The 144179-nt window shown below is 33.2% G+C and overlaps 1 protein-coding gene across 1 annotated transcript; it reads right to left on the bottom strand.

Moving 5' to 3' along the window:
• Positions 1–71627: 71627 nt before the first annotated feature.
• LOC139888908 (desmethyl-deoxy-podophyllotoxin synthase-like) lies at positions 71628–107322 on the bottom strand. Its single transcript, XM_071871889.1, has 7 exons — positions 107257–107322; positions 86359–86427; positions 86184–86277; positions 85560–85895; positions 85402–85427; positions 73057–73992; positions 71628–72239 (listed from the first exon to the last, which is right to left on the bottom strand). Exons 1-7 carry the CDS (start codon positions 107320–107322, stop codon positions 71628–71630), a joined length of 2139 nt encoding a protein of 712 aa, XP_071727990.1.
• Between the last annotated feature and the right edge of the window lie 36857 nt (positions 107323–144179).

The raw sequence follows: 144179 nt of genomic DNA, 5'->3' as shown, positions 1-144179 counted from the left end.
GAGGGTGATATGCAGTACTCATGTCGAGACGGGTTCCCATGGCTTCTTGCAAAGAACGCCAAAATCTAGAAGCAAAATGGGGATCGTAATCTGAGATGATCGATAAAGGTACACCATGACGAGATACAACCTCTTTGATGTATAATTGAGAAAGTCTCTCCATTGTATCTGTTTCCTTCATTGCTAGAAAGTGTGCAGATTTAGTAAGGCGGTCAACAATAACCCAAATAGTATCGTATCCGCCCACCATCTTCGGCAGCTTAGTAATGAAATCCATTGTGATCCTTTCCCACTTCCATTGCGGGATTTTCGGCCGTTGAAGTAAACCAGAAGGTCTCTGATGCTCGGCTTTAACCTTCGAGCAAGTCAAACACTTACCAACATAAGTCGCAATGTCCTTCTTAAGATTTGGCCACCAATACTGTTCTTTAAGATCGTGGTACATTTTGCCCACTCCAGGATGAATCGAATATCTCAATTTGTGGGCTTCATCAAGTATAAGGTTCCGTAGATCTCCATAACAAGGTAACCAAATTCTTCCGGCATAACATCGGAGTCCAGACTCCCTAACCTCGAATCGAAGGACAAGTATGTTCAAATATTCATGAGCTATATTCTCCTCCTTGAGAGCCTCATATTGGGCTACTCTGATCTGGTTGTTGAGGTTCGAATGGATGGTGATGTTCAAAGCCCTAACACGAAGAGGTGCCATCCTCTCCTTTCGGCTCAAAGCGTCAGTTACGACATTGGCCTTGCCAGGGTGATAACGGAGTTCACAATCGTAGTCGTTGAGCGTCTCGATCCATCGACGCTATCTCATATTCAGTTGCTTCTGATCGAAGATGTGCTGGAGACTCTTGTGATCGGTGAAAATAGTGCTCTTAGTTCCATTTAAATAGTGTCTCCATAATTTGAGTGCAAATACAACGGCTCCAAGTTCAAGATCATGCATAGTGTAGTTCCACTCGTGAGTCTTCAGTTGTCGGGAGGCGTAAGCGATAACCTTCGATTGTTGCATCAGTACACAACCAAAACCACTCTTCGATGCATCACAATAAACAACAAAGTCATCACTGCCCTCAGGAAGTGATAGGATAGGTGCGGTGGTTAACTTCTTCTTCAAAGTTTGGAATGCTGATTCGTGTGCGGGTTCCCAAATGAACTTCTTGCCCTTGTGAGTCAGCGCGGTCAAAGGACGCGCAATCAGAGAAAATCCTTTGATGAATCTTCGGTAATAACCGGCGAGACCTAGGAATTGGCGAATGTGAGTCGGAGTAGTGGGGGTCTCCCACTTGCTAATGGCTTCAATCTTGGCGGGATCAACTTTGATACCCTGGTCGCTCACAACATGACCCAGAAATTGAACTTCCTTCAACCAAAATTCGCACTTGGAGAATTTGGAGTAAAGTTGCTCTTGTCTTAAGAGTTCAAGCACTAATCGGAGGTGTTGCTCATGTTCTTCTTCGCTCTTAGAGTAGATGAGGATATCATCTATGAAGATGATAACAAACTTATCCAAGTACGGCTTGTAGACATGATTCATAAGGTCCATGAACACGGCAGGTGCATTTGTCAACCCGAATGGCATCACAAGAAACTCATAATGACCATAATGAGTTTTGAACGCAGTTTTCATCACGTCACTTTCCTTCACCCTTAGCTGGTGATATCCAGATCGCAAATCGATCTTTGAGTAAACGCTCGATCCTTGTAGTTGATCAAAAAGATCGTCAATTCGTGGAAGAGGATACCGATTCTTGATTGTCAATTTGTTGAGTTCACGGTAGTCGATACACATACGGAAGGATCTATCCTTCTTCTTCACAAACAACACAGGTGCGCCCCAAGGTGAGAAACTTGGTTGGATAAATCCACGGTCTAACAGCTCTTGTAGTTGACTCTGTAATTCTTGCATCTCGGAAGGTGCGAGTCTATAAGGTGCGCGAGCTACAGGTGCAGCTCCTGGCACTAAGTCGATCTGAAACTCTACGGCTCTCGGCGGTGGTAATCCGGGCAATTCCTCTGGGAAGACATCGGAAAATTCGTTCACAATTCGAACGTCGTTCACGCTCTTCACCTCAGTTTCTACCGCTTTCACATGTGCTAGGACAGCAAAACGTCCCTTCTTCATAATCTTTTGCGCTTTCACGCAACTAATGAGGTTCAATTTCGAGGTACATCTCTCTCTCCGTAGATAACCAGTGGCTCGCCGTCTCCTTGTGGTATATGATAATGCTAAAAATGAACATATATTTCATAGCATTATTCCTCAAGAAAGACAAGCTTTTAGTTGCAATTGTTCTATTTACAAGTGATATTCATTTAAATAATAAAAGATGAAGACAAAAGACAGATTCGACGAATTGAAGAAGCAAACGATCAAAAAGCTCAAAAGTACAAAATACAATCAAAGAGGTTCCAATTATTGATAAGAAACGTCTCGAAATTACAAGAGTACAAGATTCAAAACGCAAAGTACAAGATATTAAATTGTACGCAAGGACGTTCGAAAATCCAGAACCGGGACCAGAGTCAACTCTCAACGCTCGACGCAACGGACTAAAAATTACAAGTCAACTATGCACATAAATATAATATAATATTTAAATAATTCTTATAATTATTTATAGGTTATATAATATATTATAAACCGTCAGCAAATTAAAAGACAAAATGGTGTGAGCTGGTTTTACGAACTCCGCGACTTGCGGAGTTCGAAGAGGAAAAAGGCCGCGAGTCGCGGAGCCCCAAATTATGAAACTGCCTATAAAGCTCGCGCATTCTGATCGTAAAAATATCCATAAAATCAATCTCTCTCTATATATGTATACGTAAATATTTATATTTATGTTTTAATTTTAATTTTAAATCCTAATAATAAGGGTATGTTAGCGAATGTTGTAAGGGTGTAAGTCAAAATTCTGTCCGTGTAACGCTACGCTATTTTTAATCATTGTAAGTTATGTTCAACCTTTTTACATTAATGTCTCATAGCTAAGTTATTATTATGCTTATTTAAATCGAAGTAATCATGATGTTGGGCTAAAAATATTAAAATTGGGTAATTGGGCTTTGTACCATAATTGGGGTTTGGATAAAAGAACGACACTTGTGAAAATTAGACTATAGGCTATTAATGGGTTTTATATTAACTAAACAATATCTTGTTAATTTAATATACAAACTTATAATTTGACGTATTTATATATAACCACATACGCTTGACTGGGTACGGTGGGCGGGATATCTATAAATACCAATATTTTTTCATCTTATCGGAGACGGAACTGGATTAATAGTTAATAGACTTGTTGAAACAGGGGTGAATTACATTCAAGGGTAATTGGTGTAATTGTTAACAAAGTAGTAAAACCTTGGTTTACACGCAGTCGATAACCTGGTGTATTCATTAAACAAAGTATTAAAACCTTGTTACAATTCGAATCCCCAATTAGTTGGAATATTTGACTTCGGGAATAAGAATAATTTGACGAAGGCTTTTGCTCTTTATATTTATGACTGATGGACTATTATGGACAAATTCGTATGGACATATTAAATAATCCAGGACAAAGAACAATTAACCCATGGGAATAAACTAAAATCAACACGTCAAACATCATGATTACGGAAGTTTAAATAAGCATAATTCTTTTATTTCATATTTAATTTCCTTTATTTTATATTTAATTGCACTTCTAATTATCGTACTTTTATTTATTGTTATTGTATTTAATTGCACTTTTAATTATCGTACTTATTAATTATCGCAATTTTATTTTATCGTACTTTTATTTATCGCAATTTCATTATCGTTATTTACTTTACACTTTAAATTAAGTCTTTTATTTATTTAATATTTTATATTAGGTTTTAACTGCGACTAAAGTTTTAAAAATTGACAAACCGGTCATTAAACGGTAAAAACCCCCTTTTTATAATAATAATATTACTTATATATATATTTGTATTTTTATAAATTAAACTAATATAGCGTTAAGCTTTGTTTAAAAGATTCCCTGTGGAACGAACCGGACTTACTAAAAACAACACTACTGTACGATTAGGTACACTACCTATAAGTGTTGTATCAAGGTTTAGGTATATCCCATCTATATAAATAAAAAAAATATCTTGTGTAAAATTGTATCGTATTTAATAGTTTTTCCTAGTAAAATTTAATAGTATTTTATACCCCTTTGCTTTAACTATCAAGTATTTTTGACGCCACTGCCGGGGAACTTAAAATGTAGCTTAAAAACCGGAAGTGCAACGCTAATAAAAAAAAAAGATTTTTATTTTTAGTTTACTTTTATAAAAAATACGCTTTTGTAAAAATACGTTTTAAATATTCGAAAACATAAAAAGAAAAACAAAAATATAAATATTTTTAAGAGTTTGTTAAATATTTAAGTTTTATAAAGTTTCTTTATTTTTATTTTATAAAAATATAAGTTTTATTTAAATATTTTGTGTTTATTTAAAACATATATAAAAAAATTAAAAAAACCGAAAAAAAAACTATATATATATATAAATCTATTTTTAAGATGTATATAAAATTATAAAGTATTTCTATTTTTATTTTAGTTTTTAAAACATAAGTTTTATTAAATTTATATAAATATATTAATTAAATTAAAAACAGAAATATAAAAACAAATAAATAAATAAAAAAAACTACGAAACCTGTGAAACTAACCCACCTTTTCTGAAATTTCGAACCCCGCGACTCGCGGCGTTTTTAGCCAGGTGTACCGCAACTCATGGAGCCACCCTGACACCGACAGAAACCCTAATCTGCATTTAATACGGAGTAATTATTATTTATTATTATTAGTAACCCTAATTACTTAATTATTATTATAATTAGTTTTAAAATTTTAAATTAAATTGTATTTTAAATTTTAATTAGTTTTATTTATATATTTAAATTAATACTTTTATAAAATAATATAAAAATAATATTTTTATAAAAATTGTACTTTTTACAACTTTTAGTATATTTTTATATTTTGTCCCTTTTTATTCGTTTTAGCGTAACTTTTGTAATTTTCGCTCATTTATATTTTAGTGCCTTTTTAAGTTATTGCCATTTGTGATATAATTTTTCTTGTAAACTTTAATATTTTTAGATGCAACTTTTAATTCTTAGTTTTTAGTTCTTTTTTAAGTTTCAACGCGCTACTTTCTTATTTTTCGACGCCTTTTACCTATGTATCAATTATCACTCCAATTAGTAATCTCAATTTGCAATTTTAATTTTAAGTTAGTGATAGTAATAAGGTTGGGTTAGTCGAGTGTTTTAAAGTTTTATAGTCATTTTTTTTTCTTTCTTATTTTTCGACGCCTTTTATTTTTCAACCCTTTTCTTTTTCGACCTTTTCCGACGCGCTCTTTTTCTTTCTTATTTCTCGCCATTCTAGTTTTAGGACATAGAATTTTTCTACTTCTTATTTTCTTAAAATTACGAAAATTTATTTTAAGTGGTTAAATTGATAGACATCAAAATTTTCTGGTTCGTAGTAATAGTTGGATTTGTACGTGGGCCGGGTTATTGGAGCCAAACAGTACTTAATTATATTGAGACCAAACGAATCCTGCCCCTCTGTTGCATCTTTTGGCTATTCGAAACGTGGGCAAAATCAGAAAAGTCTATTAATTGGATAACTTATATAATTTTTCTTTCCTTTTAAAAACTAATAGGATATTCAGTGAATGCACCGAGCAAGACATTCACCACCTTTTGTACATTCACCACCTGTAACTCGATCAAGACATCTAGCTAATATTGTCGCCGTTGATTTTTCTTTAGAATCGTCATCCAGTCAACCAAGTACTCCAATTCAAATTTCCGATAATCCATTTTTTGAACCCGACCTCACAATTGAGAATTCAGAGAATATTCAGGGACGATTCATAGATCCTGAACCATTAGTTTTTCCTCCGAAACCACCAATCATTCAAACATAGATTGTTGAGGAACGAACCATTAAATCAGAATCCTCTAGTGATTCAGATTCAACAAATTCAATCATGGAAAATTTGGAACCTCTAAGTATAGAAGACCGAATGATAGCTAAACGCACTGGCCAAGGTCATGCAATTACTCATCCAGACATTAATGCGCCAGATTATGAAATCAAAGGACAAATTCTACATATGGTGACTAATCAATGCCAATTTAGTGGTGCACCGAAGGAAGATCCAAATGAACATCTTCGTACCTTTAATAGGATCTGCACACTATTTAAAATCCGAGAAATTGAGGATGAACAGATATATCTCATGTTATTTCCCTGGACTTTAAAGGGAGAAGCCAAAGATTGGTTGGAATCGTTACCTGAAGGGGCGATTGATACATGGGACGTTTTAGTTGAAAATTTTCTTAAACAATTCTTTCCGGCATCTAAAGCCGTAAGACTTCAAGGAGAAATTGTTACGTCCACACAGAAACCGAATGAAACTCTATATGAGGCGTGGACTAGATTTGGAAAGTTATTAAGAGGATGTCGGCAACATGGTTTAGACACCTGTCAAATAGTACAAATATTCTACCAAGGATGCGACATCACTACAAGGAAAGACATAGATATAGCAGCTGGTGGTTCTATTATGAAGAAAACAGAAACTGATGCTTATAAAATTATTGATAACACTGCTTCCCACTCACATGAGTGGCACCAAGAAAAAGATATCGTTAGATCATCTAAAGCAGCTAGAGCCGATTATAGCCATGACTTAGATTCCATTTCCGCAAAGATAGACGCTGTTGAGAGACGAATGGAAAAGATGACTAAGGATATACACTCAATACGAATTAGTTGTGAGCAGTGTGGAGGACCACATTTGACAAAAGATTGTCTCAGTATTGAACTAACAATGGAACAAAGAGAGAATATTTCATACATAAACCAAAGGCCTGGAAATAATTATCAGAATAATTATCAACCGCCAAGACCAATTTACGATCAAAACCAGAATTATAACCGAAATGTTCCATACAACAACCAATAAGGTCCTAGTAATCAACAAGTATCCAACAATACTTGCAACCAGTAATGACCTAATAGTCAAAACAAACCACCACAAACCGATGATAAAAAGCCGAATTTAGAAGATATGATGACGAAGCTAGTTGAAACTCAAACGCAGTTTTTCACATCTCAGAAACAAACTAATGAACAAAATGCTCATGCATTTAGAAATCAACAAGCTTCTATTCAAAATTTGGAACAAGAAGTGAGTAACCTAGCAAGGTTAATAGGTGAAAGAAAACCGGGAAGTTTACCTAGTGATACAAATGCTAACCCCCGAAATGGAACAGCTAAAGCCATTACCACAAGAAGTGGTACAACACTTAAACCACCTGAAATACCTGTAACTTCTGATGAAGCTATTCCTACTCCACAAGAACCACAACCTGAGCAAGATAAGGAAAAAGAACCGGTAGTTGAAAAGGTTAATGAAGATAACACAGTTAAGGCTAAACCTTATGTTAAACCATACCAACCACCACTTCCTTATCCGAGTAAAATGAAAAAAGAGAAACTTGAAGCCGAGCAATCCAAATTCTTGGATATGTTTAAACAGATAAATGTAAATCTTCCTTTCATTGATTTAATTTCAGGAATGCCTAGATATGCTAAATTTCTGAAAGATCTAATCACAAATAGAAAGAAAATGGAAGAACTCTCGACCGTTACTATGAATGCTAATTGTTCTGCAGTGCTGTTAAATAAGATACCAGAAAAATTATCAGATCCAGGAAGTTTCACAATTCCATGTTTTATGGGTAGTCTTAGTTCAATAGAAGCATTGGCAGACTTAGGTGCTAGTATAAATTTAATGCCGTATTCACTATACGCTAAACTAGACCGTGGAGAATTGAAACCAATAAGAATAAGCAAACAACTAGCCGATCGATCAATAAAATATCCTAGAGGGATAATGGAGAACATGCTAGTTAAAGTTGGTACTTTAGTATTTCCAGTAGATTTTGTTGTTCTGGACATGGAAGAAGATTCTCAAGTTCCTCTCATATTAGGAAGACCATCCTTAAACACGGCTAAAGCAATGATAGACGTGTTTGGTAAGAAACTGACCCTAAGTATAGAGGACGAGAGTGTTACCTTTTCAGTTGATAGAGCTATGCAACAACCGCAATCTGCAGATGATACATGTTATTATATTCAAACTATAGATTCACATGCAGAATTGTTAGAAGAATTTCCAGAATTACAAGGAACATGAGAATGTTCTTTAGGAGAAGGAACTGAACCAATTGATGAAGCTGAAACGTTAGCTACACTTATAGCTAATGGATATGAACCAACAACAGAAGAAATTCAAATGCTAAAAGAAGAAGACATATATCGATATAAATCATCGATAGAAGAACCTCCGACATTAGAGTTAAAGCCACTTCCAAACCATTTGGAATACGCTTATTTACATGGTGAATCTGAATTACCTGTAATAATATCGTCTTCCCTTACTGAAAATGAGAAATCACAACTCATTTCTGTATTAAAAGCTCATAAACCAGCCATTGCATGGAAGATTCATGATATAAAAGGAATAAGTCCTTCGTATTGCACACATAAAATCCTTATGGAAGAAGGTCATAAAACGTATGTGCAATGCCAACGAAGACTAAATCTTAATATGTAAGATGTAGTTAAGAAAGAAATTATTAAACTGCTAGATGCAGGTTTAATTTATCCAATTTCTGATAGTCCATGGGTAAGCCCAGTTCAATGCGTGCCTAAGAAGGGTGGCATGACTGTCATTACAAATGAGAAAAATGAGCTTATTCCGACTAGGACTGTAACAGGATGGCGTGTATGTATTGATTATAGAAAATTAAATGACGCCACCAGAAAAGATCACTTTCCTTTACCTTTTATTGATCAAATATTGGAAAGATTAGCCGGAAATAGTTACTATTGTTTTCTTGATGGATTTTCTGGATATTTTCAAATTCCAATAGCACCCGAAGATCAAGAGAAAACCACTTTCACGTGCCCTTATGGTACTTTTGCTTACAAACGCATGCCATTTGGACTTTGTAACACCCCTACAACCTTTCAAAGGTGCATGATGGTGATTTTTCACGACATGATAGAAGAATGCATGGAAGTTTTCATGGATGACTTTTCAGTCTTCGGTGATACATTTGAATCATGTTTAGTTAATTTGGAACGAATGCTTATTAGATGCGAACAATCAAATGTAGTACTTAATTGGGAGAAATGCCATTTCATGGTTAAAGAAAGCATCGTTCTTGGTCATAAAATCTCAAAGGAAGAAATTGAAGTGGATAGAGCTAAAGTAGATGTAATTGCTAAACTTCCACATCCCACCAATGTTAGAGGAGTTAGGAGTTTTCTTGGGCATGCCGGTTTTTACCGACGTTTCATAAAAGATTTTTCTAAAATTGCCACTCCTATGAATAAACTCCTAGAAAAGGATGCTCCATTCATCTTTTAAGATGAATGTATCAAATCTTTTAATATTCTTAAAGAGAAACTCACTAATGCGCCGATCATGATAACACCAAATTGGAATCTACCGTTTGAACTAATGTGCGATGCAAGTGATTTTGTAATGGGAGCCGTTTTAGGTCAAAGGATTGAAAAACGATTTCAACCTATATATTATGCTAGTAAGACGTTACAAGGAGCACAAACAAATTATACAACTACTGAAAAAGAACTCCTAGCTATTGTCTTTGCTTTTGACAAATTTCGTTCATATCTCGTTCTAGCAAAAACGGTGGTCTATACCGACCATTCTGCTCTTAGATACCTATTTTCGAAACAAGATGCTAAACCAAGATTAATCCGTTGGATCTTACTCTTACAAGAGTTCGATATTGAAATCCGAGATAAAAGAGGAGCAGAAAATCTCGCCGCTGATCATCTTTCTCGTCTTGAAAATCCCGAATTAGAAGTTCTAAATGAATCGGCCATACAAGACAACTTTCCTGATGAATATCTATTGAAGATAGATTATAATGAAATTCCATGGTTTGCAGACTATGCAAACTACTTAGTTTGTGGATTCCTTGAAAAAGGATTATCATACCAAAAACGAAAGAAATTCTTCAGTGATATAAAACACTATTTCTGGGAAGATCCACATTTGTTTAAAAGTTGTCCCGATGGAATAATACGCCGATGTGTATTTGGAGATGAAGCTAGTAAAATTTTAAACCGTCGTCACACAGGACCAACAGGAGGGCATTATGGGCCTCAACTAACAGCAAGAAAAGTTTATGATGCTGGATTCTATTAGCCTACAATTTACAAAGACGCACACCTTCTTTGCAAATCCTGTGATGCTTGTCAAAGGGCTGGAAAAATAAGTCAACCTGATGAAATGCCACAAAATGTCAATCAAGTATGTGAAGTATTTGACATTTAGGGTATTGACTTTATGGGTCCATTTCCAAAATCTCATAATAATCTCTATATTCTCGTTGCCATTGATTATGTATCTAAATGGGCGGAAGCACAAGCTCTCCCAACTAACGATGCACGAGTTGTAGTCAATTTTTTAAAACGTCTTTTTGCAAGGATTGGAACACCGAAAGCTTTAATAAATGATCGGGGTACTCATTTCTGTAATAATCAACTTAAGAAAGTTCTCAAAAGATATGGAGTAACTCATAAAATCTCCACCGCATATTGATAAGGCTAAAAAGGAACATATATTTCATAGCAAAATCCCCCAAGAAAGACAAGATTTTAGTTGCAATTGTTCCATTTTCAAGTAATATTCGTTTATTTTAAATAAGTGCGAAGACAAAAGGCGAAAACGACGATTTGAAGACAAAAAGGTCCAAAAAGCTAAAAATATACAAGATACAAATAAAAAGGTTCAAATTATTGATGAAGAACGTCTAAAAATGACAAGAGTACAAGTTGCGGAACGCAAAGTACACGATATAAAATAGTACGAAAGGACGTCCGAAAATCCGGAACCGGGACCCGAGCCAAGAAGAAACGCCCGACGCAATGGACCAAAAATATCTAGTCTACTATGCACATAAATATAATATAATATATAAATAATTATTAAAATTATTTATATTTTATATATATTTAATAAATATGTCGACGAACAAGAAGACAAAAGATATGTGAGCTGTCCAGTGTGGCCATGCGAGTCGCATGGCAAATAGGCATAAACCCATGCGAGTCGCATGGCAGTAAAAATCTGGCCAAATGCCTATAAAAAGGCAGTTTATGCACGAACTCAAACACATCTTTTTCTTTTCCTTCTCTGTAAACATATAAAATAAATAAATAATTATAATTTTAATTATAATTTTAATAATTATGATTTAGTTTAGTATGGTAACAAATGATTTACGGGTTTTAAGTCAAGACTCTGCCCGTGTAATACTACGATATTAATACCCACTGTAAGTTATGTCTTTCCTTTTTATATTAATGTCTCGTAGCTAAGTTATTATTATGCTTATTTAATCCGAAGTAATCATGATGTTGGGCTAATTACTAAAATTGGGTAATTGGGCTTTGTACCATAATTGGGGTTTGGACAAAAGAACGACACTTGTGAAAATTAGACTATGGGCTATTAATGGGCTTTATATTTGTTTAACTAAATGATAGTTTGTTAATGTTAATATAAAGATTTACAATTGGACGTCCCTATAAATTACCATATACACTCGATCGGACACGATGGGCGGGGTATTTATATGTACGAATAATCGTTCATTTAACCGGACACGGGAATGGATTAATAGCCACTAGAATAATTAAAACAGGGGTGAAATTACATTCAAGGGTAATTGGTGTAATTGTTAACAAAGTAGTAAAACCTTGGTTTACACGCAGTCGATAACCTGGTGTATTTATTAAACAAAGTATTAAAACCTTGTTACAATTCGAATCCCCAATTAGTTGGAATATTTAACTTCGGGTATAAGAATAATTTGACGAGGGCACTCGCACTTTATATTTATGACTGATGGACTGTTATGGACAAAAACCAGACGGACATATTAAATAATCCAGGACAAAGGACAATTAACCCATTGAACTAAACTAAAATCTAAAAGTCAAACATCATGATTACGGAAGTTTAAATAAGCATAATTGTTTTATTGTATTTTTCACCGTACCTTTATTTACTGTTATTTTATTTTCTGTCATTTATTTTCTGTCATTTACTTTATCGCAATTTATTTTACGCACTTTAATTTCCGTTATTTATATTTTCGCTTTCGTTAAAATCGACAAACCGGTCATTAAACGGTAAAACCCCCATTTTATAATAATACTACTACTTATTTATATATATATATTTTTACAAATAAACTTAATAATATAGCGTTAACTTCACCAGCTCCCTGTGAAACGAACCGGACTTACTAAAAACTACACTACTCTACGATTAGGTACACTGCCTATAGTGTTGTAGCAAGGTTTAGGTATATTCATTCTATAAATAAATAAATATCTTGTGTAAAATTGTATCGTATTTAATAGTGTTTTCTGCTAAAATTAATAACTATTTTATATACACCTCGCACATCATCAAGTTTTTGGCGCCGCTGCCGGGGAGCACTAAAACGCTATATTTTTAATTTATATTTGCAAAAAAAAAAAAAAAAAAAAATTATAAAAAATATATTTTTAAGATTTTGTCTATAAAAATTTTTTTTTTTTAGTTTTATTACCTTTAGATTTTTAGACTATATTCGCAACTTTTAGTATTAAGTTTAGTTTTGCCATAGTTATTTTTACTTCTAGAATTTTTAGTTTTGCCGTTAAATCCCTTAAGTGCTTTTTCTTTAGACTAAGATTTAGGTGCCTTAAAATTTTGCGACGCCATTTTTCGTGCTATTTTCTTATTTCGTATTTTTCGACGCCTTTTACCTATGTATCAATTACAATTCCAATTAGTGATCTCCATTTGTAGCTTTAATTTTAAGATAGTGATCGTTATAAGGTTGAATTAACCGCGTGTTTACAAACCACTCTTCGTCTTTTTCATTTTTCGACACTTTTCGACGCGCAATCTTTTTCTCTCTTATTTCTCGCCATTCTATTTTTTAGGACTTAGAATTTTTTCTACTTCTTCTCTAAATTTCTTAAAATTACGAAAATTTATTTTAAGTGGTTAAATTGATAGACATCAAAATTTTCTGGTTCGTAGTAATAGTTGGATTTGTACGTGGACCGGGTTATTGGAGCCAAACAGTCCTCAATTATATTGAGACCAAACGAATCCTGCCCCTCTGCTGCATCTTTTGGCTATTCGAAATGTGGGCAAAATCAGAAAAGTCTATTAATTGGATAACTTATTATAATTTTTCTTTCCTTTTTAAAAACTAATAGGATATTCAGTGAATGCACCGAGCAAAACGTTCACCACCTTTCATACGTTCACCACCTGTAACTCGATCAAGACATCTAGCAAATATTGTCGCCGTTGATTTTTCTTTAGAATCGTCATCTAGTCGAACAAGAACTCCAACTCAAATTTCCGATAATCCATCTTTTGAACCCGACTTCACAATTAAGAACCCGGAGCATATTCAAGGACAATTCCAAGATCCTGAACCACTAATTATTCCTCCTGAACCACAAACCGTTAAATCAGAGTCCTCTAGTGATTCGTATTCAACAAATTCAATTATGGAAGTAACGGAACCTCTAAGTATGGAAGATCGAATGAGAGCCACACGCACGGGCCAAGGTCACGCCATTATTAAGCCAGAAGTTAATGCGCCAGATTATGAAATTAAAGGACAAATCCTACACATGGTAACTAACCAATGCCAATTCAGTGGTGCACCGAATGAAGATCCTAACGAACACCTTCGTACGTTTAAAAGAATTTGTACACTATTCAAAATCCGAGAAGTGGAAGATGAGCAGATCTATCTCATGTTGTTTCCCTGGACTTTAAAGGGAGAAGCCAAAGATTGGTTAGAATCGTTACCTGAAGGGGCGATTGACACATGGGATGTTTTAGTTGAGAAATTTCTTAAAACATTCTTTCCGGCATCTAAAGCCGTGAGACTTCAAGGAGAAATTGTTACGTTCGCGCAAAAGCCAAATGAAACATTATATGAGGCGTGGACAAGATTCGGAAGGATGTTGAGAGGATGTCCTCAACACGGTTTAGACACTTATCAAATAGTACAAATATTCTACCAAGGTGTCAACGTTGCTACACGAAAAGACATCGACATAACAGCTGGTGGTTCCATTATGAAGAAAACCGCAACTGAAGCTTACAAAATTATTGATAACACAGCCTCCCACTCGCATGAGTGGCACCAAGAAAAAGATATTTTTCGTTCATCTAAAGTGGCTAGAGCCGATTCTAGCCATGACTTTGATTCCGTTTCAGCAAAAATAGATGCTTTCGAAAGACGAATGGAAAAGATGAATAAAGATATTCACGCAATACGAATCAGTTGTGAGCAATGCGGTGGACCACACTTAATGAAAGACTGTCACATTGAACAAACGATGGAACAACGTGAGAATGTTGTCTACATGAACCAAAGGCTGGAAAATAGTTATCAGAATAATTATCAACCGCCAAGGCCAAACTTCAATCGAAATCAAAACATTCTTTACAATCCAAAAGGACCCGACAATAACTCGTATAACCAACAAGGTCCGAATAACCAACCAACTCAAAACAACACTTTCAATCAACAAAGACCTGGCTTGTATAAACCACCACAACAAACCGAAGAGAAAAAGTCAAATCTGGAAGAAGTGGTATTTAAGCTAGTTGAATCTCAAACACAATTTATTGAAACTCAAACTCAAACGAATGAGAGGTTTGATCAGTCATTTATAACTCAACAAGCTTCTATTTTGAATCTAGAAAAACAAGTAGGTACTCTTGTTAGATTGATGAGTGAAAGGAAACAAGGAAAGCTACCGAGTAATACTGAAGTAAATCCTCGGAATGAAAATGTTAATATGGTTTCAACAAATTCTGAAAAACCAGCATCAGAAGATGGGAAGGTTTTAGATGTAAGTAACAATGAAGAAGTTACACCACCACCACCACCCGAGTATGTAAAGCCAGTGGTGGCACCATACAGACCACCCATCCCGTTTCCAAGAAAAGGAGTTGAGTATGAGCAAGTAATAGGTAATAAAGTTTGTGATACCTCTGGAAAGAAGAAGAAAAAGAATAAGAAAGTACAAGAAACAAAAGCCGTAGAAGTAAACCCGGTGAAGACAGTTCCACCAAAACCTCCTCCTAGGATAGGTGATCCGGGTGAATTTATTGTTCCTTGTCTACTTAGTGATTGTGTCATGTATGATGCACTAGCAGATTTAGGTGCAAGTGTAAGTGTTATGCCTCTTTCATTATATAAGAGATTAGGAGTAGGTAAGTTAAGTCCAACGGATATGAGTGTTCGACTCTTTGATCAAACCATTAAACACCCAGTTGGAATTGTTGACAACCTACCCGTTCAAGTAGGCAATTTAACCTTTCTAGTCAAATTCATTGTCATTAACATAGAAGAGGACCCAAACATTCCTCTAATTTTAGGTCGACCATTCTTAGCGTCCACCAAGGCGTTATTTGATGTAGGAAATGGTAGAATGACACTTAGTAGTGGTGACAAATCGATCACCTTTATGATTCGAAAGACTAAATCTCCACCAACCAAAACCGTTGAACCAGCAAAAACGATTGGTAAGAACCATGTTGTTTTACCAACTCCAACGGTAATACTTAGCAATAATGAAACGCCTAAGTGTGGGGAAAATGAAGTAACACCTAATGATGACATGATAACAAAGAACCCCGTTGTTGATACGAAATTAAATGATCCCGTTATTAATAGTTCAATGAAGAAACTTATTAAACGGATTCGCGATGCTAAAACCAAGGGGAACTTTAAGTTATGTAACCGGTTAGTATCTAATCTATCACCTAAAGAAAAGGAGAAACTAGTTGAAATTGTGGATATTACACAGGAATCCGGCCAATGGCTTAAAGAAAAAGTCACGGATATGCAAGTTGATTATGGACCAAGAGAAATTAACGATGAAGTTAATCACAATTTTGACACCACGGCTACCTAAGTGTGGGGAGATTCAAATGTTCTAAAAAGAAAATACTATCTAGAGTTAGTTGTTCTGTTCTCGTGTAGTTCCGAGAATGGAACCCGATTGGTCTTTTCCGCTAGCAGACACTAAAGAACTAGTTTCCTCCCTCCATTCTGAATTTTTTTTTTATTTTGTAGGTTTTATATAAAAATTAATATGCTTTTTTTAATTTAAGTTTTGTGTGAATTTTAAAAACAAAATTTACTTTAATTCATTAAGTTGAAAAAAATGATTTCTAAAATTCGTCGTGAGTTGAAGATTAGGTAGTTGAACCGAAATTACTTTACCCGAGGGTGGGGCGACAAATTTTGTTATCATTATTTTTAATTTTATTGATTTAAAGTATGCCAAAAATATTATACTTTATAAATTTTTGAAAAGTGGGGTTATAAAACAAACTTCAAAAATATATATATATATATGTTTGTATTTTATCTTATGTACAAAACAGGGTAAAACAATGCACTTTCAAAGACTGTCATTAAAGTTCAGCAAAAGGTACTAATTTTGACGACAAGACGCAAAACAACAAATATGATATAACAAATGAAGGAATGAACGATGAGGCGCCATCTATCATTCAACGAGCTTTGTAATTACAAACTCGGTATTTTTAATCACTTTTCTACGCTAATCACCCTCATGAATTTAAATTATAGTCTGATTTCATGCAAATGAGGGCATTGCATGATCTTAAGTGTGGGGAAGGGTTATAAATTCTCTCAGGTTTATACTTGGTTTATTTGCCAAATTTTGTGAAAATTTGAAAATTTTTCAATTAAATGAAGTCAAAATCATGTTTATACATATTTATGAACGGTGAAAACTAGGTGATAATACCGAAATTATCGTTACCTCGGAAAGGACATAAATTGAGAAACAACCTAAAATGCTTGAATTCATTTAAAATGGAATAAAGGAGAATAAAAAGGCAAAGAAAGAAACTAAGTGTGGGAAGAATGTACCAAGTTATTCAATTTAAAACATATATCACATATTTTTGTACAAGATTATTGCAGGTACTTTTGCTTTGGACGATACTAATCAGTTTTACCCGGTTTACTGTAATACATTTGAAAGAAAGATGGATCTAAACGATGAATCAATTCCATCATTAAAAGGAAGTAAAGTCTTCCGAAAAAGAAACGCGCTTCTTGATTTAGGTCATGAAGTTGTCGTCTAGACCAGCTGTAGGTTGACGAAAAATCTAGAAAAGTCATCTCTAAAATCAGCAGGAAATCCACGGACCTCAGCATCAAACAGGGTCGCCAAGTGGTCAGATTTATCCTAACCATGAGAAGGATTTATCTCGTACAATGGGGGGGCACCGTGCAAATTAGCTTGATAAGACTAATGAATCAAATCCCCAGAAAGGATAATCTCCTTAAAGATCAAAAATCAGCTTTTAAGACTGATATTACTCAATCCTAGAGATTGACCTTAAAGATTGAGAATTCAAACTCATGGAATTCAATGATATCTAAACTCGAGCTTGAACGAGAAAATATTTTAATCAAAAATACAAACCGATTTGTTTTCTGAAAACCCATTTTCAATACGTTCATTACCATTGAACGTAAAATCCTAGGAATTCACCTGGAATTCATTAGGTCACCTGAACAAAATCGGGTGTCAACCATAAGAACGGTGGTTGCATAGCATGGTCGGAGACAGGACCTTGTGCCAGACCGAAAAATTATAGGATGATCTTTACTATTGCTCCTACCAAGGATAGTACTAGCATCCGACACGTTTTTAGACCATAATCAAATGCATGTCACGGGACATTGCCTTAACAGTTTCTTGTTCATCGCTTTCCTTTACAACCGGACGGTAGTTTACCGAAAGGTAATATACGGAACAAGTAAACTGGATGTGTGCTTTCCGATACCGGGATAGCAGTGGATTACACGAGCCTAAAAGTTTTAGCCAAAATAATGATCCACAAATATATTTTGCAACACCAATGATGGATCAAATCAGAAAACTTGTCTAGGGTAAAATCTAGCTTGAATTTTCAAAAGATTAAATGTTTTCATAAAGATCCAATTTCCTTAAAGGATCTAAATTTTTATAGTCATGTGGGACTGTAAACCGCCTTTCAAATGTGCACTTTGCTTTGGAAACCGAAAGTAAATCGGCTATTTGATTGCAAGTGTCGTTGACCTAAACCCAAGGCAACTGTGGATGACACACCCACCTTTAACCATGGTTCTATTGTTAATATCATTGTTTATACCGCTCTATCAAAATCACTGGTGTACAAAGTGTGAAGAATAAAGAAGTGATTCGTGTGATGTATTATATTATTTCAAGACTGTATTGCTTGAGGACAAGCAACGCTCAAGTGTGGGGATATTGATAAGGCTAAAAAGGAACATATATTTCATAGCAAAATCCCCCAAGAAAGACAAGATTTTAGTTGCAATTGTTCCATTTTCAAGTAATATTCATTTATTTTAAATAAGTGCGAAGACAAAAGGCGAAAACGACGATTTGAAGACAAAAAGGTCCAAAAAGCTAAAAATATACAAGATACAAATAAAAAGGTTCAAATTATTGATGAAGAACGTCTAAAAATGACAAGAGTACAAGTTGCGGAACGCAAAGTACACGATATAAAATAGTACGAAAGGACGTCCGAAAATCCGGAACTGGGACCCGAGCCAAGAAGAAACGCCCGACGCAATGGACCAAAAATATCTAGTCTACTATGCACATAAATATAATATAATATATAAATAATTATTAAAATTATTTATATTTTATATATATTTAATAAATATGTCGACGAACAAGAAGACAAAAGATATGTGAGCTGTCCAGCGTGGCCATGCGAGTCACATGGCAAATAGGCATAAACCCATGCGAGTCGCATGGCAGTAAAAATCTGGCCAAATGCCTATAAAAAGGCAGTTTATGCACGAACTCAAACACATCTTTTTCTTTTCCTTCTCTGTAAACATATAAAATAAATAAATAATTATAATTTTAATTATAATTTTAATAATTATGATTTAGTTTAGTATGGTAACAAATGATTTACGGGTTTTAAGTCAAGACTCTGCCCGTGTAATACTACGATATTAATACCCACTGTAAGTTATGTCTTTCCTTTTTATATTAATGTCTCGTAGCTAAGTTATTATTATGCTTATTTAATCTGAAGTAATCATGATGTTGGGCTAATTACTAAAATTGGGTAATTGGGCTTTGTACCATAATTGGGGTTTGGACAAAAGAACGACACTTGTGAAAATTAGACTATGGGCTATTAATGGGCTTTATATTTGTTTAACTAAATGATAGTTTGTTAATGTTAATATAAAGATTTACAATTGGGCGTCCCTATAAATTACCATATACACTCGATCGGACACGATGGGCGGGGTATTTATATGTACGAATAATCGTTCATTTAACCGGACACGGGAATGGATTAATAGCCACTAGAATAATTAAAACAGGGGTGAAATTACATTCAAGGGTAATTGGTGTAATTGTTAACAAAGTAGTAAAACCTTGGTTTACACGCAGTCGATAACCTGGTGTATTTATTAAACAAAGTATTAAAACCTTGTTACAATTCGAATCCCTAATTAGTTGGAATATTTAACTTCGGGTATAAGAATAATTTGACGAGGGCACTCGCACTTTATATTTATGACTGATGGACTGTTATGGACAAAAAACAGACGGACATATTAAATAATCCAGGACAAAGGACAATTAACCCATTGAACTAAACTAAAATCTAAAAGTCAAACATCATGATTACGGAAGTTTAAATAAGCATAATTGTTTTATTGTATTTTTCACCGTACCTTTATTTACTGTTATTTTATTTTCTGTCATTTATTTTCTGTCATTTACTTTATCGCAATTTATTTTACGCACTTTAATTTCCATTATTTATATTTTCGCTTTCGTTAAAATCGACAAACCGGTCATTAAACGGTAAAACCCCCATTTTAAAATAATACTACTACTTATTTATATATATATTTTTACAAATAAACTTAATAATATAGCGTTAACTTCACCAGCTCCCTGTGGAATGAACCGGACTTACTAAAAACTACACTACTCTACGATTAGGTACACTGCCTATAGTGTTGTAGCAAGGTTTAGGTATATTCATTCTATAAATAAATAAATATCTTGTGTAAAATTGTATCGTATTTAATAGTGTTTTCTGCTAAAATTAATAACTATTTTATATACACCTCGCACATCATCACATATCATCCACAAACAAGTGGACAAGTTGAAAATACCAACCGAGCATTAAAACGTATTCTAGAGAAAACCGTAGGATCAAATCCGAAGGAATGGTCCATAAAATTGGAGGATGCACTCTGGGCTTTTAGAACAGCCTACAAAACTCCAATTGGAACCACACCTTTTAAACTCGTTTACGAAAAATCATGTCATCTTCCAGTAGAAATTGAACACAAAGCATTTTGGGCTTTGAAGACATGTAATCTTGATTTACATGAAGCCGGACGTCTACGGTTAAGTCAATTAAACGAATTAGAAGAATTAAGACATGAAGCATACGAAAATTCGTTAATCTATAAGGAAAGAACGAAGAAATGGCATGATAAAAGAATCAGAAGTTCAAAAGAATTCAAAGAAGGAGACAGAGTTCTTCTTTTCAATTCAATATTCAAGCTATTTCCTGAAAATTTGAAATCAAGATGGTCTGGACCATTCATAGTCAAAAGAGTTTTCCCATACGGAACAGTAGAATTAATAAATTCAAATGGGATTGAATTTAAAGTTAATGGTCACAGAGTTGAACATTACATACATGGTTCGATGGAAGTTGACAATGAAGTTAATCATAATTTCACCACCCAAGAAAACCTTCAAAATGAAAACATAAATATGTTATCAACAACATATGAAAAATCAAAATTGGAATATAGGGAGGAGTTAAATTTGAGTGATGAAGAAGAATTCTTATACAAACCTCCCATTCCAAGAAACGAAGAAAAATGTGAACAAGAAGTTCAAATAGAAGTGAAAGAACCAAGAAAAGAACACCCGAAAAAGGTTTACAAACCAACTCGACTTACTAAAGCAGGAGACCCGGGTGAATTTATCATTTCTTGCTTGCTTAATGATGGTGCTGTATATAATGGACTTTCAGATTTAGGAGCAAGTGCAAATATTATGCCTCTTTCCTTATACAAAAGATTAGGCATGGGTAAATTAAAACCAACCAAAATAGGTGTTCAATCATTTGACCAAACCATTAAACACCCGGTTGGAATAGCAAATAATTTACTTGTTAACGTGGGAAGTTTGACCTTTGTTGCAAACTTCATAGTGATTAATATGGAGGAAAACCTTGATATTCCTTTAATTCTAGGTCGCCCATTTTTAGCAACCACCGAGGCATTCATTGATGTAAGAGAAGGTAGAATGACACTTAGGGATGGTGATACATCGATCACCTTTGTGAACCGAAAGTTTAGATCTCCACCAACCAAAACTGTTAGACCAATAAAAACGCATAAGTGTAGGGAAGATGAAGAAACACTTAATGATGATCCAATCACAAAGAATGTCGTTGATGATACGAAATTAGATGAACCCATTTTTAACAGTTCAACGAAGAAACTTTATAAACGGATTCACGATGCTAAGATTAAGGGAAACTTTAAGTTATGTAACCGATTAGTATCCAATTTATCGCCAAAAGAAAAGGCGATGTTAGTTGAATTTGTGAAAGTTACGGAGGAAATCAACAAATGGATTGAAGTAAAAGTCAAAGATATACAAGTTATTGATGATTCAATTGAAAATAATGTTAATCACAATTTTAACTAAGTGTGGGGAGAATCAAGTCTTTAAAGGATAATATGTATTTCTGTCAGAGTTAGATTTTCTATTTTCGTGTAGTTCTCGAAATTGGAACCCGAATGGTCTTTCCCTAGCAGACCCTAAAGAACTAGTCTTCTCCCCCCATTCTGAATTTTTATTTTTTTTAGGTTTTTATGAAATGAAGACTTCCTGTGAACTAAACCATGGTCTAATGCTACACGCTTTGATCACTAAACGTAATAATGACACACTTCCAAGTGAAATATTATCATTAATCAGAGGTAAATTGGACGGAGTAAGAAAAGAATCCAAATGCGAAAATAATAAGTTACAATTTGGTAAAGGAAAATCAAAATTCGCAGCGAAAAGAAGAGCACGACACCTTGAAAAATGTCACAAATGCGAAAAATGGTCACACGAAGGTAAATGTTCAAGTAATCAAACCTATTCAAACATCGAATTTGTTACTTTATGCAGAGATGGACCGTTCATATGTTTAGAAGAAAAAACATTAAATGCTCGAGGTTACGCCTATGTAGCCATGGAAAATCAATTAGTCCGACTATCTTATGAGTGGGCTAGAGCATATCACTAAGAATACTATTTCACAGGTAAGTCTGTACAGTTTTTATTTTTATTTTTAACCTTTAGATAATAAACGCTAATTTGTTCGCTATAAAGTATTAAATTGGTATTCGATGAAATTAGGTCTTGCGACCGAAATTATTGATATCATACAAAAATTTATTACATCACTGCGAAATTTAACGTTTATTCTTAAGGTATAAATATCTTTAATCAATCAACCTAAAATATTTCAAAAATTCGTCTTGAGTTAAATTAGGTCATGGAACCGAAATTACTTTACCGAAAAGAGGGGCGCATATTTTTGATAATATTTGATTGATTAAAGTGGGATAAAAGCCAAAAAGATTTTTTATTTTTATTTTTACCATGTTTTAAAATTAATATATAAAAATTAAAATAATATTGTAAACTTTTTAAATTAATATATTTAAAATTGTAAATATTTGAAAAAATTAATATTTTTAATATAAGTTTGTATTTATAAAAACAAAAATATAATTTAAGTTTAGTGTGAATTTTTAATTTTATGCATTTTAAATTTAAGTTTGGTGTGAATTTATAATATGAATTTTTAATTAAGTTTGGTGTGAATTTTTAATTTTATGCATTTTAAATTTAAGTTTGGTGTGAATTTAAAAAAAAAAATTACTTTATTTCGCTAAGTTAAAAATATGATTTTTTTAAATTTGTCGTGAGTTGAAGACTAGGTCGTTGAACCGAAATTGCTTTACCCGAGGGAGGGACGAGAACTTTTATTATCATTATTTTTAATCTTATTGAACTAAAGTATGCCAAAAACATTAAAAAACCCAAAAATCTTTGCTTTTAAAACATCGTTTAAAAATGACAAATTTTAAAATTTTGTCGAGGGACGGACTAGGACATCGTTCCGAAACGCCCTCATCCTAAAAAGAAACAAAAATTTTAAAATATTAATTTTATGTTTTAATTAGTATAAGGTTTTTATATAAAAAAAAAAATAGCACCGCGACTCGCGGAGTTTGTAAGGAGTAAATGCCGTGACTCGCGGAGTTTGCAAAATACAGAAAAAAATAAAACGCTGGAACAGATCAGTCAACACACAACACACCACAAAAACTGCGAAAAAACCCGAAAAAACACTCCCAAAATCGAAATTTTTCACCAAAAATCATCACATTTTTTACTAAACTCATGTTGAGAAGGATGCTATCAAGGAATTACTCAAGGAAAATCATCACATTTTTTACCAAAACACCCTTTAATCCGAAAATTTAGTATTCTTGAGCAAATTTATACCCAATTCGATTTTGATGCTTTTTAGTGTAATTATGCTTAAATTGTTTATGTATTATGCTTGTATAACCTAGATTGATGCTATTTAACATGATTAGAAGCCTTAAACTTCAAATTTTGAGTAATCTAGGGTTTGTGTTCTTGAGCAATTTGGGTCTTTTTGATATAAACAGGTTATGGTCGATTTTTGTCATGAATTATTGCTAAATTAAGTAGTGTAACATGTTTAGGTAGTTAAATGATCTAAACTTTGAGCCTAAACATGATTTTTGAGAATTAAAGTGGACTTTTTCAAGTCTAAAATTCATTAACTTGATTTTTGAGAGATAATGCCATTTGAAACTTGTTTAATTGCTAATAATGATTATTTTGACATGTTATTTGAGTTGAATGCTTATGAACTTGGCGAACATTTTCGTATATGCTTATTTGAAAAAATGTAGATTTGATAAAAATATGAAAATGAGCATAAGTTTGATATAAATTGAACATGTCATTGTAATTATTTTGATTGATGATTTTGCTGACACTAATGCATATTTGGATGCACAAAAATTGTGTTTGATGTGTTTTGCAGACTGAAAGGGGTGAATCTTCATCCCAAGCTCGCATTGCTCCTCCTGAGAATGCGGAATAACAGGATGTTGATAACTATTACAAACAAGATATACCTCATCCAGTTATGACATTTTCAGATATGCACGTGGAAAACTTGCACCCGAACTTGAGATTAGACAGACGTTGGATAGATTATCCAAAATACCAAAGGGGCTTGCACACTCTTCATTCTAAAGCTGTTGAAGTACCTAGGGTCATAGAATGGGAACCGTTAGAAGCTGTAGAATTGGCCGAGCCAATTAGGGGATTACTTACACAGAGGTATGGTAATTCTACTTTTAACGATTGGGTACGATTATTCAACATGCGTAGACCTGTATATAAAGTACGGTGTGAAGAATTATTGTGTAGTATAAAAATAAATGATCGGGTAGCTAGTTTAACCGATCGAAGTTTTATTAGATTTTTGTTAGGAGGTTCGATGCGCCACATGTCTCTACTAGACATGGCTCAGGCCTTACGTATATATACGCCTGAGGAGCTAGCGTCTGCCGATTGTCGAGGGTTGATATTGAATGGTAGGAAGATTGATGAAAATTTTGATACGCATGGTGTATGGTGTCAAATGACTAGCCATCACCGATTTAAAGGGGGAAATTACTCTTATTTGGATATAGATAGAGCTGAGTTAAGAGTAATTCATAGGTTTCTATCGAACTTGATTACACAGCGAGGTAAAAATAAGGAAAAGGTAAATGAGCAAGATTTATTTTACCACATGTGTATTCGAGACCCACAAAGCGCTGTAAGTATACCTTATTGTGTGGGTTATTATTTATCAGCTATGGTTAGGGGGATGAGACCGCACAGTATAATAGGAGGTGGTATATTTATTACATTAATTGCTGAGTATCTCAATGTGGATATAAGTCGGGGGGATTATTAATCGAAGAACCAGAACCCCACGATACAATTGGTTTAAATGTATATCATGGTGCTAAGGTTTTGAAGAGTCGAAATAATGCCGCAGTAAGATATAATGGAAGACATCCACAGGTTGAGAGAAATCAACAGCCAGGTAATGTGGGAGGGGGAAATGAAATGACAGAAATGCAAAGGTTTATAGCTTCACAAGAGTATGAAAATGCTAGACATCGAGCATTTGAAGATTGGCAAGTTCATCAAAACCAAATCATAGCTCATTGCCAACATATAGGTAGAAACTATATTCCTACTCCAACGCCCGTATTTCCTCCTTGGTCTATAGAGATGCAACCACCGTATCATACTTATAACCCAGCTGAAGCATTTTATAACACATACGGTTATGCATGGAACCCCTACTGGTATCAGTAACAACCCTAGTTTATTTAGTTTTATTTATTTTATTTTTGTAATGTTACTACATTATACACTTATGTTGATATTGTAATAGTTTTTATAATTTTCTAACTTTTATTATTAGATTTTAATAATTTTTGAATGTGGGGTAATATACCAAACTTCAAAAATATGTATATATGTTTGCAGTTTATCTTATGTACACAACAGGGTAGAACAACGCATTTTCAAAGACTGGCATTAAGTTCAGCAAAAGCAACTAATTTTGACGACAGGATGCAAAATATATGTGAAATAACAACAAGACGGAATGAACAAATGATGTGCACCATTTATCATTCAACACAAACAACAATATGTTTGGAAACTTTGATAAAATTTAATCATTTTTCTACGCTAATCACCCTCAATAATTTAAATTGTTACTGATTTCTTGCAAATGAGGGCATTGCAAGATCTTAAGTGTGGAAAGGGGTTAAATTCTTTCGGATTTTAAAATTTTTACTTTATACACTTGGTTACCATTAGAAATACTAGTAAAGCAGTAGTTGTATTAGAATCTAGTGTTCTCTGATAATAAAGAACAGCCCTAGTCTTATATACTGACTACCCAATTCTAGTAAAAATTTTCAAAATTTTCAATTAAATGAACTCAAAATCATGTTTATACATATTTATGAACGATAAAACTAGGTGTTAACACCGAAATTATTGTTACCTCGGAAAGGACATAAATTGAGAAACAAACTAAAATGTTAAAATTCATTTAAAATGGAATAGAGGACAATAAAAAGGAAAATAAAAGCCAAGTGTGGGAAAAATTACCAAGTTATTTTGGAACATATATCATATATTTCTGTAACAAATAACTGAAGATGTTTTTGCTTTGAACTAATCTAATCAGTTTTACCAGGTAAATTGTAATATATTTGAAAGAAAGATGGAGCTACACGATGAATCAATTCCATCATTAAAAGGAAGTAAAGTCTTCTGAAAAAGAAACGCGCTTCTTGATTTAGGTCAGGAAGTTGTCGTTCAGACCAGCTGTAGGTTGACAAAAAATCTAGAAAAGTCATCTCTAAAATCAGCAGGAAATCCACGGACCTCAGCATCAAACAGGGTCGCCAAGTGGTCAGACTTATCCTAACCATGAGAGGATCTGTCTTGTAAAATGGGGAGGACGCGACTAATGAATCAGATCCCCGGAAAGGATAATCTCCTAAAAGATTAAAAATTAGCTTTTAAGACTGATATTACTCAATCCTTGAGATTGACCTTAAAGATTGAGAATTCAAACTCATGGAATTCGATGATATCTAAACTCGAGCTTGAACGAGAAAAATTATTTTGATCAAAATTTCAAACCGATTTGTTTTCTAAAAATCCATTTTCAATGCGTTCATTACCTTTGAACGTAAAATCCTAGGAATTCACCTGGAATTTATTAGATCACCTGAACCAAATCGGGTGTCAACCGTAAGAACGGTGGTTGCATAACATGGTCAAAGACAGGACCTTGTGCTAGACCGAAAAATTATAAGGGTGAGCTTTACTATTGCTCCTACAAAGGATAGTAATTGCATCCGACACGTTATAGACCATAATTAAAAGCATGTCAGGGGACATTGCCTTAACAGTTGCTTGTTCAACGCTTTCCTTTACAACCGGACGGTAGTTTATCGAAAGGTAATATTCAGAGCAAGTAAACTGGACGTGTTGCTTTCCTAATACAAGGATAGCAAGTGGGTGACACAAAACCATAAGCTTTGAGCTAAAATTTTTAAATCTGAAACCCACCAAACCCACAAAAAGAATTTGCAAACACCGGTGAAGGGTTATTCCGGAAAACTTATCTAGGGTAAAAGCTAGATTTAATTTTTAAAAGATCAAATGTTTTCATGAAGATCCAATTTCCTTAAAGGATCTAAATTTTTTTAGTCATGTGGGACTGTAAACCATATCGTTACTACCATTGTTTATATCGCCGTATAGAAATCACTGATGTACAAAGTGTGAAGAATAAAGAAGTGATTCTAGTATTTCAAGACTATATTGCTTGAGGACAAGCAACGCTCAAGTGTGGGAATATTTGATAATGCTAAAAATGAACATATATTTCATAGCATTATTCCTCAAGAAAGACAAGCTTTTAGTTGCAATTGTTCTATTTACAAGTGATATTCGTTTAAATAATAAAAGATGAAGACAAAAGACAGATTTGACGAATTGACGAAGCAAACGACCAAAAAGCTCAAAAGTACAAAATACAATCAAAGAGGTTCCAATTATTGATAAGAAACGTCTCGAAATTACAAGAGTACAAGATTCAAAACGCAAAGTACAAGATATTAAATTGTACGCAAGGACGTTCGAAAATCCGGAACCGGGACCAGAGTCAACTCTCAACGCTCGACGCAACGGACTAAAAATTATAAGTCAACTATGCACATAAATATAATATAATATTTAAATAATTCTTATAATTATTTATATATTATATAATATATTATAAACCGTCCGTAAATTAAAAGACAAAATGGTGTGAGCTGGTTTTACGAACTCCGCTACTTGCGGAGTTCGAAGAGGAAAAAGGTCGCGAGTCACGGAGCCCCAAATTATGAAACTGCCTATACAGCTCGCGCATTCTGATCGTAAAAATATCCATAAAATCAATCTCTCTCTATATATGTATACGTAAATATTTATATTTATATTTTAATTTTAATTTTAATTTTAAATCCTAATAATAAGGGTATTCTAGCGAATGTTGTAAGGGTGTAAGTCAAAATTCTGTCCGTGTAACGCTACGCTATTTTTAATCATTGTAAGTTATGTTCAACCTTTTTACATTAATGTCTCGTAGCTAAGTTATTATTATGCTTATTTAAATCGAAGTAATCATGATGTTGGGCTAAAAATATTAAAATTGGGTAATTGGGCTTTGTACCATAATTGGGGTTTGGATAAAAGAACGACACTTGTGGAAATTAGACTATGGGCTATTAATGGGTTTTATATTAACTAAACAATACCTTGTTAATTTAATATACAAACTTATAATTTAACGTATTTATATATAACCACATACACTTGACTGGGTACGGTGGGCGGGATATCTATAAATACCAATAATTATTCATTTTACCAGACACGGAACTGGATTAATAGTTAATAGACTTGTTGAAACAGGGGTGAATTACATTCAAGGGTAATTGGTGTAATTGTTAACAAAGTAGTAAAACCTTGGTTTACACGCAGTCGATAACCTGGCATATTCATTAAACAAAGTATTAAAACCTTGTTACAATTCGAATACCCAATTAGTTGGAATATTTGACTTCGGGAATAAGAATAATTTGATGAAGGCTTTCGCTCTTTATATTTATGACTGATGGACTATTATGGACAAATCCGTATGGACATATTAAATAATCTAGGACAAAGAACAATTAACCCATGGGAATAAACTAAAATCAACACGTCAAACATCATGATTACGGAAGTTTAAATAAGCATAATTCTTTTATTTCATATTTAATTTCCTTTATTTTATATTTAATTGCACTTCTAATTATCGTACTTTTATTTATTGTTATTGTATTTAATTGCACTTTTAATTATCGTACTTTTTAATTATCGCAATTTTATTTTATCGTACTTTTATTTATCGCAATTTCATTATCATTATTTACTTTACGCTTTAAATTAAGTCTTTTATTTATTTAATATTTTACATTAGGTTTTAACTGCGACTAAAGTTTTAAAAATCGACAAACCGGTCATTAAACGGTAAAAACCCCCTTTTTATAATAATAATATTACATATATATATATTTATATTTTTATAAATTAAACTAATATATCGTTAAGCTTTGTTTAAAAGATTCCATGTGTAACGAACCGGACTTACTAAAAACTACACTACTGTACGATTAGGTACACTTCCTATAAGTGTTGTAGCAAGGTTTAGGTATATCCCATCTATATAAATAAAAAAAATATCTTGTGTAAAATTGTATCGTATTTAATAGTTTTTCCTAGTAAAATTTAATAGTATTTTATACCCCTTAGCTTTAACTATCAGTATACGAAGAGCTTTATCTCCACAAATAATATCGGCCCTTATCTTGCTCAACCAATCCATACCGACGATCACGTCAAAACTTCCCAGTTTGATAGGTATCAAATCAATTTCGAAATCTGCACCAGCTATGTTGATAATAGCTCCTCGTCTAATGTGGTCAACTTTTTCAAGTTTACCGTTGGCGACCTCGACAAGCATACTCTCTTTTAACGGGACTAATGACCAATTAATCTTATCGCAAAAATGTCTACATACATAACTTCTATCCGCACCAGTATCAAACAAGACAGAAGCTAAGAGATTGTTGATTTTGAATATACCTGTCACCAAGTTGGGGTTTTTGCGTGCGTCCCTTGCATTAACATTGAAGGCTCTAGCGCGGGGTGGTCCGCCATCTTTTCGTTTATTTGGACACGCATTTCTGAAATGGCCCATCTGCCTGCATTCGTAACACTTCCTTGGCCCTGTGGGGTTCGGCTTCCCATTCAAAGTGGTGACCTTGCAGTCTTTTCCAACATGCCCAGACCGTTGGCACTTCTCGCAGACAACATTGCAATACCCAGTGTGGTGTTTGTAACACCTCTTGCATTGTGGTAAGGTTCCTTTGTAGTTCGGGTTGGAGTTGGTGTTGTTGTTGGGGTTGGGGTTTCCACCGTTGTTGTTTCCTCTGAAACCTTCATGTCGTTTCGCCGGGTTCTGTTCATAGTTTCTTCCCCTGTTGTTATTGTTGTTGTTGTTGTGGTTATCCCATTTGCGTTTCTCACTAGTACCCGCTTCAGACTTAGTTTTCTCCGGTTCATCGATGGTTATCTGATTCATTAAAGTATGCGCCATGCGCATCGCTTCGGGAACATTTGGGGGTTTGGATGAGGTGACGTTTCCCTTAATGCTCTTAGGGAGTCCCCAGAAGTACCTTTCCATTCGTTTGAATTCTGGGGTGACCATTGTCGGACACATCATGGCTAATTCCAAAAATCTCCTGTTGTAACTATCAAGGTCGTTCCCAACGGCCTTTAACTGCATGAATTCCATCTCCATCTTTTGTATTTTGGTTCTCGGACAATACTCCTCAATCATGGCACACTTAAATGGTTCCCATGGCGTAGCATACGCCTCATCAATGCCTTGTGCATGTGCCATTGTGTTCCACCACGTGAGCGCGCCGTCAGATAGCGTGCAAGAAGCAAATTTGGTTTTGTTGTCCTCCGAACAGTTGCTAACTCGGAATACTAATTCAAGTTTCTCGAACCTTCTGGTGAGACCAACCGGTCCCTTAGTGCCACTGAAGTTATGTGGTTTTGTGACGATCGCTCCAAATCCATATGGACGAACACGTCATTCATCGATTTCATTGCGAGGTATTTGACCTCTATATGATACGTTTTGTAAACATTGCATTCTTTTGAAAAGGCACACCATAAATGAATATTTAATTCAAAGGTTTTCGATATCTGATGATATCTACATATAGACAATCACCGTAAATAATAGTTTACAATAGTACTTTCGTTGACAATGCAGTCAAAATAAGATATATGGTGATGATTTGGTGAATGCAACGTTTCCTTGAAAAATATGCCATGTAAGACTCCATGCACATAGCTTGTCTAACATACAAGCAAACAGCGGAAGACTTCTAGGGAACCTGAGAATAAACATGCTAACAAGTGTCAACACAAAGGTTGGTGAGTTCATAGTTTTAGTGTTTCGCATAATCTGTATATAAAAGTGGACCACAAGATTTCAGTTGTTTCATCCAGAAACGTTTATCAAAATATTCTACAAGATTGAGCACCCTGGTAACTAAACTTTAACGTTATAATAAGTACCCCTGTTTTAACATACATGCAACCAACATGTACAATACACGCAAACCAGCGTGTACTAAACTCAAATAGCATACGTCTGTTTTATAGTTCAGGCTAGGGTTTCTATACCTGGAACAGACGGGGATGTCAAGCCCTATGGATCCATATACAACTACTCACGCCCACCAGTTCTTATAACTGGCAGTTACTAGTTACCAAAGCTAAGAGATTTTCGGTTCAAACTCAGTGTAGAATTAAGTATGTACTTGTATCCATTGCGTTTAAAATAAAGTGCATGTATTCTCAGCCCAAAAATATAGATTGCAAAAGCAATTAAAAAAGGAGCATATGAAACTCACCTTAGCCGCATATAAAGTCGTTCACCAAAATGTTAACGAAACTCGAATTACCAAATAACCGTAGATCTCAACCTAGAGAACATATGTTGGTAAATAATTGTTTATCAAGCTAGGTCAGGTCATAGTGTATCACAATCCTAATGCTCGAGATCGATATACAAAAGTTATCCAAAGTCGTTTCAAAAAGTCAATTTTGACAATAGTTCAACAAAACGAGACATACCTTATATAAGGATTCATTTACTCGGTTGGTAATATTCAAAAATCCAATTTATCAATCTTGCAAACAAGTTGTTTTAAATATTAATTGCAGATTCAAAAGCAATTCCAATTAACGTCAATCATAATTCAGTTGATCGTATCTTTTAATCCGTTCATCGAAACTATTCGATATCTAAATGAAAAGTTATTGATTTTTCGCCAGCTTTCCAAAAACATGTATATCATATACCTTTTACCAGTAATATATGTATTTAATTCGTAAATCATTATAAACTGTTTAGCGACGAAATTTAGCATACAAGCATGTATAAATATATATACTCGAGCACTAGATATGGATACACAATTAATATATAAAAGATAAAATATGAGTGCTTACGTACCAATATTGAGATTTAATATTGTAGGAAATTACGTAGACGCAACAGAGATGATAAACACTAGGTTTGATTCACAAATATACCCCTGAATATTACCCATAACCTCTTTGACAATAACCCATAATTTCCTTAGCTCTAGCTTGCTCGAAAACCCGTTTCGAAATCATTTGGACATCCCTCCGTCGTGATATTATATATATATTATTATTTTTGTATCGTAAAAATAATAATACTAATACTATTAATAATAAGATTAATAATAATAATCTTAATAATAATAATAATAATAATAATAATAATAATAATAATAATAATAATAATAATAATAATAATATAATTATAATAATTATAAATAATAAATTAAATAAATAACATAGGTAATACGGAGTAATATAAAGTGTGAGAAAACTGAAACAGAATCGTGCAATTTATAGAACCTTTTCTGAAAAAGCACCCCATGCGATCGCATGGGATTTGTGCTTCAAGGCCATGCGATCGCATGGCCCTCTGATCCAGCTCACAAACTTTTGTTTTCTTGTTTGTCGACATATTATTTAAATATATATAATATATTTAATTTATATAATTAATTATATATTATATTAAATTCATGTGCATAGTTGACCTGTAATTTTCGTTCCGATGACTCGTACGTTGTTACTCGACCTATGTCCCGGTTTCGGTTTCTCGAACGCATTTTCGTACACTTAGAAAACTTGCATTTTACGTTTCGTGACACGTACCTTTGTCAAAATATAGCCTTAAATTATCCATAAACTATATCACTCAAAGTATATCTTAATATTTCGAGTGTTTTGGTCATTTACTTCTATAAATCATTGTCTCGTTATTTATTAATATAATAGTATTTATCCAACGTTTCATAACTAAGTTAATATCTATTCTCAATATTTTTAAACACGTTTTAAAATATACGTCGCAAGTTATTCATACAATTAATATTCCAACTTATCATATATATTCAAACAAATATTTAAACCAATAAGTTTAATGTACGGTATCAAACAATTAATACATTGTTACGTTTTCAAGTTATAGTATATATATATATATATATATATATATATATATATATATATATATATATATATGTATGTATCTATATACATATAATTGTTTGTGAATTGTCAAGAACAACCGAAAGGTATTTGAATATATGAAAGTAGTTCAAAATTTTTGAGATTCAGTTTACAGACTTTGCTTATCGTGTCGGAAATGTTAATCATACAAAGATTAAGTTTAAATTTGGTCAGAAATTTTCGGGTCATCACAGTACCTACCCGTTAAAGAAATTTCGTCCCGAAATTTGAGTGAGGTCGTCATGACTAACAATAAAAATGTTTTCATGCCGTATATGAGTCGATAAATAGAGTTTTCTCACTGTTTGAATAATATGGATAAAACAATCCAATTACTCGAAGCGTATGAGAGAAGTTATCATAATAGAGTGAAATAGAGATTCGTCTTATCTTTTGACGTAGTAACGATTGGTTTCTGAAATTTAAGGAATAGAAAATCTTCATAATAAGATTTGATTCTTCGAAATTTAAGGAAATTACGATTTCCTTTGATTAAATGCGTAATCTGCCTCGATTGTTATGTCTGATATTTCGCTATAAATTAACTACTTCCGTTTCATTATTGTCACCACTCCTACATCTTCTTCCTCATTTCATACTTCAAAAGATTGTGAAATGCTTCATCCAGTTCTGATTCTTGATATACTTTTAACTTTCATATCTGTCATTCTTCTTTTTCATCTACCACCAGAGGAAGTTATTTTCTTCTACCATTACCTTGGGGTTATAGTGTTTTTCATTCTCCCGTGTCTTTAAATTGCTATACGCATTGATATACAAGGTTTGTAATTTCGGGGTTGTTATAGGGCTTTATATTCTCCGTTATATTTCGGAGCTTCATGCTTCCGTTCTCTCTTCCCGACTTTAAGTCAAGCGAATAATGGTCCAGAATTCGTAGGTATGAAGTTTTGGATAAACATAACTAATGTTCTAAGAAAGAGATTGTAATGGCACGATCTTGATTTGTCAAATTACCAGAATATCTGGAAAAGACCGAATCATCAAGAAATATATTTTCTTGATATATTTAGAGATTAGAATGTAAGAGTCGTGTAACATGGCACATGATGAGGGTGAAATCTGTGAACCTTTATCACGTTCCATTAGAAACTCAGCATGACTTACTGTAATATAATCACGTTGATCAAGTGTCATTATATTATACTAATTCATGCTTCAGTTCCCAACACTACTTCAAAAACATTCGTATTTTAAATTCGAATTTTTCAGAATCTAGAAACTAAAACAGTTTCTTTTATGATAACACAGATAGTGCAAAGAGATGAATGATTTCAGATAAGAATAGTTATGAAAATATCTTCAGAAATATGAAGGATATTTATAATGGAAGATACGATGATATTTTAGAATTTCTAATATCAGAGGATGATGCGGAAAATATGTCTGTGAAGGTTTAGAATAAGAAGTAAGGTTCTTACTAATGGTTTCAGCAGACACTGAATCATTTGAATTCTTTGAAGGTAGATTTTGTCCTTGTGATTTGTCTACAGCTTCCTTCATACTTTGCTCAACCCGTTTTCCAGTTCCAAACCTTCTTTTTTTCTGTGCTTTTCCAACACACTACTCTTTATCATCAAACTTTCGACTGTTAAAGTCGTTTACAGTTTTTGCTGCTTCATCAGCATTTTTCCAAAATTCGAAGAACTAGTTTCGTAGTTTGGGGTGTTTTTCAGAAACTTCACATTCGAAGTATGTAAGTCTAGAAGATAGATGTTATCTATATATAACTGTTATCGTAGAAAATACTGCGAGATTCAAAATACTGATTGCTAATTCCCGGTGGTTGGTATGACAATTATTGTTACAAGATGTGGATGAGTACATGATAGGGTTTCAATGAGTATAAGAATTTTTTGAAAGGTCAAGGATTAATAAAGTTGTTTGGTAAATTTACTGCTAATGTGGCGGAACATGAAAGGTTCCCCAGTAACAAAACGTATATATCAAGGTTACAATAAGGCTTAATCTGAAAAGTTGAAGTTGAATGGTTGGAAGTGTGATAAAACTGGATACTTTGAAAAGAAATTGCAAGATTATTTTCGGTAATACCAAAGCTAAAGGATCTTTCACCGTTTTGAAGTCAAAGTATAGCTTTGAAAGATGTAAAGATCTAAGAATGATGTCACTTGTTAAATCTTGACTTGGATTCTGCTATGTCAATATCAGAATATGTAATTGAATTTGTATGGAAACGATTGTATATCGCTGTGAGCATAGTTAATAATTTTTGAATCAAAGTTGAAGAATGTACAGTGTAACATATTAATTGCGAACTTATATATTTTCCGGGTATTACCTACCCGTTAAAGATTTCACAATTAATACTTTGTACAAAAGAATTTTTATTACCGTCTTTATGAAAATATATGTATGTATATTTTCTTCAGATGTAACACAGATTAAATGAGTTAATATCATATTAAGCTCATTTAATTTTCGGCTTGACTTAGAAATGATTAATCTCTAAAATATTAAAGATTACATAATCTTTGCGGAGTATTTCGCTAATGTAATCAATACTTCATTATTTATTCTTATTCCTCGGTGAAGGATGTTGATGCTCGTGAAATTTTTGTGAACCTTACAAGGCACAGATGATGTTTTCTGGAAAGTTTCGAGTACATCGAAAATGAAAATGTAAAATCAATTATGTAATTGAATAATACACTTGATTTATTATGAAATGGAATTCATTAAGTTGAAACAGAGATTGTAGTTACAAATGGTTAAGTTGTTAAGGAAGGATGTACATCATTGCATATTAGTAATATGAACTAACCGAGTAGTACCTACCAGTTAAGATTCACACGTAATAGCTTAGTACGAAAATATTTATTTTGATTTCAAAATTCATATATATTAAATATACATAAAATTTCTTCAGGGGAAATGAGTTAATACTTCATCGGTTATTGTTGCTGGTATTTCTTGGTAACTACGGTGCGTATGATGTTGATGCTCGTGGAGCAGATTGTGAAGTTGAGGTTTGCGATGCGGATGTTGTTGGTGGTGGTAATGGTACTGTTGGTGTTGTTGTCGGTGGTACTATTGATGCCGGTGATGCTGCTGTTGTTTGTAACCTTTGTACCATATTCTCCAAAGCCACTACCCAAGCACGAAGCTCGTTGACTTCTTCTACTACACCGAGATGATTGGCGGTTCGGACGAGCGGATGAATAAGATCCAGAATTTGAGATAGTATATTATCATGACGAGATACTCTGGAAATGAGAGAGAAAATGGTGTCTCGAACAGGTTCGCCGGTAAGTGCTTCAGGTTCTTCGCCAAGAGGGCAATGTGGTGGATGAAAGGGATCGCCTTCTTCTTGTCTCCAATAATTAAGTAGGCTACGAACCCATCCCCAATTCATCCAAAATAGATGATGGCTAATTGGTTGATCCATTCCGGTTACACTGTCTTCGGAGTTCAGGTGAATATCCATATCGGAATAGCTGTCAGAGTTTGAACTAGATACAGGATCCATCTTGTATAATTAGGGAGATGATTTTTGATATGAATTAGATTATAGAATTTAGTTTGGTATTCTTCAATACATAATTTACATATGTGTATATAATACCAAATTCCATAAATCACGGAGAAATTTTCAGAAGATATCAGGAAAAGTTTACAGTAACAGATACGCTAAGATATGAATTTTTGTCTATACACTATTTATGCAATAAATGCAGGAAAACGTGTCTAGACTTAAGAATGATAAGCATGTAATTTCCGACAAGAAATGATAAGCAAAACTTTTAACATGCAGACACGGTCGAAGTCCAGACTTACTAATGCATCCTAACAACTATTAGTTAGACATACTCATGCAAGACCTGGTTCACTAGGACCAACGCTCTGATACTAACTGTGACGATCGCTCCAAATCCATATGGACGAACACGTCATTCATCGATTTCATTGCGAGGTATTTGACCTCTATATGATATGTTTTGTAAACATTGCATTCTTTTGAAAAGGCACACCATAAATGAATATTTAAATCAAAGGTTTTCGACATCTGATGATATCTACATATAGACAATCATCGTAAATAATAGTTTACAATAGTACTTCCGTTGACAATGCAGTCAAAATAAGATACATGGTGATGATTTGGTGAATGTAACGTTTCCTTGAAAAATATGCCATGTAAGACTCCATGCACATAGCTTGTCTAACATATAAGCAAACAGTGGAAGACTTCTAGGGAACCTGAGAATAAACATGCTAACAAGTGTCAACACAAAGGTTGGTGAGTTCATAGTTTTAGTGTTTCGCATAATCTGTATATAAAAGTGGACCACAAGATTTCAGTTGTTTCATCCAGAAATGTTTATCAAAATATTCTCCAAGATTGAGCACCCTGGTAACTAAACTTTAACGTTATAATAAGTACCCCTGTTTTAACATACATGCAACCAACATGTACAATACACGCAAACCAACGTGTACTAAACTCAAATATCATACGTCTGTTTTATAGTTCAGGCTACGGTTTCTATACCTGGAATAGACGGGGATGTCAAGCCCTATGGATCCATATACAACTACTCACGCCCACTAGTTCTTATAACTGGCAGTTACTAGTTACCAAAGCTAAGGGATTTTCGGTTCAAACTCAGTGTAGAATTAAGTATGTACTTGTATCCATTGCGTTTAAAATAAAGTGCATGTATTCTCAGGCCAAAAATATAGATTGCAAAAGCAATTAAAAAGGGAGCATATGAAACTCACCTTAGCCGCATATAAAGTCGTTCACCAAAATGTTAACGAAACTCGGATTACCAAATAACCGTAGATCTCAACCTAGAGAACATATGTTGGTCAATAATTGTTTATCAAGCTAGGTCAGGTCATAGTGTATCACAATCCTAATGCTCGAGATCGACATACAAAAGTTATCCAAAGTCGTTTCAAAAAGTCAATTTTGACAATAGTTCAACAAAACGAGACATACCTTATATAAGGATTCATTTACTCGGTTGGTAATATTCAAAAATCCAATTTATCAATCTTGCAAACAAGTTGTTTTAAATATTAATTGAAGATTCAAAAGCAATTCCAATTAACGTCAATCATAATTCAGTTGATCGTATCTTTTAATCCGTTCATCGAAACTATTCGATATCTAAATGAAAAGTTATTGATTTTTCGCCAGCTTTCCAAAAACATGTATATCATATACCTTTTACCAGTAATATATGTATTTAATTCGTAAATCATTATAAACTGTTTAGCGACGAAATTTAGCATACAAGCATGTATAAATATATATACTCGAGCACTAGATATGGATACACAATTAATATATAAAAGATAAAATATGAGTGCTTACGTACCAATATTGAGATTTAATATTGTAGGAAATTACGTAGACGCAACAGAGATGATAAACACTAGGTTTGATTCACAAATATACCCCTGAATATTACCCATAACCTCTTTGACAATAACCCATAATTTCCTTAGCTCTAACTTGCTCGAAAACCCATTTCGAAATCATTTGGACATCCCTCCGTCGTGATATTATATATATATTATTATTTTGGTATCGTAAAAATAATAATACTAATACTATTAATAATAAGATTAATAATAATAATCTTAATAATAATAATAATAATAATAATAATAATAATAATTATAATAATAATTATAATTATAATTATAATAATTATAAATAATAAATTAAATAAATAACATAAGTAATACGGAGTAATATAAAGTGTGAGAAAACTGAAACAGAATCGTGCAATTTATAGAACCTTTTCTGAAAAAGCACCACATGCGATCGCATGGGATTTGTGCTTCAAGGCCATGCGATCGCATGGCCCTCTGATCCAGCTCACAAACTTTTGTTTTCTTATTTGTCGACATATTATTTAAATATATATAATATATTTAATTTATATAATTAATTATATATTATATTATATTCATGTGCATAGTTGACCTGTAATTTTCGTTCCGATGACTCGTACGTTGTTACTCGACTTATGTCCCGGTTTCGGTTTCTCGAACGCATTTTTGTACACTTAGAAAACTTGCATTTTACGTTTCGTGACACGTACCTTTGTCAAAATATAGCCTTAAATTATCCATAAACTATATCACTCAAAGTATATCTTAATCTTTCGAGTATTTTGGTCATTTACTTCTATAAATCATTGTCTCGTTATTTATTAATATAATAGTATTTATCAAACGTTTCATAACCAAGTTAATATCTATTCTCAATATTTTTAAACACGTTTTAAAATATACGTCACAAGTTATTCATACAATTAATATTCCAACTTATCATATATATTCAAATAAATATTTAAACCAATAAGTTTAATGTACGGTATCAAACAATTAATACATTGTTACGTTTTCAAGTTATAGTATATATATATATATATATATATATATATATATATATATATATATATATATATATATATATATATATAATTGTTCGTGAATTGTCAAGAACAACCGAAAGGTATTTGAATATATGAAAGTAGTTCAAAAATTTTGAGATTCAGTTTACAGACTTTGCTTATCGTGTCGAAAATGTTAATCATACAAAGATTAAGTTTAAATTTGGTCAGAAATTTCCGGGTCATCACAGGTTTACAGCTCTGGAATTCCTTGTAAGTACACCCATTTCGAACAGATTGAATAACCGATGGTGGTGGCGGTGGCGGTGGAGCTTGGGGTTGCATTTCCGCAATGGCTGCGGCTACACGTTCTTGGATCATCTCTTCAATTTGGGCAGCAGTAGGTGTGGATCGACCGTTAGCCATGGTGTTCTATACAAACATTTTGACTCAAGTCAAAATCCAGCATTCAATATATAGTATATAACAACTAACATGTAAACGGCACAACACATGTTAATTAAGTAACGCAAGTTGATACAAGTACCGCAAAACACCATAAAGTAACGTAAATAGAACACTTGTGCAAAAAGTAACATCACAAAGTTTCCATTCATTAATAATAAGTTTCATACATCTGAATAAGTACGTACAATACATGAGTAATACAATAAACTACAACTAGATTACATAATGAAATCTAAATACAAAAGTCCTACGGTGAAGGTGGGTATAGGATGTCTAAAACCTGAGCCAACTGCTCCTCGAGCTCAGTAACCCGAGCTCGGAAGATTCCCACCTCCCTTGTCAATTCCTCGACTGTGGGAGATGGTGGGGCAGGCGGTGCAGGAGGTGCCGGTGGTGCGAGTGGTGCAGGTGGTGTCGGTGGTGCATAGTGGTGCAGACCGCACGAAACGGGGTGCAGATGTCCAGAAATAGTCAGCACGTAACGAGGTGACTTACGTATGAGTGGGTCGGCAGGGTACGGCACAAGCCGCTTACGGGCAGTAACCCTCCGACGCTGACCAAAAGCGTCAGTGAAAGCACGACCTCCATTCACCCCTGGAATGACGGTTCCATCAGGACGGTACCGCTTCTTCGGCGGGGTGGAGGGTGCCTGTATAGGTACGTCATCAAGGTTCTCTTCGTCGGAGTCACTAGAGTCATCTGTAGAGGAGTCATCGGATGAAGGACCATCAGAATCATGTGGTGGTGACACGGGTGGCTGAACTGGTCGTCCATGAGCGGCCATCATCTGTCTGTATCTGAATGGTGGAATCGGCACTAAACGTCCATCTGGAGCGCGTCAGCACGGCATGCGCATATGGTTTCAGAATGGCCCTTCCTCGAACTCCGCGGGGATCACAACACCACCGATGCAGGGCTGTGACTCCGAGGGTCCGGGAGCAGACGGATCTGGAATCTCCGTAGGGTCCATGTGTCCGTCAATAGTAGCCACTGGTGTAGGCGGCTGGCTGCTAGTCCCGGAGGATGAAGCGCCGGGGTCACTCGTGCATATCAGGATTAGTGGATCGGCAACGGTGGTAGGTGGAGTAGCTAAAGAGTCTAAACTGCCCAAAACGCTAGCAGGTGGTACATCCGACATCTGAACAAGAAAAATAAATTTTCCATGTCAGTAAGTCATAAAGCAAGCACGTATTAGGCCAACAATTTAAATCATGTATAACAATAAGTAGCATGGTAATGATAACGTATCGTACAGAAGTAGCATGCAATCGAAAGCAAGTAATATCATACAGTAGTGAAATCATGTAGTAGCATACAGCATATTGATGTTATGCGAGGTGTATATGAAATAGCTTTATTTTTACAACGAAATACTATTAAATACGGTACAATTTTACACAAGATATTTATTTATTTATAGAATGGATATACTTAAACCTTGCTACAACACTTATAGGCAGCGTACCTAATCGTACAGTAATGTAATTTTTAGTAAGTCCGGTTCATTCCACAGGGAAAAATCTTTAAACAAAGCTTAACGCTATATTAGTGTTAATTTATAAAAATACAAATATATAAATACGTAATATTATTATTATAAAGGGGAGTTTTTACCGTTTAATGACCGGTTTGTCTATTTTAAAACTTTAGTCGCAGTTAAAACCTAATGTAAAATATTAAAAATAAATACAACTTAATTTAAAGCGTAAAGTAAATAACGATAATGAAATTGCGATAAATAAAATTGCGATAAATAAAATTGCGATAAAATAAACTTGCGATAATTAAAAAGTACGATAATTAAAAGTGCAATTAAATACAATGACAATAAATAAAAGTGCGATAATTAAAAGTGCAATTAAATATAAAATAAAGGAAATTAAATATGAAATAAAAGAATTATGCTTATTTAAACTTCCGTAATCATGATGTTTGACGTATTGATTTTAGTTTTATGCCCATGGGTTAATTGTCCTTTGTCCTGGATTATTTAATATGTCAGTCTGGTTTGTGTACATAACAGTCCATCAGTCATAAATATAAAGTGCGAGTATCCTCGTCAAATTATCCTTATACCCGAAGTCAAATATTCCAACTAATTGGGGACAACTGTAACAAGATTTTAATACTTTGTTTAATAATTACACCAGGTTATCGACTGCGTGTAACCCAAGGTTTTAATACTTTGTTAACAATTATGCCAAGTATCCTTGTACATAATTTCACCCCTGTTTTAATAATTCTAGTGACTATTAATCCATTCCCGTGTCCGGTTAAATGAACGATTATTCGTACATATAAATACCCCTCCCATCGTGTCCGATCGAGTGTATATGGATATTTATAAGGACGTCCAATTGTAAATCTTTATATTAAAATTAACAAACTATCATTTAGTTAAACAAATATAAAGCCCATTAATAGCCCATAGTCTAATTTCCACAAGTGTCGTTCTTTTGTCCAAACCCCAATTATGGTACAAAGCCCAATTACCCAATTTTAATATTTTTAGCCCAACATCATGATTACTTCGGATTAAATAAGCATAATAATAATTTAGCTACGAGACATTAATGTAAAAAGGTTGAACATAACTTATAATGATTAAAAATAGCGTAGCGTTACACGGACAGAATTTCGACTTACACCCTTACAACATTCGCTAACATACCCTTATTATTAGAATTAAAATTAAAATTAAAATTAAAATTATAATATATATATATATATATATTACGTATGAATGAGGAGAAGAAAAAGATGTGTTTTACGTTCAGAATGCGCGAGCTTTTATAGGCATTTTTGTTAAGGGTATCTCCGCGAGTCGTGGTCCCTTTGCACTACAAACTCCGCAAGTCGCGGAGTTCGTAAACCCAGCTCACACAAGTTTGGATCCTAGTCTGCCGACGGTTTTAATATATAAATATAATATATATATATAATTTATATAATTAATTATATATTATATTATATTTATATTCATAGTTAACTTGTAATTCTTAGTCCGTTGCGTCGAGCGTTGAGAGTTGACTCTGGTCCCAATTCCGGATTTTCGAACGTCCTTGCGTACAATTTAATATCTTGTACTTTGCATTTTAAATCTTGTACTCTTGTAATTCTGAGACGTTTCTTATCAATAATTGGAACCTCTTTGATTGTATTTTGTACTTTTGAACTTTTTGGTCGTTTGCGTCTTCAATTCGTCGAATCTATCTTTTGTCTTCACCTTTTATTATTTAAACGAATATCACTTGTAAATAGAACAATTGCAACTAAAAGCTTGTCTTTCTTGAGGAATAATGCTATGAAATATATGTTCGTTTTTAGCATTATCAAATATTCTCACACTTGAGCGTTGCTTGTCCTCAAGCAATATAGTCTTGAAATACTAGAATCACTTCTTTATTCTTCACACTTTGTACATCAGTGATTTCTATACGCCAGTATAAACAATGGTAGTAACGATGTGGTTTACAGTCTCACATGACTATAAAAATTTAGATCCATTAAGGAAATTGGATCTTTATGAAAACATTTGATCTTTTGAAAATTCATTCTAGCTTTTACCCTAGTTAAGTTTTCCGGAATAACCCTTCACCGGTGTTTGCAAATTATTTTTGTGGGTTTAGTGGGTTTCAGATTTGAAAATTTTAGCTCAAAACTTGCGGTTTTGTGTCACCCACTTGCTAACCTTGTATTGGGAAAGCAACACGTCCAGTATACTTGCTCCGTATATTACCTTTCGGTAAACTACCGTCCGGTTGTAAAGGAAAGCGTTGAACAAGCAACTGTTAAGGCAATGTCCCCTGACATGCTTTTGTTCATGGTCTAAAACGTGTCGGATGCTATTACTATCCTTTGTAGGAGCAATAGTAAAGATCATCCTATAATTTTTCTGGTCTGGCACAAGATCCTGTCTTCGACCATGCTATGCAACCACCGTTCTTACGGTTGACACCCGATTTGGTTCAGGTGACCTAATGAATTCCAGGTGAATTCCTAGGATTTTACGTTCAATGGTAATGAACGCATTGAAAATAGGTTTTCAGAAACAAATCGGTTTGAAATTTTGATCAAAATATTTTCTCGTTCAAGCTCGAGTTTAGATATCATTGAATTCCATGAGTTTGTAATTCTCAATCTTTAAGGTCAATCTCTAGGATTGAGTAATATCAGTCTTAAAAGCTGATTTTTGATCTTTAAGGAGATTATCCTTTCTGGGGATCTGATTCATTAGTCTTATCAAGCTAATTTGCACGGCGCCCCCCCATTGTACGAGACAGATCCTCTCATAGTTAGGATAAGTCTGACCACTTGGCGACCCTGTTTGATGCTGAGGTCCGTGGATTTCCTGCTGATTTTAGAGATGACTTTTCTAGATTTTTCGTCAACCTACAGCTGGTCTGGACGACAACTTCTTGACCTAAATCAAGAAGCGCGTGTCTTTTTCTGAAGACTTTACTTCCTTTTAATGATGGAATTGATTCATCGTGTAGATCCATCTTTCTTTCAAATATATTATAATAAATCGGGTAAAACTGTTTATTTTCGTCCAAAACAAAAGTATTTTCAATTAATTGTACAAAAATATGTGATATATGTTTTGAATAACTTGGTTAAAATTTCCCACACTTGGCTTTTATTTTCCTTTCTTTGCCTTTTTATTCTCCTCTATTCCATTTTAAATAAATTCTAACATTTTGGTTTGTTTCTCAATTTATGTCCTTTCCAAGGTAACAATAATTTCGGTATTAACACCTAGTTTTATCGTTCATAAATATGTATAAACATGATTTTGAGTTCATTTAATTGAAAATTTTGAAAAATTTTACTAGAATTGGGTAGTCAGTATATAAGACTAGGGCTGTTCTTTATTATCAGAGAGCACTAGATTCTAATACAACTACTACTTTACTAGTATTTCTAATGGTAACCAAGTGTATAAAGTAAAAATTTTAAAATCCGAAAGAATTTAACCCCTTCCCACACTTAAGATCTTGCAATGCCCTCATTTGCAAGAAATCAGTAACAATTTAAATTATTGAGGGTGATTAGCGTAGAAAAATGATTAAATTTTACCAAAGTTTCCAAACATATTGTTGTTTGTGTTGAATGATAAATGGTGCACATCATTTGTTCATTCCGTCTTGTTGTTATTTCACATATATTTTGCATCTTGTCGTCAAAATTAGTTGCTTTTGCTGAACTTAATGTCAGTCTTTGAAAATGCGTTGTTTTACCCTGTTGTGTACATAAGATAAACTGCAAACATATATACATATTTTTGAAGTTTGGTATATTACCCCACATTCAAAAATTATTAAAATCTAATAATAAAAGTTTGAAAATTATAAAAACTATTACAATATCAACATAAGTGCTAAATGTAGTAACATTACAAAAATAAAATAAATAAAACTAAATAAACTAGGGTTGATACTGATACCAGTAGGGGTTCCATGCATAACCGTATGTGTTATAGAATGCTTCAGCTGGGTTATAAGTAGGATACGGTGGTTGGATCTCTATAGACCAGGGAGGAAATACGGGCTTTGGAGTAGGAATATAGTTTCTACCTATATGTTGGCAATGAGCTATGATGTGGTTTTGATGAACTTGCCAATCTTCAAATGCTCGATGTCTAGCATTTTCATACTCTTGTGAAGCTATAAACCTTTGCATTTCTGTCATTTCATTTCCCCCTCCCACATTACCTGGCTGTTGATCTCTTTCAACCTGTGGATGTCTTCCATTATATTGTACTGCGGCGTTATTTCGCCTCTTCAAAACCTTAGCACCATGATATACATTTAAACCAATTGTATCGTGGGGTTCTGGTTCTTCGATTAATAATCCCCCCCGACTTATATCCACATCGAGATACTCAGCAATTAATGTAATAAATATACCACCTCCTATTATACTGTGCGGTCTTATCCCCCTAACCATAACTGATAAATAATAACCCACACAATAAGGTATACTTACAGCGCTTTGTGGGTCTCGAATACACATGTGGTAAAATAAATCTTGCTCATTTACCTTTTCCTTATTTTTACCTCGCTGTGTAATCGAGTTCGCTAGAAACCTGTGAATTACTCTTAACTCAGCTCTATCTATATCCAAATAAGAGTAATTTTCCCCTTTAAATCGGTGATGGCTAGTCATTTGACTCCATACACCATGCGTATCAAAATTTTCATCAATCTTCCTACCATTTAATATCAACCCTCGACAATCGGCAGATGCTAGCTCCTCAGGCGTATATATACGTAAGGCCTGAGCCATGTCTAGTAGAGACATGTGGCGCATCGAACCTCCTAACAAAAATCTAATAAAAGTTCGATCGGTTAAACTAGCTACCCGATCATTTATTTCTATACTACACAATAATTCTTCACACCATACTTTATATACAGGTCTACGCATGTTGAATAATCGTACCCAATCGTTAAAAGTAGAATTACCATACCTCTGTGTAAGTAATTCTCTAATCCGTTCGCCCAATCCTACGGCTTCTAACGGTTCCCATTCTATTACACTAGGTACTTCAACAGCTTTAGAATGAAGAGTGTGCAAGCTCATTTGGTATTTTGGATAATCTATCCAACGTCTGTCTAATCTCAAGTTCGGGTGCAAATCTTCCACGTGCATATCTTAAAATGTCATAACTGGATGAGGTATATCTTGTTTGTAATAGTTATCAACATCCTGTTGTTCCGCATTCTCAGGAGGAGCAATGCGAGCTTGGGATGAAGATTCACCCCTTTCTGCAAAACACATCAAACACAATTTTTGTGCATCCAAATATGCATTAGTGTCAGCAAAATCATCAATCAAAATAATTACAATGACATGTTCAATTTATATCAAACTTATGCTCATTTTCATATTTTTATCAAATCTACACTTTTTTAAATAAGCATATACGAAAATGTTTGCCAAGTTCATAAGCATTCAACTCAAATAACATGTCAAAATAATCATTATTAGCAATTAAACAAGTTTCAAATGACATTATCTCTCAAAAATCAAGTTCATGAATTTTAGACTTGAAAAAGTCCACTTTAATTCTCAAAAATCATGTTTAGGCTCAAAGTTTGGTTCATTTAACTACCTAAACATGTTACACTACTTAATTTAGCAATAATTCGTGACAAAAATTAGCCATAACCTGTTTATATCAAAAAGCCCCAAATTGCTCAAGAACACAAACCCTAGATTACTCAAAATTTGAAGTTTAAGGCTTCTAATCATGTTAAATAGCATCAATCTAGGTTATACAAGCATAATACATAAACAATTTAAGCATAATTACACTAAAAAGTATCAAAATCGAATTGGGTATAAATTTGTTCAAGAACACTAATTTTCGGATTAAATGGTGTTTTGGTGTAGAAATTTACCGTTTTCCTTGAGTAATTCCTTGATAGCATTCTTCTCAACATGATTTTGTGAAAGATTTGATGAAAAATGGCCAAAAATTTGATTTTGTGTGTGTTTTGTGTGTTTATTTTCACAGAAAAATGGGATATGGTGAAGAAACTGGTCTGTTCGATCCAGTTATATTTTTTTCTGGAATTTTGGTCCTCCGCGAGTCGCGGTATATAGACCTTACAAACTCCGCGAGTCGCGGTTTTTTTTTTTTAATATAAAAATCTTATACTAATTAAAATAATTATTTTAATTAATTTTAAAATTTCGTTTCCCTTGTTATTTAGGACGAGGTTGTTTCGGAACGATGTCCTAGTCCGTCCCTCGACAAAATTTTAAAATTTGTCAATTTAAAGCGCGGTTTTAAAAGCAAAGATTTTTTTTGTTTTTTTTTTTATGTTTTTGACATACTTTAATTCAATAAGATTAAAAATAATGATAATAAAAGTTCTCGTCCCTCCCTCGGGTAAAGCAATTTCGGTTCAAAGACCTAGTCTTCAACTCAGGACGAATTTTAAAAATCATATTTTTAACTTAGCGAAATAAAGTAAATTTTTGTTTTTAAATTCACACCAAACTTAAATTTAAAATGCATAAAATTAAAAATTCATATTTTTTTAAAAAATTAAAAATTCACACCAAACTTATATTATATTTTTGTTTTTATACATACAAACTTATATTAAAAATATTAATTTTTAAATATTTACAATTTTAAATATATTAATTTTAAAAATTGCACAATATTAATTTAATATTAATTTTAAAAATATGGTAAAAATAAAATTAACAATCTTTTTGGCTTTTATCCCACTTTAATCAATCAAATATTATCAAAAATATGCGCCCCTCTTTTAGGTAAAGTAATTTCGGTTCCATAACCTAATTTAACTCATGACGAATTTTTGAAATATTTTGAGTTGATTGATTAAAGATATTTATACCTTAAGAATAAACGTTAAATTTCGCAGTGATGTAATAAATTTTTGAATGATATCAATAATTTCGGTCGCAAGACCTAATTTCTTCGAATACCAATTTAATACTTTATAGCGAACAAATTAGCGTTTATTATCAAAAGGTTAAAAATAAAAATAAAAATAAAAATAAAAACTGTACAAACTTACCTGTGAAATATATTTCTTAGTGATATGCTCTAGCCCACTCATAAGATAGTCGGATTAATTGATTTTCCATGGCTACATAGGCGTAACCTCGAGCATTTAATGTTTTTTCTTCTAAGCATTTGGACGGTCCATCTCTGCATAAAGTAACAAATTCGGTGTTTGAATAGGTTTGATTATTTGAACATTTACCTTCGTGTGACCATTTTTCGCATTTGTGACATTTTTCAAGGTGTCGTGCTCTTCTTTTCGCTGCCGATTTTGATTTTTCTTTACCAAATTGTAACTTATTATCTTCGCATCTGGATTCTTTTCTTACTCCGTCCAATTTACCTCTGATTAATGATACTATTTCACTTGGAAGTGTGTCATTATTACGTTTAGTGATCAAAGCGTGTAGCATTAGACCATGGTTCAGTTCACAGGAAAGTCTTCATTTCGTAAAAACCTAAAAAAAATAAAAATTCAGAATGAGGGGAGAAGACTAGTTCTTTAGGGTCTGCTAGGGAAAGACCATTTGGGTTCCATTTTCGAGAACTACACGAAAACAGAAAATCTAACTCTAACAGAAATACATATTATCCTTTAAAGACTTGATTCTCCCCACACTTAGTTAGCTGTGGTATTGAAATTGTGATTAACTTCGTTGTCGACTTCCATCGGATTATCTATGTAATGTTTAACTCTGTGACCATTAACCTTAAATTCAATCCCATTTGAATTTATTAACTCTACTGTTCCGTATGGAAAAACTCTTTTGACTATGAATGGTCCAGACCATCTTGATTTCAATTTCCCAGGAAATAGCTTGAATCGTGAATTGAAAAGAAGAACTTTATCTCCTTCTTTAAATTCTTTTGAACTTCTGATTCTTTTATCATGCCATTTCTTTGTTCTTTCTTTATAGATTAACGAATTTTCATATGCTTCATGTCTTAATTCTTCTAATTAGTTTAGTTGATTTAACCGTAGACGTCCAGCTTCATGTAAATCAAGATTACATGTCTTCAAAGCCCAAAATGCTTTGTGTTCAATTTCTACTGGAAGATGACATGCTTTTCCGTAAATGAGTTTAAAAGGTGTGGTTCCAATTGGAGTTTTGTAGGCTGTTCTAAAAGCCCAGAGTGCATCCTCCAATTTAATGGACCATTCCTTCGGATTTGATCCTACGGTTTTCTCTAGAATACGTTTTAAAGCTCGGTTGGTATTTTCAACTTGTTTGTGGATGATATAGGGTGGAGATTTTATGAGTTACTCCATATCTTTTAAGAACTTTCTCAAGTTGATTATTACAAAAATGAGTTCCCCGATCACTTATTAAAGCTTTCGGTGTTCCAAACCTTGCAAAAAGACATTTTAAAAAGTTGACTACAACTCGTGCATCGTTAGTTGGGAGAGCTTGTGCTTCCGCCCATTTAGATACATAATCAATGGCTACGAGAATGTAGAGATTATTATGAGATTTTGGAAATGGACCCATAAAGTCAGTACCCCAAATGTCAAATACTTCACATACTTGAATGACATTTTGTGGCATTTCATCACGTTGACTTATTTTTCCGGCCCTTGGACAAGCATCACAGGATTTGCAAAGAAGGTGTGCGTCTTTGTAAATTGTAGGCCAATAGAATCCAGCATCATAAACTTTTCTTGCTGTGAGTTGAGGCCCATAATGCCCTCCTGCTGGTCCTTTGTGACAATGGTTTAAGATTTTACTACCTTCATCTCCGAATACACATCGGCGTATTATTCCATCGGGAAAACTTTTAAACAAATGTGGATCTTCCCAGAAATAGTGTTTTATATCACTAAAGAATTTCTTTCGTTTTTGGTACGATAATCATTTTTCAAGGAATCCACATACTAAATAGTTTGCATAGTCTGCAAACCATGGAATTTCATTATAATCTATCTTCAATAGATATTCATCAGGAAAGTTGTCTTGTATGGCTGATTCATTTAGAACTTCTAATTCGGGATTTTCAAGACGAGAAAGATGATCAGCGGCGAGATTTTCTGCTCCTCTTTTATCTCGGATTTCAATATCGAATTCTTTTAAGAGTAAGATCCAACGGATTAATCTTGGTTTGGCATCTTGTTTCGAAAATAGGTATCTAAGAGCATAATGGTCGGTATAGACCACCGTTTTAGCTAGAACGAGATATGAACGAAATTTCTCAAAAGCAAAGACAATAGCAAGGAGTTCTTTTTCAGTAGTTGTGTAATTCGTTTGTGCTCCTTGTAACGTCTTACTAGCATAATATATAGGTTGAAATCGTTTTTCAATCCTTTGTCCTAAAACGGCTCCCATTGCAAAATCACTTACATCGCACATAAGTTTAAACGGTAGATTCCAATTTGGTGTTACATGATCGGCACATTAGTGAGTTTCTCTTTAAGAATATTAAAAGATTTAATACATTCATCTGAAAAGATGAATTGAGCATCCTTTTCTAGGAGTTTATTCATAGGAGTGGCAATTTTAGAGAAATCTTTTATGAAACGTCGTTAAAAACCGGCATGCCCTAGAAAACTCCTAACTCCTCTAACATTGGTGGGATGTGGAAGTTTAGCAATTACATCTACTTTAGCTCTATCCACTTCAATTCCTTCCTTTGAAATTTTATGTCCAAGAACGATGCCTTCTTTAACAATGAAATGACATTTCTCCCAATTAAGTACTAGATTTGATTGTTCGCATCTAATAAGCATTCGTTCAAGATTAGCTAGACATGTTTCAAAAGTATCACCGAAGACTGAAAAGTCATCCATGAAAACTTCCATTCATTCTTCTATCATGTCGTGAAAAATCGCCATCATGCACCTTTGAAAGGTTGCAGGGGCGTTGCAAAGTCCAAATGGCATGCGTTTGTAAGCAAAAGTACCATAAGGGCACGTAAACGTGGTTTTCTCTTGGTCTTCGGGTGCTATTGGAATTTGAAAATATCCAGAAAATCCATCAAGAAAACAATAGTAACTATTTCCGGCTAATCTTTTCAACATTTGATCAATGAAAGGCAAGGGAAAGTGATCTTTTCTGGTGGCGTCATTTAATTTTCAATAATCAATACATACACGCCATCATGTTACAGTCCTAGTCAGAATAAGCTCATTTTTCTCATTTGTAATGACAGTCATGCCACCCTTCTTAGGCACGCATTGAACTGGGCTTACCCATGAACTATCAGAAATCGGATAAATTAAACCTGCATCAAGCAGTTTAATAATTTCTTTTTTAACTACATCTTGCATATTAGGATTTAGTCTTCGTTGGCGTTGCACATACGTTTTATGACCTTCTTCCAAAAGAATTTTATGTGTGCAATACGAAGGACTTATTCTTTTAATATCATGAATCTTCCATGCAATAGCTGGTTTATGAGCTTTTAACACAGAAATGAGTTGTGATTTTTCATTTTCAGTAAGAGAAGACGATATTATTACAGGTAATTTAGATTCACCATGTAAATAAGCGTATTCCAAATGATTTGGAAGTGGCTTTAACTCTAATGTCGGTGGTTCTTCTATCGATGATTTATATCGATATATGTCTTCTTCTTTTAGCATTTGAATTTCTTCTGTTGTTGGTTCATATCCATTAGCTATTAGTGTAGCTAACATTTCAGTTTCATCAATTGGTTCAGTACCTTCTCCTAAAGAACATTCTCCTGTTCCTTGTAATTCTGGAAATTCTTCTAACAATTCTGCATGCGATTCTATAGTTTGAATATAATAACATGTATCATCTGCAGATTGCGGTTGTTGCATTGCTCTATCAACTGAAAAGGTAACACTCTCGTCCTCTATACTTAGGGTCAGTTTCTTACCAAACACGTCTATCATTGCTTTAGCCGTGTTTAAGAATGGTCTTCCTAATATGAGAGGAACTTGAGAATCTTCTTCCATGCCCAGAATAACAAAATCTACTGGAAATACTAAAGTACCAACTTTAACTAGCATGTTCTCCATTATCCCTCTAGGATATTTTATTGATCGATCGGCTAGTTGTATGCTTATTCGTGTTGGTTTCAATTCTCCAAGGTCTAGTTTAGTGTATAGTGAATACGGCATTAAATTTATACTAGAACCTAAGTCTGCCAATGTTTCTATTGAACTAAGACTACCCAGAAAATATGGAATTGTGAAACTTCCTGGATCAGATAATTTTTCTGGTATCTTATTCAACAGCACTGCTGAACAATTAGCATTCATAGTAACAGCCGAGAGTTCTTCCATTTTCTTTCTATTCGATATTAGATCTTTCAGAAATTTAGCATATCTAGGCATTCCTGAAATTACATCAATGAAAGGAAGATTTACATTTATCTGTTTAAACATATCCAAGAATTTGGATTGCTCGACTTCAAGTTTCTCTTTCTTCATTTTACTCGGGTAAGAAAGTGGTGGTTGGTATGGTTTAACATAAGGTTTAGCTTTAATTGTGTTATCTTCATTAACCTTTTCAACTACCGGTTCTTTTTCCTTATCTTGTTCAGGTTGTGGTTCTTGTGGAGTAGGAATAGCTTCATCAGAAATTACAGGTATTTCAGGTGGTTTAAGTGTTGTACCACTTCTTGTGGTAATGGCTTTAGCTGTTCCATTCCGGGGGTTAGCATTTGTATCACTAGGTAAACTTCCCGGTTTTCTTTCACCTATTAACCTTGCTAGGTTACTCACTTCTTGTTCCAAATTTTGAATAGAAGCTTGTTGATTTCTAAATGCTTGAGCATTTTGTTCATTCGTTTGTTTCTGAGATGTGAAAAACTGCGTTTGAGATTCAACTAGCTTCGTCATCATATCTTCTAAATTTGGCTTTTTATCATCGGTTTGTGGTTTGTTTTGAAAATTAGGTCTTTGCTGGATGTAAGTATTGTTGGATACTTGTTGATTACTTGGACCTTGTTGGTTGTTGTATGGAATATTTCGATTATAATTTTGGTTTTGATTGTAAATCGGTCTTGGCGGTTGATAATTATTCTGATAATTATTTCCAGGCCTTTGGTTTAGATATGAAACATTCTCTCTTTGTTCCATTGTTAGTTCAATACCGAGACAATCTTTTGTCAAATGTGGTCCTCCACACTGCTCACAACTAATTCGTATTGAGTGTATATCCTTAGTCATCTTTTCCATTCGTCTCTCGACAGCGTCTATCTTTGCGGAAATGGAATCTTAGTCATGGCTATAATCGGCTCTAGCTACTTTAGATGATCTAACGATATCTTTTTCTTGGTGCCACTCATGTGAGTGGGAAGCAGTGTTATCAATAATTTTATAAGCATCAGTTTCTGTTTTCTTCATAATAGAACCACCAGCTGCTATATCTATGTCTTTCCTTGTAGTGATGTCGCATCCTTGGTAGAATATTTGTACTATTTGACAGGTGTCTAAACCATGTTGCAGACATCCTCTTAATAACTTTCCAAATCTAGTCCACGCCTCATATAGAGTTTCATTCGATTTCTGTGTGGACGTAACAATTTCTCCTTGAAGTCTTACGGCTTTAGATGCCGGAAAGAATTGTTTAAGAAAATTTTCAACTAAAACGTCCCATGTATCAATCGCCCCTTCAGGTAACGATTCCAACCAATCTTTGGCTTCTCCCTTTAAAGTCCAGGGAAATAACATGAGATATATCTGTTCATCCTCAATTTCTCGGATTTTAAATAGTGTGCAGATCCTATTAAAGGTACGAAGATGTTCATTTGGATCTTCCTTCGGTGCACCACTAAATTGGCATTGATTAGTCACCATATGTAGAATTTGTCCTTTGATTTCATAATCTGGCGCATTAATGTCTGGATGAGTAATTGCGTGACCTTGGCCAGTGCGTTTAGCTCTCATTCGGTCTTCCATACTTAGAGGTTCCAAATTTTCCATGATTGAATTTGTTGAATCTGAATCACTAGAGGATTCTGATTTAATGGTTCGTTCCTCAACAATCTCTGTTTGAATGATTGGTGGTTCCGGAGGAAAAATTAATAGTTCAGGATCTATGAATCGTCCATGAATATTCTCCAGATTCTGAATTGTGAGATCGGGTTCAAAAAATGTATTATCGGAAATTTGAATTGGAGTACTTGGTCGACTGGATGACGATTCTAAAGAAAAATCAACGGCGACAATATTTGCTAGATGTCTTGATCTGGTTACAGGTGGTGAACGTACAAAAGGTGGTGAACGTCTTGCTCGGTGCATTCACTGAATATCCTATTAGTTTTTAAAAGGAAAGAAAAATTATATAAGTTATCCAATTAAAAGACTTTTCTGATTTTGCCCACGTTTCGAATAGCCAAAAGATGCAGCAGAGGGGCAGGATTCATTTAATCTCAATATAATTGAGTACTGTTTGGCTCCAATAACCCGGTCCACGTACAAATCCAACTATTACTACGAACCAGAAAATTTTGATGTCTATCAATTTAACCACTTAAAATAAATTTTCGTAATTTAAAGAAATTTAGATAAGAAATAGAATAAAAATCTATGTCCTAAAAACTAGAATGACGAGAAATAAGAAAGAAAAAGAGCGCATCGAAAAAGGTCGAAAAAGAAAAGGGGTTGAAAAATAAAAGGCGTCGAAAAATAAGAAAGAAAAAGAGTGACTTATAAAACTTTAAAACACTCGACTAACCCAACCTTATTACTATCACTAACTTAAAATTAAAATTGCAAATTGAGATTACTAATTGGAGTGATAATTGATACATAGGTAAAAGGCGTCGAAAAATAAAAATAAGAAAGTAGTGCGTCAAAACTTAAAAAGGAACTAAAAACTAAAAATTAAAAGTTGCGTCTAAAAATATTAAAGCTTACAAGAAAAACTATATCCCAAATGGCAATATCTTAAAAAGGTACTAAAACTTAAAAAGGCGTCGCAAAATTCTAAAGCACCTAAATCTTAGTCTAAAGAGAAAACACTTAAGGAATTTTACGGCAAAGCTTAAAAATCTAGAAGTAAAAATAACTATGGCAAAAACTATGGATTAAAACTAAATATGAGCGAAAAATACAAAAAATTACGCTAAAACAATTAAAAAGGGACAAAATATAAAAATATACTAAAAGTTGTAAAAAGTACAATTTTTATAAAAATATTATTTTTATATTGTTTATTTATTAAAACTATTAATTTTACAATTTAATTAAACTAATTAAACTAAATATATAAAATAATTAAAACTAAACTAAATTAATTAATTAACAAAACCTAATTAGGGTTTTTAAATAAATAATAATAATAATTACACGTAATTAATGCAGAATTAGGGCTTCTGCTCGTGTCAGGGTGGCTCCGCGAGTTGCGGTGCCACGTACCAGAAAGCCCCGCGAGTCGCGGAGGTTAAAATTTTAAATGCACAAATATCGTTCGACAGGTTCTGTAGTTTTTTTTAAATTATATTTTATATATTTTTCTGTTTTTAATAATTATATAAAATATAATAAATAAAAACTTATATTTTAAAAACTAAAATAAAAAAATAGAAATACTTTATAATTTTATAAATAAAAATCTTAAAAATAGATTTATGTATATATATATTTTTCTTTTTCGGTTTTTCAATTTTTATATTTTTTTAATATTTAAAATGTATTTTTACAAAAACTAAATAAAACTTAATAAAAAATTCTCTTTTTTTTTTATGTGTGTGGCGTTTCGCTTCGTCGCTCCCCGGCAGCGGCGCCAAAAATACTTGATGTTATGCGAGGTGTATATGAAATAGCTTTATTTTTACAATGAAATACTATTAAATACGGTACAATTTTACACAAGATATTTATTTATTTATAGAATGAATATACTTAAACCTTGCTACAACACTTATAGGCAGTGTACCTAATCGTACAGTAGTGTAGTTTTTAGTAAGTCCGGTTCGTTCCACAGGGAAAAATCTTTAAACAAAGCTTAACGCTATATTAGTTTTAATTTATAAAAATACAAATATATAAATAAGTAATATTATTATTATAAAGGGGGGTTTTTACCGTTTAATGACCGGTTTGTCTATTTTAAAACTTTAGTCGCAGTTAAAACCTAATGTAAAATATTAAAAATAAATACAACTTAATTTAAAGCATAAAGTAAATAACGATAATGAAATTGCGATAAATAAAATTGCGATAAAATAAACTTGCGATAATTAAAAAGTACGATAATTAAAAGTGCAATTAAATACAATGACAATAAATAAAAGTGCGATAATTAAAAGTGCAATTAAATAAAAAATAAAGGAAATTAAATATGAAATAAAAGAATTATGCTTATTTAAACTTCCGTAATCATGATGTTTGACATATTGATTTTAGTTTTATGCCCATGGGTTAATTGTCCTTTGTCCTGTATTATTTAATATGTCCGTCTGGTTTTGTCCATAACAGTCCATCAGTCATAAATATAAAGTGCGAGTATCCTCGTCAAATTATCCTTATACCCGAAGTCAAATATTCCAACTAATTGGGGACTTGAACTGTAACAAGATTTTAATACTTTGTTTAATAATTACACCAGGTTATCGACTGCGTGTAACCCAAGGTTTTAATACTTTGTTAACAATTATGCCAAGTATCCTTGTACATAATTTCACCCCGGTTTTAATAATTCTAGTGACTATTAATCCATTCCCGTGTCCGGTTAAATGAACGATTATTCGTACATATAAATACCCCTCCCATCGTGTCCGATCAAGTGTATATGGATATTTATAGGGACGTCCAATTGTAAATCTTTATATTAAAATTAACAAACTATCATTTAGTTAAACAAATATAAAGCCCATTAATAGCCCATAGTCTAATTTCCACAAGTGTCGTTCTTTTGTCCAAACCCCAATTATGGTACAAAGCCCAATTACCCAATTTTAATATTTTTAGCCCAACATCATGATTACTTCGAATTAAATAAGCATAATAATAATTTAGCTACGATACATTAATGTAAAAAGGTTGAACATAACTTACAATGATTAAAAATAGCGTAGCGTTACACGGACAGAATTTTGACTTACACCCTTACAACATTCGCTAACATACCCTTATTATTAGAATTAAAATTAAAATTAAAATTAAAATTATAATATATATATATATATATATATATATATATATATATATATATATATATATATATATATATATATATATATATATATATATATATATATATTACGTATGAATGAGAAGAAAAAGATGTGTTTTACGTTCAGAATGCGCGAGCTTTTATAGGCATTTTTGTCCAGGGTATCTCCGCGAGTCGCGGTCCCTTTGCACTACAAACTCCGCAAGTCGCGGAGTTCGTAAACCCAGCTCACACAAGTTTGGATCCTAGTCTGCCGACGGTTTTAATATTTAAATATAATATATATATAATTTATATAATTAATTATATATTATATTATATTTATATACATAGTTAACTTGTAATTTTTAGTCCGTTGCGTCGAGCGTTGAGAGTTGACTCTGGTCCCGGTTCCGGATTTTCGAACGTCCTTGCGTACAATTTAATATCTTGTACTTTGCGTTTTGAATCTTGTACTCTTGTAATTCTGAGACGTTTCTTATCAATAATTGGAACCTCTTTGATTGTATTTTGTACTTTTGAGCTTTTTGGTCGTTTGCGTCTTCAATTCGTCGAATCTATCTTTTGTCTTCGCCTTTTATTATTTAAACGAATATCACTTGTAAATAGAACAATTGCAACTAAAAGCTTGTCTTTCTTGAGGAATAATGCTATGAAATATATGTTCGTTTTTAGCATTATCACATATAGCAGTAAAAGTAAGCAGCAGCATACAGTAAGTTTAGCGGAAACAAGTAAACTAGCAAGTTGTAGATTAGTCCTATTAGTGAATCCTACTCGGGTCGGTCTTAGACTCACTAATGCAACCTAATTCCCTACAACCAATGCTCTGATACCAAATGTGACGCCCCGTACAAAACCATCGTGTACGAATCATCAACAACAGGATCATTACAAGGTTAAGTACGATATGCTGTAATAAAAGAAGTTGCATTCACGATAAAAAAGATGACGTCATAACCGACGTTAATTGTTTTACACCAACAGTATGCTTCTACGAATAGCAAGCATGAATAAATGTATGTGACCCTTAGGTCGTTACAAAATATAGTTTCAAATGTATTCAAGTTTGAATGCAAGGTAAAGTAGTTCATGCGATGACAACTCTAAGCAGCGGGTGTCTACAGCACGACTAGTATACAGCGGAAGCTAACCTCAAGCACCTGAGAAAAACATGCTTTAAAACGTCAACACAAAGGTTGGTGAGCTATAGTTTAAGTATAACAGTATGTAAGGTAGACCACGAGATTTCAGTGCTACAAAGAGCGTTTCAAAACAGTATGATAAAGTATATGTTAACCGTGGGCACTTGGTAACTAACTTAACATTTATACCCCCTGAAAGTACACTTGGCAAGTGCGTATATCTACGAAGTATTAAACACCCGTTAAATGCTAGCGCTACTAGCCCGAGTGGGGATGTCAAACCCTATGGATCCATATCTAAGATTCGCGTTTACGGTTCAAAAACCAATGATTAAACGTTACCGAGCTAAAGGGAATGTTTATGCCGTTGTATAACCCACACATATATAAGTTTAAGTACTCGTGCCTAGTATGTAAAACATAAAATCCACATGTATTCTCAGTTCCCAAAATAAGTTAAAGTAAAAAGGGAATGCTATAACTCACACTGATAATGTAGTCGTAAAGTCGAGTCGGGAAAAGTGTGCAAGTAATCGGTCCGAAAGGTCCAACGAGTCCTCAACCTAAGTCAAATAGTACTAAGTCAGTAAATCGTCCCAAAAAGTTTAAAAGTATGTAAATAAAGTCTTAAGGGTCATCATCATTCATCATCAAACAAAAGGCGTAAAGTAGGTTTCGTTTATGAAAGTAGTTTAAAACAAAGGCTGACTTCGATCAGTCACCACGGCCTCTACCCTTACTGAATTAAGGTGAGACCAGTGGCCATGGCTCCGTATATGAGTCCCTTAAGTGTGGTAAAATTTACAGAAGCAAACTCGTCTTCGTTTGACCGTGGCGACGGTCTAAGTGCGAGTAGGTCAGAAATTTCTGCACAACGTTAAAGGACATAGTGACGATCGGAGGGCTATAAATCCTAAACCGTAACTTGGATTAAGTCGAGTCCTATATGAAAAGTTATCTACTCGAAAAGATCTATTTGAAAATCAAGGTTACATCAGCCCAGGTTTACTGGTCTGTTACAGAAACAGCAGAACAGTAGGCTGTAAACAGAAACAGAAAGATAAATGGGTTCCGGTGGGTTTTGGTGCTTGATGTTCATCATGGTTCTCATCCTTGATGCCTATAGCTTCAAGTGTACAACTCATTGATGTGTTTAAATCATCTTTACCATGGTTTGACCATCATAACCCAAGTGTAAGTCTAAGACATGAAGCACAACTCACTTAAGAGTTGTATGAAGTTTGATGAACCAAAGTTACATCAAAGTCTTAGATCTAACACATACATGAACTTTAAAACTAATAATAAGTTACAAACTTGAAAATGAACTTATGAAATCAAGATCTTAAGTTGTAGAACATCGTTCTTAGTTTGATCTTGAAGATCCAAGACTCAAAAGTCTAGATCTAATATAAGTGTACAAAGTTATAATTAAAAAGTTTCATTTACATGTTCTTGAACTTTTAAAGTTACTTTTAGTTCAAGATTAATGAGATCAAAGTTAAGTAGTAACATTTGACCAATCACAACCAACAAACAAGAAATTAAAGTGTATACTATGAAGAAATAAACTAAGTAAACAAGTAATTAGTTCATGGTTTGTTCATACTTTAAAGATTCAACCAAGGTTTGATCTTTAAGTAAAGTAAACTTTATGTTTACTTCAAGAACTACAAGTATGAGTTACAACACAAGAACTTTCTTTTTTTAAACAAGTATTGGAGATCATAAACTAAAAAGTTTATGTCTTGTGTGTTCTTGTTATGAACAAGATAATTATGTAGAATGAAACTAGGTAGTTTGATTCTTGAACTAATAAAGAACAATAACAACAACAAACAAGTAATCAAACAAGCAAGTAACAAAAGATGATGATGATTTTAGGGGTATTTGTATTCAGTTTTACAAAGAAAGAAATGAAGAAATGATTCAAGTTTACTTACAAGAACTAGAGAGAAAAGTGAGAGAGAAAGAAGAAAGTTTGAGAGTGTTTTGGAGAATGAGAGAAACAAGTGAATGAATGTAATGAAAAATGAAAGTGTAAACTCTTAATCCCCCTAAGGAGGCCGACGGTTTCAGCTGCAAAAGGAGGGGGGAAGTTGTTTGTTGGGTTCTTGCATGTAAAGCTCATAAAAGGTGGATAAAGAATGGTTATGCATGGGGATTGTGGGAACTAGATTCCAATTGATCAAAACTAACTAGTTCACATATAATTTGATACTTACACATGAAAGACTTGGGCCAACTAGTCCATTAAAGAAGTAGGGTGGGCTAATCAAGTCCATGTACAAAAATAAAGCCCAAGTTTGTAAGTAATTAACAAGTAATCCAATAAAAGCCCAAGTAATTAACTAATAGTCTTAGTTAATTAAAATGATTAATAAAACTAATCATGAATGTAAATAATACTTTAAAAATATTATTCATGAAGTTTCGTGTGTCACAAAGACGTTTCGGGCAATTAAAGTCAAATTCGGGCAATTATGGCAACACGCAAATGTAATAACATACATTTGTTTAATCACACGTATTAATAATAATAATTATTAATAAATAAACGTTGAAAAATCCAGGGTCGTTACACCAAGTAATTACACATTTTCAAGAATCAAATAATACAGTTAGCAAATACAGTATCTTAATCTTAATTCTTAAATTCTTAATACTCTATTTAAGCAAACACATTAATACATAATTTAAACACCTTAATCAACAAAACAATAAACATCTATATGCACTTTACCATCTGATTATATACAAGTAAGTAATAATTGTTCTATTTTGCATACAATTGCCGAGTCACTGGAAACCACCACCACAATATAACTATCATCCGCTGCCAAAAACCATCACCGCCGTAATCTTCCGTTTGCCCAGATACCGTCGACCACGTTTCTGTTCAGATCTAAAAAAAATCATATACGCGTTGAACAAAAAACGGGGTGAAGAACAGTGGTGGCTTGGGTGAAGAAGGTTGTCGGCGGTGGTTTGTGCAGTGGTTCACGAGATGAGGTTCACCGGAGTGATTTGGGCGGCGGTGGTTCAGGCGACGGGTCAGACGGCGGTGGTTTGGGCGGTGATTCAGGCGATGGTTTGGATAAAAGGGGTTAGGTAATACTCCGTATTTGGTTTTTATTTGGGTAGTGAAAGAGGGAGATTGAATTTGGTTATCCTAAATTTCTAGATTTGGGTTTTATATGGGAGTAAAAAGTGAGATGGGGAAGTAACATATATTTTTAATTTTAAATTATTCATCTTTAATTCTTTAATCTTTATAGTTGCTTACGTAAATTATACCACTACTTTTTTAAACAGAAAGCATTTTTTATTAATAAGAAAAATGAAACAGCTAAGTCTTTGTGATCCATTTTTTTTAACTAATTTATTCATTTGTAGATGTTTAATTCTAGCAAAAACAATTCAGTAGGAGGCGATTTATACATGAGAACATCCGAATTTAGTACTAATAAGGTAAATTAATTTTTTAATTATTATTATTATTATTATTATTATTATTATTATTATTATTATTATTATTATTATTATTATTATTATTATTATTATTATTATTATTATAAACTAGCTTATGGCCCGCGATTTCGCTGGCACTTTTGTATGGACGTTATCGAAAGTGTGAAGGTTCCATTAGAATAGCTTTATATATAAACACATATTGATAATGGAAATATAAGTTTTTACACATTGACAACCATCACAAAAGATCAAGTGTTAATCAGACCTGCAACTTTATGTAGCTCTCCAGTTATTTTCCATAACTTGTCAAAATAACTTATTAGTAATATATACCAACTATACTATATATACTGCTAAAAATGACTCACCCAACTGCTGCAAATGTAAAGAAATTCTACCGTACTTGTTACACTTTTGGAGTAAACCACTCACCCAACTTGCATAGGATGCTTTATAAAGAGTTGAATCAAGTATTGAAATGTATCTTTGACCAATTTTTAGGTGTGAATTCTCATTGAAAGTTAAAATGGGTGGAAGGTCAGATTGTATTTTACTTAATTTGTGCCTAATTACGCATGCCCACCAGGTTTTCTTTTAGACTTTGTGTAAACCAATATATCTAGTATCGTTACCTCTATATGCTATATACATACAAATTCAAAATCAGTACTGGCGAGTCATGTTGTTAGTATTGGAATTAAACTATTTTAAATAATTTGAAAACGATATACATTGAACATGTTGGTATAATAACCAAAAGTGAAATTCAATGTTTGATTGTTAAGTAATGTTTTTCAACCCAAATTGTGATGACCCGAAAATTTTTGACTTATTTAAACCAATTCTCTATACGATTTATTATTTTAACACGTTAAACAAAGTCTGTTAGATTGAATCTCAAAATTTTAGAACTGTTTCATATATACAATTACCTTTAACTACTCTCGACGATTCATGAACAATTATATGTATGTATATATATATGTACAAGTAAAAACGACTTTCCTACACTAAAACCCTATTTGCTACAGTAAAAATTACTTTGCTACAGTAAACACTATTTGCTACAGTAAATTCTATTTGATGTCGACGAACTAGCAAACAAAAACAGAAAAGGCGGTCATGCGATCGCATGGCAAAAACACTGAAAACTCATGCGATCGCATGAGCTACAGTAAATCGAAAAGTACTATAAAAGGTCAGTTTTGCTCGACGAAATTTTTCATAATTATTTCTGTACGTAAATTTTATATTTATAATTATAATTATAATTTTAATTTTAAGTTTAATAATAATAAAGTATATTCGAGGGTATTTTTAATTCGGGTTTCAAACCGTTTTAAAATAAGGAAATATTGGGTATTGTTCGGGGTATTGTTCTTGAATCCAAGACCAACCATACAGTCGTCTACCATCATTACGTCTACGCAATTTGCCTACAATATTGAATCGCAATATTGAACTGTGAGTTATAGTCTCCCTTTTTAAATACTTTAAATATTTTTGGGCTGAGAATACATGCAATTTATTTTAAACGCAATAAGACACAAGTACATACAAAATTCTACACTGAGTTAAACCGAAAATCCCTTAGCTTTGGTAACTAGTAGCTGCCAGTACATAGGATATGCACTGGTGGGCGCGAATAATTGTATATGGATCCATAGGGCTTGACATCCCCGTCCGAGCTAGAGCGCTAGCCTTTTAACGGACGTATGTTATTTGAGTTTAAGACACGTTGGTTTGCGCGTATTAAAACGAATGGGGTAATTATCACTATAGCGTTAAGTTTAGTTACCAGGGTGCTCTGTTACGTAGAATCTATTGATAAACTTTTGATGAAATCTTGTGGTCTATCTTTATATATGTTTATGACTCGAGCAATTAAACCTATAACTCACCAACATCCGTGTTGACTTTTTAGCATGTTTTATTCTCAGGTCCTTAGAATGCTTCCGCTGTGATGTGCTTGTTGCCTGCATGGAGTCTCTCATGCTTTGTACAAAGTTTATTGCATTCAAAATAAAACTGCGTTGTGTAATAAATAATTGGACTGTGATGTCAACCTGTAAATTAAAGACTTATGTATTTCGGGGTTTTGCTTATACCGAAGCACTCGCCCACATGTTTATAACTTTCTATGTTTAGAAAGTCACTTATTTTAATGAATGCAATATTTTATCAAAACGTATCATATAGAGGTCAAAACCTCACTGTGGAATCAATGATTAACGTGCCGCGTCAATAGCGATTTTGACGGGTCGTTACACAAATCATATTCAACAGCCACAACACCACCCCAAACATAAATAACCATCTACATCGAATAATTCCAAAGAAAGAAACTGACAGTCGAGCACCCTCGTTATAGATTGCATCCTTATTTCCAAGTTGCATTCCAAATAAGCTTTATTACAACTAACAATACCTTAAAATCAAAAACAACACTCCTATAAAATAAGCAAATTCCATCTGTTTGATGAAACATTGAATCCTAAGTAGGCACTCATCTCTAGACCTATGTATAAGCAAATACGGAGTATGTCATACAACTTTCATCAAATCTGTTTGTGGGTTGGGTCCATCTACATCTATCAAGCAGTAAGCAAAGACGACTGTTACACCCATTATGATAGAGAGAGTATCAATTCATTGAGATGAAGAACATACGATTATTTTTTATGGCCATAATATACCAATATAATCATAATAATTATTAACAGATGACCCAAAATTATTGACAGTAATTTTAAGCTCGATTATATATCATATGAATTGATTACCTGATTACATAGGCACAAGTGACATGTTTATGTCGCATAAAAATTTACGTTCACAATTTGTACTTCTTTTATTTGATTCTTCACCGGTTCATCAATCTTCTAGTCTTTTTCATAACTTTTAAAATCATCATAGAAAAGCATACGACATATCTTTCAATTTGTCGATGATTTGATTAAGTATTGATTGTAGCGGAATCATCGATGGCAATTAAAACTTTTGGCGACGAATTAGGATCTGATACTATAGAATAAACGATCTGCAAGTGTAGTTCACATTAGATTTGTGTTACGATCCCACATCGCCCAAGTATGGGATTGGGTGATGGCTTATAAGTCAAGGTGTTCCCTCCTCCTTCAAGCTAGCTTTTGGGAGTGAGTTCTACACTTGGGCTTATGGCTAGTCCGAGCTCACCCCCGGTTTGTCCCCAGGTGAGAATTTGGGTCTTCCCCGGTTCGTTCCCAGAAGACCATGACAATTGGTATCAGAGCTAGCCCGCCTTTTGGGACCCGACACCTCGGAGTGGTGGCCTATGGAGTGGTGGCTTAGACCCGAAGAGAGGGTGCCAACCGTGACCAACATAGCCGTGACCAACGAGGACGTTGGTTCTTTAAGGGTGGGGTATTGTTACGATCCCACATCGCCCAAGTATGAGATTGAGTGATGGCTTATAAGTCAAGGTGTTCCCCCCTCCTTCAAACTAGCTTTTGGGAGTGAGTTCTACACTTGGGCTTATGGCTAGTCCGAGCTCACCCTCAGTTTGTCCCCAGGTGAGAATTCGGGTCTTCCCCGGTTCGTCCCCAGAAGACCATGACAATTTGATTCATGAAACTTTTTAGTCTCCGGTGGATTTTAATTTGGGAGGATTTGAGGAATTTTGTAGGGTATCATCGAATAGAAACGTGAAACTGCTAACTGTGTCTCAACTCTCAAGTGTGGAACCCCTAATTTTCACCAAATGTCCCGTTTTTTTAAGCGTACCTCTGTAAGGGCATTTTAGTCAGACCACTACAAATTATATCTTAATGATGTCATTAAGATGATGTGTCTAATTTAATGGTCCTGATCAACTTAAATCTAATCAATGAATGACTTAGATTAAATATTTTTTTCATGGATGACTCTTTTATATGTTTCTTATTATATATAGTATAGATATAGATTATAAATCTAAAAAGAATCGATTAAAATTGCTCAAACGGGTTGATTTGTAATATCCCAGGTGTGAAATAAAGATGTAAATTTTGAGATATGTTTTCATCTCTAAGTATCAAGTATGAGTAGCAAAATTATAATAATATACTCATTTTTACATAAAAACAATTTGATCTATAATAGATGAAAAATTAGCTTGACCAGTTGTTTAATAACAGAATTTACAAATTCCAACTTTATTGACTTTGTTTAGTGTAAGAAGATGACTTTTGTCGCAACTGTAAATTAACACACTTTTAGGTGATATATAACTTAGTATTGATTGATTTTTCACGTATAATTTACGATGTCTTAATTTTTATATCAGTTGAAGAATAATGATGAAATGAAGATATCATAATTTTTACACAATTTGTTGCTAGGTGTGTAACTTCGTTTTTTGCTGGCGAGTGCGGAGATCTTGTGAGAATGAAGGTTGTTTTAGCTACGATTACAGAAAATGCAACAAATAAGCTAGAAATTAAACATGACGTGGAAGTTCTTGAAGCGGGGTTTGAGTATGATAAGTGTGGACCTACTAACGAAGTCTATCCTATGTGAGTATAATTATGATACTTATAGAAAAATCTGTGTTGTTAGAATTACAAGGAGAGTACCCAATGCCCTAGTGAATGGTAGGACGCATTTTGTGACGGTGGAATTACAAGGAGAGTACCCAATGCCACGTATTACAGCTTATTGGAATCGGAACATTATCAACTCGTCAGCAGCTAGATGGGAAACTATATATAGGTCGCGTATACAATTATTTACCGAATTTTATAATCCTGAACGTTCGTTTGTTGATTTAGGTGATTAATTAGTTTAGTGTCGAACAATTGTTAGATTTTAATATGTATATTTTTTAATTTTTGTATATTTATTTATTCGGTAACTCATAACTTATATAATCAAACGTATGCATATCGTAGTGATATATATTGAACTCTTGTTGTAAAATAATAATAATTAATAATAATAATAATAATAATAATAATAATAATAATAATAATAATAAGTAATAGACATAATAATTACATGATGATATAATAATGGAATAATGATGATTAATTATGTTTTACTTTTTTGACTTGTGGGTCTTTTTCTCTAACAATGTGGGTAAAAACACTGCCACCTGGACAAGTACAAACTGTTATTCTCAAAAAAAACACTTCACCATCCAATAGCCGCCCAATTCCTCTATCTTCTCTTTCTCTCATCTGCCTCAAGAAACCAAACACCCATTAACGTTATCATCGTCCGTTTTTTCTAATGTTAATCGAATCAACAATTCTTCAACATTATACGATTAATCTACACATTTTTACAATTCGATCGATATATCTATCGTAGAAAAGTGTTAATTTCGATTTCAATACAGTTTTGGGGAACCTTTACGCATCGGACTACTTGGATGTGGTGTTCTAGAACCCTAGGTTATTATTCATCCATTTGGTCGAATTTTCTGCTCTTGATTTCAAGAGTTTCCCTACGTCGGTGCCTTATAGCGATTCTACAAAATTTTGAGACGCTAATTTTGCCCTAATTTCAATTTCAGGTATATCATTCGAATTTAGCCCTAAACTGACGTTCTTATGTAGTTTAGACGCATCATTCATAGTCATGGGATTGACAAACGTTATAGATGATGGAATAATCGCTCGATTCAAACTGTTATGAAGACGATTGAATAAAGGTATGTCAATTAGAAACTTCTATCTGGTTCCCGTTGAAGACGATGATGTAGTTATTCTTAGCGTCTTTTTTCTTTTTTTATTTACATCGATTGGGATAATTTTTTTCTTGACATTTTATTACTGAATTTCATGATTCTGCTAACAAAACTGACCTTTTTCATGCTTATGTTGTGGAATTCAGATATGTATTTGTCTGAATTTATGGAACTCGAGTAATTTTTTTCGATTTTGTGGAATTCTATTGATTATTTTGGGGTCAGAATATAGTTATATGTATCTAAAACATATACATCATTTCAGGGCATGAACAATGGACCGTCATCAATAGCGACATGGTTATATGACAATCCATTACTTTCTGATGTGGAGGTAAAATTGAGATGCCTGCTGATTGAATTGAGGGGGTGTTGATAAAATACTAGGAACCCAGGTACATATTGTATTTTGAAACTTACATATGATACTTGGGTTTTAGTGTTTGGACAAAGAAATTTTGTATCCAATATATAATCAGATGAGCTATCACTTTACAACAACGTTTATAGATCATCTGTTTTAATGAAGGCTTTACATGTTTATAAATTTGCTTTTATGAAGTTGTTTATGAATGTTTTTATATTGTTTTTTGATGCATTTTTTTATTGCACATGTCATGTTTTTATGCAGTTTTTGACTACATAACACTATTGTTGGTATATGGTTACATGTGCATGTTCGATGATCTTAGACGGAAAGTCACAAGACGACAAAATCCTAGATGCAACCAGGTGAATGTTATGAACGTGTCTCAAACCGTCCATAAAATAAGTATATTACAATGCAACTATATTGTTGTAGTCTCGAAAGGTGGTAAAATGGATCATCCTGATGGGTGGGTAATGGGTCAAAATGGATACTTTCCATTGAACGTTGGGCAAAAACGTTTTTAACAAGCTTTCAAATACAATTAGCATTTACCTAACATTTTACATTTTACAGGTTCAAGTCATGGTGAGACTTTGTGGAAATTGTCATTAGTGGTGACTTACTTAAGGTAAAGTGACATTTTTCTCTTTTGACCTTTAATCTCAAATTCTTCTCTGATTAAACACTAGATGGAGAATATAATGAACATGATCATAATGGAAAGTTAGGAGCTCAAGCTTGGGCTTTGTGATCTTGTGGCTACAACAAGATCGAAAAATATAATCAGGTTGTGATTATGCTATGAACCTTCACCAAAGCAGGTGCTTAATTCATGAATATTTAATTCAGGAGGTAATTTCTACACTTATTTAGATTCATTATTCACTTTGAGATTTTATTTTGGTGAGATTACGTAATCGGTCTCATAAAGATGACAATTATACAATTTAAACCGATTATAATGTCTCACTTAATTAAACCGATTATACAATTATCCGTCTCATAAGGAATTGAGATTGTATCTCACTTGTGCATTTTTGCTGATCCAACTTCTATTGTTGTTGACATGGCAATTTGGGCGGGTTGGATCACCTACACATATTCGAATAGGTCACAAAAACAATAATGAGTAATATTTTATTTAATATCTACAAAGTTACATGGAGTTAAATTAGAGGATTTTTGGAATTTTGAGATTGAATTCAGTTTAGAATGATCAAAGTCAGACTAAATTCGTATTCTTGAAAACCTCCATGTAACTTTGTAGATAACTCTAAATTAACTTCAATTTTTAGTGTTCGTTGTTTGTCTCTTACTGTACAACCAAAGAAAAAAACACCCTCATCTCATAAGTAGATAAGGGGCTGTTACAGGGTTAATTGTGTCTTGCATTTGATTGAACAACAGTTGTGCTAAAAATGTAAGTTATGCTATAAATAACCGACTTAAGGATTTATTGCACTACAAGTTCATTATATGTATATATATGTTCAATCGGTTAGCTATGTGGAGTTAACTATTGTCACGATAAAAGCGTTTATCACCGTGACCTCAAACTAGAAAATGTTCTTGCAGATTTGAAAAGAATAAATAAGTTATCCGATTTAGGCCTTAGTCCGCTACCTTAACATTTGAGGGTATGAAAACCAAATGGTCTGTAAATCAGAGAGTATGTTGCTTAGAAATCAAGATAGTAACAGGCATTACTATGTTTATGATGTTTTTTGATGACATGTTATTGATGATCTAAACATTGCAGTTCGTTATCAAAATGTGTGTTGAATTTAAATTTGGGAGCTTTTCTTAAGGACTTTAAGAATGAGGTTAGTCTTCGTTTGATATACTCTTGAACCTTTATCACTTTACGTAGTTATATGACTCATAATAACACGCTCAAACACGACAAAAAATTACAAGCTTTGATTGTGTACTGTTATACAATATAAACATTATAAGCCAATTTATGATGGTAATTCATTCTTTGCTTCATTGTCATTAATGATTGTAGATTATGTCAGCCGATAACAGCATTCTCTGATAAGAATGTAAGAACAAGGTAATGTCTTTCTTTATTAGTATTTGGTTTCCTACGGTTCATGGAGGTAAGCTTCCTCTTCTGATTGTTATTTTATTGTTATTATGCTTGTGATTGTTTATTCATATGGTAGCAAGTTAGCAACTATTCCTTCACAGCTTAATGCAATTAGCTATTGTGAGTCATTACTTGATAAAGACCTTTTATTTTTAGAATTTTTATTCAACATTATTCAGTTTATGGTCTTTAAGACTATATGATGGTTCTATCCATTTGGATATATGGATAGAGATGTTTGCATTATTAGTATTTGGTTTTGTATTATTTGATTTTTCGGGTTGAATACCTCATAAAGGCACGAGCTCTATATGCACGGGCTCTATACGCACGGGCTCTTAAGCATGTCGGATTTAGTAAGCCTTAATCGTTGTTATTTATGTAACACAATATTTCAGTTATGCAACTTTTGGTGATGTTCTTACATTTTTATTTGCTACTGTTGCTAATGTGTTTTGTGTTTTGCTAATGTCGGTATTAATAGCCTTAATCTATGTGTTTTGAGTAAAGCAAAAAAACTTAACCATATACGTTCCCAATTTGTTTGATTAAGACCAGCCGTGCAACGCACGGGCTCTTAAAGGCTAGTGTAATTGTATAGGCAGATTACTAAACATAACTTCTTATCAGTTACTCCGTAATTCTTATTCTTATTACCAAACTGTCTACATTTAAGGATAGTAAGCAATAGGTACCAAATTCAGGGCACCTTTTCTTCTAGCAGTGACACCAAATGATTCAGTCATATCAAGGTTTTCAGATGTTATTCCGTCAGGCAGTTTCCAGTCAAAATGGTGAAGTAATTTGATCAACTGAAGCTCGATATTTGCTAATCCAAAAGATATACCAGGACATACTCGTCTTCCAGCTCCAAACGGTATGTACTCATAGTTATGCCCTCTGAAATCTATTGAACCATTCAGGAATCTTTCAGGATCAAACTTCTCAGGTTCATTCCACCAGTTTGGATCTCTTCCTATGGCCCACGCGTTGACTAAAACTTTAGTTCTGGCTGGTATTTCGTAACCGTTGATCTCACATCTCTCTCTGCTTTCTCTAGGAAGTAACAAAGGGGTTGAAGGATGTAGTCTTAAAGTTTCTTTAATAATCATCTTTAAGAAGACTAATTCTTGTATAGATGCTCCATTAACTGATCCTCTTCTTTTGACAAGTTGGCGTATTTCGGTTTGTGCTTTTACCAAAATACTTGGGTTCTTCATCATTTCTGCCATCACCCACTCTACCATTGTAGACGAAGTTTCGCTTCCACCAACAAAGATCTCCTGCGCGAAAGGGGATTAATTAAGTAGGTCGAGTTGATAACGGTGTGCCCAGGGGTATACGTCCCTCGATAAAGGTAAAATCATGAAATCTTACCCGCGGACACAAGTACAGGTAAAATTTTATACCTATCGACAAGTCAAGGGCGGATCACGGGTATGCACTATACATCTTGTGTAAAACTCGATTTGCTAATCTATGAAGTTTATTTAGCTTACCCGTGGATGTACGCATACAATGATTAAATTTAAAAACTTTATATCTGTAATAAAATAATAAATTACTATAAAATAATACATATAAGTAAATTACTTAATTTTTACGTCATTTAATGTATATTTTTTAGTTTTTGTTAATGGGTTACCTTGTTTAAATCAGTAAAATTGTATATTTCAATAACCTTTGGATTTACTTGCAAGTCACGAGTATTCGCGGGTCACAGGCACGAACGGAAAATAGTACGCGTTGAAGGTTAAGCGGACCCTCATTGATAAAGAAGTTACTAGCAGGAGGGTCGAAAATATAAATGATATGCGCCTATCGCCCCGCGGATGTCATCCCTAGAGGTGAGACATTGCTTAGTCTCAAAATGGAGCTTTAGATAAGTACGTTTAATTATAAAATAGTTAATGGTATGACAAATATTTGATAATGGACACTTTATTATGGTTGTTTTAAGAACCTTTTTTCTATTTATAACTTTTAAGCAGAATAATCCATTTTTATGTATTGAAAAGTCTAATGATTATAAAGTCACATATTTGATGTTGACTTTGAAATTAGTGATACGGTCAACTTTATTAGAGAATAATTACTGACCACGATAACTGCTTTAATATCAGCCATCGACAAGGGAAATTCAGATTCACCATGTTCCTCAAATCTCAAAAGAACATCGACAAGATCTTGATCTTGATCTTGATCTTCATCTTCATCTTCATCTTCAACAGCATTGACCTTTTTATCCATATGCTCTTTAATGATATTCCCAAGAATCTCATCGTACCTCCCCCGGATTTTCTCTACTTGTGCTTTTAATCCGGTTAAAGAACGAAGCAAAGTATAAGAAGGGTAAAAATCTGAAATATTAAATCCTGCACTTGCAACCAAAGCTTCCTTCACAAGTTCAATAAATGCTTCTTGATCTTTACATTTCTTACCAAATGCTAATCTTGCAGTGATCTCATATGTTAATGAAAATATCATTTCACTAAGATTAATCTCTTCTCCTATATGTTCACTAATGGCCTTTATAAACTTTGAGACCTCTTGTTCGCGTGCAAACTCAAATGATTGCACACGGGCTGGGCTCAAAAGCTCTTGAGAACATATCTTGCGAAGGCGTCTCCAATTATCGCCATGTGGCGAAAAACTAATACTTGTAGCACCATTACATATTATATCGTATGCATAAAGATAAGGCCTATCAGCAAAGTTTACATCATGAGTTTTCATGACTTGTTTTGCTGTTTCAGGTGAAGACACTACTACTACCGCGAGTTCACCTAGTTGTAGGTGCATCAACGGTCCATATTTGTTGGCCAAATATTTAAAACGTTGATGAGGAAGTGAACTTTGTAAGTGATGAATACTTCCTATGAGAGGTAGTTTCCATGGCCCAGGAGGTAGACTGCGCGTTGAACCCATCTGTACTTTCGGCCGCTTCAAGAGTTTTAGTAACATGAACATGAAGATAGTAAAAGTGAGAGCAAATTGGAATGAAAGATCCATTAGCAAAAAAATTAATCCACTCTCCTAAAGAATTAATATGTCTATTAATATACCTATTTATTGTGTGAGTTTGGCAAATGATGTGATATGTCTTGATCTTCTTGTTGGCAAAAGATTATCTAAGTATCAATCATATTCACAAGCACATAATCGAAAAACTATGTATACTTGAATAAAATTTTCATATGATACGACTGTAAATGTAAATTGTGGTGTAATATGATACCATTAAAGTTCTTTGTTTAAAAAAGAAAACACATGATACAATTACAAACGGCATTATAAAAACATGCGATATTAACTTAAATGTACATATTTTTCAAACGAACTACAATAACTTGACAAATTAAAAACTTTTTTGCAAAAATGCCTCCTAAATTGCCAAAAAAAAAATACGATATGCGAATGGTTTGAATTTCTCGATCGTGACCTGAACAAACAATAGAAGAATCACAAGATATAATCCTTCAATCACAGAAGGATAAAACCTCTAATCACAAGAGGTTATTCAAACCAATCAAAGAAAACGAATGATTCAGTTTACACAATTAAACAATGATTCACTCTTTAACAAGATCAATACAGTTTGATCTTTTAATGACCCTATTGATCTTTTAATGACCCGTCCTAATCCATCTGGAAGAATACATTACATTTGGTTACATCGCGAGGTATTTGACCTCTATATGATACATTTTACAAACATTGCATTCGTTTTTAAAAGACAAACTTTCTTTACATCGAAAGTTGACGGCATGCATACCATTTCATAGTATATCCAACCATAATTGACTTAATAATAATCTTGATGAAATCAACGACTCGAATGCAACGTCTTTTGAAATATGTCATGAATGACTCCAAGTAATATCTCTAAAATGAGCAAATGCACAGCGAAAGATTTCTTTCATACCTGAGAATAAACATGCTTTAAAGTGTCAACCAAAAGGTTGGTGAGTTCATAGGTTTATCATAAACAATAAAATTCATCATTTTGATAGACCACAAGATTTAAATACAGTACACATATCTCGTGTACTAAATCATTTTTCATAATGTTTGGCGGAGTAGGTTCGTATCCTTTTCTCCTCCGTCGGTTGCCTCGCGATTTTTAATAATCGTACACATATCTCGTGCACAACACTAGTACACATAACCTGTGTATAAAAATCATTCTCTCGATAAATAACATTCACTTTGATTTCATTGCTCAACATGGTAACCAACCTTAACATATAATGCGCATCAATAATATCCCCAAAACAGAACATCTCGTCTGTATAATATATAAACTTCGAAGTACTAAACACCACGTCTACTAGCTCTTCCGTCTAGTGAACATTCTGGGTGGGGGTGTTAAACCCGGTAGCTACCTTTAGGATTCGCGTGAATTAGGGACATACCCGTTTCTAATTCTTAGGTTACCAAGCAATAATAATCAGGGGAAAATATTCACAACAATTAGTGGCAATTATAACGTCCAACTAATTCAATAATAATTCACAGAACTTCTGTCTGCATAATAATTCATTTGAGGAATGTTTTGCTTGTGTCTATCTCGTCAAACATTTATAAAAGCATCTCAGAAGGCATTTAATAAAGCAGTTGTAAAAATAACGCATGTATTCTCAGTCCCAAAAATGTAAAGAGTAAAAGGGAGCAAATGAACTCACGTTACAATATTTTGTAGTAAAAATATTCATACGACGATACTGAACAATGCAGGGTTGATCTCGAATTCACGAACCTATATCATTCATTTATATATTAAAATGTATATTTGTAATCGAACAATTATACATATTATTATTAGTGATATAATTTTTATATTAATAACTTTTAAAATATTAATTTTTGTTATGTTATATGTAAAAATATATATTTAAATATATATAGATATATAAATTTATTAGTTATATCATTTTTATAATAATAATATATATCTAATTTGTGTACACATTCAAAATGATTAATATATATATATATATATATATATATATATATATATATATATATATATATATATATGATTAGTATTATGTTTAAAATATCTAAATTGTTATATATGAATATTTCTAATAAAATTATTAATATAGTTAATACATACTTATAATCTTAATAATAATATCTTTAAAACTTTTATTTTTTTTTATAATCATGATACTTTTAATAATAATGATATTGATATTACTAATAATAATAATACTGATAATTTTAATGATAATATTAATAAAATTGATAGTTATGATAATAATTTTAATAATAACATAACTGATAATGATAATCTTAATAATAATAATAATAATAATAATAATAATAATAATAATAATAATAATAATAATAATAATAATAATAATAATAATAATAATTATAATACTAATAATAATATTGATAATAATATTAATAAATGATATTCGTAATACTTAATAATAATAATAATACTAATAATAATACCATTACTTAATAATAATATCAATAACTATAATAACAATAATAATAATTTATAATGATAATAATAATAATAATAAAAATAATAATAATAATAATAATAATAATAATAATAATAATAATAATAATAATAATAATAATAATAATAATAATAATAATAATAATAATAATAATAATAATAATAATCTATAATAAAAGAAAAACTACCTTAATAAGCCTTAAAAAATGCACAAAGCCGGGCTCAAACCCGAGACCTCTCGCTAACCCGAGCATCATCTAAACCACTGAACCAGTTCATTTTATCTAATTTAATACCCACCGAAATAATAATAACCATTTTCTATTTGCACCACCTCCTTCCTAAAATCAAAATCGACCAGAGATCAAATCCTTTCCAACCATTAATTTATTGTTTAATTTAGGACTTTCAAACAGATCATAAACGATTTAATTTGAGAGGATGAATTTCACATAAAAGAAAATAAAAAAAATTAAAAATTGCTGTAAAAGCCCGTTATGAACTCAAACATCAATCTAACACTTTAGAAAGTTTTAGCTCACGATTACAACATGAAATAGGTTCTAAATGAATTCTGGAAAGTTTATGAATCATCAATTTCAACAGAAACATTAAAACACGTTCGAATTTTACGATGAACATAATTGTTGAGTTTTAGAAAATTAAGTTTGACTCGAAAATTAGAAGCCGATAGGAAAAATTGGACTTTGAAACTTTCCAGATCGTTTAAATGAAGGATTTCTAATAATACTGCATTTCTACATTTTAAAATTTCATTCGAATTCCAGCATTTGATAAAATGAACATAGAACAGGGGAGTTCGAACTTTTTCTTGAGTTTTTTGTTTTAAATTCCCAATTACAGATGGTTAGGGCAGTTTATATGGATGGTAATCGAATTATTGGAGTAGTACAATTGATATGACTGAGTTTTGTTTTGTATTGACAATGAGAATCGATTTTTACTCACGCAGACAGGAAGTACAGAAAAAAAAAATATAAACTAAAAAGCAGAAATTGATATGGAATTGATTTGTACTATATTTTATTTTGTAATTGATATCTGAGTTTGACGTTAAACAGATTAGAGACAGAAACAAGAATTTAACACAGTTTGATTGCAACTAGGATCTAAATTTGATTCTTATATATCTATATCTGTATATGAATATGATATGTATCTGTATATAAATATAATACAGATTACTAATACATATTTGTATATATATATATATATATATATATATATATATATATATATATATATATATATATATATATATATATATATATATATATATATATATATATATGTCAGTATATAAATAGATATATCTGTTGTATATATTAAATTCTGTAATATCAATTAATAATATAAATCTATTTATAAAATCTGTTTTTAATAAGAATACTAGCAATAATAATAATAATAGAATTAATAATAATACTAATATTAATAATAACTTTATCAAAATTATAATAATATTAATAAGAATAAAAGTAATTATAAAAATGATAATAATATTATTAATGATAACCATATTAAATTGTATTATTTTTATTATAATAAAGTTGATAACTAAAATAATAATGATGATGATAATAATATTATTAATGATACTAATAATAATACTAATTATAATAATATTAGTAATAATAGTATTACAATTTATATTTATATCCATTTTCATAATAATATTAATAATACCAATATAGATGTTAATAATAAAAGTAATGATAATATTATTATAACAATTATAGTTTAACTTATAATTAAATTTATTATATTAGATATTAACATTACATGTTATTAATTATATGATGTATATAATAATAATAACAATAATAATAATTCTTAATGACAATACTTAATAATAATAATTCTTAATTCAATTGATTAAATTTTATTATTTCCAAATATTATAATTATTTACATTTATATATGTATACACTTGTACATATTTATTTATAAATAATTGTTCGTGAATCGTCGGGAATAGTCAAAGGTTAAATGGTTTCATGGAACAATTCAAAAATTTTGAGACTTAACATTACAGACATTGCTTATCGTGTCGGAATCATAAAAGATTAAGTTTAAATTTGGTCGAAAATTTCCGGGTCGTCACAGTACCTATCCGTTAAAGAAATTTCGTCCCCGAAATTTGATATAGATGGTTGATGTGCAAAACGTGGTATATGAATTAATGTATGAAATAATATGGAAAAATACCAATTAAAGATTGTTACACACTAACGGGCAGTGTACCCAATCGTATAGTAGTATAAATAATGGTTTAGTTCCGTGTATCGTTCCAAGGACAGTTGGATTAGTCAAACTAGAATTAGGAACTATATTATGATTAACTAAGTAAATGAAACTTAAAGGTACAAGATATTATATTTTTGTGGCTATTTAACGATTTAGCCAAATCAGAGAAGATTAAAAGTAAAAACAATATTTTTGGTCTTTTAAGTTTATATAATGAAAAAAAATGCAAAGAAAGCAAATAAGATAGTTTGAATAAGATCAAAGATACGAAATGTTCATCTAGATATTTTACCCTCGGTATTGGATGTAAGTTATATTATTGAGACCCGATTGAATGACTATGTGTGTGAGTTACCTAATAGATTTACCAAGAGTTCTCTTAGTAAACACGCAAACTCGATTACAAGATCAAGGGTTCCCTTTTCTCTATAGTTCTCATGTTTGTAACCAAATAACTATGATATATATGCTAATCACCCAAATCGACTTGCCAAGAGTTCTCTTTAGCAAGTACTTAAACTAGAATTACTAAGTGGAGGGTTCCCTATCACCCAGACCTTTTTGTTTGTGACTAGTTGATTAGCTAGATCAAAGACTCGAATAACAATTGTCTTTTGCGTTCGCTCTACACAATTCATTCCTATATCGTCTAATCATTTTGATCTAATTTACCCCAGTGGTCCGGTTTAGTAAACAATCAATCTAAGACAAGTTGATTGTAAATCAATATGATACATCAACAAGAGTTCTCTTTATCAACAACATATCAATTAATTAGATACAAATGATTTAACATCAATAAGCATGGTTCTTTAATTCAAGCTTTAATCTACCACACATAATACATTCAATCCATAAGATTACATCCAATACCTCAGTTATTAATCTAGATAAACATTATAGAGTTTAGCCAAAAATCATATTAACAAACAAAATAACAATCAATTGATAAGTAGAATTCATTGTGAAGAACAAGAAATCAACCTAATAGAGAATGAATCTTGAATGGAGAAGGTGTTGAATCTTGATTCTTGGATGTTAAGTCTCTTCCAAGAGCTTGGAATTCTCCAATTTTGCTCCTAAAATTGTCTTGGAACTCCTCTGTTTCGTAACTATCCGTATCTCTCTCAATAATACACTTTTTAAAGTGGTGAAAGTTGGTCAAAAGCAAAAAGTAGGCTGAAACCTACTTCTGGACGGCGTCCAGATTTCTGGACGGCGTCCAGTTGTAAAGGCCTGGACGTCATCCAGATTTCTGGATGGCGTCCAGTTATGAAGGGTTGGACGGCGTCCAGAAATCTGGACGGCGTCCAGTTGTGCTGAATTGTTCTGTCTCGTTTTTTCCAAATCTCCCTTCATTTGGACGGCGTCCCAATCATTTTGGACGGTGTCCAACATACCTGAAGCCTTGTTTTATCGTTTTAGAGCGCTAATTTGACCATAACTTGTATCGGGATCAACTATGATGAAATCACAACTTATAGAATGGTCATAATTCACCAAAACTCTTTATAAACCACTTTTCGATACACTTTTCATACCTTTGTGTATTACTTGTAGAAACCGCCTTAACTATCCTTGATTCGAGAGTATTTTACACGATATTGCGAGATATATATATGATGTAATTGAGCAATATCAAAACACCCCACACTTAAACCTTGCTTGTCCTCAAGCAATTCATTCTTACAAAGTAGAAAACTATCAAACACACTTACACAATATAGAGTACACACATCACACAAGTAACGCAAAACACATGAAATACACACGTTTATTTGAAACGCAAACTCACGCTATATGAAATACACGCTTTAAGTATAACACACACATTTATTATAATCACACTCACGCTATATACACAATGAGAACACACGCACACATTTTTGGGAGTTTTAGAGCCAAGTATCCGAAAAATTTGATCCTACGGAAATCAGGACCTTATGAAAAATGTTTTATGTTTTTGAAAATATAATGCTAGTTTTTACACTAGGCACGTTTTCCGATTTTTGTCAGATTTTCTGAATTTTTGGAAAATGAGTGCGGGTTTCCCGCTATTGGTCTAGCCAATCCCTCCCACAGTACCTAACATCGTTAGATGTTGGTAAGAAAATAATGCATTTAGGAGGATACACATTACGTCCAGATATCATCGATAATCATGAGGTAATCATCTAATCCGTTAAGTCAACCATAAAGATTGAGGTTCATCAGGCTTAAAAGCTGATATCTTACCTTTCTGGAGGTTATCCACTGAGAATCTGATCAATTCACTGATATTTCGTGTATCATGGTGCGCTTCCCATTTGGGTAGCAAATCTCCCTCATTGAGATAAGCTTTGACTACCAGTTCCCTGTTTGACGTTGAGGCCTGGTAGATTTCCAGTCGATTTTAGCAATGACTTTTCAAGATTTTTCGTCACCCTACAACTGGTCTGGACTACAACTTCTGAAACAAATCAGCAAGTGTGTCGTTCGAAAGACTTTACTTCATTGAGTATGGAATGGATACATCCTATGGGTAATAATAAAGTGGTCGGACGCAACATTGTCCTTGTTAGGAGAAACAATGAGGATCGTCCTGTTTTAGTTTTTGATCTGGCGCGAGGTCCGGTTTCCGACCACGCTATGCAATCACCGCTCTCTCACGGTTTACACTCGTTTTGGTACAAGTGACCTACAAGTTAGCTTTACTAAACTAGTAGGATTTTCATTCAAATAATTGAATGATAGTACAACTTCAAAGACTATTAATAATTTAAAACATAACTCAACATTTCTTTTCTAGTTTTAGAACACAATGTATGTAAAATGGTTTTGGACAATTTTCGTTTCTAAGGCTACCTGAAAATTTTAAAATTTTGATCATAAACGCCTTAATTTTTGTAAAACGAATTCCCGATAAATTTCTATCTCCCATCCCACACTTAAGATCATGCAAGGCCCTCATTGCATGAAATCAGAAAAATGATTAAATTTAGAGGGCAAAGTGATAGGGTGATTGTAGAAATTTTCAAATTTTTAACCTGTAAATCGTGGAACATGTAGACGAATGCCGCTGAACTTACTGCCAGCATAAGAGCATCATCCATTCCTCGATTATCAACATACATACATCATAATATCAAATGTTGCTGAACTTAATGCCAGTCTTTGAAGTTCAACCACGCTGCACAAATTAACAAACCACACAAATAATAATAAAAATAACGGTGTTTTTACAATCACATCCATTATCAAACCACACAATTAGTTTAAAAATACAAACCAATATTGTTTTAATACACACCATAACAAATAAATAGATTGTTTGAAAATGTAACAAGATGATCATTGGTGTAACGACCCTGGATTTTCCAACGTTTATTTATTAATAATTATTATTATTAATACGTGTGATTAAACAAATGGATGTTATTACATTTACATGTTGCCATGATTGCCCGAACTTGACTTTAATTGCCCGAAACGTCTTTGTGACACCCGAAACTTACACGAATAATATTTTCAAGTATTATTTACATTCATGATTAATTTTATTAATCATTTTAATTAACTATAGTGATTAGTTAGTTACTTGGGCTTTAATTGGATTTAATTGTTAATTAATGGAACTTGGGCTTGTTTAAAGTAAATGGACTCATGATATTGGGCTTCTAAGCCCACCCTACCTTTTAAATGGACTTAGTTAGCCCACTCTTTCATGTGTAAGTACCAAATTAAATGTGAACTAGTAGTTAGAATACTTGGAATCTTGTTAACTCTTAATCCCCATGCACATACATCTAATATCCAACTTTTGTAAGGCTTTACATGTAATGAGCTAGTGGTTAAACTCCTCCCCCTTGACCCACTCCTAACCGTCGGCTCCCCTTAGACAAAAGGGATTCAAATCTTTTTTTTACTTACTACTTGCTCACTTGTTTACTCTCATTCAAACACACACAAAATCCTCTCAACTTTTCCTCTCTTTTTCTCTCTAGATTGTAAGCATTATGAACTTCTTTTCTTCCTTTTCTTTTTTTACAAAACCGAAACATGAACACCCTAGATCATCATCATCATTTGTTATTTGTTACTTGTTCTTGATTATTGTTTAACTACTTGTCTTTGTTAATTGTTGTTACTTACTTACATGTTACAAGAATAAACTTTCTAGTTTGATTCTTCTTTTATCTTGTATCTTCAAGAACACACAAGAACTTAACTTACTAGTTATGTTCTACATACACTTTCTTAAAAGATTGCAAGTTCATGTGTTACAAATCATACTTGAAAGTCATGTTAGTAAACTTTAAAGTTTACTTTCTTAAAGATCAAACTTTGGTTTGAATCTTTAAAGTATGAACAAACCATGAACTAATTACTTGTTTACTTAGTTTATTTCTTCATATTATACACTTTAATTTCTTGTTTGTTGGTTGTGATTGGTCAAATGTTACTAGTTAACTTTGATCTCATAAATCTTGAACTAAAAGTAACTTTAAAAGTTCAAGGACATGTAAATGAAACTTTTTAATTATAACTTTGTACACTTATGTTAGATCTAGACTTTTAAGTCTTGGATCTTCAAGATCAAACTAAGAACTATGTTCTACAACTTAAGATCTTGATTTCATAAGTTCACTTTCAAGTTTGTAACTTATTATTAGTCTTAAAGTTCATGTATGTGTTAGATCTAAGACTTTGATGTAACTTTGGTTCATCAAACTTCATACAACTCATAAGTGAGTTGTGCTTCATGTCTTAGACTTGCACTTGGGTTATGATGGTCAAATCTTGGTCAAGATGATGCAAACACATCAACGAATTGTACACTTAAAGCTATACGCATCAAGGATGAGAACCGTGATAAGCATCAAGCATCAAACTCACCGGAACCCATTATTTTACTGCTTTCTGTCTTCTACCTACTGTTGTGCTGTTTCTGTAACAGAAAAGTAAACCTAGGCTACTCTAACCTGTATTTTCAGATATATCTTTTCGAGTAGATAACTTTTCATATAGGACTCGTCTTAATCCGAGTTACGGTTTAGGATTTATGGCCCTCCGATCGTCACTATGTCCTTTTAACATTGTGCAGAAATTTCTGACCTACTCGCACTTAGACCGTCGTCACGGTCAAATGAAGACGAGTTTGCTTTTATAAATTTTACCACACTGAAAGGACTCATATACGGAGCCATGGCCACTGGTCTCACCTTGTTTCAGTAAGGGTAGAGGCCATGGTGACTGACTGAAGTCAGCCTTTGTTTTAAACTACTTTCATAAACGAAACTTACTTTACGCCTTATGTTTGATGAAGAATGATGATGACCCTTAAGACCTTATTTACATACTTTTAAACCTATTAAGACGATTTACTGACTTAGTACTATTTGACTTAGGTTGAGGACCTCCGGACCGATTACTTGCACACCTTTTCCGAACCGACTTTACGACTACATTATCATTGTGAGTTATAGCATTCCCTTTTTACTTTAACTTATTTTGGGAACTGAGAATACATGCGGATTTTATGTTTTACATACTAGGCACGAGTACTTAAACTTATATATGTGTGGGTTATACAACGGCGTAAACATTCTCTTTAGCTCGGTAACGTTTAATCATTGGTTTTTGAACCGTGAACGCGAATCTTAGATATGGATCCATAGGGTTTGACATCCCCACTCGGGCTAGTAGCGCTAGCATTTAACGAGTGTTTAATCCTTCGTAGACATACGCACTTGCCAAGTGTACTTTCAGGGGGTATAAACGTTAAGTTAGTTACCAAGTGCCCACGGTTAACATATACTTTATCATACTATTTTGAAACGCTTTTTGTAGCACTGAAATCTCGTGGCCTACCTTACACACTGTTATACTTAAACTATAGCTCACCAACCTTTGTGTTGACGTTTTTAAGCATGTTTTTCTCAGGTGCTTGAGGTTAGCTTCCGCTGTGTACTAGTCGTGCTGTAGACACCCGCTGCTTAGAGTTGTCATCGCATGAACTACTTTATCTTGCATTCATACTTTACTACTTTTGAACTATGACTTGTAACGACCATTGTGGTCACATACACTTATTATATGCTTCTACTTAGTGAAGCATGCTTTTGGATTGTAAAACAATTGGCGTTAGTTATGACGTCACCTTTTATTAATGAATGCAAACTCTTTTTGAAAATGCATATAGTACTTAACCTTGTAATGATCCTGCTGTTGATGATTCGTACACGATGGTTTTGTACGGGGCATCACAATTGGCTCGCAGGCCTTTAGTTATCGTAAGGCCAAAAGTAGTTTTCTGAGCCATCTCTGCTTCGGCGTCCTCGCGGGTATTCCTGCTCAAATCGGTTCCTTGCATCCTGCATCGCATCGTTAGCATTATAAATTGGGTAAGGCGGAGGTGTGTTTTCAGGATCAGTGTAGTATTGGGGTGTCAGACGTGTTGTTCCATAGTACTGATCGGGGTTGGAATAATATAACTCGGTGTTATGGTTATTCCAATCAATACCATAACTGTTCCATCCCTGGTTATGTACTTGAGCAATCTGGCGTTGCTCCATTCCTTGCTGACTCACCCTCATGTTGTTCATATTATTGACCAAATCATCCCAACCAGATTGAGACAGATACCAAGGACCTTGACCTTGAACATTTGTCTGGGCTTCCATTTCTGCTTCCTCTTCCTCTTGTTGTTCCTGTTGTACATTCGCACCACTACCACTCCCGCCACCTGCCACAAAAGGTACCAAACGCCTATTTCCATCGTACATCAAAATCTCGGCGTTAACATAAGAAACCTTTTTCAGGGGTTTCATTGCATGGTCACATTCTATGAGGCGATTAAGATCAATATTAAAGTGACGGGCAATCCGCGTAATGTAGTGGCCCCCTAGAAGCGGTTTTTCTCTTCGCGCATCCGTAGCTATACCCAACAAATAGTTCCCAATTAATCCCGGTATATCGGTGTGACAACCCCTTTTTATTTGATCCATTATCCATAGATCCAGAGATTTAACCTTTTCATGTCCTTCAACTCTCACATTAAAGGTACATGCGATAAGTCGATGGAGTAGCTTATCGTCAGGGGTTGCTATTTCAGTATACCTGTGTCTGCTTGATTTGAACGGGCTAGATGAATTTGGCCCTCTAATCCTTCTCCAAATGGATTGTTCATTAAAACTCACTCCCCTATGATACTCTGAGCTTACCAAATATTGTCTTAATTGTGTGTCAGTAAGCTCGTGAAAAATACCCTAAACTCTACATAACCCAAAACTACTCAAACTTCTTTCATCACCCCCTAGCCGGAATCTAAAGAAAGCTTCTGAGAGTGGATCGCGAACATTATTGAATCGGAAAGTTGAGTAAAATTCTTTACATAGCACGGGAAACACTTGATCGTGTAGACTGAAAATTTGTTCCCATGCGTATGTCAATCTGTTACTATATGGTATAGCTAACAAACGAGTAACATGGGCATGCATACCTGCCTCAATCAAAGGAGCCCAGTCCAAATACCATGTAGCATTAATTGATCGACGGGTAATTCGAGCAAAAGTTTCCCCGTAATCATCATTGTCCTGAAGATGTTCTAACCAAACTATTGGATTATTTTGAGCGTCTTCTTCTTCGCCAGATGATGATGATGAATGGTGTTGAACTGGTGGTGGTGGTGGAATGTTTCTTGATGTTCTGCCCCTTTTCGGTTGTCCACCCCTGCTAGATTGTCCCTGCAAAACATAATAACACCAAAACAAAGAACATAGAAACCGTTGTGTTAATGTTAGCTAAAAACATAACCGAGTAGCAAGGGGAATTAGTCATGCCATTCAAAGTTCATAAGCATTGTGATTCATATAAGTAAAAGCGTATGTTCAGAATAATTGATCACAGTCAACCAAAGTCAACATAAACTAGCAAATACACTCTCACAAAAATGTGGTTCACAAAATTCACAATTAGGCATCAACTTAGGACTCAAGCATGTTGCGTTCATAGGTCATGACATTTAAACTTGCATTCTAATGATATTCATTACAATCATAGCACTAGTTATCACAATTTAGTTCAAAATGACCATTATAACGCCACTACATCATAGCATTCCATACCATCAATCCACTTCAATAGGCTTAAACATGTGAGAAACTAGCATACATCTTTCATAAGACATCACAATTCAAAGCATGCTAGAAATTCACTAAAATTCAATTTATGACCCGGCCAAATTAACATCTATATTATCAACAACAATTAAACACTTCACAAGCTTCATAAACATCACAAACAAACTCAATATCTTGAATTAACTACCCTAATTTCGGATTTAATCATCACAAACCCTAGAATCATGAGCATACCCCTTAAACATGTAATTATTGCAAAATCAAGACATAATGGGTAATTAAACAACTAAGGCATGTTAATCTAAACAAGAATCATGCAAATCAAACACCCCACACTTATCTTTCACTAATTTATGCATATAGACATACAAATCAAGTAATTGAGAAAGAAAAGTATGAAAAGAGATTAGCAATACCCTAGAAAGCATGATTCAAGCTTGGAATTGAAGAAAGAATGCACGAATTTGAAGTAAGAAATTAGGGTTTTTAGGTGTTGGTTCGTTTTTGGGAGAGAAAAACTGAGTTAAAAGTGTGTGTGGTAGAAAAATGGGTCGGATATCCTTTAAAACGCGTTTTTTTTTCTGAGTCAGTCATCTGGATGGCGTCCAGTATTGAAGAGCTGGACGGCGTCCAGTAAAGAAAAGATGGACGACGTCCAGAAAATCTGGACGGCGTCCAGTTACACTAAAACCTACTGACTTCATTTTTCGAAAATCCTTTGAATTTGGACGGCGTCCAAGGAATTTTGGACGGCGTCCCAATGGTCTGGAGGCTCAAAATCTTCATAAAACTCATAAAAATTCCCATTTTCAACACACAAAAGCTCATATCATTATCATAGATCATTTTGTACATTAAAAACAATCAAACCAATCATAAAACAAGCGATTCACACTATTTACATGCGTGAAATTTCTTTAACGAGTCGTTCAGCCAACTCGTCCCCATTTTGATTTAGGCTTTGTTCTCGAAGTTGAGGCTAACCTCGTCTTCGATTTCTATGGGACCATCGACATAGTGTTTGACCCGGTGGCCATTCACTTTAAAAATATCACCCTTCCAGTTCACCACTTCAATTGTACCATAAGGGTACACTTTTCTAATAACAAATGGTCCCGACCATCGGGACTTAAGCTTTTCTGGTGATAACTTGAAACGGGCATTGTAAACAAGGACATGATCTCCTTCCATGAATTCCTTTGGATTTTTCAATCTCTTGTCATGCCATTGTTTGGTCTTTTCCTTATAAATTAGAGAGTTGTTATAGGATTCAAGCCTCAACTCATCTAATTCATTCAACTGGGTCAAACGTAACTGACCCGCCTCTTGGTAATCCAAATTACATGCCCTTAGCGCCCAATGCGCTTTATGTTCAATCTCCAACGGGAGATGGCATGCTTTTCCGTATACCATTCGGAAAGGAGTAGTTCCAATAGGTGTTTTGTAGGCCGTGCGAAAGGCCCACAATGCATCGTTTAACATAACTGACCACTCTTTTGGATTTGCACCAACGGTCTTTTCAAGTATGCGTTTTAACGATCGATTGGTATTCTCCACCTGCCCACTTGTTTGGGGATGATAAGATGTTGAAATTTTATGGATTACTCCATATCTTTTCAACACCTTTTCTAATTACTTGTTGCAAAAGTGGGTACCTCGGTCACTGATAAGGGCTTTAGGCGTGCAAAACCTTGAGAAAAGTTCCATTAAAAAGGTTACTACAACTCGGCCATCATTTGTGGGGAGAGGTTTTGCCTCCGCCCATTTGGAAACATAATCAATGGCTATGAGTATGTATATATAAGAATGAGATTTTGGAAAGGGCCCCATAAAGTCAATTCCCCAAACATCGAACACCTCGCATACTTGGATGCTTTGTTGAGGCATTTCATCCCGTTTAGTGATTTGACCGGCCCGTTGGCATGCGTCACAAGCCTTACAATCGGCGTAGGCATCTTTGAATATTGTAGGCCAATAAAAACCGGCCTCGTAAACTTTCCTCCCCGTAATTTGGGGACCAAAGTGCCCACCCGTTGGACCACGGTGACAATCAAGAAGAATTTGAGTGCATTCCTTTCCCGTAATGCACCTCCGAATCATACCATCCGCGCAATGCCTAAAAAGATAAGCGTCTTCCCAGAAGTAGTATTTCAGGTCACTAAAGAATTTTTTTCTTTTCTGATGTGACCAACCGGTTTCTAAGTACCCTCCAACAAGATAGTTGGCTATGTCAACAAACCAAGGATCATCAATTTTCATGAGATTTTCGTCCGGAAAGTTATCTTGGATAACAGTCTCATGGAGAACCTCAAGATTCGAGTTCTCAAGTCGAGAAAGGTGATCGGCAGCTAGGTTTTTGGCCCCCTTTTTGTCTTTAATATCAATGTCGAATTCTTGCAAAATCAAGACCCAACGTATTAACCGGGGTTTAGCATCTTGCTTAGCAAGCAAGTACTTTAATGCTGAATGGTCTGTATAGACAACCTTCTTTGCTAGTACCAAATAGGATCGGAATTTATCAAACGAAAAGACAATTGCCAGGAGTTCCTTCTCGGTGGTAGTGTAATTAAGTTGGGCTCCTTGCAATGTCTTACTAGCATAATAAATGGGCTGGAAATGTTTTTCAATTCTTTACCCCAAGACGGCACCAATAGCAAAGTCACTAGCATCACACATAAGTTCGAATGGAATTGACCAATTCAGCGATATGAGAATGGGTGATTGCGTGAGTTTTGCTTTAAGGAGGTTAAAGGCGTTAAGACACTCGTCCATGAAGACAAATGGAGCGTCTTTCTCAAGAATTTTGTTCATCGGGGTCGCAATTTTAGAAAAATCTTTAATGAACCTACGGTAGAAACCGGCGTACCCCAGAAAACTTCTTATACCTTTCACATTTAACGGTGGTGGTAATTTGGCTATGACTTCCACTTTAGCTCTGTCCACCTCTAGTCCCGCAGAGGAAATTTTATGACCTAAAATAATGCCCTCTCTTACCATAAAATGGCATTTTTCCCAGTTAAGTACAAGATTAGATTCCTCACACCTAATCAACATACGCTCAAGATTATGAAGACATGAATCAAAAGGATCACCGAAGACTGAGAAGTCATCCATGAATACTTCCATAAAGTCTTCAATCATATCATGAAAAATAGCTACCATACACCTTTGAAAGGTAGCAGGAGCATTGCATAAGCCAAAGGGCATACGTCGATAGGAGAAAGTACCATAAGGGCATGTAAAGGTGGTTTTCTCTTGATCCTCGGGTGCTATAGGGATTTGGAAATATCCCGAGAAACCGTCAAGAAAACAATAAAAGTTCTTTCCTGCTAACCTTTCCAACATTTGATCAATGTAAGGAAAGGGAAAGTGGTCTTTTCGGGTAGCATCATTTAATTTTCTATAATCAATACATACCCTCCAACCCGTGATAGTCCTAGTGGAAATTAATTGATCGTTTTCATTGGTGATAACGGTCATGCCACCCTTTTTGGGTACACATTGGACCGGACTCACCCAAGGACTATCTGAAATTGGGTAAATAAGACCCGCATCTAGGAGTTTGACAGTCTCCTTTTTAACGACCTCTTGCATATTAGGGTTCAGTCGCCTTTGTCTTTGTAAACATGGCTTATAGTTACCCTCCATTATTATCTTATGTGTACAATAAGAGGGACTTATACCCTTTATGTCATGAATTTTCCATGCTAGAGCCGGTTTATGGGCTTTTAACATGGAAACAAGTTTAGACTTCTCACTTACAGAGAGTTCGGATGAAATGATAACCGGGAGAGTAGAATCCTCTTGAAGGTAAGCATATTCCAAGTGACTTGGAAGTGGCTTGAGTTCCAAAACGGGAGGTTCTTCAATCGATGTTTTACAATTGTACTCATTTTTTAAATCCAACTTTCTGTATTCTTCATCATTTGGCTCATAACCGTTAGCCATCAAGGTGGTTAACATCTCCACTTCTTCCACCATGTTTTCTTCATCACCTTCGGCCAAAATGCATTCTCCCGAACCTTGCAATTCTGGAAATTCCTGCAACAACTCCGAATATGCGTCTACGGTTTGTAAATAATAACATTGGTCATCAGTAGACTCAGGGTATTGCAAGGCATGGTCAACGGAAAAGGTAACCTTAACATGCTCAATACTAAGGGTCAATTTCTGCCCATGAACATCTATCATAGCTCTAGCGGTATTGAGGAAAGGTCGACCCAATATAAGAGGCACACGTGTGTCCTCTTCCATGTCCAAAATTACAAAATTGGCCGAAAATACTAGGGTACCCACTTTTACTAACATATTCTCTAAAATTTCACGAGGGAATTCAACAGAGCGGTCCGCTAGTTGAATGGCCATTCGGGTTGGTTTTAGTACCCCGGGGTTTAGCTTAACATATAATGAATAAGGCATTAAATTTATGCTAGCCCCTAAATCCGCTAATGCTTTAATGCATTCCAAATCTCCTAGGAGACATGGTATGGTAAAACTTCCAGGATCTGCTAACTTCTTTGGTATTTTTTTCATCAAGATTGCGGAACAATTAGCATTCATGGTGACTGATGAAAGTTCCTCCATTTTCTTCCGACTAGTAAGTAAGTCTTTTAAGAACTTAGCATACTTGGGCATACCTGAGATTACATAAATGAAAGGCATATTTATGTTAATTTGTTTAAACATATCTAGAAATTTTGACCTTTCGGCTTCTAGCCTTTCTTGTTGTTGCTTCCTTGGGTATGGGAGCGGTGGTTGATATGGCTTCACTACGGGTTTCTCCCGTTCTTCCTTTTCAACCACTTGTTCCGGCTCCTTAACCGGTTCATCATTTTTGTTCAACGGAACACTGAAATCAGAATTTTTGGGCATTCTTGGAGCCTCGTATGCTAGACCACTCTGTGTGGTGATAACATTGGCGTGTTCATTTCGGGGATTCTTATTGGTATATGATAATGCTAAAAATGAACATATATTTCATAGCATTATCCCTCAAGAAAGACAAGATTTTAGTTGCAATTGTTCTATTTACAAGTAATATTCGTTTAAATATTAAAAGGTGAAGACAAAAGACAGATTCGACGAATTGAAGACGCAAACGACTAAAAAGCTCAAAAGTACAAAATACAATCAAAGAGGTTCCAATTATTGATAAGAAACGTCTCAGAATTACAAGAGTACAATATTCAAAACGCAAAGTACAAGATATTAAATTGTACGCAAGGACATTCGAAAATCCGGAACCGGGACCAGAGTCAACTCTCAACGCTCGACGCAACGGACTAAAAATTACAAGTTAACTATGTATATAAATATAATATAATATATAATTAATTATATAAATTATATATATATTATATTTATATATTAAAACCGTCGGCAAAGAAGATCCAAAAAGGGATGAGCTGTAAAAGCAAACTCCGCGACTTGCAGAGTTTGAAGGGCAAAAATACCTCGACTCGCGGAGCTCCAAATTCTGAAACTGCCTATAAAAGCCAACGCATTCGACGAGTTTTATATATCATATATCAATCTCTCTATCTATATGTAAACGTATATATATATATATATATATATATATATATTTTAATTTTAATTTTAAATCCTAATAATAAGGGTATGTTAGCGAATGTTGTAAGCGTGTAAGTTGAAATTCTGTCCGTGTAACGCTACGCTATTTTTAATCATTGTAAGTTATGTTCAACCTTTTTAATTTAATGTCTCGTAGCTAAATTATTATTATGCTTATTTAATCCGAAGTAATCATGATGTTGGGCTAAAAATACTAAAATTGGATAATTGGTCTTTGTACCATAATTGAGGTTTGGACAAAAGAACGACACTTGTGGAAATTAGACTATGGGCTATTAATGGGCTTTATATTTGTTTAACTAAATGATAGTTTGTTAATTTTAATATAAAGATTTACAATTGGACGTCCCTATAAATAACCATATACACTCGATCGGACACGATGGGTGGGGTATTTATATGTACGAATAATCGTTCATTTAACCGGACACGGGAATGGATTAATAGTCTATGGAATTATTAAAACAGGGGTGAAATTATGTACAAGGACACTTGGCATAATTGATAACAAAGTATGAAAACCTTGGGTTACATGCAGTCGATAACCTGGTGTAATTATTAAACAAAGTAATAAAACCTTGTTACAGTTTAAGTCTCCAATTAGTTAGAATATTTAACTTCGGGTATAAGGATAATTTGACGAGGACACTCGCACTTTATATTTATGACTGATGGACTGTTATGGACAAAAAATAGACGGACATATTAAATAATACAGGACAAAGGACAATTAACCCATGGGCATAAAACTAAAATCAACACGTCAAACATCATGATTACGGAAGTTTAAATAAGCATAATTCTTTTATTATATATTTAATTTCATTTATTTTATATTTAATTGCACTTCTAATTATCGCACTTTTATTTATTGTTATTTAATTGCACTTTTAATTATCGTACTTTTTAATTATCGCAATTTTATTTTATCGCACTTTTATTTATCGCAATTTCATTATCGTTATTTACTTTACGCTTTAAATTAAGTCTTGTATTTATTTTTAATATTTTACATTAGGTTTTAACTGCGTCTAAAGTTTTAAAAATCAACAAACCAGTCATTAAACGGTAAAAACCCCCCTTTTATAATAATAATATTACTTATTTATATATTTGTATTTTTATAAATTAAAACTAATATAGCGTTAAGCTTTGTTTAAACATTTTCCCTGTGGAACGAACCGGACTTAATAAAAACTACACTACTACGTACACTACCTATAAGTGTTGTAGCAAGGTTTAAGTATATCCATTCTATAAATAAATAAATATCCTGTAAAATTGTATCGTATTTAATAGTTTTTCCTAGTAAAATATAAGCTATTTCATATACACCTCTGCGCACATCAAGTATTTTTGGCGCCGCTGCCGGGGAACAATCTAGCTTAAAAGCAGGAAGCTCAACGCTATATATATAAAAAAAAGATTTTTATTTTTAGTTTACTTTTATAAAAATACGTTTTTGTAAAAATACGTTTTAAATATTCGAAAGTATAAAAAGAAAAATAAAAATTTATATATTTTTAATATTTTGTTAAAAGTTTTATAAAGTTCTTTATTTTTATTTTAGTGTTAAAAAAATATAAGTTTTATTTAAATATTTTGTATTTATTTAAAATATAAAATAAAAAAACCTGTCGAACGAAACCAGCCTGTCATTTGAATTTGCATTCTCCGCGACTCGCGGAGTTTGTTGCCAGCTAGACACCGCACTCGCGGAGTTTAACCTGACGCGCCTGACACAACCCTAATCGCATTAATTACGGAGTATTATTAATTATTATTATTAATAAACCCTAAATTAGTTTACTTATTATTATTATTTAGTTTAAGTTTTTTAAATTAATTAATAATATTAAATTATAATTAGTTTTATTTGTATATAAAAAATTAATACTTTTATAAAATAAATAATATAAAAATAATATTTTTATAAAAATTGTACTCTTTATCAATTTTAAACCTATTTTTATTTTTGTAACTTTTTAATCGTTTATTCGTAATATTTATATTTTTCGCTCGTATCTAATTTTAAGTTCTAGTTTTTGTCGTAGCTTATTTTTACTTCTAGATATTTAGGCTTTGCCGTAAAATCCCTTAAGTGCTTTCTCTTTAGACTAAGATTTATGTGCTTTAGAATTTTGCGACGCCTTTTTAAGTTTTAGTACCTTTTTAAGTTATTGCCATTTGGGATATAGTTTTACTTGTAAGCTTTAATATTTTTAGACGCAACTTTTAATTCTTAGTTTTTAGTTCTTTTTTTTTAAGTTTCAACGCGCTACTTTCTTTTTTTTATTTTTCGACGCCTTTTACTTATGTATCAATTATCACTCCAATTAGTAATCTCAATTTGTAATTTTAATTTTAAGTTAGTGATAGTAATAAGGTTGGGTTAGTCGAGTGTTTTTAAGTTTTATAAGTCACTCTTTTTCTTTCTTATTTTTTCGACGCCTTTTATTTTTCAACCCTTTTCTTTTTCGACCTTTTTCGACGCGCTCTTTCTTTTTCTTTCTTATTTCTCGCCATTCTAGTTTTTAGGACTTAGAATTTTTCTACTTCTTCTCTAAATTTCTTAAAATTACGAAAAATTGTTTTAAGTGGTTAAATTGATAGACATCAAAATTTTCTGGTTCGTAGTAATAGTTGGATTTGTACGTGGACCGGATTATTGGAGCCAAACAGTACTCAATTATATTAAGACCAAACGAATCCTGCCCCTCTGCTGCATCTTTTGGCTATTCGAAACGTGGGCAAAATCAGAAAAGTCTATTAATTGGATAACTTATATAATTTTTCTTTCCTTTTAAAAACTAATAGGATATTCAGTGAATGCACCGAGCAAGACGTTCACCACCTGTTGTACGTTCACCACCTGTAACTCGATCAAGACATCTAACAAATATTGTCGCCGTTGATTTTTCTTTAGAATCGTCATCCAGTCGACCAAGTACTCCAATTCAAATTTCTGATAATCCATTTTTTTGAACCCAACCTCACAATTGAGAATCCGGAGAATATTCAGGGACGATTCATAGATCCTGAACCATTAATTTTTTCTCCGGAACCACCAATCATTCAAACAGAGATTGTTGAGGAACGAACCATTAAATCAGAATCCTCTAGTGATTCAGATTCAACAAATTCAATCATGGAAAATCTGGAACCTTTAAGTATGGAAGACCGAATGAGAGCTAAACGCACTGGCCAAGGTCACGCAATTACTCATCCTGACATTAATGCGCCAGATTATGAAATCAAAGGACAAATTCTACATATGGTGACTAATCAATGCCAATTTAGTGGTGCGCCGAAGGAAGATCCAAATGAACATCATCGTACCTTTAATAGGATCTGCACACTATTTAAAATCCGAGAAGTTAAAGATGAACAGATATATCTCATGTTATTTCCCTGGACTTTAAAGGGAGAAGCCAAAGATTGGTTGGAATCGTTACCTGAAGGGGCGATTGATACATGGGACGTTTTAGTTGAAAAATTTCTTAAATAATTCTTTCCGGCATCTAAAGCCGTGAGACTTCAAGGAGAAATTGTTACGTTCACACAGAAACCAAACGAAACTGTATATGAGGCATGGACCAGATTTGTAAAGTTATTAAGAGGATGTCCGCAACATGGTTTAGACACCTGTCAAATAGTACAAATATTCTACCAAGGATGTGACATCACTACAAAGAAAGACATTGATATAGCAGCTGGTGGTTCCATTATGAAGAAAACCGAAACTGATGCTTACAAAATTATTGATAACACTGCTTCCCACTCACATGAGTGGCACCAAGAAAAAGATATAGTTAGATCATCTAAAGCAGCTAGAGCCGATTCTAGCCATGACTTAGATTCCATTTCTGCAAAGATAGATGCTGTCGAGAGACGAATGGAAAAGATGACTAAGGATATACACTCAATACGAATTAGTTGTGAGCAGTGTGGAGGACCACATTTGACAAAAGATTGTCTCAGTATTGAACTAACAATGGAATAAAGAGAGAATATTTCATACATAAACCAAAGGCCTGGAAATAATTATCAGAATAATTATCAACCGCCAAGACCAATTTACAATCAAAACCAGAATTATAACTGAAATGTTCCATACAACAACCAACAAGGTCCTAGTAATCAACAAGTATCCAACAATACTTACAACCAGTAAAGACCTAATAGTCAAAACAAACCACCACAAACCGATGATAAAAAGCCGAATTTAGAAGATATGATGACGAAGCTAGTTGAAACTTAAACGCAGTTTTTCACATCTCAGAAACAAACTAATGAACAAAATGCTCAAGCATTTAGAAATCAACAAGCTTCTATTCAAAATTTGGAACAAGAAGTAAGTAACCTAGCAAGGTTAATAGGTGAAAGAAAACCGGGAAGTTTACCTAGTGATACAAATGCTAACCTCCGGAATGAAATAGCTAAAGCCATTACCACAAGAAGTGATATTACACTTAAACCACCTGAAATACCTGTAATTTCTGATGAAGCTATTCCTACTCCACAAGAAACACAACTTGAACAAGATAAGGAAAAAGAACCGGTAGTTGAAAAGGTTAATGAAGATAACACAGTTAAGGCTAAACCTTATGTTAAACCATACCAACCACCACTTCCTTACCCGAGTAAAATGAAATAAGAGAGACTTGAAGCCGAGCAATCCAAATTCTTGGATATGTTTAAACAGATAAATGTAAATCTTCCTTTCATTAATGTAATTTCAGGAATGCCTAGATATGCTAAATTTCTGAAAGATCTAATCACAAATAGAAAGAAAATGGAAGAACTCTCGGCTGTTACTATGAATGCTAATTGTTCAGCAGTGCTGTTGAATAAGATACCAGAAAAATTATCTGATCCAGGAAGTTTCACAATTCCATATTTTCTGGGTAGTCTTAGTTCAATAGAAGCATTGGCAGACTTAGGTGCTAGTATAAATTTAATGCCGTATTCACTATACGCTAAACTAGACCTTGGAGAATTAAAACCAACACGAATAAGCATACAACTAACCGATCGATCAATAAAATATCCTAGAGGGATAATGGAGAACATGCTAGTTAAAGTTGGTACTTTAGTATTTCCAGTAGATTTTGTTGTTCTGGACATGGAAGAAGATTCTCAAGTTCCTCTCATATTAGGAAGACCATTCTTAAACACGGCTAAAGCAATGATAGACGTGTTCGGTAAGAAACTGACCCTAAGTATAGAGGATGAGAGTGTTACCTTTTCAGTTGATAGAGCAATGCAACAACCGTAATCTACAGATGATACATGTTATTATATTCATACTATAGAATCACATGCAGAATTGTTAGAAGAATTTCCAGAATTACAAGGAACAGGAGAATGTTCTTTAGGAGAAGGAACTGAACCAATTGATGAAACTGAAATGTTAGCTACACTAATCGCTAATGGATATGAACCAACAACAGAAGAAATTCAAATGCTAAAAGAAAAAGACAGATATCGATATAAATCATCGATAGAAGAACCTCCGACATTAGAGTTAAAGCCACTTCCAAATCATTTGGAATACGCTTATTTACATGGTGAATCTGAATTACCTGTAATAATATTGTCTTCTCTTACTGAAAATGAGAAATCACAACTCATTTCTGTGTTAAAAGCTCATAAACCAGATATTGCATGGAAGATTCATGATATAAAAGGAATAAGTCCTTCGTATTGCACACATAAAATCCTTATGGAAGAAGGTCATAAAACATATGTGCAACGCCAATGAAGACTAAATCCTAATATGCAAGATGTAGTTAAGAAAGAAATTATTAAACTGCTTGATGCAGGTTTAATTTATCCAATTTCTGATAGTCTATGGGTAAGCCCAGTTCAATGCGTGCCTAAGAAGGGTGCAATAACTGTCATTACAAATGAAAAAAATGAGCTTATTCCTACTAGGACTGTAACAGGATGGCGTGTATGTATTGATTATAGAAAATTAAATGACGCCACCAGAAAAGATCACTTTCCCTTACCTTTCATTGATCAAATGTTAGAAAGGTTAGCCGAAAACAGTTACTATTGTTTTCTTGATGGTTTTTCCGGATATTTTCAAATTCCAATAGCACCCGAGGACCAAGAGAAAACCACGTTCACATGCCCTTATGGTACTTTTGCTTACAAACGCATGCCATTTGGACTTTGCAACGCCCCTGCAACCTTTCAAAGGTGCATGATGGCGATTTTTCACGACATGATAGAAGAATGCATGGAAGTTTTCATGGATGACTTTTCAGTCTTCGGTGATACTTTTGAAACATGTCTAGCTAATCTTGAACGAATGCTGATTAGATGCGAATAATCAAATCTAGTACTTAATTAGGAGAAATGCCATTTCATGGTTAAAGAAGGCATCGTTCTGGGACATAAAATCTCAAAGGAAGGAATTGAAGTGGATAGAGCTAAAGTAGATGTAATTGCTAAACTTCCACATCCCATCAATGTTAGAGGAGTTAGGAGTTTTCTAGGGCATGCCGGTTTTTACCGACGTTTCATAAAAGATTTTTCTAAAATTGCCACTCCTATGAATAAACTCCTAGAAAAGGATGCTCCATTCATCTTTTCAGATGAATGCATCAAATCTTTTAATATTCTTAAAGAGAAACTCACTAATGCGCCGATCATGATAACTCCAAATTGGAATCTACCGTTTGAACTAATGTGCGATGCAAGTGATTTTGCAATGAGAGCCGTTTTAGGACAAAGGATTGAAAAACGATTTCAACCTATATATTATGCTAGTAAGATGTTACAAGGAGCACAAACAAATTACACAACTATTGAAAAAGAACTCCTTGCTATTGTCTTTGCTTTTGACAAATTTCGTTCATATCTCGTTCTAGCTAAAACAGTGGTCTATACCGACCATTCTGCTCTTAGATACCTATTTTCGAAACAAGATGCCAAACCACGATTAATTTGTTAGATCTTACTATTACAAGAGTTTGATATTGAAATCTGAGATAAAAAGGGAGCAGAAAATCTCGCAGCCGATCATCTTTCTCGTCTTGAAAATCCTGAATTAGAAGTTCTAAATGAATCGGCCATACAAGACAACTTTTCTGATGAATATCTATTGAAGATAGATTATAATGAAATTCCATGGTTTGCAGACTATGCAAACTACTTAGTATGTGGATTCCTTGAAAAAGGATTATCGTACCAAAAATGAAAGAAATTCTTCAGTGATATAAAACACTATTTCTGGGAAGATCCACATTTGTTTAAAAGTTGTCCCGATGGAATAATACGCCGATGTGTATTCGGAGATAAAGCTAGTAAAATCTTAAACCATTGTCACACAGGACCAACAGGAGGGCATTATGGGCCTCAACTCACAGCAAGAAAAGTTTATGATGCTGGATTCTATTGGCCTACAATTTACAAAGACGCACACCTTCTTTGCAAATCCTGTGATGCTTGTCAAAGGGCCGGAAAAATAAGTCAAGGTGATGAAATGCCACAAAATGTCATTCAAGTATGTGAAGTATTTGACATTTGAGGTATTGACTTTATGGGTCCATTTCCAAAATCTCATAACAATCTCTACATTCTCGTTGCCATTGATTATGTATCTAAATGGGCGGAAGCACAAGCTCTCCCAACTAATAATGCACGAGTTGTAGTCAACTTTTTAAAACGTCTTTTTTGCAAGGTTTGGAACACCGAAAGCTTTAATAAGTGATCGGGGTACTCATTTCTGTAATAATCAACTTGAGAAAGTTCTTAAAAGATATGGAGTAACTCATAAAATCTCCACCACTTATCATCCACAGACGAGTGGACAAGTTGAAAATACCAACCGAGCTTTAAAACGTATTCTAGAGAAAATCGTAGGATCAAATTCGAAGGAATGGTCCATTAAATTGGAGGATGCACTCTGGGCTTTTAGAACAGCCTACAAAACTCCAATTGGAACCACACCTTTTAAACTCGTTTAAGGAAAAGCATGTCATCTTCCAGTAGAAATTGAACACAAAGCATTTTGGGCTTTGAAGACATGTAATCTTGATTTACATGAAGCTGAACGTCTACGGTTAAGTCAATTAAACGAATTAGAAGAATTAAGACATGAAGCATACGAAAATTCGTTAATCTATAAAGAAAGAACGAAGAAATGGCATGATAAAAGAATCATAAGTTTAAAAGAATTTAAAGAAGGAGACAGAGTTCTTCTTTTCAATTCACGATTCAAACTATTTCCTGGAAAATTGAAATCAAGATGGTTTGGACCATTCATAGTCAAAAGAGTTTTCCCATACGGAACGATAGAATTAATAAATTCAAATGGGATTGAATTTAAAGTTAATGGTCACAGAGTTAAACACTACATAGATAGTCCGATGGAATTCGACAATGAAGTTAATCACAATTTCGATACCACAGCTAACTAAGTGTGGGGAGAATCAAGTCTTTAAAGAATAATATGTATTTCTGTTAGAGTTATATTGTCTGTTTTCGTGTAGTTCTCGAAAATAAAACCCGAATGGTCTTTCCCTAGCAGACCCTAAAGAACTAGTCTTCTCCCCCCATTCTGAATTTTTATTTTTTTAGGTTTTTACGAAATGAAGACTTCCTGTGAATTAAATCATGGTCTATTGCTACACGCTTTGATCACTAAACGTAATAATGACACACTTCCAAGTGAAATAGTATCATTAATCAGAGGTAAATTGGACGGAGTAAGAAAAGAATCCAGATGCGAAGATAATAAGTTACAATTTGGTAAAGGAAAATCAAAATCCGCAGCGAAAAGAAGAGCACGACACCTTGAAAGATGTCACAAATGCGGAAAATGGTCACACGAAGGTAAATGTTCAAATAATCAAACCTATTCAAACACCGAATTTGTTAGTTTATGCAGAGATGGACCATTCATATGTTTAGAAGAAAAAACACTGAATGCTCGAGGTTACGCCTATGTAGCCATGGAAAATCAATTAGTCCGACTATCTTATGAGTGGGCTAGAGCATATCACTAAGAAATCTATTTCACAGGTAAGTTTGTACAGTTTTTATTTTTATTTTTATTTTTATTTTTAACCTTTTGATAATAAACGCTAATTTGTTCGCTATAAAGTATTAAATTGGTATTCGATGAAATTAGGTCTTGCGACCGAAATTATTGATATCATACAAAAATTTATTACATCACTGCGAAATTTAACGTTTATTCTTAAGGTATAAATATCTTGAATCAATCAACTCAAAATATTTCAAAAATTCATCATGAGTTAAATTAGGTTATGGAACCGAAATTACTTTACCGAAAAGAGGGGCGTATATTTTTGATAATATTTGATTGATTAAAGTGGGATAAAACCCAAAAAGATTTTTAATTTTATTTTTACCATGTTTTTAAAAATTAATATATAAATCTTAAATTGATATTGTAAACTTTTTAAATCAATATATTTAAAATTGTAAATATTTAAAAAATTAATATTTTTAATATAAGTTTGTATGTATAAAACAAAAATATAATTTAAGTTTGGTGTGAATTTAAAAACAAAAATTTACTTTATTTCGCTAAGTTAAAAATATGATTTTTAAAATTCTTCGTGAGTTGAAGACTAGGTCTTTGAACCGAAATTGCTTTACTCGAGGGAGGGACGAGAACTTTTATTATCATTATTTTTAATCTTATTGAATTAAAGTATGCCAAAAAAATTAAAAAACCCAAAAATCTTTGCTTTTAAAACCGCACTTTAAATTGACTAATTTTAAAATTTTATCGAGGGACGGACTAGGACATCGTTCCGAAACGACCTCGTCCTAAATAACAAAGGAAACAAAATTTTAAAATTAATTAATTAATTGCTTTATAAGTTAAAGTTTTTATAAAAAAAAAAAAATGAAAAACAAATGTGATGTAACAACAAGACGGAATGAACAAATGATGTGCACCATTTATCATTCAACAACAAAGAACAATATGTTTGGAAACTTTGGTAAAATTTAATCATTTTTCTACGCTAATCACCCTCAATAATTTAAATTGTTACTGATTTCTTGCAAATGAGGGCATTGCAAGATCTTAAGTGTGAGAAGGGGTTAAATTCTTTCGGATTTTAAAAATTTTTACTTTATACACTTGGTTACCATTAGAAATACTAGTAAAGCAGTAGTTGTATTAGAATCTAGTGCTCTCTGATAATAAAGAACAGCCCTAGTCTTATATACTGACTACCCAATTCTAGTAAAATTTTTCAAAATTTTCAATTAAATGAATTCAAAATCATGTTTATACATATTTATGAACGATAAAACTAGGTGTTAACACCGAAATTATTGTTACCTCGGAAAGGACATAAATTGAGAAACAAACCAAAATGTTAGAATTCATTTAAAATGGAATAGAGGACAATAAAAAGGAAAATAAAAGCCAAGTGTGGAAAAATTTACAAAGTTATTTAAAACATATATAACATATTTTTGTACAAATAACTGAAAATACTTTTGTTTTGGACTAAACTAAAAAGTTTTACCCGATTTACTGTAAGAAAGATGGATCTACACGATGAATCAATTCCATCATTAAAAGGAAGTAAAGTCTTCCGAAAAAGAAACGCGCTTCTTGATTTAGGTCATGAAGTTGTCGTCCAGACCAGCTGTAGGTTGACGAAAAACCTAGAAAAGTCATCTCTAAAATCAGCAGGAAATCCACGGACCTCAGCATCAAACAGGGTCACCAAGTGGTCAGATTTATCCTAACCATGAGAAGGATTTATCTCGTACAATGGGGGGCACCGTGCAAATTAGCTTGATAAGACTAATGAATCAGATCCCCAGAAAGGATAATCTCCTTAAAGATTAAAAATCAGCTTTTAAGCCTGATATTACTCAATCCTTAAGATTGACTTTAAAGATTGAGAATTACAAACTCATGGAATTCGATGATATCTAAACTCAAGCTTGAACGAGAAAATATTTTGATCAAATTAAAACCGATTTGTTTTCTAAAAACCCATTTTCAATGCGTTCATTACCATTGAACGTAAAATCCTAGGAATTCAACTGGAATTCATTAGGTCACCTGAACCAAATCGGGTGTCAACCGTAAGAACGGTGGTTGCATAGCATGGTCAAAGACAGGACCTTGTGCCAAACCGAAAAATTATAAGGGTGAGCTTTACTATTGCTCCTACCAAGGATAGAAATTGCGTCCGACACGTTATAGACCATAATTAAAAGCATGTCAGGGGATATTGCCTTAACAGTTGCTTGTTCAACGCTTTCCTTTACAACCGGACGGTAGTTTATCGAAAGGTAATATACGAAGCAAGTATACTGGACGTGTTGCTTTCCTAATACAAGGTTAGCAAGTGGGTGACACAAAACCGTAAGTTTTGAGCTAAAATTTTTAAATCTGAAACCCACCAAACCCACAAAAAGAATTTGCAAACACAGGTGAAGGGTTATTCCGGAAAACTTATCTAGGGTAAAAGCTAGATTTAATTTTCAAAAGATCAAATGTTTTCATAAAGATCCAATTTCCTTAATGGATCTAAATTTTTATAGTCATGTGGGACTGTAAACCATAACGTTACTACCATTGTCTATACCGCCGTAAAGAAATCACTGATGTACAAAGTGTGAAGAATAAAGAAGTGATTCTAGTATTTCAAGACTATATTGCTTGAGGACAAGCAACGCTCAAGTGTGGGAATATTTGATAATGCTAAAAACGAACATATATTTCATAGCATTATCCCTCAAGAAAGACAAGATTTTAGTTGCAATTGTTCTATTTACAAGTGATATTCGTTTAAATATTAAAAGGTGAAGACAAAAGAAAGATTCGACGAATTGAAGACGCAAACGACCAAAAAGCTCAAAAGTACAAAATACAATCAAAGAGGTTCCAATTATTGATAAGAAAAGTCTCAGAATTACAAGAGTACAAGATTCAAAACGCAAAGTACAAGATATTAAATTGTACGTAAGGACGTTCGAAAATACGGAACCGGGACCAGAGTCAACTCTCAACGCTCGACGCAACGGACTAAAAATTACAAGTTAACTATGTATATAAATATAATATAATATAATATATAATTAATTATATAATTATATATAATTTATATTTATATATTAAAACCGTCGGCAAAGAAGATCCAAAAAGGGATGAGCTGTAAAAGCAAACTCCACGACTTGCGGAGTTTGAAGGGCAAAAATACCGCAACTCGCGGAGCCCCAAATTCTGAAATTGCCTATAAAAGCCAACGCATTCGACGAGTTTTATATATCATATATCAATCTCTCTATCCATATGTGAACGTGTATATATATATTTTAATTTTAATTTTAAATCCTAATAATAAGGGTATGTTAGTGAATGTTGTAAGGGTGTAAGTCGAAATTCTGTCCGTGTAACGCTACGCTATTTTTAATCATTGTAAGTTATGTTCAACCTTTTTAATTTAATGTCTCGTAGCTAAATTATTATTATGCTTATTTAATCCGAAGTAATTATGATGTTGGGCTAAAAATACTAAAATTGGGTAATTGGGCTTTGTACCATAATTGGGGTTTGGACAAAAGAACGACACTTGTGGAAATTAGACTATGGGCTATTAATGGGCTTTATATTTGTTTAACTAAATGATAGTTTGTTAATTTTAATATAAAGATTTACAATTGGACGTCTCTATAAATAACCATATACACTCGATCGGACACGATGGGTGGGGTATTTATATGTACGAATAATCGTTCATTTAACCGGACACGGGAATAGATTAATAGTCTATGGAATTATTAAAACAGGGGTGAAATTATGTACAAGGACACTTGGCATAATTGATAACAAAGTATTAAAACCTTGGGTTACATGCAGTCGATAACCTGGTGTAATTATTAAACAAAGTAATAAAACCTTGTTACAGTTTAAGTCCCCAATTAGTTGGAATATTTAACTTCGGGTATAAGGATAATTTGACGAGGACACTCGCACTTTATATTTATGACTGATGGTCTGTTATGGACAAAAACCAGACGGATATATTAAATAATCCAGGACAAAGGACAATTAACCCATGGGCATAAAACTAAAATCAACACGTCAAACATCATGATTACGGAAATTTAAATAAGCATAATTCTTTTATTTCATATTTAATTTCCTTTATTTTATATTTAATTGCACTTCTAATTATCGCACTTTTATTTATTGTTATTTAATTGCACTTTTAATTATCGTACTTTTTAATTATCGCAATTTTATTTTATCGCACTTTTATTTATCGCACTTTCATTATCGTTATTTACTTTACGCTTTAAATTAAGTCTTGTATTTATTTTTAATATTTTACATTAGGTTTTAACTGCGTCTAAAGTGTTAAAAATCGACAAACCGGTCATTAGACGGTAAAAACCCCCCCTTTTATAATAATAATATTACTTATTTATATATTTGTATTTTTATAAATTAAAACTAATATAGCGTTAAGCTTTGTTTAAAGATTTTTCCTGTGGAACGAACCGGACTTACTAAAAACAACAATACTGTATGATTAGGTACACTGCCTATAAGTGTTGTAGCAAGGTTTAAGTATATCCATTCTATAAATAAATAAATATCTTGTGTAAAATTGTATCGTATTTAATAGTTTTTCCTAGTAAAATATAAGCTATTTCATATACACCTCTGCGCACATCAGTATCGCCCGGTAAACTCCCTGGTTTTCTTTCACTCAGTAAACTAGCTAAACCACTCATTTGTTTCTCCAAATTTTGAATTGAGGCTTGTTGGTTTCTAAACTGGTGTTCGTTTTTCTCGTTTGTTTGGTTTATGTTTGTGACAAGCTGAGTTTGTGATGCAATCAACTTTTCCAACATACTCTCCAAATTTGACTTTTTATCTTCCTGTTGGGGTTTTTGATAAAAACCCGGAGTTTGTTGTTGGAACCCACTACTTGACCCTTGTTGGTAATTGGAATTTTGACCTTGAGGGTTGTAGGGGTTGTTGAAGTTTCGGTTAAACTGGGCTCTTCCTTGAAATTGATTATTATTTCTTTGGCTTATGAAAGCCACTTCTTCTTTTTGAGCCATTGTTAAACCGGCATCACAATCTTTTCCTAAATGGAGACCACCACAGTATTCACAACCTACTTTCATACTATGAATTTCCTTGGTGATTTTGTCCATGTTTCGAGCAACACCGTCTATTTTCACACTTAGGGAACTAAGGTCATCATAAGCACCGGCGCTTTGGACTTGAGCATTACGAGTAATTGGTCGTTCTTGATGCCACTCATGAGAATAATCGGCTAGCTTCTCGATTATCTCATAAGCCTCTTACTCGGTTTTGTCCATAAGTGAACCTCCGGCCGCTTGATCAATGGAAATTCGGGTTGCAACATCACAACCCTTGTAAAAGATTTGGACTTTTTAGAAGGTATCCAAACCATGGTTTGGACAACCTCTTAGCATTTTGGAAAATCGATTCCATGCTTCGTACAAGGTTTCCATCAGCTTTTGACAGAATTGGGTAATTTTGTGTTGGAGTCTCACGGACTTAGTAGCTGGAAAATATTTCTTAAGAAATTTTTCCAACATACCATCACAAGTTTCTATCGTAGCCTTGGCCAATGAATCTAACCAACTTCGTGCTTCCCCGTGGAGTGTCCATGGAAAAAGTCTTAAAAATATGGCCTGGTCAGTGTCTGATTTAAGTTTGAAAAGAAGACATATCTCTTGAAAAAGACGAATATGTTCGTTTGCATCTTCATTCAGACCACCACAAAATTGACACCTGTTATTAATCATTTGGAGAATAGGTCCTTTTATTTCAAAATTTACCTCACCGGTGGGAGGAGTAATAGAACTACCTTGTCCAGTTCGGGTTGCCATCATCTTGGCCGCCATTGATTGTCTTGGTACCACCGGTCGTGCTTCTCCTTCCATTTCAAATTTTGGAGGAGGAACGGGCTCACCAAATTCAGAATATATCGGCTTGGTTGTACTTGATTCTGAATCAAAAGTTTCCTGCTTTGATGAAGATTCAAAAAGTTCAAATACTTCTTTTGGGATCCTACCAAGCTTTCTATCAGGTTCTGTAAGCGGTGTAAGTAATGATGAATCTGAACTTCGGGTATGTGACATATGCAACCTAAAATCTGTCAATCACATAACTAACAAAAACTATTAAACGTACCGATTCTATAAGTTTAAAATTCAAAGACTATTAATAATATAAAAATAATTAAGAAACTACTTAATCACAAATTAGTTAATAATTCTATTTTGACAAAAACTGTCCCCGGCAGCGGCGCCAAAAACTTGATGTGCGAAGCGTGGTATATGAATTGTTATATGAAATAGTATGGAAAAATACCAATTAAAGATTGTTACACACTAACGGGCAGTGTACCCGATCGTGTAGTAGTATAAATAATGGTTTAGTTCCATGTATCGTTCCAAGGACAGTTGGATTAGTCAAACTAGAATTAGAAACTATATTATGATTAACTAAGTAAATGAAACTTAAAGGTACAAGATATTATGTTTTTGTGGCTATTTAACGATTTAGCCAAATCAGAGAAGATTAAAAGTAAAAACAATATTTTTGGTCTTTTAAGTTTATATAATGAAAACAAATGCAAAGAAAGCAAATAAGATAGTTTGAATAAGATCAAAGATACGAAATGTTCATCTAGATATTTTACCCTCGGTATTGGATGTAAGTTATATTGTTGAGACCCAATTGAATTAGGGGTGTGCACCATTTGGTTTGAAACCATTTAAACCGAATATCGAATCGAAACCAAATCGAAAAAAACCAAACCAAATTTGAAAAATGGTTTTCGGATCGAGAAAAACCGAAACCGAATTTTAATTTGTTTTTTCGGTTTGGTTTTCGGTTTTGAAAATTTTTAATTTGGTTAACCAAAAACCGAATATAAAACCGAATACAATTTATACAATATTAAATAAATATTATAAGTTATTTATATTATTGTATACATGTGCGAGAAACGATTTTGAATAGATATTTTAACTCTGCAAGTCAAATTCGGTTTACTTGGATTGAAATCCTATTTTAATCTTTAATTTCATAATTTTTCTTTTAACTCCACATTTTTGAAATTGTAATCATTTCAAGTCGATTTGCTATTCAGTTCAATTTATGTGTGTGTGCACGTTGAATCAATCAAATTTATATACACTGCTTTACAACATTTTATTATTAGAAAGTATACACTATGACTAAAACAGAGAAAGCTTTAGTTTTGTTATTGGTATTGGTTTTGTTTATTTTTTGATATAAAATGAATTGTATTATGATATTATATAAGCTTATTTTATTTTCTAAAATTTGTATATATGTTCGATTATATATATATATATATATATATATATATATATATATATATATATATATATATATATATATATATATATATATATATATATATATATATATATATATATATATATATATATATATATTATTTTAGTATGATACTTACAAAGTTAATAATATAATGTTTATTTATATCATGAGAAAAAAGTAAAAAAAAAAAATCGATGTGGGAGGTAATTTGTTTTTAACCGAAACCGAACCTAATTCAAATTTGGTTTTCGGTTCGGTTTTGGTTTTGGTTTTGATATTTGAATTTGGTTTCGGTTTGGTTTTTGGTTTTAATTTTTAGAATTTCAAAACCGAAGAAACCGAACCGAATAAACCGAAAAACCAAAAACCGAACCGATGAACACCCCTAAATTGAATGACTATGTGTGTGAGTTACCTAATAGATTTACCAAGAGTTCTCTTAGTAAACACGCAAACTCGATTACAAGATCAAGGGTTCCATTTTCTCTATAGTTCTCGTGTTTGTAACCAAATAACTATTATATATATGCTAATCACCCAAATCGACTTGCCAAGAGTTCTCTTTAGCAAGTACTTAAACTAGAATTACTAAGTGGAGGGTTCCTTATCACCTAGACCTTTTCGTTTGTGACTAGTTGATTAGCTAGATCAAAGACTCGAATAACAATTGTCTTTTGTGTTCGCTCTACACAATTCATTCCTATATCGTCTAATCATTTTGATCTAATTTACCCCCTTGGTCCGGTTTAGAAAACAATCAATCTAAGACAAGTTGATTGTAAATCAATATGATACATCAACAAGAGTTCTCTTTATCAACAACATATCAATTAATTAGATACAAATGATTTAACATCAATAAGCATGGTTCTTTAATTCAAGCTTTAATCTACCACACATAATACATTCAATCAATAAGATTACATCCAATACCTCAGTTATTAATATAGACAAACATTATAGAGTTTAGCCAAAAATCATATTAACAAACAAAATAACAATCAATTGATAAGTAGAATTCATTGTGAAGAAAAATAAATCAACCTAATAGAGAATGAATCTTGAATGGAGAAGGTGTTGAATCTTGATTCTTGGATGTTAAGTCTCTTAAAGAGCTTGGAATTCTCCAATTTTGCTCCTAAAATTGTCTTGGAACTCCTCTATTTCGTAACTATCCGTATCTCTCTCAATAATACAGTTTTTAAAGTGGTGAAAGTTGGTCAAAAGCAAAAAGTAGGCTGAAATCTACTTCTGGACGGCGTCCAGATTTCTGGACGGCGTCCAGTTGTAAAGGCCTGGACGGCGTCCAGTTATGAAGTGCTGGACGGCGTCCAGTTGTGCTGAATTGTTCTGTCTCATTTTTTCCAAATCTCCCTTCATTTAGACGGCGTCCCAATCATTTTGGACGGCGTCCAACATACCTGAAGCCTTGTTTTATCGTTTTAGAGCGCTAATTTGACCATAACTTGTATCGGGATCAACTATGATGAAATCACAACTTATAGAATGGTCATAATTCACCAAAACTCTTTATAAACCACTTTCCGATACACTTTTCATACCTTTGTGTATTACTTGTAGAAACCGCCTTAACTATCCTTGATTCGAGAGTATTTTACACGATATTGTGAGATATATATATGATGTAATTGAGCAATATCAATGGTCATGGTTGACAATAAGTATGTTTTCATGACGAATATGAGTTAATAAATAGAGTTTTATCACCATCGAGTAATAGGGATAAAATAATTTGATTGTGTAAAGAGTACGAGTGAAGCTATCACAAAATAGTGAATTGAAATGAGATAATAAAGATTTGTCTTAACCTCTGACGTAGTCAAGCTTGAATTTAGAAAATAAGGTTCGTCTTAACTTTTGATGTCGTCTTGGTTGAATTCCAGAATTCAAGGGATTTAAAAGAAAAATCTTCGAAATCTATAAGATTTGTTTCTTTGGTGATTCAGGAAATTAGGATCTCTCGAATTAAATGCGGAGATCTACCTTGATTTCTTTATCAGATATTTCACTATAAATTAACTTCTTCCGTTCCATTACTTTTACCATTCCTATACTCAATTCCCAAATTCAAAAGATTGTGAAAATGCTTAATCCAGTTCCGATCCTTGTTCTTATCCTGACTATCGTAACAATCATTCTCCTTTTCCAACTTTCACCTGAGAAATCTGTTTATTTCTACTCCGCCCTTGGGGTTATAGTGTTTTTAATTCTCTCGTGTCTTTATGTTGCGATAAATATTGATATACACGGTTTGTAATTTATGTGTTGTTATCGGGCTTTATATTCTCCCTTATATTTCAGAGTTTCATACTTTTATTTTCTCTTCCCGATCTTAAGTCAAGCGAATAATGGTCCAGGATTTATAGATATGAAATTCGGAATGAACATAGTTAATGTTCTAAGAAAGAAATTGTAATGGCATGATCTTGATTTGTCAAATTACCAGAATATCACAGAAAAGATAGAAATATCAGGTGAATATGTTCTTGATATGTTTAGAGATTAGGTAGAATGTAAGAGTCGTGTAAAATGGCACATGATGACGTTATGGTCTGTGAATCATCACGTTTCATTAGAAACTCAGCATGACTTACTGTAATATAATCACATTGATCAAGTGTCATTATATTATACTAACTCATGCTTTAAATTCCAACGCTACTTCAAAAACATTCATAATTTAAACTCGAAGGTTTATAGAATATAGAAACTAACCAGTTTCCTTTCTGATGTATACAGATAAAACGAAGAGATAAATGATTTCATATAAGGATAGTTATGAAAATATCTTCGGAAATATCGAGGATATTTATAATGAAAGATACGATGATATCTTAGAATTTCTAATATAGAAGGATGATGAAGAAGATTTGTCCGTAAAGGTGTAGTGTCAGGAGCAAGGTATTCATTAATGACTTCAGCAGATACTGAATCATTTGAATTCTTTGAAGGCAGGTTTAGTCTTTGCGATTTATCCACAGCCTCCTTCTTGGTTTGCTCAAATCATTTTTCAGTACCAAATTTTCTTATTTTCTGAGCTTTTTTAACACACTACTCTTTATCATCAAACTTTCGATAGTTAAAGTCGTTTACCGTTTTTGCTGCTTCATCAGCATTTTCAAAATTCAGAGTATTGATTCGTAGACTGTGTGCTTTTCAGAATTGAAGATCATAATTCCACGAGATAAATATCATATGTATACATATAACTGTTGATGTAGAAACGCTGCGAGGTTCGAAATAGTGATTGATGATTCTCGGTAATTGGTATGGCAATTCTTGTTATAAGATGTGGATGAGTATATGGTAAGGTTTTAATGAACAACTATAATGGTTCTTCAGAGAGATTTAATCCAATGAGTAATGAAGTTGCTAGTAAGTTTTCTGCTAATGTGATGGGGTGTAAACGGTTCTCCGGTAACGATGACGAAAGGCAAACTTATATATCAAAGTTATAATAAGGCTTATTCAAATGAAAGGTCGATGTTGATTTGCTGGAGCTGTGCTAAAATTGGTTAATTTGAAAAGAGATTGCAAAGTTATTTTTGGTAATAACAACGCCAAGGAATTATAAATTCATTTTAAACTTCTACTTAGGTTCCAAGAGTTTTCCAGGTGCATAACTATATGCATCAATCTTTTCTTCCGTAGATGAAGTGCGGTTGGTTCATTCTCTCGATTGAGGTGTTTTCAAGAATCATGAAAGGTTTAAACGCAGATTGTAATCGTCAAGATACAAATGAGGTTTCAGATGAAATCAAGTGGCAAACTTGAAGAAATGTTTAGTTTCATATGTTATAATCAATATTTTAATTCATTTTAATTGTCCAATGTTAGTAGTCCACTGTTAGTAGTCCACAGTTAGTAATTCAATAATTTATATGTAGTTTAATATATAATATTCGAATTAATTAATACGTGTCGTGACCCATTGTATACAAGTCTCAGACTCGATCACAACTCAAAGTATATATATTATTTGAGAATCAACCTCAACCTTGTATAGCAAACTCGAGCATTACCGCATATAGAGTATCTATGGTTATTCCAAATAATATATATAGATGACGTCGATATGATATGTCAAAACATTGTATACGTGTCCCGATTTATTCGACGATATTTAAAGTGCGTAAAATAAATAACAGAAATTAAATGACGATAAATAAAATTGCGAGAATTAAAATTGCGATAAATAAATTGTAATAAAGAATTAATAGTTAGCTAGGAACAGTTAGCTAGGATTTTGTTAGCGTGGATTCTTAACAGAATTTCTCATAGTTAATTTGTTTGTTTCTAACAAATTTTATTTTGTCCAATATTTTCTTCATCATGCCACTTGTCGGATTCTGATAGGTCAAAATCCAAATATGAAATTGAATGAAAATGGTTATTCTACGGTGAACGAATACATATATTTGTGGATGTAAGTAGGATAGTAAATGACTGTTGAATCAGATTGGAAGAATGTACAGTGTAACTTATTAATGTGAAATCTAAATATTTCTAGGGTATTACCTACCCGTTAAAATATTTTCACCATTAACAGTTTGTACAAAAGAATTTTTAATTACAATCTTTATGAAAACATATATAAATATATATTTTCTTCAGATGTAATCATGGATTTAATGAGTCAATATGATATTAAACTCATTTGATTTACCATTAGAACAAGAATATATAATCTCTAAAACATTAGAGATTACATAATCGCTATGTCGAACGAAGATAAATGATGTAGAACGATTCGTAGAACGATGATTATGCTCGAGGTACATAATGAGATGTTGAGGCGTGTGATGTTGAAAATTGGGTTGTTGGTGGTACTGGTATTGATGTTGGTGGTACTGTTGGTGCTGCTGCTGGTGCTTGTAACCTTTGCACCATATTCTCCAAATCCACTACCCGGGCAAGAAGCTCGTTGACTTCTTCTATTACACCTGGGTGGTTGTCGGTTCGGACGAGCGGATGAATGAGATCTAGGATTTGAGATAGTATGTAATAATGAAGAGATACTCTGGAAATGGGAGAGAAGATGGTATTAAGAACAAGTTCGCCGGTAAGTGCTTCAGGTTCTTCGCCAAGAGGGAAATGTGGTGGATGGAAGTAATCGCTTTCTTCTTGTCTCCATTGGTTTAGTCGACTACGAACCCATCCCCATTTTATCCAAAATAGGTGATGGCTAATTGGTTGATCCATTCCGGTTACATTGCTTTCGGAGCTCGAGTGAAACTCCATATCGGAATAGCTGTCGGAATCCGAGGAACTTGAACTAGTGGCGAGTTCCATTCCGTACGATTGGGTAAAGGGTTTTTTTCAATATGAAATGATTTTCGGCTATCAGATGGTATTCTAATTACATAGAATATCTATATATATATATAGAACAAAAGATTTCGTAGATTATGGAGGAATTTAAGGAATATGTCAGGCAAAGTTCATAGTAACAGATACGCTAAGATATGAATTTTGTCTATACACTATTCATGCAATCAATGCAGTAAGATGGGTGTAGACTAAGAATGATAAGCAAGTGATTCCCTAATAATGATAAGCAGCTAATTTTCGACACGAAATGATAAGCAAAACTTTTGACATGCAGACACGGTCGAAGTCCAGACCCACTAATACATCTAAGCAACTATCAGTTAGACACACTAATGCAAGACCTGGTTCGCTAAGACCACCGCTCTGATACCAACTTTAATGACCCGTCCTAATCCATCTGGACGAATACATTACATTTGGTTACATCGCGAGGTATTTGACCTCTATATGATACATTTTACAAACATTGCATTCGTTTTTAAAAGACAAACTTTCTTTACATCGAAAGTTGACGGCATGCATACCATTTCATAGTATATCCAACCATAATTGACTTAATAATAATCTTGATGAACTCAACGACTCGAATGCAGCGTCTTTTGAAATATGTCATGAATGACTCCAAGTAATATCTCTAAAATGAGCAAATGCACAGTGGAAGATTTCTTTCATACCTGAGAATAAACATGCTTTAAAGTGTCAACCAAAAGGTTGGTGTGTTCATAGGTTTATCATAAACAATAAAATTCATCATTTTAATAGACCACAAGATTTAAATACAGTACACATATCTCGTGTACTAAATCATTTTTCATAATGCTTGGCAGAGTTGGTTCGTATCCTTTTCTCCCCTTAAGGTTGCCTCGCGATTTTTAATAATCGTACACATATCTCGTGCACAAAACTAATACACATAACCTGTGTATAAAAATCATTCTCTCGATACATAACATTCACTTTGATTTCATTGCTCAACATGGTAACCGACCTTAACATATAATGCGCATCAATAATATCCCCAAAATAGAACATCTCGTCTTTATAATATATAAACTTCGAAGTACTAAACACCATGCACACTATCTCTTCTGTCTAGTGAACATTCTGGGTGGGGGTGTTCAACCTGGTAGCTACCTTTAGGATTCGCGTGAATTAGGGCCATACCCGTTTCTAATTCTTAGGTTACCAAGCAATAATAATCATGGAAAAATATTCACAACAATTAGTGGCAATTATAACGTCCAACTAATTCAATAATAATCTACAGAACTTCTGTCTGCATAATAATTCATTCGAGGAATGTTTTGCTTATGTCTATCTCGTCAAACATTTATAAAAGCATCTCAGTCCAAAAATAAAGATTTCGAAAGCACTTAATAAAGCAGTTGTAAAAATAACGCATGTATTCTCAGTCTCAAAAATGTAAAGAGTAAAAGGGAGCAAATGAACTCACGATACAATATTTTGTAGTAAAAATATTCATACGACGATACTAAACAATGCAGGGTTGACCTCGGATTCACGAACCTATATCATTCATTTATATATTAAAACGTATATTTGTAATCGAACAATTATACATATTATTATTAGTGATATAATTTTTATATTAATAACTTTTAAAATATTAATTTTTGTTATGTTATATGTAAAAATATATATTTTAATATATATAGATATATAAATTTATTAGTTATATCATTTTTATAATAATAATATATATTTAATTTGTGTATACATTCAAAATGATTAATAATTAAATAGTTATATTAATATATATATATATATATATATATATATATATATATATATATATATATATATATATATATATATATATATATATATATATATATATATATATATATATATATATATATATATATATATATATATATATATATATGTATATATATAATTAGTATTATGTTGAAAATATCTAAATTGTTATATATGAATATTTCTAATAAAATTGTTAATATAGTTAATACATACCTATAATCTTAATAATAATATCTTTAAAACTTTTATTTTTTTTATAATCATAATACTTTTAATCATAATGATATTGATATTACTAATAATAATAATACTGATAATTTTAATGATAATATTAATAAAATTGATAGTAATGATAATAAGTTTTAATAATAACATAACTGATAATGATAATCTTAATAATAATAATAATAATAATAATAATAATAATAATAATAATAATAATAATAATAATAATAATAATAATAATAATATTAATGATAATACATATAATAAAAATAATTATAATACTAATAATAATATTGAAAATAATATTAATAAATGATATTCGTAATACTTAATAATAATAAAACTAATAATAATACCATTACTTAATAATAATACCAATAATATCAATAACAATAATAACAATAATAATAATAATTTATTATGATAATAATAATAATAATAATAATCTATAATAAAAGAAAAACTACCTTAATAAGCCTTAAAAAAATGCACAAAGCCGAGCTCAAACTCGAGACCTCTCGCTAACCCGGGCATCATCTAAACCACTGAACCAGTTCATTTTATCTTATTTAATACCCACCCAAATAATAATAACCGTTTTCTATTTGCACCACCTTCTTCCTAAAATCAATATCGACCAGAGATCAAATCCTTTCCAACCATTAATTTATTGTTTAATTTAGGACTTTCAAACAGAACATAAACAATTTAATTTGAGAGGATGAATTTCACAAAAAAGAAAATAAAAAAAATTGCTGTAAAAGCCCGTTATGAACTCAAACATCAAACTAACACTTTAGAAAGTTTTAGCTCACGATTACAACATGAAATAGGTTCTAAATGAATTCTAGAAAGTTTATGAATCATCAATTTCAACAGAAACATTAAAACACGTTCGAATTTTACGATGAACATAATTGTTGACTTTTTGAAAATTAAGTTTGACTCGAAAATTAGAAGTCGATAGGAAAAATTGGACTTTGAAACTTTCCAGATCGTTTAAATGAAGGATTTCTAATAATACTGCATTTCTACATTTTAAAATTTCATTCGAAATCCAGTATTTGATAAAATGAACATAGAACAGGGGAGTTCGAACTTTTTCTTGAGTTTTTTGTTTTAAATTCCCAATTGCAGATGGTTAGGGCAGTTTATATGGATGGTAATCGAATTATTGGAGTAGTACAATTGATTGACTGAGTTTTGTTTTGTATTGACAATGGGAATCGATTTTTACTCACGCAGACAGGAAGTACAGAAAAAAAATATATAAACTAAAAAGCAGAAATTGATATGGAATTGATTTGTACTATATTTTGTTTTATAATTGATATCTGAGTTTGACGTTAAACAGATTAGAGACAGAAACAAGAATTTGACACAGTTTGATTGCAACTAGGATCTGAATTTGATTCTTATATATCTATATTTGTATATGAATATGATATGTATTTGTATATAAATATAATTAAGATTACTAATACGTATTTGTATATATATATATATATATATATATATATATATATATATATATATATATATATATATATATATATATATATATATATATATATATATATATATATATATATATATCAGTATATATATATCAGTATATAAATAGATATATCTGTTATATATATTAAATTCTGTAATATCAATTAATAATATAAATCTATTTATAAAATCTGTTTTTAATAAGAATACTAGCAATAATAATAATAATAATAGAATTAATAATAATACTAATTTTATTAATAACTTTATCAAAATTATACTAATATTAATAAGAATAAAAGTAATTATAAAAATGATAATAATATTATTAATGATAATCATATTAAATTGTATTATTTTTATTATAATAAAGTTGATAACTAAAATAATAATGATGATGATAATAATATTATTAATGATACTAATAATAATACTAATTACAATAATATTAGTAATAATAGAATTACAATTTATATTTATATCCATTTTCATAATAATATTAATAATACCAATATAGATGTTAATAATAAAATTAATGATAATATTATTATAACAATTATAGTTTAACTTATAATTAAATTTATTATATTATATATTAACATTACATGTTATTAATTATATGATGTATATAATAATAACAATAATAATAATTCTTAATGACAATACTTAATAATAATAATTCTTAATTCAATTGATTAAATTTTATTATTTCCAAATATTATAATTATTTACATTTATATATGTATACACTTGTACATATTTATTTACAAATAATTGTTCGTGAATCGTCGGGAATAGTCAAAGGTTAAATGGTTTCATGAAACAGTTCAAAAATTTTGAGACTTAACATTACAGACTTTGCTTATCGTGTCGGAATCATAAAAGATTAAGTTTAAATTTGGTCGGAAATTTCCGGGTCGTCACAGATCTTGTTATAACTCACAAATTGAATCAAACAGCAAACCCTAATTTAAGAGAGAAATCGCCCAAAAATTGCAGAAATATAAAACTGAATGAATAAATTATAAAAGAAAATAAATTATATATAGATAAATTAATTTGCAGAAAAGCCCTTCAAGTCTTCATTCCTAGTACATCCATCTTTTGTTTTTTACAGTTCAGCCACACAACTTTAGTTCCAGAAATGACAACTTTAGCCCCTGCACATTCTTAACCCAGAAAAAATACAAAATAACAAAATAAAGAACAAATGTTTAGATTACTTTATATAATTCAATATCCCCCCTTAATCTAAACATTTCAAAATATATTGAGAAGTGTAAGTTGATCACAAAACATATTATGTTGTGTCCCATTCAACCATTTAGTAAATATATCAGATACATTCTCTGAAGAAGAAATCAAGTGTGTTTCCAAAATTCCTGAACTAATTTTTTCTCTAACAAAATGCAAATCAACTTTAAAATGTTTAGTTCTTTCATGAAACACAGGATTTTTAGCAATTTGTAAAGCTGACTTACTATCACAAAGAATTTTAACATGTAAATCAACTTTAACTTCTAAATCTTTTAAAACTTTTAAAATTCAAATTATTTCACATGAAATAGAAGCAAGTGCTATGTATTCAGCCTCTACTAAAGACCTTGAAACAGTTAACTGCTTTTTACTTTTCCAAGATACTAAATTACCACTAAAGTAGATGCAAAAACCAGTAACAGATTTTCTTAACATATTACTTTTTGCATAATCAGAGTCAACAAATCCAGATAATGTTAAATCACTAAACTTCTTAATAGTAATTCCTTTACCTGGTGATCCTTTCAAATATCTTAAAACTCTTAAAGCAGCCTTCATGTGAGAATTCAAAGGAGCATGCATATATTGACTCAAACAATGCACAGAATAAGCTATATCGGGTCTAGTTAAAGTTATATAGATCAATTTACCAACTAACTTCTGATATTCACTTATATTTTCAAGTAAGAAATCTGAGCCAGAAAAATCATCTTTATTAGAAAAAAAAAACACCAGATTCTAAAGGAGTCACAGTAGGTTTACTAGCAAGTACACCAAATTCAGCTAAAACCTCTAAACAGTATTTTCTTTGACAAAGAACAAAAGAATCATCATTTTCAACAAGTTCTAAACCAAGAAAATATTTATGTTTACCTAAATCTTTAATTTTAAACTTAGATTTAAGAAAAACTTTACATTCCTCAACAATAGCTTCAGAACTTCCAGTAATGATAATATCATCAACATAAACAAGCAAATACACACAGTTAATACCATCAGTCTTAACAAATAAGGAATAATCATTTACACTTTGTTTAAATCCATATTCAAACATAACATCACAAAATTTTTCATTCCATTTTCTAGGAGCTTGTTTAAGACCATACAAAGATTTAACAAGTTTGCACACTCTAATATCATTTTTATCAAAATAACCTTCAGGCAAAGTCATATAAACATCTTCAGTCAAATCACCATAAAGAAAAACATTATTAATGTCAATTTGATATAATGACCATTTATTTTTACAAGCAATAGATAAGATAAGTCTAACAGTAACCATTTTAACAACAGGAGAAAAAGTTTCATCAAAGTCAATTCCTTCTCTTTGATTAAAACCTTTAGCTACTAACCTAGCTTTATACCTATCTATTTCACCAGTTGACTTGTACTTGATTCTATATACCCATTTAGAACCAATAGGCTTTCTATCTTTAGGTAACTCAGTTAATATCCAAGTATTATTTCTATTTAAAGCCTCCATTTCATCATTCATGGCATTAACCCAGTTTTGATCTATACAAGCCTCTTTGAATGACTTTGGTTCATGTCCTTTGGTTAAACTTGTTACAAACCAGTAATTTTCAGACCCTAGTTTAGAATAGTTCAAGTAATCATTGATACTGTACTTAACATTATTGTTAAGCACATAATCTTTGAATTTAACAGGAATTTTTGTTTCTCTACTTGACCTTCTTAACTGAGGTGTACAGTTAAAAACATTATCAGTTAAATTGCCCTCAGGAACAGTTTATGTCTCAATGCTTTCATCATTAGATGTTGCAGGTACACCATCACTTTGTGACTCAATTGAGCCATAAAGTAAGGCATGATTGCCATCATCCTTAGTACTACCTCTCCCTTCATCATTGGGACTTTCAGACTCAGTTGACTCAATAACATTTAATTTTGTTTTTTGGTTTAGATTAAAAGAAGAATCTTCAAAACAATCAAAGAAATTTTGATAATTAACATTTTCTTTTGCAAAATTAGTTTTAAAAACAGAATCTAGTTTGAAAGGAAAAATGTTTTCATAAAATTTTACATCCCTTGAAAAAATAAAAGTTTTGTCATCTAAACAGAATAACTTGTAACCTTTTTGAAAATTAGAATACCCAATGAAAACACATTTTAAAGCTCTACTGGAAAACTTATCATGATTATTTAAAATAGTAGCAAAACAAAGACAACCAAAAATCCTTAAGTGGGAGAGATTAGGACATTTTCCATAAATCAATTCATATGGACACTTTCCAGACAAAACAGAAGAAGGAAGCCTGTTAATCAAATAAGTATCATTTAGAATGCATTCAGACCACAAATATAAAGGTAATCCCCCTGAAACATAAGGGACCTAGCCACATTAAGAAGATACCTATGTTTCCTTTCACCTATGTCATTCTGTTGTGGGGTATAAGTACATGTAGTTTGATGTATAATACCTTTATCTTTAACAAAACTACTCATTTTATTGTTTAAAAATTCTGTTCCATTATCACTTCTTATAACTTTGACAGTTTTACCAAATTGATTTAAAATTAAATTCTAAAACATTTCAAAACAGCTAAATACTTCTTCTTTGGTTTTTAACAAATAAGTCCAGACAGCCCTAGAAAAATCATCAACAACAGTTAGAAAATATCTAAATTCCTCTTTACTTTTAACTTTATAAGGACCCCATGTGTCAGGATGTATTAAGTCACCTAAACTTTTTGTTTTATGATCACTTAATGGAAAATGATCTCTTGTTTGTTTAGCTTTATGACAAGTTTCACAAGGTTCAGCATTGTTATTAATTTTATTAAAACCAAGTTTATCACTTAATTCATTCAAAGCTTGATATGCAGGATGTCCAAGTCTTTCATGTCACAGTTTACTTTTAGACAAATTTGAATAAATCATGTTAGACTTAAATATCTTACCATTGAAATTATCATCAAAGAAGTAAAGACCATCAAATTCACTACCAATCCCCATCAGTCTTTTTTGAATTAAATCCTGAATATAACATTTATTTGCATCAAAACTAACAACAAGATTACTATCTTTAATCATTTTATTCACAGACAGTAAACTAAAACAGTATTGAGGAATGACTAAAACATCATACAGTTCAATATTATCACACAGTCTTAAATTTCCCATTTGTAAAATTTTAGCAACAGTACCATTAGGATGATTGACAGTTAAATTTAAATCTGAAACATCAATAACTTTGTTTAAATTTTGAGAATTTGAAACCATATGTTGGTTTGCACCAGAGTCAATAATCTAACCTTTTGAATCATTTTGAAAAAAATTTGAACAAAAAAATTTATCAAACTGTGAATTAAAAAACACATTATTGTTTTGAATACTACCTGACATGTTTGACTCCACTTGATTGTAAACAGGTTTCTCATTAACAAGATTAAGAAGCTTCATAATCTGATCACTAGTCAATTGAACATTAGTAGCACAAGAATCATGTTTTTCAGTAACATAATTACTACTATTAAACCTAGGAGCACCTTGATTGAAAGGTTTTTTAATATAACCAGGTGGATATCCAATTAGTTCATAACATCTTTCAATAGTATGACCAAGCATGTTACAGTTTGTGCATTTCAAAGGTGGATTTTTGTATTTTTTCTTGTTATTAGTATAATTATTATTACCATTAACAAAATTAGTTGTTTTAGAATTAAAAGCAGATGAGTGCATCTTATTGACATTAGAACTAGAAGCAGAATGCAATCTATGAGACTCATCCCTAGAAATAATTGAAAAAGCAGTTTTAACAGATGGAACAGGATCAGAAGTAAGAATTTGACTTCTAATAGGCACATAAACATCATCAAGACCCATTAAAAACTGCATAAGTTTCAGAAATTGACAATGTTCTTGGAAAGATTTATTAGCAGACACAATATCATCAATTTTAACCATATCATCAAATTGTCTCCACATAGCATTAAACTTATGATAATAGTCAGATAATGTGACGATCGCTCCAAATCCATATGGACGAACACGTCATTCATCGATTTCATTGCGAGATATTTGACCTCTATATGATACGTTTTGTAAACATTGCATTCTTTTGAAAAGGCACACCATAAATGAATATTTAAATCAAAGGTTTTCGATATCTGATGATTTCTACATATAGACAATCATCGTAAATAATAGTTTACAATAATACTTCCATTGACAATGCAGTCAAAATAAGATACATGGTGATGATTTGGTGAATGCAACGTTTCCTTGAAAAATATGTCATGTAAGACTCCATGCACATAGCTTGTCTAACATATAAGCAAACAGCGGAAGACTTCTAGGAAACCTGAGAATAAACATGCTAACAAGTGTCAACACAAAGGTTGGTGAGTTCATAGTTTTAGTGTTGCACATAATCTGTATATAAAGGTGGATCACAAGATTTCAGTTGTTTCATCCAGTAACGTTTATCAAAATATTCTACAAGATTGAGCACCATGGTAACTAAACTTTAACATTTTAATAAGTACCCCTGTTTTAACATACATGCAACCAACATATATAATACACGCAAACTAACGTGTACTATCCTCAAATAGCATACGTCTGTTTTATAGTTCAGGCTAGGGTTTCTATACCTGGAACAGACGGAGATGTCAAGCCCTATGGATCCATATACTACTACTCGCGCCCACCAGTTCTTATAACTGGCAGTTACTAGTTACCAAAGCTAAGGGATTTTCGGTTCAAACTCGGTGTAGAATTTAGTATGTACTTGTATCCATTGCGTTTAAAATAAAGTACATGTATTCTAAGCCCAAAAATATAGATTGCAGAAGCAATTAAAAAGGGTGCAATGAAACTCACCTTAGCAGCATATAAAGTAGTTCACCAAAATGTGACTGAAACTCGGATTACCAAATAACCGTAGATCTCAACCTAGAGAACATATGTTGGTCAATAAATGTCTATCAAGATAGGTCAGGTCATAATGTATCACAATCCTAATGCTCGAGATCAACATACAAAAGTTTATCAAAAGTCATTTCAAAAAGTCAATCTGACTTAATACTATAGTTGAATGATCATGGCAATCGAAACATTTTAACATTTTACATAGTTTTCCAATTCTTGTAAAATTAGACTATAGTTTTTATAAGGCTTTAAAACATGATAAAACAGTCAATTTTGACAATTGTTCAACAAAACGAGACGTGCCTTATATAAGGATTCATTTACTCGGCTGGTAATATTCAAAAATCTAATTTATCAATCTTACAAACAAGTTGTTTAAATATCAATTGCAGATTCAAGAGCAATTTCAATTAATGTCAATCATAATTCAGTTGATCATATCTTTTAATTCGTTCACCGAAATTACGCGATTTCTAAATGAAAAGTTATTGATTTTTCGCCATCTTTCCAAAAACATGCATATCATATACCTTTTATCAGTAATATATGTATTTAATTCGTGATTCATTATAAACTGTTTAACGACGAAATTTAGCATACAAGCATGCATAAACATATATACTCGAGCACTAGACATGTATACACTATTAATATATAAAAGATAAGATATGAATGCTCACGTATCAATATTGTGATTCAATATTGCAGGAAAGTACGTAGACGCAATAGAGATGATAAACACTAGGTTTGACTTGCGAACAATACCCATGAACATTACCCATAACCTCCAAAGCTATAACCCATAATTTTCCTTAGCTCTATCCCGCTCATAAAATCCGTTTTGAAAATCACCCGAGCATAACTCCGTCGTAGTATTTTATGTATACTACTAATACTTAATTTGAATATTGCACTATAATTATTACGGAATAAAAATATATGAAATAAATATATATGTACATATATGTGTGTATGTTTCTGCAATCGATCGATCGATATATATAGTTAGAAAATAATATTATAATAATAAAAGGAATCAAACGTGTTTAATTATAATAATATAATAATATAATAAAGTAATAAAATAATAATATAATAATAAAAGGAATTGCACGTTTATAATTATAATAATATAATAATATAATAAAGTAATAATATAATAATAATATAATAATATAATAAAGTAGAATATAATAATATAATAATAAAATCGAATCGATTAAGATTTTAAAAGTCGCATTTTTAAAATATTTCAGGGGTATTTTATGTAACTTATAATTAAAAATTTCAATCATGTCGCTTTCATGTGAATAGTAAATTAATTAATTTCGTTTCATTTACTATTCATATGAATAGTAAATGAATTAATTTTGATTCAACTATTTAAGCTACACGTTGTTGTACGTTGTGCTTTACAAATTGTACATTTTTAATTTAACTTCGTTTCTTAAAAAAATTACAAAAATTATATCATAAAAATAAAATGACTTAATACGTAAAAATTTTAATTTGAAAAGCATCGTTTAATAGTAAATTTTTATCATTTCATATATAAATATTATTCGCATGATTCCGTATATATTGAAAACTCTTATGTTTATATAATACATGTTATGACGTTCGTGAATCATCGGACAAACAGGGTAATTGAATAGTTCAAGAATTTTGAGATTCAGTTTTATAGACTTTGCTTATCGTGTCGGAAATGTTAAAGATTAAGTTTAAATTTGGTCAGAAATTTCCGGGTCATCACAGTAACTACCCGTTAAAGAAATTTCGTCCTGAAATTCGAGTGAGGTCGTCATGGCTAACAATAAAAATGTTTTCATGACGAATATGAGTTGATAAATAGAGTTTTATCACCGTTGAATAATATGAATAAAACAATTCAATTACTCGAAGCGTATGAGAGAAGTTATCGTAATAGAGTGAAATGAAGAATCGAGATTCGTCTTAACTCTTGACGTAGTATCGATTGATTTTCGGAATTTAAGAAATAGAAAATCTTTATAATTTATAATTTAAATAAGATTTGATTCTTTGGAAATTGCGGAAATTAGGATTTTCTTTGATTAAATGCGTAATCTGCCTCTATTGCTGTGTCCGATATTTCGCTATAAATTGACCACTTCCGTTTTATTATTTTCATCACTCCTGCATCTTCTTCCTCATTTCATACCTCCAAAGATTGTGAAATGCTTCATCCAGTTCTGATTCTAGATATACTCCTAACTTTCATATCTGTCATTCTTCTTTTTCATCTACCACCAGAGGAAGTTATTTTCTTCTACCACTACCTTGAGGTTATAGTATTTTTCATTCTCCCGTGTCTTTATATTGCTATACGCATTGATATACACGGTTTGTAATATATGTGTTGTTGTCAGACTTTATATTTTCCCTTATATTTAGGAGCTCCATGCTTTCGTTTTTCCTTCCCGACTTCAAGTCAAGCGAATAATGGTCCAGAATTCGTAGGTATGGAGTTTCGAATGATCATAATATACAAAGTAGAAAGGAAAGGTAATAGCACGATTTGATTTGTCAAATTACCAGAATATCTAGAAAAGACCGAATCATCAAGATAAATATTTTCTTGATATGTTTAGAGATTAAATAGAATGAAAGAGTTATGTAACATGGTTCATGATAAGGGTGGGATCTGTGAACCTTTATCACGTTCCATTAGAAACTCAACATGACTTACTGTAATATAATCCCATTGATCAAGTGTCATTATATTATACTAACTCATGCTTCAATTCCCAGCATTACTTCAAAACATCCATTTTTCGAATTTTTCAGATTTTAGAAACTAAAATAGTTTCTTTTATGATGTAACACAGATAGGGCGAAGAGATGAATGATTTCAGATAAGAATAGTTATGAAAATGTCTTCAGAAATATGGAGGATATTTATAATGGAAGATACGATGATATCTTAGAATATTTAAGATAAGATGATGATGAAGAATATTGTCCGCAAAAGTTTTAGAGTAAGGAGCAAGGTATTTGCTAAGGATTTCAGCAGACACTGAATCATTTGGATTCTTTGAAGGCAAGCTTAGTCTTTGTGATTTGTCCACAGCCTTCGTCATAGTTTGCTCAATTCGTTTTCCAGTTCCAAACCTTCTCTTTTTCTGTGCTTTTCCAACACACTACTTTTTATCATCAAACTTTCGACTGTTAAAGTCGTTTACAGTTTTTGCTGCTTCATCAGCATTTTTCCAAAATTCAGAGAACTAGTTTCGCAGTTTGGGGTGTTTTTCAGAAACTTCACATTCGAAGTATGTAAGTCTAGAAGATAGACATTATATGTATATATATAACTGTTGGCGTAGAATTGCTGCAAAATTCGAAATACTGATTGCTAATTCCCGGTAGTTGGTATGACAATTACCGTTACGAGATGTGGATGAGTACATGATAGGGTTTCTATGAGTATAAGGATTTCTCGGAAGGTCAAGGATAAATGAAGTTGTTGGTAAATTTACTGCTAATGTGGTGGGACATGAAAGGTTCCCCAGTAACAAGAACGTATATGTCAAGGTTATAATAAGGCTAATCTGAAAAGTCGAAGTTGACTGGTTGGAAGTGTGGTAAAACTGGATACTTTGAAAAAAAAATTGCAAAGTTATTTTCGGTAATAACAATGCTAAAGGATCTTGCACAGTTTTGAAGTCAAAGTATAGCTTTGAAAGATGTAAAGATCTAAGAATGTTGTCACCGGTTCAGAGTTATGACTTGGATTCTGATCCGTCAATATCAGAATATGTAATTGAATTGGTATGAAATGATTGTGTATTACTGTGAAGATAGTGAGTATAGTTAATGATTTTTGAATCAAAATTGAAGAATGTACAGTGTAACATATTAATTGTGAACTTAAATATTTTCCGGGTATTACCTACCCGTTAAAGATTTCACAAGTAATATTTTGTACAAAAGAATTTTCATTACAATCTTTATGAAAATATATGTATGTATATTTTCTTCAGATGTAATACATATTTAATGAGTTAATATCATATTATGCTCATTTGGTTTTCGGCTTGACTTAGAAGTAATTAATCTCTAAAACATTAAAGATTGCATAATCTTTGCGGAGTATTTCGCTAATATAATCGATACTTCATTATTTATTCTTATTCCTCAGTGAAGGATGTTGGTGCTCGTGGAATTCTTGTGAACCTTACAAGGCACAGATGGTGTTTTCTGGAAAGTTTCGAGTATATCGAAAATGAAAATGTAAAATCAATTATGTAATTGAATAATACACTTACTTTATTATGAAATGGAATTCATTGAGTTGAAATAGAGATTGTAGTTAACGAAGGTTAAGTTGTTAACGAAGGATATACATCATAGCATATTAGTAATATGAATTTAACCGAGTAATATTTACCCTTTTTCAATTCATACATAATAGCTTAGTACGAAAAGATTTATTATGGTTTAAAAATTTATATATATAAGATATATATATAAATTCTTCAGAGGGAATGAGTTAATATTTAATAACTCGTTGATACAATATACACGTTATTGATTCGTAATGATGTCCACGGTGATTCTTGAACTGGCGGAGCTTGTGATGTTAGAGGTGCTGCTGATTCTGACGATGTTGAAAACACTGACTGTGCTGGTGAGGCTAAGGGTACTGTTAATGCTGTTGGTAAAACAAGTCTAGCTTGTACCTTACGCACCATTCTTGTCAGGGTTTCTACTCTTCCTTCTATCATTTTGGTTCACTCATCTGATTTATCGTTAGGGCTAGAATAGATAATCTCTAAGATTATAGATTATATAATCGCCATAGGATATTTCTCCGATGAAGTTATGAATCCATACTTCATCGTTTGTTGTTGTTGATACTCCTTGGTATCCATGATGCGTATGATGTTGATATCCGAAGTACAGATTATGATGTTGAGGCGTGTGATGCGGATGTGATTGTTGGTGGTGGTAATGATATTGTTGGTGTTGATGATGGTGGTACTGGTTATGCTGCTGGTGCTGCTGCTGGTGTTCGTAACCCTTGCACCATATTCTCCAAAGCCACTACCCGAGCACGAAGCTCGTTGACTTCTTCTATTATACCGGGATGATCGGTGGTTCGGACGATTGGATAAATAAGATTTATAATATGGGATAGTATATAATCGTGATGCGATACTTTGGAAATGAGAGAGAAAATAGTATTACGAATAGGTTCGCCGGTAAGTGCTTTAGGTTCTTCGCCAAGAGGGGAATGTGGTGGATGGAAAGGATCGCCTTCTTCATGTCTCCAATGATTAAGTAGGCTACGAACCCATCCCAAATTCATCCAGAATAGATGATGGCTAATCGGTTGATCCATTCCGGTTACGCTGCTTTCAGAGCTCGAGTGGAAATTCATATCGGAATAGCTGTCGGAATCTAAGGAATTTGAACTAGATACAGGGTCCATTTCGTGTAATCAAGGAAAAGATTTTTGGAATGAAATAGATAATAGGACTAATTTGGTACTCCTTAATACATAGTTTACATATGTATTTATAATACCAGAATCCCATAACTTACGGAGGATTTTATGGAAGATGTCAGGCAAAGTTTACTGTAATAGATATGCCAAGATATGAATTTTGTCTATACACTATCTATGCAATCAATGCAGTAAGACGTGTTTAGACTAAGAATGATAAGCAGGTAATTTCCGACAAAAAGTGATAAGCAAAACTTTTGACATGCAGACACAGTCGAAGTCCAGACTTACTAATGCATCCCAACAACTATCAGTTAGACACACTCATGCAAGACCTGGTTCGCTAAGACCAACGCTCTGATACCAACTGTGACGATCGCTCCAAATCCATATGGACGAACACGTCATTCATCGATTTCATTGCGAGGTATTTGATGTAGCGACCCCGACAAATCGTCAAGTGACGGCGTCGTCTACGTATGGTCCCATTACATGGTTATAAGTATTTATAACAAAGTTTGACCGAAAATATGTCGCATACATTTCATAAAGGATGTTTCAATGTTTACAAAAGTAATTCCCAAGACAAGTACATAACAAAAGTTATTGTTCATATGAAACACGTGCGACATAGTTTAAAATAGCCAAAAAGACGTTCCACGTATGCAAGTATACTCGACATCCAATGCAAGTATCAAAAAGTATGTGCGAAAGCATGTATCACCTAAGTTCAAGGACCTGAGAAAAACATAGAAAATCTGTCAACGAAAACGTTGGTGAAATCATAGGTTTAAATAAGTAAATGAGTAAAAGAAAGCTGAACCACAAGAGTTGCAATATTGATAAAGTCATAGTACATTCTAAAAGTTAATATTCACGAGCACCCAATTATCAAAGCTTAACATTCCGTCCGTTGAATACCCCATAAATTAGTGCTAGAACAACACTGTTTCCCGAAAATATATTTCATCCGTAGACGGTAGCGAACCGTCAAAGATGAGGGTTGTCAACCCATATGGCCATATAACATAAGTTCTCGCTTACACCATCTGATGTAACTAATGATAATCGGATTGAGGATTTTCGTTCTAAACTCGTATGTAGAATGTTTGTTTTCCCGTTCTTGTGTTCACTTAGTTCAAAAGAATCGTTTATGTTTTCTCATCCCAAAAGTAAGTTTAAAAGAGTAAAAGTGGGACTATGATCTCACCTTGTATGCACGAACCAAAAAGTACTTCGACAAGTAACGTGTGCAAAGAACAATGCTAGTCTTGACCTAAACAAATAGGTTGTATCAATAACGATAGTCACGAAGGGTAAAGATGTTCAATTAGTCCTATGGCTCGTTACGACTCGATTATATTAGCATGTGAATCAACTAGTCAAGTTTCATGCAAGATACAAGTAAATAATCATGTTAGAAAGGTTGTATAAGTATTTGGTTAAGTTTGACAAAAAGTCAAACTTGGTCGGGTCGGGTCTCGGACAAATTTTCTATGCTAGTTATTCATATATAAGCATGTTAAAACAAGTTGCACGTGAATTTGAGGTCTAGAACATGCCAAACATTTTTCGTCAAAAGACTAAGCGAACAGCCAGTTTTAGGCCATTAGGACGGCGTCCCAGATGACTGGACGGCGTCCTATATTGAAGAGTGGGACGGCGTCCTGAGTACCTAGACGGCGTCTAGGTATTAGAAGTGGGACGGCGTCCTGATTTTCTGGACGGCGTCCTGGTTGGTTTCCAGGCCCTGTTTGCTGCAACTCTAAGTTCACGAACCAACAATCAAACCAACCCAAATTACAAACCGCAAACAATTAGAACATGTATTTTATATCACCGGAAAGGTAATTTGACGAGGAAAACACCTAGACACATTTCATCAAGCAATTCAACACTTACACACCCCAAAACCGCATTTAAACGTCCATAATCAAAGTTCAAGTTCCAAATATGCATTTCATGATTCGGGCAACCGTTTTACATGTATGATATGCCGTTTCGAAGGTGATCAAACACACATTGCAACAAAACACTTAACAACAATATCTCATAGCATTTGACGCATCAAAAGTTCATGTAAAGCTTATCAAACCCTAATCCAAGTTCACAAAATCACTAATCATGTTCTTGGAGTTTCCTTAATCAACCTATACATCAAAACGAAGCTAATGATACTAGTAACACTTTTAAAACATGCACTTTAACAATCTAACAACATTTGATCATCCAAAATCAAGGATTTAGCAAGTAATTTTCATATTGAACTAGTTACACCAAAAACATCGAATCGAGCATACAAATTACATACACGACATCACAATGAGCCATAGACGCTAATTAACAACTTTATAAGTCAAGAACATGAATTTAAAGAAATCTAGTGTTTTAGAAATGTTACCCAAATGAGGTGAAGTTGGTACCAAAACGAAGAGGAAGTTGCAAGGAGCTCAAATATGTAATTTGTTTTGCAAAATACCCGCTAGATCATAAATGGATGATGAATCTTTGTGTTTGAATGTTGAGAGGATTTGAAAGTAGTAAAAAGAGGAAGAGGAGGTGAAATGAATGGATGAAAAGGGGTTGACTCTTTGACCTAGTCAAATGTTTCAACCTTTGGCAAGTTTGGTCCCTCAACTTTAAACCGGGTGCGGGAATTACCTAAACGAGATAATTCAACGCATAATAACGGGATGTGTTATAAACATATAACGGAACTTAAATAGTTAAACGGAAAAGTAAACAGAAAAGGCGGGATGTTACATTACCTACACCTTAAAAGAAATTTCGTCCCGAAATTTAGGTAGGCGTAGTAGTCGTTGTTTCTTCCTCGGAATCTGACATTTCCGGAACCGGGAATAGATGAGGGTGTTTCTTTCGCATTTGATCTTCTCTTTCCCAAGTAAACTCGGGTCCCCTTTTGGCGTTCCAACGGACCTTGACAATCGGGATCCGGCTTTGTTTCAATTCCTTCTCGACGTAGTCCACAATTTCAACCGGTTCCTCCACAAAATGAAGTTTGTCATTAATAGTAAGTTCCTCGAGAGGAACGACGATATCGGGCTCGGCAAGACATTTCTTCAAGTTAGATACATGAAAAGTAGGATGGACGGAGCTTAGTTGAGGCGGAAGATCCAAACGATACGCAACGGTTCCAACACGTTCTAAGATTTCGAAAGGACCAACGTACCGCGGATTTAGTTTCCCACGTTTCCCAAAACGGATGACACCTTTCCAAGGTGCGACTTTTAACATGACGCGGTCACCGACTTGAAATTCGAGGTCTTTGCGTCTTTTGTCGGTATAGCATTTTTGACGACTCCGGGCCGTCCGAAGCCTATCTCGGATTTGAAGAATCTTCTCGGTGGTTTCGTGAATGAGGTCGGGCCCGGAAATTTGCACGTCACCCACTTCGGCCCAACAAAGAGGAGAGCGACATTTTCGACCATATAACGCTTCAAAAGGTGCGGCCTTAATACTCGCGTGATAACTATTATTGTAAGAGAATTCGGCGAGAGGTAAGTGATTGTCCCAAGCTTTTACAAAATCAACAACGCAGGCTCGTAACATATCCTCTAAGGTTTGTATTGTACGTTCACTTTGCCCATCGGTTTGGGGATGATATGCGGTGCTCATGTCCAAACGCGTTCCCAACGCTTCTTGTAACGTACGCCAAAATCTAGAAACGAAACGACCATCTCGGTCGGAGATAATCGATAGAGGTACACCGTGTCGGGCTACAATCTCCTTAATGTATAGTCGTGCAAGTTTCTCCATTTTGTCGGTCTCTTTCATGGCGAGAAAGTGCGCGGATTTGGTGAGGCGATCGACAATGACCCAAATAGTATCATAACCGCCCGACGTTTTTGGTAGTTTGGTGATAAAATCCATCGTGATCCTTTCCCACTTCCATTGTGGGATCTCGGGTTGTTGAAGTAACCCGGACGGTCTTTGGTGTTCGGCTTTGACTTTAGCACAAGTCAAACATTTGGCAACGTAAGTAGCGACTTCCTTTTTGATGTTCGGCCACCAATATCGTTCTTTAAGGTCGTGGTACATCTTATTGGCACCGGGATGAATCGAGTATCGCGATTTGTGGGCTTCGTCTAGGATGAGGTTTCGTAAGTAGCCATATCTAGGCACCCAAATTCTTCCGGCGTAATATCGAAGTCCGGTCTCCTTAACTTCGAATCGGGAGACGAGAATGTTTAAAAGTTCACGCCCGATGTGGTTGTCTTTAAGAGCCTCCTCTTGAGCTACCCGAATTTGGCTATTAAGGTTGGAGTGGATGGTGATGTTTAATGCTCGGACGCGAAGAGGTACCGTTCTTTCCTTTCGACTTAAGGCATCGGCCACTACATTTGCCTTCCTGGGGTGGTAACGAAGCTCGCAATTATAATCGTTCAAGGTTTCAATCCACCTTCGTTGTCTCATGTTTAGTTGCTTTTGATCGAAGATGTGTTGGAGACTTTTGTGATCGGTAAAGATAGTACTTTTGGTACCAAGAAGATGATGTCTCCATAACTTAAGTGCAAAGATGACGGCACCGAGTTCAAGATCATGTGTCGTGTAGTTTCGTTCGTGGACTTTGAGTTGTCGAGAGGCATAAGCAATGACTTTCTTTCGTTGCATTAATACGCATCCATAACCGTTTTTCGAGGCATCACAATATACAACAAAATCATCATTGCCTTCGGGAAGTGACAAGATAGGAGCGGTGGTTAGCTTAGTTTTCAAGATTTGAAAAGCGGTTTCTTGTTCGGATGTCCAAATGAATTTTCGTTCCTTGTGAGTTAACGCGGTTAAAGGATGAGCGATTAGGGAGAAATCCTTGATGAATTTACGATAATATCCGGCGAGACTCAAGAATTGACGAATTTGAGTAGGAGTAGTAGGAGTCTCCCATTTACTAATGGCTTCGATTTTTGCGGGATCGACTTTAATGCCTTGATCACTTACAACATGACCAAGAAATTGAACTTCCTTTAACCAAAATTCACACTTGGAGAACTTGGCATATAGTTGCTCTTTTCTCAAGAGCTCGAGCACGAGTCAGAGATGTTCTTTGTGTTCCTCTTCGTTTTTAGAATAGATCAAAATATCATCGATGAACACGATAACGAATTTTTCGAGGTAAGGTTTGCACACGCGGTTCATGAGATCCATGAACACCGCCGGTGCGTTAGTGAGACCGAAAGGCATGACAAGGAATTCATAACTACCATAACGAGTCCGGAAAGCGGTTTTGGAGACATCTTCCCCTTTAACCCTTAGTTGATGATAACCCGAACGGAGATCGATTTTTGAGTATACACGAGAACCTTGTAGTTGATCAAAAAGGTCATCAATGCGAGGAAGAGGATATCGGTTCTTAACCGTCAATTTGTTTAGTTCACGATAATCAATGCACATTCGTAGGGATCCGTCTTTCTTCTTGACGAACAAAATCGGAGCGCCCCGTGGTGAATGGCTAGGTTGAATGAAACCACGGTCAAGTAACTCTTGGATTTGACTTTGTAATTCTTGTAATTCGGATGGAGCGAGTCTATACGGTGCACGCGCTACGGGTGCGGCTCCTGGAATAAGATCGATTTGAAATTCAACCGGTCGATGAGGTGGAAGACCCGGTAATTCATCGGGAAATACATCGGAAAAGTCACTAACAATTGGCACATCTTCGATACGCTTTTCGTCGGCCTCGACTTTCTTAACGTGAGCAAGAATCGCGAAACAACCCTTGCGAAGTAGCTTTCGAACTTTAAGGCACGAAACGAGATTGAGTCCGGTGCAATTTTTGTCGCCATAGACAATCAATGGTTCACCATTCTCGATAGGAATTTGAATTGCGTGAAGATCGCAAAGAATGTGAGATTTATTTTTGACCATCCAATTCATACCGATTATTACATCAAAACTCCCTAATTCCATGGGTATCAAGTCAATTTCAAATTCCTTACCCAAAATGTTCAAAGTACACCCCCGGTAATATGTGTCGGCACTTAAGAGTTTTCCGTCGGCCACTTCGATGGAATAAGTAGTATCTAAAGGGTGTGGTGGAGTGCAAAGGGTAGGAGCCAAAGTCTTAGTCACAAAACATTTATCGGCACCCGAATCGAATAAGCAAGTAACATAAGAGTTGTTGAGAAGAAACGTACCCGTGACTAGTTCATTGTCATCTCGGGCTTCCTCGGTGTTGATGTTAAAGGCTCGGCCTCGGTTGTTGGGGTTGGCTTTCTTCTTCGGGCATTCGTTCTTATAATGGCCCGTTTGGCCACATTCATAACAAGTGACCGTCCTTGGAGGATTGGGCCCCTTTCGAGCGACGGGGGCGGTGCTTGTGCAATTGTTGGCCCTATGACCAACTCCTTGGCAACGGTGACAAATTAGCTTGTTACATTCGCCGTAATGATGTTTGTGGCACTTGTTGCACAAAGGTAAGTTTCCGACATAACCCTTCTTGCCGTCGTTGTTGAAGGGCTTTTTGGTGAAGGTGTTGTTGTTGTAGTTAGTTGATGGAGTGGCTTCCCATTTCCTTTTGTTGCCACCCGACTTGTCCTCGGCCTTAGGAGCCGGTACTACGATTTAATCAACCGTTTCAATTAATTGGCGAGCCATGTTCATAGCGGCTTGATGAGTAGTGGGTTTGGATGACATCACCCCTTGTTTGATGCTTTTTGGAAGACCGAGCATGTAGAGCTCAATCCTTTGAGATTCGGGGTTAACAAGATTAGGACACATCAAGGATAGTTCGGCGAAGCGTTGATTATAAGCTTTAAGATCGTTTCCGACCGCTTTCAAAGCTCTTAGTTCTTCCTCAAGCTTGCGGGTTTCTTCACGCGGAAAATATTCAACAATCATCTTTTCCCTTAGATCGGCCCAAGAGAGGGCATGAGCTTCATCTGTACCCACCGATTGAACATAGGTGTTCCACCATGTTAGAGCAATCCCGGAGAAAGTGTGGGTGGAGTATTTGACCTTGTCTTGATCCCGACAACCGCTTATGCTAAAGACGGCCTCGGTTTGTTCAAACCAACGAGTAAGCACAACCGGTCCCCCGGTTCCATCATAAGTGTGAGGTTTGCACCCCATGAAAGCTTTGTAGGAGCACCCTTCGCTAGAGTTACCGGCTCCTTGGTTATTGTTGTTGTGGTTGGTGTTATTGTTGTTGTTAGACGAGTGACCGGCCATGGCCGCATCTACGGCGGTAGCTATCATTCATTCGAGAGCTTGTTCGGGAGTTTCATTGCGGCGTACACGACGAGGAGCCATTGTTCCTTCAAAACAAAAGAATACCGTTGGTTAGTATTCTAAATAATACTAACCGTGATATGGAATAAAGATAGAGAGAAAATTATCCTTGACCCGCCTTAAATTCTTTATGTCATAATGTCGGTATGTTCATATGAGTCACCGTAATATAATTTCCGGGAATTATATTACCCTAATTCATATGTGCATTCGACATTACATCATATAGTCAAGGTGGCGTGTCAATTAAATTATATAACGCAAGATTTAGATAGAATAAGAGTAGATATGAGTAGAAGAGTTAGAGTATAAATGCACAATTTGTCAAGTAATTCCTATGTCAAGTCTATATGCCGGTTGTAGTCTAGACTCACCAATGTACCCTATGACTCGGGGTTGACACCAATGAACTCTAAATCCCTACAACCAAAGCTCTGATACCACTTGTAGCGACCCCGACAAATCGTCAAGTGACGGCGTCGTCTACGTATGGTCCCATTACATGGTTATAAGTATTTATAACAAAGTTTGACCGAAAATATGTCGCATACATTTCATAAAGGATGTTTCAATGTTTACAAAAGTAATTCCCAAGACAAGTACATAACAAAAGTTATTGTTCATATGAAACACGTGCGACATAGTTTAAAATAGCCAAAAAGACGTTCCACGTATGCAAGTATACTCGACATCCAATGCAAGTATCAAAAAGTATGTGCGGAAGCATGTATCACCTAAGTTCAAGGACCTGAGAAAAACATAGAAAATCTGTCAACGAAAACGTTGGTGAAATCATAGGTTTAAATAAGTAAATGAGTAAAAGCAAGCTGAAACACAAGAGTTGCAATATTGATAAAGTCATAGTACATTCTAAAAGTTAATATTCACGAGCACCCAATTATCAAAGCTTAACATTCCGTCCGTTGAATACCCCATAAATTAGTGCTAGAACAACACTGTTTCCCGAAAATATATTTCATCCGTAGACGGTAGCGAACCGTCAAAGATGAGGGTTGTCAACCCATATGGCCATATAACATAAGTTCTCGCTTACACCATCTGATGTAACTAATGATAATCGGATTGAGGATTTTCGTTCTAAACTCGTATGTAGAATGTTTGTTTTCCCGTTCTTGTGTTCACTTAGTTCAAAAGAATCGTTTATGTTTTCTCATCCCAAAAGTAAGTTTAAAAGAGTAAAAGTGGGACTATGATCTCACCTTGTATGCACGAACCAAAAAGTACTTCGACAAGTAACGTGTGCAAAGAACAATGCTAGTCTTGACCTAAACAAATAGGTTGTATCAATAACGATAGTCACGAAGGGTAAAGATGTTCAATTAGTCCTATGGCTCGTTACGACTCGATTATATTAGTATGTGAATCAACTAGTCAAGTTTCATGCAAGATACAAGTAAATAATCATGTTAGAAAGGTTGTATAAGTATTTGGTTAAGTTTGACAAAAAGTCAAACTTGGTCGGGTCGGGTCTCGGACAAATTTTCTATGCTAGTTATTCATATATAAGCATGTTAAAACAAGTTGCACGTGAATTTGAGGTCTAGAACATGCCAAACATTTTTCGTCAAAAGACTAAGCGAACAGCCAGTTTTAGGCCATTAGGACGGCGTCCCAGATGACTGGACGGCGTCCTATATTGAAGAGTGGGACGGCGTCCTGAGTACCTAGACGGCGTCCAGGTATTAGAAGTGGGACGGCGTCCTGATTTTCTGGACGGCGTCCTGGTTGGTTTCCAGGCCCTGTTTGCTGCAACTCTAAGTGCACGAACCAACAATCAAACCAACCCAAATTACAAACCGCAAACAATTAGAACATGTATTTTATATCACCGGAAAGGTAATTTGACGAGGAAAACACCTAGACACATTTCATCAAGCAATTCAACACTTACACACCCCAAAACCGCATTTAAACGTCCATAATCAAAGTTCAAGTTCCAAATATGCATTTCATGATTCGGGAAACCGTTTTACATGTATGATATGCCGTTTCGAAGGTGATCAAACACACATTGCAACAAAACACTTAACAACAATATCTCATAGCATTTGACGCATCAAAAGTTCATGTAAAGCTTATCAAACCCTAATCCAAGTTCACAAAATCACTAATCATGTTCTTGGAGTTTCCTTAATCAACCTATACATCAAAACGAAGCTAATGATACTAGTAACACTTTTAAAACATGCACTTTAACAATCTAACAACATTTGATCATCCAAAATCAAGGATTTAGCAAGTAATTTTCATATTGAACTAGTTACACCAAAAACATCGAATCGAGCATACAAATTACATACACGACATCACAATGAGCCATAGACGCTAATTAACAACTTTATAAGTCAAGAACATGAATTTAAAGAAATCTAGTGTTTTAGAAATGTTACCCAAATGAGGTGAAGTTGGTACCAAAACGAAGAGGAAGTTGCAAGGAGCTCAAATATGTAATTTGTTTTGCAAAATACCCGCTAGATCATAAATGGATGATGAATCTTTGTGTTTGAATGTTGAGAGGATTTGAAAGTAGTAAAAAGAGGAAGAGGAGGTGAAATGAATGGATGAAAAGGGTTGACTCTTTGACCTAGTCAAATGTTTCAACCTTTGGCAAGTTTGGTCCCTCAACTTTAAACCGGGTGCGGGAATTACCTAAACGAGATAATTCAACGCATAATAACGGGATGTGTTATAAACATATAACGGAACTTAAATAGTTAAACGGAAAAGTAAACGGAAAAGGCGGGATGTTACATTTGACCTCTATATGATACGTTTTGTAAACATTGCATTCTTTTGAAAAGGCACACCATAAATGAATATTTAAATCAAAGGTTTTCGATATCTGATGATTTCTACATATAGACAATCATCGTAAATAATAGTTTACAATAATACTTCCGTTGACAATGCAGTCAAAATAAGATACATGGTGATGATTTGGTGAATGCAACGTTTCCTTGAAAAATATGTCATGTAAGACTCCATGCACATAGCTTGTCTAACATATAAGTAAACAGCGGAAGACTTCTAGGAAACCTGAGAATAAACATGCTAACAAGTGTCAACACAAAGGTTGGTGAGTTCATAGTTTTAGTGTTGCACATAATCTGTATATAAAGGTGGATCACAAGATTTCAGTTGTTTCATCCAGTAACGTTTATCAAAATATTCTACAAGATTGAGCACCATGGTAACTAAACTTTAACGTTTTAATAAGTACCCCTGTTTTAACATACATGCAACCAACATATATAATACACGCAAACTAACGTGTACTATCCTCAAATAGCATACGTCTGTTTTATAGTTCAGGCTAGGGTTTCTATACCTGGAACAGACGGAGATGTCAAGCCCTATGGATCCATATACTACTACTCGCGCCCACCAGTTCTTATAACTGGCAGGTACTAGTTACCAAAGCTAAGGGATTTTCGGTTCAAACTCGGTGTAGAATTTAGTATGTACTTGTATCCATTGCGTTTAAAATAAAGTACATGTATTCTCAGCCCAAAAATATAGATTGCAGAAGCAATTAAAAAGGGTGCAATGAAACTCACCTTAGCAGCATATAAAGTAGTTCACCAAAATGTGACTGAAACTCGGATTACCAAATAACCGTAGATCTCAACCTAGAGAACATATGTTGGTCAATAAATGTCTATCAAGATAGGTCAGGTCATAATGTATCACAATCCTAATGCTCGAGATCAACATACAAAAGTTTATCAAAAGTCATTTCAAAAAGTCAATCTGACTTAATACTATAGTTGAATGATCATGGCAATCGAAACATTTTAACATTTCACATAGTTTTCCAATTCTTGTAAAATTAGACTATAGTTTTTATAAGGCTTTAAAACATGATAAAACAGTCAATTTTGACAATTGTTCAACAAAACAAGACGTGCCTTATATAAGGATTCATTTACTCGGCTGGTAATATTCAAAAATCTAATTTATCAATCTTACAAACAAGTTGTTTAAATATCAATTGCAGATTCAAGAGCAATTTCAATTAATGTCAATCATAATTCAGTTGATCATATCTTTTAATTCGTTCACCGAAATTACGCGATTTCTAAATGAAAAGTTATTGATTTTTCGCCATCTTTCCAAAAACATGCATATCATATACCTTTTATCAGTAATATATGTATTTAATTCGTGATTCATTATAAACTGTTTAACGACGAAATTTAGCATACAAGCATGCATAAACATATATACTCGAGCACTAGACATGTATACACTATTAATATATAAAAGATAAGATATGAATGCTCACGTATCAATATTGTGATTCAATATTGCAGGAAAGTACGTAGACGCAATAGAGATGATAAACACTAGGTTTGACTTGCGAACAATACCCATGAACATTACCCATAACCTCCAAAGCTATAACCCATAATTTTCCTTAGCTCTATCCCGCTCATAAAATCCGTTTTGAAAATCACCCGAGCATAGCTCCGTCGTAGTATTTTATGTATACTACTAATACTTAATTTGAATATTGCACTAGAATTATTACGGAATAAAAATATATGAAATAAATATATATGTACATATATGTGTGTTTCTGCAATCGATCGATCGATATATATAGTTAGAAAATAATATTATAATAATAAAAGGAATCAAACGTGTTTAATTATAATAATATAATAATATAATAAAGTAATAAAATAATAATATAATAATAAAAGGAATTGTACGTTTATAATTATAATAATATAATAATATAATAAAGTAATAATATAATAATAATATAATAATATAATAAAGTAGAATATAATAATATAATAATAAAATCGATTAAGATTTTAAAAGTCGCATTTTTAAAATATTTCAGGGGTATTTTATGTAACTTATAATTAATAATTTCAATCATGTCGCTTTCATGTGAATAGTAAATTAATTAATTTCGTTTCATTTACTATTCATATGAATAGTAAATGAATTAATTTTGATTCAACTATTTAAGCTACACGTTGTTGTACGTTGTGCTTTACAAATTGTACATTTTTAATTTAACTTCGTTTCTTAAAAAAAATTACAAAAATTATATCATAAAAATAAAATGACTTAATACGTAAAATTTTTAATTTGAAAAGCATCGTTTAATAGTAAATTTTTATCATTTCATATATAAATATTATTCGCATGATTCCGTATATATTGAAAACTCTTATGTTTATATAATACATGTTATGACGTTCGTGAATCATCGGACAAACAGGGTAATTGAATAGTTCAAGAATTTTGAGATTCAGTTTTATAGACTTTGCTTATCGTGTCGGAAATGTTAAAGATTAAGTTTAAATTTGGTCAGAAATTTCCGGGTCATCACAGATAATGATTGACCAGATTGACTACATGAATTAATTTTCTGATATAGATTAAAGGTAACAGATGCATCTATCTTATCATAAGTTTCTTTTAACTCATTCCAAACAGATTCAGCTGTTTTTGAAAAAATTTGACCATTGTAAACATCTTCAGACAGAGACATAAGAATCCATGTAAGAACAACAGAGTTACATCTATCCCATTGACCTAATAACACTTCATCATCCTCATATTCATATTCATATCTGACACATGTACCATAAATAAAACCAAGTTTATTTTTTGTTTGTAAAGCAAGTTTCATAGCACAAGACCAAACATTATAATTTTTATTTCTTTTTAACTTTTGTGTAATTAAAGAAGAACCAGATGTATCACTAGGATGTAAATACATAGGATCGTTAAATTCAAGCTTACTAATCTTTGTAATACTACCAAAACTAACAGAACTATCATCAGACATGATTGCAGTAACAAGAAGATAACAAATAAGATCAAGATAGCACAAACAGATAACAAATAATCAAGCAAGATTCAAGAAACTCAAACAAAACAATATAGCAAGAAAGTTAAACAAGTAGCACACAATAACCTCAACAAATCCACGGTTCAGACACCTGTAAGGAACGAAAACAAACCTCAATCGACTGGTTACTAACCAGGCAACCTGTAGAGATGATTTACAGAATAAATGGTCAAGATCAATCTACGCTTGATCAGGTTTTCATAGATCACAAAGGATCTAGATCAAGAGTTGGGCGTAGAAATCTAGTAAGGGTAAAAAATGCACGAATAAACACGAGACTCCCCTTTGAAGACAAGAAAAGCAGTGGAAGAACAAAGACGAACAAACCCTAATTAGGGTTTTCAACCAAACAGCTTCAGATTAACAAAATCGACCCAACAAAAGAATCCACAAGCCGTTGTCGAATCCAAACACAACAATAACAGTCACACTTTCAACCAATCTTGAAAGAATCAATTGAAGAACAGAAACCCTAATTTCCAGATCTGAAAATTAGTTATCAATTAATCAATAGATCGAACGAAATCAACCTTGTCGCTCAAATACCATGAACAAACAATAGAAGAATCTCAAGATATAATCTTTCAATCACAGAAGGATAAAACCTCTAATCACAAGAGGTTATTCAAACCAATCAAAGAAAACGAATGATTTAGTTTACACAATTACACAATGATTCACTCTTTAACAAGATCAATACAGTTTGATCTTGTTATAACTCACAAATTGAATCAAACAGCAAACCCTAATTTGAGAGAGAAATCGCCCAAAATTGCAGAAATATAAAACTGAATGAATAAATTATAAAAGAAAATAAATTATATATAGATAAATTAATTTGCAGAAAAGCCCTTCAAGTCTTCATTCCTAGTACATCCATCTTTTGTTTTTTACAGTTCAGCCACACAACTTCAGTTCCAGAAATGACAACTTTAGCCCCTGCACATTCTTAACTCAGAAATAAATACAAAATAACAAAATAAAGAACAAATGCTTAGATTACTTTATATAATTCAATATGACCGAAAAATAGGTCATTCACAAATCGATTCCTTTGTGATCTGCGAATATGTCTTGTGATTTGTGAATAAGATTTGTGGTTAGTTTCTCGAAAACTTTGAAACATCTAAACGGTGACTATATCAGAGGTAAAAATTAAAAGATATCACCGTTCAAAAAAAATATCACAGTTTATAGGTCGCGATCTAAGACGTGATATTGCTTATTTAATACACGTTTTTATATATATTGAACGCGTTATCTTAGCATAATCATCATCAGCATCGAATTTAGATTTGTATTTAAAATCAAAATCGTTTCTTCAATAATTTTTTGGCCAAAACTTGTGATACTTATCTTACATCTTTATATAATACGAAGTATAAATTATGGTGAATTTATTTATATTTTACTTATTAAGAAGGAAATATCAAATATTAAAGAAAATAATTACTAATTACTACGGAGGAGTATATTATACTTTATATTATATTTACTAGTTTTATGAGCCCGTGCGTTGCACGGCGATTGTATAAATTATTATTCGATAACGTTAGTAGTGATACTTATCAAATGTATAATACAATTACAATATAAAAATCATTTACTATTGATAATATTTGTATAGAAAGCGTTGGTATTGAATAATAACGCATAAATAATGAGCTCGTCCGTTGAAACCATTTTAATGTAGTTCAACCATCATATAATCATAATATATAATATATAATATAATGTATGTTAATAGTTTATAGAAGAGTAATAAAACAATAAAT

This window comes from Rutidosis leptorrhynchoides, chromosome 2 (genome assembly GCF_046630445.1).
Source record: "Rutidosis leptorrhynchoides isolate AG116_Rl617_1_P2 chromosome 2, CSIRO_AGI_Rlap_v1, whole genome shotgun sequence".
Lineage (NCBI taxonomy): Eukaryota > Viridiplantae > Streptophyta > Magnoliopsida > Asterales > Asteraceae > Rutidosis > Rutidosis leptorrhynchoides.
This window is presented reverse-complemented; position numbering and strand designations above follow the sequence as displayed.

Excerpts from the sequence above, each read along its gene's own strand:
- LOC139888908 (XM_071871889.1), bottom strand. The coding sequence starts at position 107,322 with ATGGCGGCCAAGATGATGGCAACCCGAACTGGACAAGGTAGTTCTATT. Across the intron at positions 86,278-86,358 it reads ACATTCCACCACCACCACCA|GACAATGATGATTACGGGGA; the intron begins GTTCAACACCAT and ends GAACATCTTCAG. Across the intron at positions 72,240-73,056 it reads ATATTAAAGCAGTTATCGTG|GAGATCTTTGTTGGTGGAAG; the intron begins GTCAGTAATTAT and ends CCTTTCGCGCAG.